This window comes from Oncorhynchus mykiss, chromosome 11 (assembly GCF_057628025.1).
Source record: "Oncorhynchus mykiss isolate SJ-2025 chromosome 11, ASM5762802v1, whole genome shotgun sequence".
NCBI lineage: Eukaryota > Metazoa > Chordata > Actinopteri > Salmoniformes > Salmonidae > Oncorhynchus > Oncorhynchus mykiss.
This window is the reverse complement of record NC_143032.1, coordinates 10,225,839-10,370,017: the sequence shown is the minus strand read 5'-3', so window position 1 is coordinate 10,370,017 and position 144,179 is coordinate 10,225,839.

The following is a 144,179-nucleotide window of genomic DNA, read 5'->3' as shown; positions in this document are numbered from 1 at the left end:
GACAGTTGGTGCGTACATCTGAAATAGTCAGTAGTTGGTGAGTACATCTGAAATAGTCAGTAGTTGGTGAGTACGTCTGAAATAGTCAGTAGTTGGTGAGTACATCTGAAATAGTCAGTAGTTGGTGAGTACATCTGAAATAGTCAGTAGTTGGTGAGTACATCTGAAATAGTCAGTAGTTGGTGAGTACATCTGAAATAGTCAGTAGTTGGTGAGTACGTCTGAAATAGTTAGTAGTTGGTGAGTACGTCTGAAATAGTCAGTAGTTGGTGAGTAAATCTGAAATAGTCAGTAGTTGGTGAGTACGTCTGAAATAGTTAGTAGTTGGTGAGTACGTCTGAAATAGTCAGTAGTTGGTGAGTAAATCTGAAATAGTCAGTAGTTGGTGAGTACGTCTGAAATAGTCAGTAGTTGGTGCGTACATCTGAAATAGTCAGTAGTTGGTGAGTACATCTGAAATAGTCAGTAGTTGGTGAGTACATCTGAAATAGTTAGTAGTTGGTGAGTACATCTGAAATAGTCAGTAGTTGGTGAGTACATCTGAAATAGTCAGTAGTTGGTGAGTAAATCTGAAATAGTCAGTAGTTGGTGAGTACATCTGAAATAGTCAGTAGTTGGTGAGTACATCTGAAATAGTCAGTAGTTGGTGAGTACATCTGAAATAGTCAGTAGTTGGTGAGTACATCTGAAATAGTCAGTAGTTGGTGAGTAAATCTGAAATAGTCAGTAGTTGGTGAGTACATCTGAAATAGTCAGTAGTTGGTGAGTACGTCTGAAATAGTTAGTAGTTGGTGAGTACGTCTGAAATAGTCAGTAGTTGGTGAGTACATCTGAAATAGTCAGTAGTTGGTGAGTACATCTGAAATAGTCAGTAGTTGGTGAGTACATCTGAAATAGTCAGTAGTTGGTGCGTACATCTGAAATAGCCAGTAGTCAGAAAAAGAGAAGGTCTGTATCTTTTTTTTCAGTATTTTTTTTTTTGACCAATCAGATCAGGGCCTTGTTTCCCTGTTGCAATGAAACTTAACCACTGAGATGATTCTACCAGATGCATCGTTATTTATGAGCAAAGTTTTTTTTTAAACAACTGCCGAACAAACACGTAGAGAGAACATTCGCTAAGTGCTTCGTTAGACCATGTGTTGATACATACAGTACCAGTCAAAACACCTACTCCTTCAATGTTTTTTTCTTTATTTTTACTATTTTCTACATTGTAGAATAATAGTGAAGACATGAAAACTATGAAATAACACATATTGAAACGTTTAGTAACCAATAAAGTGTCAAACAAATCAAAACATATTTTAGATTTTAGATTCTTAAAAGTAGCCACACTTTGCCTTGATGACAGCTTGGCATTCTCGCAATCAGCTTCATGAGGAAGCCACCTGGAATGCTATTCCAACAGTCTTGAAGGAGTTCCCACATATGCTGAGAACTTGGTGGCTGCTTTTCCTTCACTCTGCGGTCCAACTCATCACAGACCATCTCAATTGGGATGAGGTCGGGTGATTGTGGAGGCCAGGTCATCTGATGCAGCACTCCATCACTCTCCTTCTTGATCAAATAGCCCTTACACAGCCTGGAGGTGTGTTGGATCATTGTCCTGTACAAAAATCGCTGCAGAATGCTGTGGTAACAATGCTGGTTAAGTGTGCTTTGAATTCTAAATAAATCACAGACATTCTTATGAGCAAAGCACCCCCACACCATCACACCTCCTCCTTCATGCTTCACGGTGGGAACCACACATGCAGAGATCATCCGTTCATCTACTCTGCGTCTCACAAAGACACGGCGGTTGGAACCAAAAATCTCAAATTTGGAGTCATCAGAGCAAAGGATAGATTTCCACAGGTCTAATGTCCATTGCTCATGTTTCCTGGACCAAGCAAGTCTCTTCTTATTATTAGTGTCCTTTAGTAGTGGTTTCTTTGCAGAAATTCGACCATGAAGGCCTGATTCACACAGTCTCCTCTCAACATTTTATATTGATATGTGTCTGTTACTTGTTACTTGAACTCTGTGAAGCATTTATTTGGGCAGCAATTTCTGAGGCTGGTAACTCAAATGAACTTATCCTCTGCAAATCAAATCAAATCACATTTTATAAGTCACATGTGCCGGATACAACAGGTGTAGACTTTATAGTGAAATGCTTACTTACGAGCCCCTAACCAACAATGAAGTTTAAAAAAATACAGATAAGAATAAGAGATAAAAGTAACAAGTAATTTAAGAGCAGCAGTGAAATAACAATAGCGGGACTATATACAGGGGGGTACTGATACAGAGTCAATTTAAGTGACTATGCATAGATGACAACAGAGATTAGCAGTGGGGTAAATAGGGGGAGGGTGGCTGGAGTCTTTGACAAAGTTTAGGGCCTTCCTCTCACACCGCCTAGTATAGAGGTCCTGGATGACAGGAAGCTTGGCCCCAGTGATGTACTGGGCCGTTCGCACTACCCTCTGTAGTGCATTGCGGTCGGAGGCCGAGTAGTTGCCATACCAGGCAGTGATGCAACCAGTCAGGATGCTCTCGATGGTGCAGCTGTAGAACCTTTTGAGGATCTGAGGACCCATTCCAAATCATTTCAGTCTCCTGAGGGGTAATATGTCCTTCCCTGTGGCGGTCCTCAAGACAGCCAGTTTCATCATAGCAATTGATGGTTTTTGCGACTGCACTTGAAGAAACGTTCAAAGTTCTTGAAATGTTCTGCATTGACTGACCTTCATGTCTTTAAGTAATGATGGACTGTCATTTCCCTTTGCTTATTTGAGCTGTTCTTGCCATAATATGAACTTGATCTTTTACCAAATAGTGCTATCTTCTATTTACCACCCCTACCTTGTCACAACACATCTGATTGGCTCAAACGCATTAAGAAGGTAAGAAATTCCACAAATTAATTTTTAACAATGCATTCCATGTGACTACCTCATGAAGCTGGTTGAGAGAATGCCAAGTGTGTGCAGGGCTGTCATCAAGGCAAAGGGGGCTACTTTGAAGAATCTCAAATATAAAATATATTTGGATTTGCTTAAAACTTTTTTGGTTACGACGTGATTCCATATGTGTTATTTCATAGTTTAGATTTTTCACTATTATTGTGTAGAAAATAGTAAAAGTAAAGAAAAACCCTTGAATAAGTAGGTGTGTCTAAACCTTTGACTGGTAGGATCAAAAGAAAAGCAGTGCTGCTCTCTGATCACATTTCTCTATTCACGTTTTACCTTAAAGTACTGGTTCCATTTTGAATGATTAGCAGGACAGGAAAATTGTCATCTTCACACACTCATCAATATCACATCCCTGGTCATCCCTACTGTCTCTGATCTGGCAGACTCACTGAACACACATGCTTTGTTTGTAAATTATGTCTGAGTGTTGGAGTGTGCCCCTGGCTATCAGTAAATGATGTCTGAGTGTTGGAGTGTGCCCCTGGCTATCAGTAAATTATGTCTGAGTGTTGGAGTGTGCCCCTGGCTATCTGTAAATGATGTCTGAGTGTTGGAGTGTGCCCCTGGCTATCTGTAAATGATGTCTGAGTGTTGGAGTGTTCCCCTGGCTATCAGTAAATTATGTCTGAGTGTTGGAGTGTGCCCCTGGCTATCTGTAAATGATGTCTGAGTGTTGGAGTGTGCCCCTGGCTATCTGTAAATGATGTCTGAGTGTTGGAGTGTGCCCCTGGCTATCAGTAAATGATGTCTGAGTGTTGGAGTGTGCCCCTGGCTATCAGTAAATGATGTCTGAGTGTTGGAGTGTGCCCCTGGCTATCAGTAAATTATGTCTGAGTGTTGGAGTGTGCCCCTGGCTATCAGTAAATGATGTCTGAGTGTTGGAGTGTTCCCCTGGCTATCAGTAAATGATGTCTGAGTGTTGGAGTGTGCCCCTGGCTATCAGTAAATGATGTCTGAGTGTTGGAGTGTGCCCCTGGCTATCAGTAAATGATGTCTGAGTGTTGGAGTGTTCCCCTGGCTATCAGTAAATTATGTCTGAGTGTTGGAGTGTGCCCCTGGCTATCTGTAAATGATGTCTGAGTGTTGGAGTGTGCCCCTGGCTATCTGTAAATGATGTCTGAGTGTTGGAGTGTGCCCCTGGCTATCAGTAAATGATGTCTGAGTGTTGGAGTGTGCCCCTGGCTATCAGTAAATGATGTCTGAGTGTTGGAGTGTTCCCCTGGCTATCAGTAAATGATGTCTGAGTGTTGGAGTGTGCCCCTGGCTATCTGTAAATGATGTCTGAGTGTTGGAGTGTGCCCCTGGCTATCAGTAAATGATGTCTGAGTGTTGGAGTGTGCCCCTGGCTATCAGTAAATGATGTCTGAGTGTTGGAGTGTTCCCCTGGCTATCAGTAAATGATGTCTGAGTGTTGGAGTGTGCCCCTGGCTATCTGTAAATGATGTCTGAGTGTTGGAGTGTGCCCCTGGCTATCAGTAAATGATGTCTGAGTGTTGGAGTGTGCCCCTGGCTATCTGTAAATGATGTCTGAGTGTTGGAGTGTGCCCCTGGCTATCAGTAAATGATGTCTGAGTGTTGGAGTGTGCCCCTGGCTATCTGTAAATGATGTCTGAGTGTTGGAGTGTGCCCCTGGCTATCAGTAAATGATGTCTGAGTGTTGGAGTGTGCCCCTGGCTATCTGTAAATTATGTCTGAGTGTTGGAGTGTGCCCCTGGCTATCTGTAAATGATGTCTGAGTGTTGGAGTGTACCCCTGGCTATCTGTAAATGATGTCTGAGTGTTGGAGTGTTCCCCTGGCTATCTGTAAATGATGTCTGAGTGTTGGAGTGTACCCCTGGCTATCTGTAAATTATGTCTGAGTGTTGGAGTGTGCCCCTGGCTATCAGTAAATGATGTCTGAGTGTTGGAGTGTGCCCCTGGCTATCTGTAAATGATGTCTGAGTGTTGGAGTGTGCCCCTGGCTATCTGTAAATGATGTCTGAGTGTTGGAGTGTACCCCTGGTTATCTGTAAATGATGTCTGAGTGTTGGAGTGTACCCCTGGCTATCTGTAAATGATGTCTGAGTGTTGGAGTGTGCCCCTGGCTATCTGTAAATGATGTCTGAGTGTTGGAGTGTACCCCTGGCTATCTGTAAATGATGTCTGAGTATTGGAGTGTGCCCCTGGCTATCTGTAAATGATGTCTGAGTGTTGGAGTGTGCCCCTGGCTATCTGTAAATGATGTCTGAGTGTTGGAGTGTGCCCCTGGCTATCTGTAAATGATGTCTGAGTGTTGGAGTGTGCCCCTGGCTATCTGTAAATGATGTCTGAGTGTTGGAGTGTGCCCCTGGCTATCTGTAAATGATGTCTGAGTGTTGGAGTGTGCCCCTGGCTATCTGTAAATGATGTCTGAGTGTTGGAGTGTGCCCCTGGCTATCTGTAAATGATGTCTGAGTGTTGGAGTGAGCCCCTGGCTATCCGTTGCTTGAAAGGAATTTGAAATTATTTATACTTTTACTTTTGATACTTAAGTTCATATAAGCAAATACATTTACTTTGATACTTAAGTATATTTAAAATCAAATACTTTTGACTTTTACTCAAGTAGTATTTTACTGGGTGACTTTCACTTTAACTTGGGCCATTTTCTATTCAGGTATTTTTACTTTTACTCAAGTATGACAATTGAGTACATTTCCCACCACTGCTAATTACAACCAGAGCCACAGACCTCAGGAACAGACGCCAGACTTGCATCAATAAATGCTTATACAGTAAGTCTCTTATTTAGGAACTACCTGACTGAGCTGCCTTATTTAGGGGTGGCCTGACTGGGCTACCTTATTTAGGGGTGGCCTGACTGAGCAGCCTTATTTAGGGGTGGCCTGACTGAGCTGCCTTATTTAGGGGTGGCCTGACTGAGCTGCCTTATTTAGGGGTGGCCTGACTGAGCAGCCTTATTTAGGGGTGGCCTGACTGAGCTGCCTTATTTAGGGGTGGCCTGACTGAGCTGCCTTATTTAGGGGTGGCTAGCTGCTGTGAAGGGAATGACATGACTGGCAGCACTGGCGCCCGGGGCCCTTTCTCTTTCTCTCTCGCCATTCTCTTGCCCAAACTCTTTGTCTTGTCATTCTACATATCTCTCTCTGTGTGTGTGTGTGTGTGTGTGTGTGTTACATCTATTCACTGCTTCAAAACGGGCATGCAGACACAGCAGGGCCTGATAAAAGAAAACAATATTGTATATTACAATAATACTACAATAATACAATACTACAATTTTACAATAATGCAATGCAACAATATTACACTACTGCTATACAACAATATTACATTAATACACTAATACAATATTACACTACTGCAATATTACGCTATTACACTACTAAAGTATTACAATACTGCACTAATACAATATTACACTACTACAATATTACACTACTGCTATAACACAACATTACACCACTACAATATTACAATACTATACAAATACAATATTACAATACAACAATACAACACTACCACAATACTACAATGTTACTACTACAATATCATAATATGACAATACTACAATACTACAATATTACAATAATACAATGTTACAATACTGCCCTACTGCAATATTACAATACTACAATGTTGCACTACTACAATATCATACTATGACAATACTACAATACTACAATATTACAATAATACAATATTACAATACTGCCCTACTGCAACATTACAATACTACAATGTTACACTATTACAATAATACACTACTACACTGCTACAGTACTGGAGTACTGCAATACAATTCTACAATTCTACAATTCTACAATTACTACAATATTACAATACCAGAATCTTACAATACTAAACTATTACAATATTACATATTGCTACATTATTACAATAATAAGACAGTACTATACCACAATAATACTATAATACAATGTAATACTACAATAGTACACTTCTAAAATATTACACTACTACAATATAAAAATATTACACTACTACTACACTACAATATAACAAGATTACACTACTACTACACAACAATATTACAATACTACACTAAAACAAATTACAATACTACAATATTACTATACTACAATATTACAATATTACACTACTACAACATTACACAACTACAGTATTACAATACTACACTACTACAATACTACAATATTACAATGTCACTATAATAAAATACCTCAATATTACATACTACATCATTTAAAAATCAACATTAAAATACTACACTACCTCAGTATAGTAAACGGACTATACCACAATACTACAATATTACAACACTACATTTTACACCACTACAATATTAAAATACTACACTAATACAATATTACACTACTACAATACAACAATGATTCAATATTAAAATACTACGTTACTACAATATGACAATGCTACTGTACTACACAACTACAATATTACAATACTACACTACTAAAATATGACCCTACCACAATACAACAATGTTACCCTACTACAATACCCCATTACTGCAATACTAGACTACCACACCATTACACAATATACAATACACTATTACAATATACCAACATTACTACAATACTACTGTATAACAATACTACAATATTATAATACCACACTAAAATATTACAAATCTACACTACTACAATAGTGCGCTACTACAATAGTGCAATACTACACTACTACAGCATGCCCCTACTGAATTCTACAATACTACAATATAACCATACTACAATACTACAGTACTACTATACTACACTACTACACTATTATAATACTACAATGCTACACTACTAGACTATTATAATATTACAATGCTACACTACTACACTATTGTAATATTGCTATACTACACTACTACACTGTTATATTACTATACTACACTACTACACTATTATAATTTTACTATACTACACTACTACACTGTTATATTACTATACTACACTACTACACTATTATAATATTACAATGCTACACTACTACACTATTATAATATTACTATACTACACTACTACACTATTATAATATTACTATACTACACTACTACACTATTATAATATTACTATACTACACTACTACACTATTATAATATTACTATACTACACTACTACACTATTATATTATGTGCCACGTGTGTAAGTTTTACAGTTTCTCTCAATGTCAAATTGGTTGTTGTCTCCTCTGGCTTGATAATTGCTAAAGCGGTAGTCTTTTAGAGGGGAGTTTTTGTTTTTAGCGGCAGGATCAGTTTTTAAATGTGTTCAGACGACCATGTGTTGACTTGAGCTATTGGTACTTCATTCTTGACAGAAAAGACTGGGAAATATCATATCCGTTTAAGCTGCTGTCTTGAAGTAGCGGAGGCATCAACGTGTTATTGAAGTATACAGAGATGTGCATAATGTTCCTGTAGTATTTGGAGAAGTTCACAGACGACACATGGGATTCTCTGTACCGTCCATTGTTGGCGACCATTTATAGTGTCGTTCTAATGATGTTGATTGACTGACTGTCTGACTGGCCTGACAACAGCCCACTACTGTTCTCTGCCTATCTCTAAGCATGTACGTGCCATTCCAGAGGTACTGTAGATCAATACACCAAAACACCTCTATTACACCATGCCCGTGCCGGTCATCCATATGTATGTATGTACATGTATGTATTCTTATTCCTCCCTTTACATTTGTCTGTATCAGGTTGTTGTTGGGGAATTGTTAGATTACTTGTTAGACCATACTGCACTGTCAGAAATAGAAGCACAAGCATTTCGCTACACTCGCATTAACATGTGCTAACCATGTGTATGTGACCAATAAAATGTGATTTGATTTGAGATTTGGTGATCCTGCTAATCAGATTTTGATCATTACAGAAGACATTTAATATATAATGAATTACTATATCACGTTCAGTAGACGGTTTTATCCAAAGCAACTCATGTGTGTATGCATGTAACGTACGGGCGGAAGCCACTATCCTGGCACTGCAAGCGCTGTGGACTTCTAACTGAGCTACAGAGGACCACATTTAATATGCAGGGCTCGTTTTATATGAACAGCTACTGAAGTAACTAAACTAAGCATACAATCTCACTTATCTCAATTACATGTCACAATGTTTTAAAAAAAACTGCATAAATAAATAAATCCATACAGTGCCTGGCAAAGTTATTCACACCCCTTGGATTTTGTTGTGGGATAAAAATGTATTTATTTGACTTTTTTTTAAAATCAACAATCTACACAAAATGCTCCAATGGCAAAGTAGAAGAACAATTACAAACCAAAAAATGAAGATTGATAAAAATAGTATAACTCAAACATAGTCATTGCATAAGTATTCATCTCCCTGAGTCAACGCATATTAGAAACACCATTGGCAGTGATTACAGCTGTGACTATTCTTGGTAAGTCTATAAGAGTTTTGCCCACCTGGATTGTGCAATATTTGCCCATTATTCTTTTCAAAATTCTTCAAGCTCTGTCAATATGTTGGGGGTCATGGCTAGACAGCAATTTTGCTACACTCGCATTAACATCTGCTAACCATGTGTATGTGACCAATAAAATGTGATTTGATTTAATTTTCAAGTCTTGCCATAGATTTTCAAGAAGATTTAAGTCAAAACTGTAACTTGGCCACTCAAGGAACATTCACTATTTTGTTGGTATGCAACTCCAGTGTAGAATTGGCCTTGTGTTATTGTCCTGCTAAAAGTTGAATTCCTCTCCAAGTCTCTGGTGTAACGCGGACTGAAGTAGGTTTGCCTGTGTTTAGCTCCATTATGTTTTTTTTCATCCTGAAAAACTCCAGTATTTGCCGATGTCAGGAATTCCAATACCATGATGCAGCCACCACCATGCTTGTGAATAAGGAGGCAGTTATTCAGTGGTGTTGTAACGGATTTGCCCCAAAGAAAAGGCTTTAGGTCAAAAACTGTATTCCTTTGCTGTTGTTTTGCAGTATTATTTTAGTGCCTTGTTGCATACAAGATGTATGTTTTGGAATATTCTCTATATTTATATTGTTCTTTTCACTCTGTCATTTAGGTTAGTATTGTGGAGTCACTACAATGTCGTTGATCCACCCTCAGTTTTCTCCTATCACAGCCATTGAACTTTGTAGCTTTAAAATCACCAATGGCCTCATGGTAACATCCCTGAGAAGTTTCATTCCTGTCCTGCAGCTCAGTTCAGAAGGACGACTGTGTCTGATTTGTCTGGGTTGTTTAATACATCATCCACAGCATAATTATTTACTTGACCATGCTTAAAGTGATATTCAATGTCTGATTTGTTATTGTTACCCATCTACCAATCACCACCCTTCTTTTTGAGGTACTGAAAAAGCTCCCTGGTCGTGGTAGTTGAATATGTGCTTGAAATTCAATACTTGACTCAAGGACCTTACATATGTTGTATGTATGGGAACAGAGGAGGAGTTAGTCATTCAAAGATAATGTCAACCCCTACTACCCTTACTATGTCCATGTAAATGATTATGTGATTTGTTGAGCTGTATTGTAACACAATAAAATGTGAAGAAATCCAGGAAGTAAGTTCACTGTAAGTCAGCCATCTTTCGTGTCGTTATGTTACCTGCTCTTATCATGCTCTAGATCTGCCCTGGTTGTCTAGTCTCACATGCTCCCATGCCTCATTCCACGCCTGGATGCAAATGTGTGTGTGTGCGTGCGCGCGCGCGTGTGTGTGTGTGTGTACATGTGTGTATGCCTGTGCACCCCCCCCCCCCCCCCCCCCATCACTGGTCCTCTCTCTCAGAGCTACCTGCAGTTGAACATCTTGGTAAATCAACTGTCTTTGGTAGTAGGCCTCAACATTCCACAGATTTGCGTATAGAGAGAGAGGTCTCATTATCGCCTCGGTAACATGATGAAAGAGGACGAAAGTCACAGGAAATTCTGGTTGGTTGAGATGCATAGCCGACAACAGCTTAAAACACTGCACACTGCAGCCTCCCAACCGAGTTTATGCTAACACAGAACGCTAATTTCACAGCTATATTTTGACTGCGAGAAGATGTTTTGCAATTGATTATTTTCCAGAATAATTAGCGAGCAGTATGTTTTTTTCATGAGTTCTTAAAGCACAGATTTCTAATATCCATTTTGTAACTTCATATTGCATGTATTCCATGGCCTATTAACATATTTTAAATATGTATGATCTTTAAGGAATGTGCCAGATGTGTTTTGACCAAACACTGCTCCCCGAGTTCATTCATGTGGATTAGAATAAATTACCTAGTTGGTGCTATGATTTAATAGTTTATGCGTCAAAAATATGTTTGAAAATTAGAATTTTCCACATGTACTTGTCTGGTCCTATTGGATAAAATGTAGCGTGCACTCTGAAGTATTCATAACCATCCGTGGTGCCCATGTAGGCACTCCAAAAATTGCACAAACACACACACACACACGTTCACATGCACACACACACTTATGCACACTCACACTCACAAACACATATGCACACACACACACACTCACACACACAAACACATATGCACACACACACACACACACACACACACACACACACACAGGCGCTCACATGCACACACACACACATACACATACACACGCAAGCACGCACACACACACGCGCATACACACACACACACACACACACACACACACACACACACACACACACACACACACACACACACACACACACACACACACACACACACACACACACACACACACACACACACACACACACACACACACACACACACACACACAGAGTTAGGCTCAAAGTGCTGTGTTAAGAGTACTGTTAGACTACTCTCTAAAATGTGAGCCTGATTAACTTATATCAGGAGTGAAACACATGGAAATTCTTAGAGTGGTGGAAAGGAAGGGGGGGGGTGGCGTATGTGTGTGTAGTCAGTGGAAACGGAAGATGTGGGAACGGCCATCCATCGCCCCCCACGTGGCCCAACGAGGTGGAAGAGAGGGGCGGATGTCGGTGAGCGGCAACTTTTCCATGACATCACTCGTCAGGCATTAACCCCATTAACATGTCTGTTCTCTCTCTCTCTCCTCTTCCTCTTTCCTCTCTCCACATCCTCTCTCTCCTCTTCCTATTTCCTCTCTCCTCTCTCTCTCTCTCCTCTCCCTCTTTCCCTCTTCTCTCCTCATCTTCTCTCTCCTCTTCCTCTTTCCCTCTTCTCTCCTCTCTCTCTCCTCTCCCTCTTCTCTCCTCTCCCTCTCTCCTCTCTCCACATCCTCTCTCTCCTCTTCCTATTTCCTCTCTCTCTCTCTCTCTCTCTCTCTCTCTCCTCTCCCTCTTTCCCTCTTCTCTCCTCATCTTCTCTCCCCTCTTCCTCTTTCCCTCTTCTCTCCTCTCCCTATTTCCCTCTTCTCTCCTCATCTTCTCTCCCCTCTTCCTCTTTCCCTCTTCTCTCCACTCTCTCTCCTCTCCCTCTTCTCTCCTCATCCGCTCTCTCCTCTCCAACTTTCCCTCTCTCTCTCTCTCTCTCTCTCTCTCTCTCTCTCTCTCTCTCTTCTCTACTCATCCTCTCTCCTCTCCCTCTCTCCCTCTTCTCTCCTCATCCTCCCTCTCCTCTCCCTCTCTCCTCTCCCTCTGGCCTCTCCATCTCTCCTCTTCCTCTTTCCCTTCTCTCTCCTCTCCTTCTCTCCTCTCCATCTCTCCTCTCCCTCTTTCCCTCTTCTCTCCTCATCCTCTCTCCTCCCCCTCTTTCCCTCTCCTCTCCTCATCCCCTCTCTCTTCTCCCTCTTTCCCTCCTCTATCCTCTCCTTCTCTCCTCTCCATCTCTCCTCTTACTCTCTCCTCTCCCTCTCTCCATCTCCCTCTCTCCTCTCCCTTTTCCCTCTCCCTCTCCCTCTCATCTCAGTCTGTCCTCACCCTCTCTCCTGTGCCAAGGTGATGTGGGAGAGAGAGAACGAGTTGCAGATTTTATTGGGGTTTAATGTGGCGTCATGCCAGAGACTCAGCGTCAGACTAATGTATTACTTCATTGTTTACTCATTTGCCTATCCTCTTATTCTCCAGGGTGTGGAGCATTGGCCTCTGTGATAGTTTTCAGAGGAGTGTGCTAGTGTGGTAGTGTAGTAATGTGGTAGTGTGGTAGTGTAGTGGTGTTGTAGTGTGGTAGGGTTGTAGTGTGGTAGTGTAGTGTGGTAGTGTGTTAGTGGTAGTGTGACAGTGTAGTAGTATAGTAGTGCGGTAGTGTGATAGTGTAGTGGTGTAGTAGTGTGGTAGTGTAGTGTGATAGTGTAGTATTGTGGTAGAGTAGTAGTGTAGTAGTGTAGTAGTGTGGTAGTGTAGTAGTGTAGTAGTGTGGTAGTATAGTAGTGTAGTAGTGTAGTAGTGTAGTAGTGTGGTAGTGTAGTAGTGTAGTAGTGTGGTAGTGTAGTAGTGTAGTAGTGTAGTAGTGTGGTAGTGTAGTATTGTGGTAGTGTAGTAGTGTAGTAGTGTGGTAGTGTAGTAGTGTGGTAGTGTAGTAGTGTGGTAGTGTAGTGTAGTACTGTGGTAGTGTAGTAGTGTATTAGTGTGGTAGTGTAGTAGTGTGGTAGTGTAGTAGTGTGGTAGTGTAGTAGTGTAGTAGTGTAGTAGTGTGGTAGTGTAGTAGTGTGGTAGTGTAGTAGTGTGGTAGTGTAGTGTAGTACTGTGGTAGTGTAGTAGTGTATTAGTGTGGTAGTGTAGTAGTGTGGTAGTGTAGCAGTGTGATAGTGTAGCAGTGTGGTAGTGTAGTGGTGTAGTAGTGTGGTAGTGTAGTAGTGTGGTAGTGTAGTGTAGTACTGTGGTAGTGTAGTAGTGTGGTAGTGTAGTAGTGTATTAGTGTGGTAGTGTAGTAGTGTAGTGGTGTAGTAGTGTGGTAGTGTAGTGTGGTAGTGTGGTAGTGTAGTAGTGTAGTAGTGTGGTAGGGTTGTAGTGTGGTAGTGTAGTAGTGTGGTAGTGTAGTAGTGTAGTAGTGTGGTAGTGTAGTGTGGTAGTGTAGTAGTGTAGTGGTGTAGTAGTGTGGTAGTGTAGTGTGGTAGTGTGGTAGTGTAGTAGTGTGGTAGTGTGGTAGTGTAGTAGTGTGGTAGTGTAGTGGTGTTGTATTGTGGTAGTGGTAGTGTGATAGTGTAGTAATGTAGTAGTGTGGTAGTGTAGTAGTGTGGTAGTGTAGTAGTGTAGTAGAGTGGTAGTGTGATAGTGTAGTAGTGTAGTAGTGTAGTGTAGTAGTGTGGTAGTGTGATAGTGTGATAGCGTAGTAGTGTAGTAGTGTAGTGTAGTAGTGTGGTAGTGTGATAGCGTAGTAGTGTAGTAGTGTAGTGTAGTAGTGTGGTAGTGTGATAGTGTGGTAGAGTGGTAGTGTAGTAGTGTAGTGTAGTAGTGTGGTAGTGTGATAGTGTGGTAGAGTGGTAGTGTGATAGCGTAGTAGTGTAGTAGTGTGATAGTGTAGTAGTGTAGTAGTGTAGTGTAGTAGTGTGGTAGTGTGATAGCGTAGTAGTGTAGTAGTGTAGTGTAGTAGTGTGGTAGTGTGATAGTGTGGTAGAGTGGTAGTGTAGTAGTGTAGTGTAGTAGTGTGGTAGTATGATAGTGTGGTAGAGTGGTAGTGTGATAGCGTAGTAGTGTAGTAGTGTGGTAGTGTAGTAGTGTGGTCATGTGATAGTGTAGTATTGTGGTAGTGGTAGTGTAGTAGTGTAGTAGTGTAGTAGTGTAGTAGTGTGGTAGTGTTGTAGTGTAGTAGTGTCGTCGTTTGATAGTGTAGTATTGTGGTAGAGTTGTAGTGTGATAGTTTAGTAGTGTAGTAGTGTGGTAGTGGGGTAGTGTAGTAGTGTGATCTTGTGATAGTGTAGTATTGTGGTAGTGGTAGTGTGTTAGTGTGATAGTGTGATAGTGTAGTAGTGTGGTAGTGGTAGTGTGTTAGTGTGATTGTGTGATAGTGTGGTAGTGTAGTAGTGTGGTTGTGTGCTTGATTACCCCTTAAAGTCTGTTGACATCATAGCACACTGACTAAGTTACATTACTGTACATCACTGCCTAGTACCTTGGCTATTAGGACAGAGTCACAGAAAAAACACACTACACAGTGAAGGCTTCTTCAGGCCATAAGGGTTTGCTTCAGTTGCAGGTTCATGCTGTCTAGTCCAATTCCATTGGTCTATATGAAATATCACTCATTCAGCTGGGACTAGCTGGTGGGAGTTAATGCAAGCAAACAACCCATATCAATGTAGAGTTTTAGTAATATAACCTAAACAAGGGCCCATTCAAGACTACGACAGTAGACCAGTAGATTTCAGTTGCACTCAATCGATGCATTGGTTTTCAAACCTTGAAAACCCTTGCCTGTCAGAGAAGTGGATAGAGGGCAGCGGGCTGTGTTATACTTTCAGAGCTGCTCCTGCACACTTTCTCACGGTGAGGACTGAGTGGAAAAACAACGTGCGCTCCACAATGAATAATATTGTCTTACCACTCAACAACTACTTCAAGGTGTCTGCTTTCACCTCACAGGCTTGAAAAAAAGTTATCTCCGGGGCCTCCATATTTTAACGTCTGGAAAAATTTGTCGACTTCTTGGGGCGTCACCCAGACTCACAGTGGCGCATATAGAGTTTCTCCCAACCACCACCATACCATATATTTTTTTATCTAATTTTCTTTACTCTTTTTTTCTTCCCCCTTTCATTTCCTCCTGAAATTGATTTCTTCTTGTTTGGTTCGGCAGTAATAAGAACAGAAGGATTACATTTCAGTGGCTTACTACCGTCAAGCCAGAGCAAATAATTTGTCCAAACTTAATCATAGAATACTTAGGCTGTATTGTCAGATGTAAACAGTTGTCGAAATAAAACAGAACCCCAGGTAAAATACATATTTAAGTTGTAAAGCCCCTGTACTTCCTTGTGTTGGGGTATACAACACCCTGGCTGAGGTCTCTCCCCAACCATTATGATCAAACCAATTTAACCTGATGAAAAGGTCATTATTAAAGCCTTGTGCTAGGTTAGGATCGGCTAGGCTAGGTTAGGAGTGGGTAGACTAACAGAGGCTAGGAGTGGGTAGGTTAGGAGAGGCTAGCGGTGACTAGACTAGCAGAAGCTAGGAGAGGCTAGCGGTGACTAGACTAGCAGAGGCTAGGAGTGGGTAGGCTAGGAGAGGCTAGTGGTGACTAGACTAGCAGAGGCTAGGAGAGGCTAGCGGTGACTAGACTAACAGAGGCTAGGAGTGGGTAGGCTAGGAGAGGCTAGCGGTGACTAGACTAGCAGAGGCTAGGACAGGCTAGCGGTGACTAGACTAGCAGAGGCTAGGAGAGGCTAGCGGTGACTAGACTAGCAGAGGCTAGGAGAGGCTAGCGGTGACTAGACTAGCAGAGGCTAGGAGAGGCTAGCGGTGACTAGACTAGCAGAGGCTAGGAGAGGCTAAGCCAAAGAGTGAAGACGTGTTCATCTTCCCAAGAAACAAGTTAGACAAGCAGAGATTGTGGGTCCTGAGTGACACAAAAACAGGATAATTCAATGTCCTACGTTAGCTCTAGCACTGATGCTCAGTTCAATCTGTCGTTGCCTTGACAAACAGGGGTGGCATTGGAACAGTGCATCTTGCCAGTATGTTACCTAGATGCTGTGTTGGACCTGGAAGAACTATTCTGGAGGATGCCTGTGTTTTACTGACTTATAAAATCCAAAACAAATTGCCGGGTCATCCTCGGCCTCTCGTCAGTAACTGTTTTGTATTTTTTGAGTCAGTACTTGGAGCTAACAAATATGACTGTAACATGCTATATTACAGATATATTCATGATTCATTATCATTCATCTGTGTTGTTGTCTAAGTTTCTGTAGGCAGCACATGAGTCCTTGTGACTAGGCCTTCTGAAGATATCAAGATAACAGCTTTCCCAGTCTGCAGCTTTTGGTACATAGCCTACTCTGCAAAGTACTCAAAACATCCTGGGACAGTAACGGTTCCTCTGACCCTGTTCCGCCAATATAAAAAAAGGCAGTTCATGAACACAGCTGCCAGTTTACAAAGACCTCATTGACCTGCAGGGTGTGAATCACTCCGTCTATAATCTCCAAACAAATCGAATTTGTTATCATGCCGCTTTTTTCCCACATTCATCAAGATCGGGACGGTGATAGGTTGGATGTTAGTAAACCTGGAGTCTGGACACAAGGTGGTCTTTGATGGTATGCGACTTGAGATTGACCCTAAATGTGAAATGAAGTGTCGGTTTCTCCTCAATAAGAAAGGGAAAGAAATGGGGCATGCAGGCCGATGTTGTACTAACTTGACCTTAAGTCCAAGGCTGAGCAATTCTGGGCTTCGTTTCCTAGAGCTTTCAAAGCGTTAACATCCTCATTAAAATGTACCTTTAGTATCCAAGCTGTGTTACGGTGCGTGAATGAGGACCCAAAAGCGAATTAACTTAGACAGAGCTTCTTTAATTACCAAACATAGGTAGGCTCAGACGGACCGGCAGATTCCGACAGGACAAGACAAGGTTACAGCAAACATGACGACAGTCTGGTTCAGGCATGAAACACAACAAACAAGAATCCGACAAGGACAGGAACAAAAACAGAGAGAGATATAGGGACCTAATCAGAGGGAAAAAGGGAACAGGTGGGAAACGGGGTGAATGGGTAGTTAGGAGGAGACAAGGCACAGCTGGGGGAAAGAGGAGGAGAAAAGGTAACCTAACAACGACCAGCAGAGGGAGACAGGGTGAAGGGAAAGGACAGAGACAAGACACAACATGACAGTACATGACAGTACCCCCCCACTCACCGAGCGCCTCCTGGCGCACTCGAGGAGGAAACCTGGCGGCAACGGAGGAAATCCTCGATCAGCGCACGGTCCAGCACGTCCCGAGAGGGAACCCAACTCCTCTCCTCAGGACCGTACCCCTCCCAATCTACGAGGTACTGGTGACCACGGCCCCGAGGACGCATGTCCAAAATTCTACGGACCCTGTAGATGGGTGCGCCCTCGACAAGGATGGGGGGGGGGGGGGGAAGACGAGCGGGGGCGCGAAGGACGGGCTTGATGCAGGAGACATGGAAGACCGGGTGGACGCGACGAAGGTATCGCGGAAGAAGAAGTCGAACTGCGACAGGATTGATGATCTGGGAAATACGGAACGGACCAATGAACCGCGGGGTCAACTTGCGAGAAGCGGTCTTAAGGGGAAGGTTCTGAGTGGAGAGCCAAACTCTCTGACCGCGACAATATCTAGGACTCTTAGTTCTACGCTTATTAGCAGCCCTCACAGTCTGCGCCCTATAACGGCAAAGTGCAGACCTGACCCTCTTCCAGGTGCGCTCGCAACGTTGGACAAAAGCCTGAGCGGAGGGGACGCTGGACTCGGCGAACTGAGATGAGAACAGCGGAGGCTGGTACCCGAGGCTACTCTGAAAAGGAGATAGCCCGGTCGCAGACGAAGGAAGCGAGTTGTGGGCGTATTCTGCCCAGGGGAGCTGTTCTGACCAAGACGCAGGGTTACGAAAAGAAAGACTGCGTAAGATGCGACCAATAGTCTGATTGGCCCGTTCTGCTTGACCGTTAGACTGGGGGTGAAAGCCGGAAGAGAGACTGACGGAAGCCCCAATCAAACGGCAAAACTCCCTCCAAAATTGAGACGTGAATTGCGGACCTCTGTCCGAAACGACGTCTGACGGAAGGCCATGAATTCTGAAAACATTCTCGATGATGATTTGTGCCGTCTCTTTAGCAGAAGGAAGCTTAGCAAGGGGAATGAAATGAGCCGCCTTAGAGAACCTATCGACAACCGTAAGAATAACAGTCTTCCCCGCTGACGAAGGCAGTCCGGTGACAAAATCTAAGGCGATGTGAGACCACGGTCGAGAGGGAATAGGAAGCGGCCTGAGACGGCCGGCAGGAGGAGAGTTACCGGACTTAGTCTGCGCGCAGACCGAACAAGCAGCCACGAAACGACGCGTGTCATGCTCCCGGGTGGGCCACCAAAAACGCTGGCGAATGGAAGCAAGCGTACCCCGAACGCCAGGGTGGCCGGCTAACTTGGCAGAGTGAGCCCACTGAAGAACGGCCAGACGAGTAGGAACGGGAACGAAAAGAAGGTTCCTAGGACAAGCGCGCGGCGACCGAGTGTGAGTGAGCGCTTGTTTTACCTGCCTCTCAATTCCCCAGACAGTCAACCCGACAACACGCCCCTCAGGGAGAATCCCCTCGGGGTCAGTGGAGGCTACTGAAGAACTGAAGAGACGAGACAAAGCATCAGGCTTGGTGTTCTTAGAGCCCGGACGATAAGAAATCACGAACTCGAAACGAGCGAAAAACAGCGCCCAACGCGCCTGACGCGCATTAAGTCGTTTGGCAGAACGGATGTACTCAAGGTTCCTATGGTCAGTCCAAACGACAAAAGGAACGGTCGCCCCCTCCAACCACTGTCGCCATTCGCCTAGGGCTAACCGGATGGCGAGCAGTTCGCGGTTACCCACATCATAGTTACGTTCCGACGGCGACAGGCGATGAGAAAAATACGCGCATGGGTGGACCTTGTCGTCAGAGAGGGAGCGCTGAGAAAGAATGGCTCCCACGCCCACCTCTGACGCGTCAACCTCGACAACGAACTGTCTAGAGACGTCAGGTGTAACAAGGATAGGAGCGGATGTAAAACGATTCTTGAGGAGATCAAAAGCTCCCTGGGCGGAAACGGACCACTTAAAGCACGTCTTGACAGAAGTAAGGGCTGTGAGAGGAGCTGCCACCTGACCGAAATTACGGATGAAACGACGATAGAAGTTCGCGAAGCCGAGAAAGCGCTGCAGCTCGACGCGTGACTTAGGGACGGGCCAATCAATGACAGCTTGGACCTTAGCGGGATCCATCTTAATGCCTTCAGCGGAAATAACAGAACCGAGAAATGTGACGGAGGAGGCATGAAAAGTGCACTTCTCAGCCTTCACAAAAAGACAATTCTCTAAAAGGCGCTGGAGGACACGTCGAACGTGCTGAACATGAATCTGGAGTGACGGTGAAAAAATCAGGATATCGTCAAGGTAAACGAAAACAAAGATGTTCAGCATGTCTCTCAGGACATCATTGACTAATGCCTGAAAGACAGCTGGAGCGTTAGCGAGGCCGAAAGGAAGAACCCGGTATTCAAAGTGCCCTAACGGAGTGTTAAACGCCGTCTTCCACTCGTCCCCCTCCCTGATGCGCACGAGATGGTAAGCGTTACGAAGGTCCAACTTAGTGAAAAACCTGGCTCCCTGCAGGATCTCGAAGGCTGAAGACATAAGAGGAAGCGGATAACGATTCTTCACTGTTATGTCATTCAGCCCTCGATAATCTATGCAGGGGCGCAGAGACCCGTCCTTCTTCTTGACAAAAAAAAACCCCGCTCCGGCGGGAGAGGAGGAGGGGACTATGGTACCGGCGTCAAGAGCTACAGACAAATAATCCTCGAGAGCCTTACGTTCGGGAGCCGACAGAGAGTATAGTCTACCCCGGGGGGGAGTGGTTCCCGGAAGGAGATCAATACTACAATCATACGACCGGTGTGGAGGAAGAGAGGTGGCCCTGGACCGACTGAACACCGTGCGCAGATCGTGATATTCCTCCGGCACCCCTGTCAAATCACCAGGCTCCTCCTGTGAAGAAGAGACAGAGGAAACAGGAGGGATAGCAGACATTAAACATTTCACATGACAAGAGACGTTCCAGGAGAGGATAGAATTACTAGACCAATTAATGGAAGGATTATGACAAACTAGCCAGGGATGGCCCAAAACAACAGGTGTAAAAGGTGAACGAAAAATTAAAAAAGAAATGGTTTCACTATGATTACCAGAAACAGTGAGGGTTAAAGGTAGCGTCTCACGCTGAATCCTGGGGAGAGGACTACCATCCAGGGCGAACAAGGCCGTGGGCTCCTTTAACTGTCTGAGAGGAATGTCATGTTCCCGAGCCCAGGTCTCGTCCATAAAACAGCCCTCCGCCCCAGAGTCTATTAAGGCACTGCAGGAAGCTGACGAACCGGTCCAGCGTAGATGGACCGACAAGGTAGTGCAGGATCTTGAAGGAGAGACAGGAGTAGTAGCGCTCACCAGTAGCCCTCCGCTTACTGACGAGCTCTGGCCTTTTACTGGACATGAAGTGACAAAATGACCAGCGGAACCGCAATAGAGACAGAGGCGGTTGGTGATTCTCCGTTCCCTCTCCTTAGTCGAGATGCGGATACCTCCCAGCTGCATGGGCTCAGCACCCGAGCCGGCAGAGGAAGATGGTAGTGATGCGGAGAGGGGGGCGACGGAGAGCGCGAGCTCCTTTCCACGAGCTCGGTGACGAAGATCAACCCGTCGCTCAATGCGAATAGCGAGTTCAATCAAGGAATCCACGCTGGAAGGAACCTCCCGGGAGAGAATCTCATCCTTTACCTCTGCGCGGAGACCCTCCAGAAGACGAGCGAGCAAGGCCGGCTCGTTCCAGCCACTGGAGACAGCAAGAGTGCGAAACTCAATAGAGTAGTCTGTTATGGATCGATTGCCTTGACATAGGGAAGACAGGGCCCTGGAAGCCTCCTCCCCAAAAACAGATCGATCAAAAACCCGTATCATCTCCTCCTTAAAGTCCTGATACTGGTTAGTACACTCAGCCCTTGCCTCCCAGATTGCCGTGCCCCACTCACGAGCCCGTCCAATAAGGAGAGATATGACGTAGGCGACACGAGCAGTGCTCCTGGAGTAAGTGTTGGGCTGGAGAGAAAACACAATATCACACTGGGTGAGGAACGAGCGGCATTCAGTGGGCTCCCCAGAGTAACACGGCGGGTTATTGATTCTGGGCTCCGGAGATTCGAAAGCCCTGGAAGTGGCCGGTGGATCGAGGCGGAGATGGTGAACCTGTTCTGTGAGGTTGGAGACTTGGGTGGCCAGGGTCTCAACGGCATGTCGAGCAGCAGACACTTCCTGCTCGTGTCTGCCTAGCATCGCTCCCTGGATCCCGACGGCTGAGTGGAGAGGATCCGAAGTCGCTGGGTCCATTCTTGGTCGGATTCTTCTGTTACGGTGCGTGAATGAGGACCCAAAAGCGAATTAACTTAGACAGAGCTTCTTTAATTACCAAACATAGGTAGGCTCAGACGGACCGGCAGATTCCGACAGGACAAGACAAGGTTACAGCAAACATGACGACAGTCTGGTTCAGGCATGAAACACAACAAACAAGAATCCGACAAGGACAGGAACAAAAACAGAGAGAGATATAGGGACCTAATCAGAGGGAAAAAGGGAACAGGTGGGAAACGGGGTGAATGGGTAGTTAGGAGGAGACAAGGCACAGCTGGGGGAAAGAGGAGGAGAAAAGGTAACCTAACAACGACCAGCAGAGGGAGACAGGGTGAAGGGAAAGGACAGAGACAAGACACAACATGACAGTACATGACAAGCTGTTTCCAAGAGCTTTCATAGCGTTAAAATCCTCATTAAAATGTACCTTTAGTATCCAAGCTGTTTCCTAGAGCTTTCATAGCGTTAACATCCTCATTAAAATGTACCTTTAGTATCCAAGCTGTTTCCTAGAGCTTTCATAGCATTAAAATCCTCATTAAAATGTACCTTTAGTATCCAAGCTGTTTCCTAGAGCTTTCATAGCGTTAAAATCCTCATTAAAATGTACCTTTAGTATCCAAGCTGTTTCCTAGAGCTTTCATAGCGTTAAAATCATCATTAAAATGTACCTTTGGTATCCAAGCTGTTTCCTAGAGCCTTCACTAGTAACGTGGCTCTTAAAAACTTTTGCACATCTACGAGTGATCCAGACCACTCGCTTTTTTTTTGCCCTTCCGCATCACTTTATTCACAGAAGATCTCCGCTAAACATAGAATCAAGATGTTTAGGCTACTTATCTGTCTGACTATGTGACCACTGATAACTTTAGAATGAAGTTGACTACAAATACAAAGTTGCCAAAGCTATTTGCAATTGTTAAAAAACAAATGAAGGATAAAATTATGCTTGAAATTAAAACCCAGATGACTGCATTCATAGATACACAGGCTACATGGGCCTATACAGACTATTTCAATAATTTTGAAATCAATTTCATGTTCAATTAATTGAGTTACATTTTTTTTACTGAGTAGGCTACTGTCAGTAACATTTTTGCCTCAGTGTGTTTCATGGTGTAACAACATGCGTTCAATGATGTGCCCAATCTGTGATTTAGTTCATTATTATTATTATATAAGCATAATAAGCCGTCTCAATAGCCTATTTGCAGACCTAGGTGGTAATATCTCTCTAGGAGATGATCCGCCATCAGTATAGTGGAATAATTTTAATGTTAAGGTGTGAGGGAAAATGTATGGAGGAAAAAGTTAATTATTTTCTTCGGGAATGAAGTGAAGTAAAAGTGAAAGTTGTCAAAAATAGTAAAATACAGATACACCAAAAAAACAACAACTTAAGTAGTACTTTAAAGTATGTTTGCTTAAGTACTTCACACCACTGATAATTAGCTCAGAAACATACACTTTAATCAGGCGACACACTTGAAGAGAAATACCCCTTTCCTTCCCCCCCTCTGTATCCGACTGTTTGTTCCAAATCCACACAATATGACTCTTCAACAATCGGTAATTAATAATTATTCAGTCATTACCTTCATCATCATCATCGTTATCCCCACCACATTCCGCATAACGTCGGCGCCAATGGTTAACAGTAAAAGGCAAACCCTGCACAAGCAGTGGCACTGATATCAACAAACAAACAAGCAAACAAGTTATCCAACAGTTGATTGTTGTCTGCTTCACGGACTAGCTTAAAATGCTATAGTGTGTTTGTTTGTTTGTTGTGCATGTGTATGTATCTGAAAATTGTTTGTGTATGCACGTTCGTGAGTGTGCACGTGCGCATGTGCAAAATTACATTTGATTAATTTCTGCCGAATTTGAAAATATAAAGTATTATTTTTGTTTGGGGAGAACCAAAGACGAGGTTTAAACCTAGCCCAGGGGTAGGAGGCTATGTTTAGCCACTTCTTTGATATTACGGAGGGCTTTTTTTAGTGAGTGCTTGACATGATAGATGAACCATACAGTGGATTGAATAGCCTCCTCTTGCAGCACACAGTAAATGCCATTTGCCATTAACAATGCTGCAGTGAGGTACATAAACCCTTAATACACCCCTTTACGACCGCACGGCCTAACTGAGCATGTCTCCCATGCAACCTTCAATCTGATGGACGTGCTAGCCACGGCCTTGCTGCAATACCACCACAATAGCATTTAATTGCCACCAAGCAGATGAGATGACAGACATTAGCTTTTTAAGGCCCGCTGTAAAAAGGAAGACGGAATGAAACACACAAGGCTGAGAACACCTTTCCTGAGTGAAGTTGCCACCCAATAAAAATACACATTGTGAATATTGAGAGGTGTAGTGTCTGCATGCTCGGACAATCACAGGAAGCTATCCAACAACAAGAGCATGGATGGACTCATGGAGGGAGAAAATTGGGGGACAGACGAGTGCCTCTTTTAGGACACCGCGATCAGAAGAAGGGGCAAGGGGTTGGGGAGGCGGTGACAGGCTATCAGTCAAAAATTAGTGGTTCACACACGGAGCCCTGTGGTGTCCCCCCATAGAAACTGGTCCAGCTCAACAGGCCATAGATCATCACTAGTGGCCCATTGGGGTCCGGGATGAGACTAAAACGAGGCATGCGTGGAAACAATGGCCCATAGTCTGGAGAACGAGCTTAAGCAGCTGGGCGTCACTGGCCTTAATGGGGGGGGGGGGGCAGACTCCCCACTCCTCTCCAGACAACCCACAATGCATTGTCTGTTCCCCCAGCACAGAAAAGGTGGTTTCTCCAGGGCCCCGCTACTGTCATGTGGTGGCTTTTCTCTGTGTGAGCCGCCGCTGTCAGCTGAATTGGGGCTAATGGCCCTATATATACAATATATATATATATATATATATATATATATATATATATATATATATATATATATATATATATATATATGTGAGTGTGTGTGTGTGTGTGTGTTTGTGTGGAGCGAGAGGGGAGGCTTTGAAAGAAAGCGTCCCATTGAGGGCCATTGTGAGGAGGGGAACACATGCCGCATCACAAGGGAGCATCTGGGCCCAGTGGAATGTGTTCATGATGTCACATGATGTCCTAAAGATAGGCTCAATAAAACAACTATGAGAGGGTGATAGGACCACCCCCCCCCCCCATCCCACCCAGCTCCACCATTTGCCATATAAGTGGAGTTGTTGAGAGAGTGCTTGTATTGCCTGGCTAAAGTTTTGCTAATGGGACTCATTGGCGATGTGTTGCTAGATTGGGTGGTCTGTTGGCGTCGTCCCGTGACACAAAAGTAGGAATGTTTCCACACGGCCCCAGCTAACTGTGTGACTCAAATCCTGCTATGGCTGTGTGGCTTCCTCCTTCAATCTCCCTCTAGTGTGTATTTCTGGAGATAAACGTTGAGAGCAAACACACATCCTTTCAGAGCCGTTTCATAGAACGCAGTGTGCCCAGACACCTGCATGTCACTACAGTCCTGCAAACACCTGCTAGTTTGGGGGGAGGTGTGCTTTGAAATGGGTCGGTGCAATTTGAGTTAATCCAACACTCATCTGATTGACCTAAATTATTTTCCTAGGATTCCATTTTGTGAGATGTATCAGTGATAAATACCTTGTGTTCTTGTCAGATTGGCCTCCTCACAAGTGTCTCCACACAAAAATCACTTCTGACTGGGGTCAAAGTAGGACAAGAGTCAGCAACCACAGCCACCCACGCTGCTACACGCACGCACACACACACACACACACACACACACACACACACACACACACACACACACACACACACACACACACACACACACACACACACACACACACACACACACACACACACACACACACACACACACACACACACACACACACACACACACACACTCAAATGGATGCATGTAAGTACTCTCTCTCACACACACACAAATTCAGCTCCAGCTTGTCCCTTTCCTCCTCTCCAGCTCTGTCAGTGGGGATAGCACTTGGGGAACAGGGGACAGGACCTGGGTGGTGGATGGGGAGAGTGTGTGGTGGGGGGTTAAAGCCAGGGGGGGGGGCAGGCTTTCAAAACTCCTTCACTACTGGGCCCCCTGGCTGACTGACCCTCTCTCTTCTCTCTCTTTATCTCCTCCCCTGGGGGGACAGGTAGGGGGAGGGGGGGTGGACTGCTCTGGTCCTCGGGGGGCCCTTACCATGGCAGCCTGGGTATTACCTATGGAGAGAGCTGTCACACTCTGCTACCTGTACAGGGGAGATACAGCCAGGCCAGGACACCCTGGGGGGGATGACTGTCAAGGGACTGGTGGTATGAGAGGAGAGCACACAATCACTCAGGACCATGGCACCGGCTATGGCTACCTCTCTGGAATCCAGACCTGGAAGGAGGGTGGAGGTCACCAAATGGGCCTGAGAGACTCTTCGTTTAGAGAGAGGGGGACCTTGGGAAGGATCTGTGAGGAGGAAGTGGGGGGAGGAAGAGATTAACTGCTAGTGGTCAACATGGTCTACTTACCTCCTGCTGTGGCAATTTTTTTCTTCTCTCTCTCTCTCTCTCTCTCTCTCTCTCTCTCTCTCTCTCTCTCTCTCTAGCATATCTCCTGTGAGCCTCCCTCCCTCCCTCCCTCCCTCCAGGGCCCCTTGCCACACATGCAATGTGTTAACCTGCCACCACAGGCCTCCTTCCCTCCTACATTAACACCTAACCGTTACAGCCTGGTCCCCCTGTCCCCTCCACGGTCGCGCTGCATTGAGGGGGACAATGAGGAAGTTGAGGAAGCCGCCGGGCGGCTAATTCAATGAGATGAGTCCTGTCGGTGATCTGGGGATCAGTGATCAGTGACAGACCCAGTGTTCTATTGGGCTCCTCTACCTCCTCCAGTTAGCTAACCGTTAGCTAGCTAGGCTAGAACTACCCAGGGGACCACAGCTACTGTTGCTGTAATTTCATTAAACACAATACAAACTCTGTGCTATCAGGGCCCAAGGCAGACAGGGCCGAGGTGAGGCACAAAGCTAGCCATTGTGGCTCAGGACGGGGACAAGGAAGTGGGAAGGCGCCGACACATTCTCTTTTCCCATACCTCTCAATGAAACTGTGGTTTGAAAATGTAGGTTCGGGGGCTAGAAAGAGAAGTGACAAGTTGACAGGGATGACAACGGGAGTGAGGGAGCATCGTTTGATCTGGAAGAGAATAGTGTGCTCAATATACTGTACTTCCTGCTGTACGTCCTGCTGTACTTCCTGCTGTACTTCCTGCTTCCATGTGTGTCTATTGTGACTTATACACGATGGATAGCAGTTAATTTTGACAACTCTGGTTAATAATGTTCGAAGTTGTCCCATATGTCCGCAGAGACGTCATGCCAGTCAAATCTTCAGGCTGCTGGGTTGCATTCAAAGCAGAGGGAGCAGAAATATTAAGTACGAGCACAAACGAACAAAGGCAAAACCCAATGCTGTTTAGAGTACAAATGAACAGAGGCAAAAACCCAACACTGTTTAGAGTACAAATATACAGAGGCAAAACCCAATGCTGTTTAGAGTACAAATGAACAGAGGCAAAAACCCAACGCTGTTTAGAGTACAAATGAACAGAGGCAAAAACCCAACACTGTTTAGAGTACAAATATACAGAGGCAAAAACCCAACGCTGTTTAGAGTACAAATGAACAGAGGCAAAAACCCAACACTGTTTAGAGTACAAATATACAGAGGCAAAAACCCAACGCTGTTTAGAGTACAAATGAACAGAGGCAAAAACCCAACGCTGTTTAGAGTACAAATATACAGAGGCAAAAACCCAACACTGTTTAGAGGACAAATATACAGAGGCAAAAACCCAACACTGTTTAGAGGACAAATATACAGAGGCAAAAACCCAACACTGTTTAGAGGACAAATATACAGAGGCAAAACCCAACGCTGTTTAGTGTACAAATATACAGAGGCAAAAACCCAACACTGTTTAGTGTACAAATATACAGAGGCAAAAACCCAACACTGTTTAGAGGACAAATATACAGAGGTAAAAACCCAACACTGTTTAGTGTACAAATATACAGAGGCAAAACCCAACGCTGTTTAGTGTACAAATATACAGAGGCAAAACCCAACGCTGTTTAGTGTACAAATATACAGAGGCAAAAACCCAACACTGTTTAGAGGACAAATATACAGAGGCAAAAACCCAACACTGTTTAGAGCACAAATGAACAGAGGCAAAAACCCAACACTGTTTAGAGGACAAATATACAGAGGCAAAAACCCAACACTGTTTAGAAGACAAATATACAGAGGCAAAAACCCAACACTGTTTAGAGTACAAATGAACAGAGGCAAAAACCCAACACTGTTTAGAGTACAAATGAACAGAGGCAAAAACCCAACTCTGTTTAGAGTACAAATATACAGAGGCAAAAACCCAACACTGTTTAGAGGACAAATATACAGAGGCAAAAACCCAACACTGTTTAGAGTACAAATGAACAGAGGCAAAACTCAACGCTGTTTAGAGTACAAATATACAGAGGCAAAAACCCAACACTGTTTAGAGCACAAATGAACAGAGGCAAAACCCAACGCTGTTTAGAGTACAAATGAACAGAGGCAAAACCCTGTTTAGAGTACAATTGAACAGAGGCAAAACCCAATGCTCCTTTGAATAATGCTGCCACATGTGTAGTCATTGGGCTCCCTGGTAGGCACCCTGGTAGGCACCCTGCTGTAGCAGAAGGCAGACGTTTTACGTGATCCCAACCGATTGTGTTTTTTGTTTGTTTATCTGCGTTGTTTGTAACTTATATTTTCACAAATGTTGTACATAATGTTGCCGCTATTGTCTCTTGTGACCGAAAATAACTTCTAGACATCAGTACTGCGATTACTCACCACGGACTAGAAGAATCCTTTTTCCTCTTTCACGACTGATGAGCCCAAGGCGGAGGATATACGGCTCCCTCGGGAACAGGCACCGAGCCCCGTGATCTGCGTGAAGAGGAGGCGGAGAAAGAGAGGCCGGAGAGCGGACTGCCTGCTGAGAAGTCAAAGGCGATCGAAAAATAAACCCCCACTTCCCTCAATTCTGCTAGCAAATGTGCAATCTTCGGACAATAAAATTGATGAGTTACAGTGTCGTGATTAGACTACCAACGGGACATTAAAAACTGAAACATCATATGCTTGACGGAGTTGTGACTGAATGACGACAACATCAACATACAGCTGTCTGGTTATACGATGTACCGGCAGGATAGAACAGCGGCGTCTGGTAAGACAAGGGGTGGAAAATCTATGTATTTTTGTAAACAACAGCTGGTGCACGATATCTATTGAAGTCTTGAGCTATTGCTCGCCTGAGGTAGTCTTTCTCATGATAAGCTGTAGACCACACTACCTACTGAGAGAGTTTTCATATGTATTCTTTGTAGCTGTTTACACACCACCACAGTCAGAGGCTGGCACTAAGATAGCATAGAATGAGCTGTATTCCGCTATAAGCAAACAAGACAACTCTCACCCAGAGGTGGCGCTCCTGGTAGCTGGGGACTTTAATGCAGGGAAACTGAACTCAGTTTTACCAAAATTCTATCAGCATGTTAAATGTGCAACCAGAGGGAAAAGAACTTTGGATCACCTACACTCCACACACAGAGACACATACAAAGCTCTCTCCACCCTCCAATTAGCAAATCTGAGCATAATTATATCCTCCTGATTCCTGTCCACAAGCAAAAATTAAAGCAGGAATCAGATGCTGAGCTACAGGACTGTTTTGCAGCACAGACTGGAATATGTTTCGGGATTCCTCCGATGGCATTGAGATGTACACCACATCTGTCATTGACTTCATCAACAAGTGCATCGATGTTGTCGTCCCCACAGTGACCGTAGGTACATACCCCAACCAGAAGCCATGGATTACAGGCAGCATCTGCACTGAGCTAAAGTCTAGAGCTGCCGCTTTCAAGGAGCAGGATTCTATCCCAGAAGCTTATAAGAAATCAAACAGGCAAGCGCCAATACAGGACTAAGATCGAGTCGTCCTACACCGGTTCTGACACTCATCGTATGTGGCAGGGCCTGCAAACCATTACAGACTACAAAGGGAAGCACAGCCGAGAGCTACCCAGTGACACGAGCCTACCAGATGAGCTAAACTCCTTTTATGCTGTCTTCGAGGCAAATAACACTGAAACATGCATGAGAGCACCAGCTGTACCGGAAGACTGTGTGATCATGCTCTCCTCAGCCGATGTGAGTAAGACTTTAAGGCAGGTCAACATTCCCAAGGCCACAGGGCCAGACGGATTACCAGGATGTGTACTGCGAGCATGCGCTGACCAACAAGCACATGTCTTCACTGACATTTTCAACATCTTGCTGTCCAAGTCTGTAATACCAACATGTTTTAAGCAAACAACCATAGTGCCTGTGCCCAAGAACACTAAGGTAACCTGCCTAAATGACTACCGACCCGTAGCACTCACGTCTGTAGCCATCAAGTGCTTTGAAAGGCTGGTCATGGCTCACATCAACACCATCATCCCAGAAACCCTAGACCCACTCCAATTTGCATACCACCCCAAAAGATCCACAGATGATGTAATCTCTATTGCACTCCACACTGCCCTTTCCCACCTGGACAAAATTAACATCTATGTGAGAATGCTATTCATTGACTACAGCTCAGTGTTCAACACCATAGTGTCCTCAATGCTCATCAAAAAGCTAAGGACCCTGGGACTAAACACCTCCCTCTGCAACTGGATCCTGGACTTCCTGACGGGCCGCCCCCAGGTGGTAAGGGTAGGTAACAACACATCCGCCACGCTGATCCTCAACACAGGAGCCCCTCAGGGGTGCGTGCTCAGCCCGCTCCTGTACTCCCTGTTCACTCATGACTGCATCATTGAATTTGCCGATGACACAACAGTGGTAGGCCATATCACCGACAACAACGAGACATTCTATAGGGAGGAGGTCAGAGACCTGGCCATGTGTTGCCAGGACAACAACCTCTCCCTCAAAGTGATCAAGACAAAGGAGATGATTGTGGACTACAGGAAAAAGAGGACCGAGCATGCCCCTATTCTCATCGATGAGGCTGCAGTGGAGCAGGTTGAGAGCTTCAACGTCCTTGGTGTCCACATCACCAACAAACTAACATGGTTCAAGCACACTATGACAGTCGTGAAGCGGGCACGACAAAACATATTGCTCCTTAGGAGACTGAAAAGTTTTGGCATGGGTCCTCAGAACCTCAAAAGGTTCTACAGCTGCACCATCGAGAGCATCACTGCCTGGTATGGCAACTGATTGGCCTTCGACTGCAAGGTACTTTAGAGGGTTGTGCGTACGGCCCAGTACATCACGGGGGCCAAGCTTCCTGCCATCCAGGACCTTTATACCAGGCGGTGTCAGAGGAAGGCCCTAAAAATGGTCAAAGACTCCAGCCACCCTAGTAATAGACTGTTCTCTCTGCTGCCGCACGGCAAGCGGTACCAGAGCACCAAGTCTAGTTCCAAGAGGCTTCTAAACAGCTTCTACCCCCAAGCACTAAGACTCCTGAACATCTACCCGGAATATTTGCATTGTCCTCCCTCCACCCTGCCCTCTCAACACCACTGCCACTCTCTGTTGTCATCTATGCATAGTCACTATATTTAACTCTACCACCTCAACTAACCGGTGCCCCCGCACGTTGACTCTGTACCGGCATCCCCCTGTATATATTGTTATTTTTTTTACTGCTGCTCTTTAATTACTTGTGACTTTTATCTCTTATTCTTATCTGCATTTCACACGGCGCATGTGACTACAACTACAACTACAATTGTATTTTATTTTATTTGGTAGGCACCCTGGTAGGCACCCTGGTAGAGTGGATTGACCACTACCCCTCCAGTGGATGTGGAAAACAATCTTCTGCTTGTTTCTGCTTTACCTCCCCTGACACAGGATGACCTACCCATCTATCTTTGCTCTGCAAAATAGGTTTCCTCCTCAGGAAGAATAGACTGTGTGTGTGCTTCTACACCTGCATTGCTTGCTGTTTGGGGTTTTAGGCTGGGTTTCTGTACAGCACTTTGAGATATCAGCTGATGTACGAAGGGCTATATAAATACATTTGATTTGATTTGATTTGTGTGTGTGTGTGTTCTCGTTTTCTAGCAGACAACAGGCCCACAAAGACTCTCCAAGGTCTCCTCCAGACCTTGAATGCTAATAAAAATCTGGTTAATTTGCTGATTAATCTCTGTGTTATTTTATAATCACGTGTTAGGTTATGCGTTACATCATGTATCCATCTATATGATTATGCAAGTCATTTTTTTGGGGGGGGGGTATCTGTACTGTACTTTACTATTTATATTTTTGACAACTTTTACTTTTACTTCAATACATTCCAAAAGAAAATAATGTAATTTTTACTCCATAAATTTTCCCCGACAACCAAAAGAACTCTTAATTTTTGAATGCTTAGCAGGACAGGAAAATGTTCCAATATATGCATTTATCAAGAAAACATCCCTGGTCATCTCTGCTGTCTCTGATCTGGCAGACTCACTAAACACACATGCTTCATTTGTAGATTATGTCTGAGTGCTGGAGATAGCCCCTGGCTATCGGTAATTTAAAAAACAAGAATATAGTGCCGTCTGGTTTGCTTAATATAAGGAATTTGAAATTGTTTATGTATTTATTTTTGATTCTTAAGTTTATTTAAAACCAAATACTTGTTTACTTTTACTCAAGTACTGTTTTACTGGGTGACTTTTTCTATTAAGGTATCTTTACTTTTACTCAAGTACGACAATATGGTACTTATTTCCACCCCTGGCCAAAATATACTACTTATTCACTCTATTTGAAATCAAATAATTTGAGCAAACTAAACGACTACCTTGAATAATTTCAGAGAATATGGTTAGGTCCTTGCTTGCTGTATTTGTTTATCAATGACAAAACTGCAAGCAACCTGAATCATTAGGACTAAGAACACACATGCACACGCCTGCATCACTCGACTGCTTGTAAAGGTAAATACAACATGCACATGTGTGAGCTGTGAGTAGAACCGGAACCTTGCACTCCCAAAAAATAGAGAACAGAAACACAAATAGGAAGGGAAGGAAAAAATTCAAGCAGCTCCAGGAGCTGGTCTGGGCCTGGAAAGTGGCTTCAGATAAAAAAAAATACGAAGTCACACGACAGAGGACAAATCTGGGCTCTTCTCCTCTGCCCCCAGGCCTAGGCCTGCACAGCCGCCACTGAGGCGAGAGAGAAAGGAGAAGGAGGGGAGGAAGGAGAAGAGAGATAGAGGAAAGGGGAGGAGGAGTAGGGGAGAGGGGCAAGGGGATGTTTCCTAGCAGAGGATAGAGAGGGGTAGGGATGGAGGGGGAGGGAGGAAGAGAGAGTGAGATAGAGAGAGAGGCCTTGTGTTTGATGTATGAGCTCTGGCTCGTCTGTGAGTCACCACTCCCTCAAATCAGCTGCAGGCAAAACAAACAGATTTTGTGATTAATTAGAAAAAACTGGACAGTTATAAATTGTCTGCACAAAGCAGTCAATTTAAATAGTAATATAAATAGTAATATAAATAGTAAATTAATCCCACCAAAATGCCAGGCAAATAGCCTGCAAGTGTGTGAAATTACAAGGAGAGAGGCTCTCTAAGACTCATCTGGTGTTGTTTTGATTAGCCTAGCATCAAATGTTCTGTTTCACACTCTTTGTTTCCTACCATATTGATCCTAGTTCAGCTCCAGGTTTGCTACGACTCCTCTATTTTATTTGAGAAACAATCTATGACCAGACGTGGTTCATAAGGAGAGCCCTGTCTGTCAACTCACTATATCTATATCTAAAAGCACATTTTAATACATCTACTGAGCATCACTGAGCTGTTTTGATCTGATTTAGCAGTTGAGCAGGAACAACTCCGCAACCTTGTCAAATCAAATCAAATTGTACTTGTCACATGCGCCGGATACTTACAGTGAAATGCTTACTTACGAGCCCCTAACCAACAAACATTGCAAATAGTCTGGGTAGCCATTTGACTAGATGTTCAGGAGTCTTAGTGCTTGGGGGTAGAAGCTGTTTAGAATCCTCTTGGACCTAGACTTGGTGCTCCGGTACCGCTTGCCATGTGGTAGCAGAGAGAACAGTCTATGACTAAAGTGGCTGGAGTCTTTGACAATTTTTAGCCTTCCTCTGACACCGCCTGGTATAGAGGTCCTGGATGGCAGGAAGCTTGGCCCCAGTGATGTACTGGGCCATTCGCACTACCCTCTGTCGTGCCTTGCGGTCGGAGGCCGAGCAGTTGCCATACCAGGCAGTGATGCATCCAGTCAGGATGCTCTCGATGGTACAGAACCTTTTGAAGATCTGAGGACCCATAACAGTGGGGACAAAGTCATCTATGCACATATTGATGAAGCTAGTGACTGGTGTGGCGTACTCCTCAATGCCATCAAAGGTATCCCGGAACATTTTCCATTCTGTGCTAGCAAAACAGTCCTGTAGCTTAGCATCTGCTTCATCTGACCACTTTTTTATTGATCTAGTCACTGGTGCTTCCTACTTTAATTTTTGCTTGTGAACAGGAATCAGGAGGATAGAATAATGGTTAGATTTGCCAAATACAGGGCGAGGGATAGCTTTGTACGTGTCTCTGCGTGTGGAGTAAAGGTGGTCTAGAGTTATTTTCCCTCTGGTTCCACATTTAACATGCTGATAGAAATTTGGTAAAATGGATTTAAGTTTCCCTGCATTAAAGTCCCTGTCTACTAGGAGCGCAGGCTCTGCGTGAGTGTTTTCTTAGTTGCTTATTGCGGAATACAGTTTTTTCGTGTTCAGCTCATGTTAGGTCATGCTCCTGGCCCTAACTATAAGTGCACTCAGTGTGAGAGCCAGCCAGACATTTGTAACGCCAACCTATCTATTGTCATGTCAATTTGCAAGAGGTGTGTTCAGGACCATTCCAGTGAAGCGACCTGATGGGGGGAACCTATTCAGCCACTACATTTTTAGAGTCCACTTTTAACAAGCAGCTGGAGCTCAACGCAACATCTTCTTCCCCTTGACATAAAACTTCTCTTCACTGTCAGACTAGGCGACAGTGTGGTTTCCAGCCTGCCGCCATATGGCCCCATACGGTTGGGGTCCTGATTAACAACCTACCCAGATTTCACATTTGGTTCCTTGGAAGTTGTGGGAAACGTATTTTTTTGGTTTCTTGTTGGTTCTGGGAACAAAGCCATGTGTTTCCTGATCAGTAAAACGTAATGTTTTTAAACTTTCTGAGAATCTAAAGGAAAACTTCACCTGTTCTGGGAACATACATTTTTGGAATGCAAGGAGGTTCTTAGAACCTTTTACTATGGTTCCCTGAAAGTTTTCCTATGAGTTTTATTAAACTTTTCTGAGAATGGAAATGATTGGTTATTTGAATGTAATTATAATGTTCTAAGAACATTTTTCAATAAGACTTTTAATAACAATGCTAGCTTAGTTTGGGTTAACTGTTTTGAACTCCAAGCACAGAGACACAGAGACATTCACATTTATTTGATTCAATTTTTATTGTGGCACGGTGTCAGTGAGATTCAAACCTATGATCTTCTGTTCTCTATCCATGGAATTAGTCCACTGCGCCAACAGAATGGAGCTAACATGCAATGTTTTTTTAAAACTCTGCCAACACACCTCAGCACACCTAACAAGATTGAGGATAGAGAGAGTTTTGTTGACGCTGAGAACGGAATGTATACCAACGTTCTTTGAATGTTACTAATGTTCTCTTGTGGATTTAATTGAAACTTTCCTTAATGTTCTGAGAACATTACTTTAAATAGAATCACGAGAAAGCCTGAAAAAAATGTTATCCTGAAGTACTGAAATTCCCACAGAAGAACCTTGATTCTTAACGTTCTTGGAACAATTTGAGAACATGACGTTAAATAGAACCATAAGGAAACCTGTAGAAAATGTTATGCTGAAGTCCTGAAATTCCCAAAGAAGAACATTGTTTCTTAACGTTCTCTGAACGTTCTGAGAACATGACTTAAATAGAACTATGAGGAAACAAGTAGAAAACCTAAGACACATATGGTTCTCAGAACATTGTGTGCTAGCTGGGTATCCTGCACAATTCCCAGAACATTGTGGGAAGGTTGGATGCAAAATAACCATAGGACAACCACTCTCTCACCAAGTTCTATGTAACATATGGTTCTCAGAACATTGTGTGCTAGCTGGGTAGTCTTTGCAAGAAAGGGTCCATAAAAAACCCCAGGATAAAAGGCATCCATGTCTAACGCCTGATGGCCATTTCTCCAGGAGGGATGCCTGCTTGCTTGGCATGGCATCTCCTTCTCCCCTGGAAGGGTAATTAACTTAACTTGTTATCTAATGATACCCCATATCCTTGTTTTAGGCCCTCTTGGACCGGGCCCCCCTTCAAGTTGCCATGCAACGCTCGCATTGTTTTCTATTATTATTGAGCAGTGATGCTTCGGTAGTGAAGCCATTGACCATTCAGTCAATCGGAGTAGTGGCTGGATAATTAAAAGTTCCCAACCCTTGGCCCTCAGGGGGTTGGAGGACCACAGCAGCCAGTCACACAGGAGCTGCGACCACCACAGCACTATGGCCAATCGATCAGCTGATTAACCCTCATTACTGATTGGTCCAAGCTGATTGCACCTCAACCCACCGTCGAGAAATCACCTTTGTCCCCCAGGGGAGAGCTGCTGTGCTGCTGCAGCATACTCCATTATGGAGGGAGGGCTGGGGGGGATGCGGGATGAGAGAAGAGACATGACTGAGGGAGGGCTGGGGGGATGGGGGATGAGTGAAGAGACATGACTGAGGGAGGGCTGGGGGATGAGAGAAGAGACATGACTGAGGGAGGGCTGGGGGGATGGGGGATGAGAGAAGAGACATGACTGAGGGAGGGCTGGGGGGGATGAGAGAAGAGACATGACTGAGGGGGGGGGCTGGGTGGATGGGGGATGAGAGAAGAGACATGACTGAGGGAGGGCTGGGGGGGATGGGGGATGAGGGAAGAGACAAGACTGAGGGAGGGCTGGCGGGATGGGGAATGAGAGAAGAGACATGACTGAGGGAGGGCTGGGGGGGTGGGGGATGAGAGAAGAGACATGACTGAGGGAGGGCTGGGGGGGATGGGGGATGAGAGAAGAGACATGACTGAGGGAGGGCTGGGGGGGATGAGAGAAGAGACATGACTGAGGGGGGGCCTGGGTGGATGGGGGATGAGAGAAGAGACATGACTGATGGAGGGCTGGGGGGATGGGGGATGAGAGAAGAGACAAGACTGAGGGAGGGCTGGCGGGATGGGGAATGAGAGAAGAGACATGACTGAGGGAGGGCTGGGGGGATGGGGGATGAGAGAAGAGACATGACTGAGGGAGGGCTGGGGGGGATGGGGGATGAGAGAAGAGACATGACTGAGGGAGGGCTGGGGGGATGGGGGATGAGAGAAGAGACATGACTGCGGGAGGGCTGGGGGGATGGGGGATGAGAGAAGAGACATGACTGAGGGAGGGCTGGGGGGGATGGGGGATGAGAGAAGAGACATTTCTGAGGGATGGAGGGGGGAGGATGGGGAAGATGGGGAGAGAGAAGAGACATTTCTGAGGGATGGAGGGGGGAGGATGGGGGAGAGAGAAGAGACATTTCTGAGGGATGATGGGGGATGATGGGGGAAGATGGGGAGAGAGAAGAGACATTACTGAGGGAGGGCTGGGGGAAGGGGAAGATAGAAGAGATATGACTGAGGGAGGGCTGGGGGGATGGGGAAAGAGAGAAGAGACATTTCTGAGAAATGGAGGGGGGAGGATGGGGAGAGAGAAAATACACTTCTGAGGGATAATGGTGGAGGATGGGGGAAGATGGGGAGGAAGGGGGAGGATGGGGAGGAACAGGGAGGAAGGGGTAGGATGGGGAAGATGGGGAGGAAGGGGAAGATGGGGAGGATGGGGGAAGATGGGGGTGATGGGGGAGGATGGGGAAGATGGGGAGGAAGGGGAAGATGGGGAGGATGGGGGAAGATGGGGGAAGATGGGGGGATGGGGGAGGATGGGGAGGAAGGGGTAGGATGGGGAAGATGGGGAGGAAGGGGAAGATGGGGAGGATGGGGGAAGATGGGGGGATGGGGAAGAAGATGGGAGGATGCGGAGAGAGAACAAAACACAGAGGTTGAAATCAACGAGATAAAGAAAAAAGAGGAGAGAATTCATATTTGGGAGATTTTTGCCGGTGTTAATCTTTATTAACCTCCCTCCTTCCTTCCCTCTCTCTCTCCCTCCCTCCTTTTTTTTGGTGGTGGCAGTTTTAAGCTGGGTCAAGCAGAAATGCTAGCCCAGTTTCCGCTGCAATGCCAGATAAGGCATTGTACCTTGGCTCAGTAAACAATAGACTGCCATCTGTCCATTAGGAAGCACACTATGAGTAAATGGAGGGAAAAGAGAGAAGCAGAAAAGGAGAAGAGTATTCTCTGTGTGCTAGGGTTCAAACTGGCCTGCTTGTCTCTGCTGCTCTCTACCTGTTTCTCTTTAGTGTTCAAACTGGCCTGCTTGTCTCTGCTGCTCTCTACCCGTTTCTCTTTAGGGTTCAAACTGGCCTGCTTGTCTCTGCTGCTCTCTACCCGTTTCTCTTTAGGGTTCAAACTGGCCTGCTTGTCTCTGCTGCTCACTACCCGTTTCTCTTTAGGGTTCAAACTGGCCTGCTTGTCTCTGCTGCTCTCTACCCGTTTCTCTTTAGGGTTCAAACTGGCCTGCTTGTCTCTGCTGCTCTCTACCCGTTTCTCTTTAGGGTTCAAACTGGCCTGCTTGTCTCTGCTGCTCTCTACCCATTTCTCTTTAGGGTTCAAACTGGCCTGCTTGTCTCTGCTGCTCTCTACCCGTTTCTCTTTAGGGTTCAAACTGGCCTGCTTGTCTCTGCTGCTCACTACCCGTTTCTCTTTAGGGTTCAAACTGGCCTGCTTGTCTCTGCTGCTCTCTACCCGTTTCTCTTTAGTGTTCAAACTGGCCTGCTTGTCTCTGCTGCTCTCTACCCGTTTCTCTTTAGGGTTCAAACTGGCCTGCTTGTCTCTGCTGCTCACTACCCGTTTCTCTTTAGGGTTCAAACTGGCCTGCTTGTCTCTGCTGCTCTCTACCCGTTTCTCTTTAGGGTTCAAACTGGCCTGCTTGTCTCTGCTGCTCTCTACCCGTTTCTCTTTAGGGTTCAAACTGGCCTGCTTGTCTCTGCTGCTCTCTACCCGTTTCTCTTTAGGGTTCAAACTGGCCTGCTTGTCTCTGCTGCTCTCTACCCGTTTCTCTTTAGGGTTCAAACTGGCCTGCTTGTCTCTGCTGCTCTCTACCCGTTTCTCTTTAGGGTTCAAACTGGCCTGCTTGTCTCTGCTGCTCTCTACCCGTTTCTCTTTAGGGTTCAAACTGGCCTGCTTGGCTCTGCTGCTCTCTACCCATTTCTCTAGGGTTCAAACTGGCCTGCTTGTCTCTGCTGCTCTCTACCCGTTTCTCTTTAGGGTTCAAACTGGCCTGCTTGTCTCTGCTGCTCACTACCCGTTTCTCTTTAGGGTTCAAACTGGCCTGCTTGTCTCTGCTGCTCACTACCCGTTTCTCTCTTTCTTCCTATTTTTCTCTCTCCATCGCTCCTTTTACTCTGCAGAGCCACTCGTGTGTTTATGTCTCGCTGGTAAAGAATGCACAGGTGAATGCTGGATGCGTGTTGGAGGAATTACGAATCTGGAGCAAGATGTGTCGCGCACTGATTCTCTGAGAGAAACATACTGTATTCCAGAGGGAGCAAGTCTAAGGAGATCCAGCCATTTCCCTCTCTCTCTCTTTCCCAACCCCTCTCTCCCGCTACCGTTCTCCCGTTCTCCCGTTCTCCCGTTCTCTCCCTCTGTCTCTCTCTCACTCCCCCTCCCTCCCTCTCTCCCTCTGTCTCTCTCTCTCTATCCCTCTATCCCTCCCTCTCTCCCTCTCTCTATTCCTCTATCCATCTGAACAGACACTCTAGGGACACTTTAAAAAGATTGCACCGTTTGGAACAGAATACTGAATTACAAACGTTTGCGGTCTAAAAGCAAGCTTGTTGTGATTCCATACTTTGTGTATGTGTGTGTCTGTGTGCGTGTGTGTGTGGTGTGTGTGCGTGTGCGGTGTGTGGTGTGTGTGTGGTGTTTGTGTGGTGTGTGGTGTGTGTGCGTGTACGGTGTACGGTGTGTGGTGTGTGTGGTGTGTGTGTGCGGTGTGTGGTGTGTGTGGTGTGGTGTGTGTGCCATGTATGTTGTGTGTGTGGTGTGTGTGGTGTGTGTGTGTGTGTGTGTGGTGTGTGTGTGTGTGTGGTGTGTGTGTGTGTGGTGAGTGTGCGTGTGCGGTGTGTGTGTGGTGTGTGTGTTGTGTGTGTGTGTGGTGTGTGTGCGTGTGCGGTGTGTGTGTGGTGTGTGTGTGGCGTGTGTGTGTGTGTGTGTGTGTGTGTGGTGTGTGTGATGTATGTGTGTGGTGTGTGTGGTGTGTGTGTGTGTGTGTACGGTTTGTGTGGTGTGTGTGTGTGTGTACGGTGTGTGTGTGTGGTGTGTGTACGGTGTGTGTGTGTGTGGTGTGTGTGGTGTGTGTGTGGTGTGTGTGGTGTGTGTGTGGTGTGTGTGTACGGTGTGTGTGTACGGTGTGTGTGGTGTGTGTGGTGTGTGTGGTGTGTGTGAGCATAGGGGGCCTTGCACACGTCTCACTTCCATCCCCGAGGCGAGAAGTTCTCTTCAATCAGTGTTTTCTGAAAACAGGCCTTGTCTCAGTCAAGTTGCAAATCTCATCCAAAAACCGCCAGGCTTCTCTCCCCAAATGTGACAGATCATATGGACTTGCTCTTGGAATGATCAGGAGGTTGTTCTCTCAGCATAGATAGAAAGGACTTGATTGAACAAAAGCCTAACTTGCCAAATCCCAAAATAAACTCAACACTCACAGAAGGCTTAGCCACATGGTTCAAAAGAGCAACATTAGACTAAAATATGGTTTCTACATGTACCTTCTATTAAGTCTATATCTATGATCCAGATCAACTGTATACATTATGGGCTTATCGAAATAGCTAAAGCAGCAATATGTCACTTTTTGGGAGACCTGACCAAATTCACATAGAAATGTGTGTTATAGAGCTGTCATTCTCAAAGAAAACAAAGTCTAAGAAGCGGTAGATCTATTCTACGTGCGCTATTTCTTAGGTTTCATTTTGCGTCTTTAACTTTCAGTTTTGTACACCAGCTTCAAACATGCTGAAAATACTATATTTTTGGTTATGGACAATATATTTCACAACGGTTTAGATGATACAATGATTCTCTACACTATACTTATTTATTTTGTCATATAACCTAAAATTAGGCAAATTATTAGAATTTTAGCAAACAGGAAATAGAGGAGCGAATTCTGCATAGTACATTTTTAAGAAAATGCAGTTTATGCCAGTCACTCATACAGGACGAGCAGAAAGAGAAAGAGAGGAGAAAAAAAAGAGAGCCTGAGGGTGCCAGCTACCCCGGGGAGGGAGAGACTTCAAAGCGCCAGGCTGTCACCTCTAACGCTTGACCTTTGACCTTTAACAATCAGCCAATCAGCCGCTGTGACCAGACATCATATTACCCAATCTCTGCATCCCCCAAAAATGTTACTTCTGCACTAATCTCTTTTTTTTCTCTCTCCATTCAAATGTGCATTAAGCAGACTGTAGTCTCTCGGTATTCAAAGATCACATGAACAAAAAAATAAAAAGGGTGCTTCTTTGGACCCAAAAATGAAAAAGAAGAAGAAGGGGACAGAAGACAGGAAGTGTGGGGCCAAGAATGTGGTTGTTTGAGGATGCGATAGGTCCCCTCCCGAGATCTGCATCATAATTATTATTATTTTTTAAATCCTGCAGTAATAAAAAAGAAACCTTAAAAGGATTATAGTTAAATAAACAGGGCCGGGCCTGGGGCCAAGACGCGCCAGGCTGATGAAATCAGATGCTATCTGCCAGGTAAGACAGGTCCACACGACAACAAGAAGAATCATCTCTGGGCTCTGCTCAATTATTAGGGATTTACATACATTTATCTCCCCAGGATGCTCGCTCCCCGAAAAGTGGCACGAAGTTCAATTCTCTCGGCAGCAGCTGATAAGACTTTAGAGAAAACAAACCTGAAACTGCCTGAATGTCATCGCCGGGATCTAACCTCCCTCTACTATCAGTCTGATGGGATCTAATCTCGTTGGGGCTTATCATCACAAACAATATGGCTGTGGATTATCATAATTGAAAACGATACATTTTTTGGTAAGGGAGCACTATTTTCCTCACGCTCGGTGGCTAAAGAGATATGCAGAGATATTTGGAGATTAACGATACAGGCGACAAAAGGGGATAGGCTTGTCGTGTGGCACTAGGCTGTTTAAGGCCACATTAGGATACACACACACACCCACGCACGCGCGCGCACACACATGATATGTGAGAGCTGGTGCTGGCTGGTGTTCAGGTCTGCGTTTAAGTGGGTGTGGGGTAGGTGATCTCTGTGAGGTCATGACTCCCCGGGGTCCAGACTGAAATCTGATGAGCCAGGTAGAGCATAAACACCTGGTTTCATTAGCATAATTCAAGACGCTCCTTGGGAGGGGGGCTGGATTGGAACCTGTAACCACGCCGGCTCCTCTTTTGTTCCTGTGATACACATCAGTCAACAAGATTCTCTGTACTTTGGCTAAGGTTGCAAAGGACACCTGCCACCAACAATGCCTCTGTCCCATGATATCAGCTCCCTGTCCCTTGGAGACTGGGCCGCCCATTCTGCTGCCGTCATTGTGCTGTCACAAGTCAACTGACATTCACATATGCATTCTCATTCAACCTCCTCTCATTGTCCCTGCGGTGACATGTCTAAATCCTAATATGTGTTAGACACGGTGAGAGAGAGAGGGACAGAGAGAGAGAGAGACAGAGAGAGAGAGGGACAGAGAGAGAGAGAGTGACAGAGAGAGAGAGAGGGACAGAGAGAGAGGGACAGAGAGAGAGAGAGGGACAGAGAGAGAGGGGGACAGAGAGAGAGAGAGGGACAGAGAGAGAGAGGGACACAGAGAGAGAGAGAGGGACAGAGAGAGAGAGGGACAGGGAGAGAGAGAGACAGAGAGAGAGAGGGACAGAGAGAGAGAGAGGGACAGAGAGAGAGGGGGACAGAGAGAGAGAGAGGGACAGAGAGAGAGAGGGACACAGAGAGAGAGAGAGAGAACAAGAGAGAGAGAGAGAAATAGAGAGAGAGAGAGAGAGAGCGAGAGAGAGAGAGAGAGAGAGAAATAGAGAGCGCAAAGGGAGAGAACAGCCCACTTGGCACCGACGTCAGTTCAACGTCGAGTTTTGATTTACATTTGGTTGAGTTGTCAACTAATGTGAATTCAACGTGAAACCGACCCAAAATGTCACCCTGATTTAGGAGAAAATTTGGGTGACAAAATTACGAAATTCCCTTATTGTTGATTTTTTGCAAATCCAATCAGTTTTCCACATTAATTCAATGTCATCGCATTGCATTTTTTTGGGTTGAAACAATGTTGATTCAACCAGGTTTTGTCCAGTGGGAGAGGTCCTTAGTGAACTGGGTAAAATGTGGAATAGTTTAGAAGACAATGGTAAGATTATAATTAATAGAACAGGCGTGGAACCTCTAACCCTCGGAATTTGACTTGTAAACTCAGTGGTACACCTGCAATGGCTGCCTGGTATTGTGATGGAAAAATGTCCACGGTAATGTGGAATGTTCATTCAAATGATGCTAACTGATGTGGCTCATGCAATGGAATTTATTTTTTTGTAATGTCAGTTAAGTTGATTCAACAAATCACAGCACAGATTGATGGGTACACTTCCTGCTTTTAGTTACTGCTTTTCATGTTTATGGGTTACACTCGCAACGGCCGCCACTCCACCTATTATGACATCACTGACTTGAAAGGGGTCGACCTTTCTATTCATTCCATTTCCATGGCTAAGACAATAATAGGCTGCACAGTGGCAGAGTAACTCAGTCTTTACTACCCTGTTGCACTCTACGTAGCACACGGGCTGAGTTTCACTCTACCTCAAGGCCTTATGTGCAGTGTGTACTTTCATATTCTTTAACATGACTAATACGTGGTCATCCCTATGAGGGACAGTCAGCAGCTGAGAAGCTGATATGAATTTTAGGGCTTGTGTGTGTGTGTGTGTGTGTGTGTATGTGTATGTGTGTGTGTGTGTGAGAGTGTGTGTGTGAGAGTGTGTGTGTAAAGGTAAAGCCAGTGCACTTATCTCCCCCAGTCTTAATGCTGAGTGGCTCAAGCCAGCGGGGCACTCTAGGGCAGGCTCTTTGAGGAGCCCTTCTCATTCAAACAACATTGAGGCGCTTTGAAGTTGACCCCCATCCATGTGCCGGGGACAATTTTAAGGGTCAAATGAGGCAAAGAGTCCGTCCGTGCCAGCTCCTCCCAACACGCACACACACACACACACACACACACACACACACACACACACACACACACACACACACACACACACACACACACACACAAATCCATGACTTAACAGGAGTCAAACACGAGCCATCTAAGGATATCATCCACTGTCGATACGTTAACATTTCCATTCTTCCTCTGGACAAACATTTTCTTGAACATGTGAGGGTTTGGAAACATGAAAGAAATGTTAAAGGGAAGCTTTAGGGAACGTTGAGCCTTACCTGAGAGAACTAGATCAGATTCAGGTCTGATAGTCTAAAAGAGTGTGAGATGATACTGATCCATATAAGAATGCAAGCCAATGACCTTTGGATGCCCCCTCACACCCACTGAAGCACCTGGGAAACCAGTCCCACTAAGTGTACTATAATCTACTTGGCGCTGTCTTAGACAATGGTGGATGATGTTATGGGTGTGCCAAAACAAGACGTCCTGGCTCCTGACTTTCAACACTGCAGTGGCAAGCTGGATCTTAGCTGTATGAGGAAGTCTAAGTCTTAACATGCAAGTGGTGATATGCCCCAATACGCTCCGTTCTGTGTCTGGGTCCCTCAAAAGCGAAGCAAAATAGCATGTCATAACACATATCGATAGCATGTCATAACACATATCGATAGCATGTCACAACACATATCGATAACATGTTATAACACATATCGATAGCATGTCACAACACATATCGATAACATGTTATAACACATATTGATAACATGTCATAACACATATCGATAACATGTTATAACACATATCGATAGCATGTCACAACACATATCGATAGCATGTCATAACACACATCGATAGCATGTCATAACACATGTCGATAGCATGTTATAACACATATCGATAGCATGTCACAACACATATCTGTTGTGTCTGTGTCCAAAAGTGTAGTGAGATTCATACTTTAAAGTATGTGGATAGTGGTTGTTGCAGTCAAACATGGTTGGCTGTAGTTGCCATAACAATAGTTGCCGGGCAGAACCCGTGCATACAGATATATTCAAACATTTGTAGTGAATTTGGGGATATTTTCAATGCTCACCACTGTTTGTCCTCCATAGTTTAAATGCGTGTCTTGTTTGCGCACATAAAGCCATGGAACGACTGTACTGTTGAACATGTAAAGTGGATGGGACTATTTAAAGGGCATTTAGTGGTTAGGGACAACCGACTCCAAATTGCAAAACATTTACACGGCAATGCACCTCGCTCTCTAGAAACCTGTCCCCAGATAGGGTTTTATAGTGTTTGTTGACGAGCGCCATCTTTTATTTGAGTTGCTCCATTGCTTCATTCCGCTTGTTAATTTTCTGACATCATCATCATCATCATCATCATCATCATCATCACTCGTGATCAATATGGTGTTGTTTCTCTTTCTGCAACCAAGTGGATCGAACGGTCGCAAAAAAAAAGAGTCCTGTGCAGTAAGAAGAAGTCGAGTTTAATCTGAATACTGATGAGCTTTGAAGACCATAATTATCACAACCACAGGAGGCTGGTGGTAGGAGCTATGGGAGGGACAGGCTCATTGTAATGGCTGGAATGGAATAAAGGGAACTGAGTGAAACATGGTTTCACATGTTTGATATTGCTTCATTAATTAGATTCTAGACATTACAATGAGCCCATCCTCCTATAGCTCCTACCACCAGCCGGATGGATTCTGTATTCTCTCTCTCTCTCTCTCTCTCTCTCTCTCTCTCTCTCTCTCTCTCTCTCTCTCTCTCTCTCTCTCTCTCTCTCTCTCTCTCTCTCTCTCTCTCTCTCTCTCTCTCTCTCTCTCTCTCTCTCGCTCTCTCGCTCTCTCTCTCGCTCTCTCTCTCAGGAGGGACAGAGGAGCAGAGACACCCCAGCGGGTTGATGCTGTGTTAATGTGTGGATGTAAGGAGAATGGGGAGGTGTGGTTGAGATGAGACTGAGGACAGACAGCTGTCAGTAAGAGTGAAGCTCGTGGAGATTATACTGCCTTTCAATTGGCTAAACAGGGCTGAGCCACACCGGACACACAAAATCTATGTAACCCTACTCAGTCAACATCTGCCTTAGACTAAATGATAAAAGCTACCTCAGCTACCAGGAGTTCTGACCTTTAAAGACGTATTTATCTAATTCATTGCTAATAGCTTCCCACTACCAATGATGGGTAGCTCCGGTATCAGTCAGCCTTGAGTCTAGGCAGAGCCTCCGGGAGCAGCTGCAGAGCTATAGCTATATCTCCTGCACCAGGAGGCCCATCTCCTGCACCAGGAGGCCTATCCCCTTCACCAGGAGGCCCATCTCTGAGATAGACTACTGTAGCTGACTTTAGAGGCCCTGGTGGATACATTAAGGATTATTTGCATGGTGATAACACAGACAGGAGCTGCAAGGGGAGCGCTAAGCCCAGCCTCAAGTGAGCTCGCAGTTTAAATAGGTAGAGGCAGCTAGTGGTAAATACCGGAGCTACGACCATATGGGACGCATTGTTTTCACAGCAGTTAGCCTGGTGGGTTGTGCTACACGTCACAGTGGGCGTAGATTTCTGCACACGTACAGGTACACACAATGTCGAGAACGAGCTTCATGTCCGGATCGTGTAATTTATTCAACACTCTGCGTTCTGCCATATGTGGCATATATTAGCCCAGTGTTTCACCCAAAAGGATCAGACTTCTCTGTTTCCATTTACGCGCGCCGGGACCAGTGTCTCACTGGGTCATGGCTCTGGCAGACCGGCTCTAACTTGGGGCCATGGCAATGCCGTTGGGGCTTTTCGGGCCACGTTTACATAACAATGGCTAACTGTGACCATTGGTTAACACCTTTTGATGGTTAACGCCTTCTCACAATTTTTATTTAACATTTTTTATTGAACGTTTATTTATAACTAGGCAAGACAGGTAAGAACAAATTCTCATTTACAATGACGGCCTACCCCGTCCCTTCTCACAAAGCAACTGTTTTGATTATGTGGATGTTATTGATTCATTCTGCTCTTCAAAGGTCCTCACTGTCAGCCCTAGCTTTGGAAACAGTTTCCCTAGTAGAACATTAGGGTCTATAGACTAGTGGTGTAACGTCGCCCCCCCCCCCCCCCCCCCCCGGCGCTTGAGGGCGCCTGGCTGCCCTGCATCACGCACTCCTATCATCCATTAGGCACACCTGCCTTCCCTCGTCACGCACATCAGTGATATTGGACTCACCTGGATTCACTCATCACCTGTTATCACCTCCCCTATATGTGTCACTTCTCCAGCTCTGTTCCCCCCTTTCTGCATTGATTGTTTTTTTTATTTTTGTTTTCTTGTATGCTGACGCTGTTCCTGTCTCGTTCCATGTCCGTTCCTTATTAAATGTTTGACTCCCCGTACTTGCTTCTTCTCTCCAGCGTCAACTCATGTGACAAGTGGAACACTGGTGTCACGTGGAAAAGTAGTAATAGACATTGCAGGTTTGCTAATCCTAACTACAGTAATGGAAGTTACTGTTTCATCAGGGAGCCACAAAGAAGTTAAAAAAATGCATGATATGCTTTCTATTTCATGCAGCCACAGAATAGAAAGAAGCCAAACAAATGATTTTATACTAGACTTTCACATTGTTTAAAGTTAATACATCTCATTAGTGCAAAGTAATGATACTGAGTGAGTAAGTATGACTCCAGCACAGTATGGTAGTTGGCCTTGTGTATAGTAATGATACTGAGTAAGTAAGTATGACTCCAGCACAGTATGGTAGTTGGCCTTGTGTATAGTAATGATACTGAGTAAGTAAGTATCACTCCAGCACAGTATGGTAGTTGGCCTTGTGTATAGTAATGATACTGAGTAAGTATCACTCCAGCACAGTATGGTGGTTGGCCTTGTGTATAGTAATGATACTGAGTAAGTAAGTATGACTCCAGCACAGTATGGTGGTTGGCCTTGTGTATAGTAATGATACTGAGTAAGTAAGTATGACTCCAGCACAGTATGGTAGTTGGCCTTGTGTATAGTAATGATACTGAGTAAGTAAGTATGACTCCAGCACAGTATGGTAGTTGGCCTTGTGTATAGTAATGATACTGAGTAAGTAAGTATCACTCCAGCACAGTATGGTAGTTGGCCTTGTGTATAGTAATGATACTGAGTAAGTATCACTCCAGCACAGTATGGTAGTTGGCCTTGTGTATAGTAATGATACTGAGTAAGTATGACTCCAGCACAGTATGGTAGTTGGTCTTGTGTATAGTAATGATACTGAGTAAGTATATGACTCCAGCACAGTATGGTAGTTGGCCTTGTGTATAGTAATGATACTGAGTAAGTATGACTCCAGCACAGTATGGTAGTTGGCCTTGTGTATAGTAATGATACTGAGTAAGTAAGTATCACTCCAGCACAGTATGGTAGTTGGCCTTGTGTATAGTAATGATACTGAGTAAGTAAGTATCACTCCAGCACAGTATGGTAGTTGGCCTTGTGTATAGTAATAATACTGAGTAAGTAAGTATGACTCCAGCACAGTATGGTAGTTGGCCTTGTGTATAGTAATGATACTGAGTAAGTAAGTATCACTCCAGCACAGTATGGTAGTTGGCCTTGTGTATAGTAATGATACTGAGTAAGTAAGTTTCATTCCAGCACAGTATGGTAGTTGGCCTTGTGTATAGTAATGATACTGAGTAAGTATGACTCCAGCACAGTATGGTAGTTGGCCTTGTGTATAGTAATGATACTGAGTAAGTATGACTCCAGCACAGTATGGTAGTTGGCCTTGTGTATAGGCACTGCAACAAATATATAAGACCAAGGACATTCAAAAATCCATCAGAGTAAATGTTTTTAATGAAGCCAGCAATGCAAATAATTAATCTCAGTGATTGACATTATATAGGTATTATTGCATGTTGACTAACCAGTCACACTAAAATGAAATCTAGTCATGATCAGTGTCATATATTTCATTCGGGTTGTTGGTTAGCATGCAAATCTTGACTTTACACATCGTTCACTTTTTGGAAAAATGGTCCAGCCTTGGTAGAGTAGCTAGCTGTTGTTAGTTTTAATAAAGCTAAATGATGTACTACTATAGCTTTATTTAGGAATGAGATCCCAGGCGGAGTAGCTATTTCATTCCACACCTTGTACTCCGTGTCATTTGCCAAAGACTCTGGGAAATGACCAGGAGTGACTTTGGCAAACGACAGGAGCGGCAAGGAGTAGATTGTTAGCGAAACAACTGGTACCCAGAAAACAGGCGGATGGTTCTCGGGTGAATGTGGACGTGCATCGGATAGCCCTTACACTTTGAAACCCACGCCCACCGTGAGGTATAGCACCGCCCACCATGAGGTATAGCACCGCCCACCGTGAGGTATAGCACCGCCCACCGTGAGGTATAGCACCGCCCACCGTGAGGTATAGCACCGCCCACCTTGAGGTATAGCACCGCCCACCGTGAGGTATAGCACCGCCCACCGTGAGGTATAGCACCGCCCACCTGGAAAAGAGTGTGTCCCTTAAAGATAAATACTTATTAAGTAGCGGACCTTAGAAGTAGAAGTAGGCCTAAAGAACACTGATGATTAACCTGGGTTGTCAGTGATTTATCAGGTTGGAATATCTGATTTGAATCTGGTAGTTATTTGTGTATGACCCCTGCCAGAGTCACTTTTTAAATGTTAAATGTTCCCTCTGTTTTACACCCACACACACACACACACACACACACACACACACACATAGACACATGTACACATACACACACTGACACACACACACACACACTCTCCCTCTGAGCCGTGGACCACAATTAAGGGCCGTGTCTCTGAATAACAAAAAAAGGCCCTTCCAACTCAGGTTTGCCCCAGGTGTTGTTTAGGCTTGGGGACATCAAAGGACATTTTTTTTTTACCTTTCAGAGGCCCTCTCTGCTTAGGTAGTAATCCCAAACCATAATCTCTTTAAAACTGTAAAACACATTAGACTGACACCCTAAATCCACAAAGAAAAAGAGGGAGGTGGGAGGTGGGAGAGAGAGAGGGAGGGAGAGAGTGGGAGATAGAGGGAGGTGAGAGAGAGAAAGGGAGGGAGAGAGTGGGAGATAGAGGGAGGTGAGAGAGAGAGAGAGGGAGAGAGTGGGAGATAGAGGGAGGTGAGAGAGAGAGAGAGAGAGAGAGAGAGAGGGAGGGAGAGAGTGGGAGATAGAGGGAGGTGAGAGAGAGAGAGAGAGAGAGAGGGAGGGAGAGAGTGGGAGATAGAGGGAGGTGAGAGAGAGAGTGGGAAATAGAGGGAGGTGAGAGAGAGAGGGAGAAGGAGGGAGGGAAACAGGGAGGGGAGAGAAAGTGGAGTTTTCATGACCTCTTCAGAGATAAGGCATTTGACCTACCAAAGAGCTGTGTGTTTAGCAGAAAATGGATAATATGTAGATAATGTGTTTCGAAGGAAGGGGAAAATGTGTAGATAATGTGTTTGCATTTCACATTTTTGGGGGATGTCTTCTGCAAGGGGCACAGTGGTTGATTCCAAAAGGAAATGTTATATAAACCAATGTTTTAAAAGAAGAGTAAATTGTGTTAACTGGGGGCTAGTTCTTCCAAGATGGTGCAGCAGTAAGACGTGTGTGTTATTGCCCCTACATGTACAGTTGAAGTCGGAAGTTTACATACACCTTAGCCAAATACATTTAAACTCGTTTTTTCCCCACAATTCCTGATATTTAATCCTAGTAAAAATTCCCTGTCTTAGGTCAGTTAGGATCACCACTAAATTTTAAGAATGTGAAATGTCAGAATAATAGTAGAGCGAATGATTTATTTCAGCTTTTATTTCTTTCATCACATTCCCAGTGGGTCAGAAAATGACATACACTCAATTAGTATTTGGTGGCATTGCCTTTAAATTGTTTAACTTGGGTCAAACGTTCTGGGTAGCCTTCCAAAAGCTTCCCACAATACCTTGGGTGAATTTTGACCCATTCCTCCTGACAGAGCTGGTGTAACTGAGTCAGGTTTGTAGGCCTCCTTGCTCGCACACTCTTTTTCAGTTCTGCCCACATATTTTCTATAGGATTGAGGTCAGGGCTTTGTGATGGTCACTCCAATACCTTGACTTTTTAATCCATTTTGCCACAACTTTGGAAGTATGCTTGGAGTCATTGTCCATTTGGAAGACCCATTTGAAACCAAGCTTTAACTTCCTGACTGATGTCTTGAGATTTTGCTTCAATATCTCCACATAATTTTCCTACCTCATGATGCCATCTATTTTGTGAAGTGCACCAGTCCCTCCTGCAGCAAATCATTCCCACAACATGATGCTGCCACCCCCGTGCTTCACGGTTGGGATGGTGTTCTTCGGCTTGCAAGCCTCCCCCTTTTTCACCCATGCATAATGATGGTCATTATGGCCAAACAGTTCTATTTTTGTTTCATCAGACCAGAGGACATTTCTCCAAAAAGTACGATCTTTGTCCCCATGTGCAGTTGCAAACCGTAATCTGTCTTTTTTATGACAGTTTTGGAGCAGTGTCTTCTTCCTTGCTGAGCGGCCTTTCAGGTTGTGTCGATATAAGACTTGTTTTACTGTGGATATAGATAATTTTGTACCTGTTTCCCACAGCATCTTCACAAGGTCCTTTGCTGTTGTTCTGGGAATGATTTGCACTCTTTGCACCAAAGTACGTTAATCTCTAGGAGACAAAACGTGTCTCCTTCCTGAGCGGTATGACGGCTGCGTGGTCCCATGGTGTTTATACTTGCGTACTATTGTTTGTACAGATGAAAGTGCTTCCTTCAGGCATTTCGAAATTGCTCCCAAGGATGAACCCGACTTGTGGAGGTCTACATTTTTTTTTTCTGAGGTCTTGGGGGATTTCTTTTGATTTTCCCATGATGTCAAGCAAAGAGGCACTGAGTTTGAAGGTAAGCCTTGAAATACATCCACAGGTACATCTCCAATTGACTCAAATGATGTCAATTAGCCTATCAGAAGTTTCTAATGCCATTACATTATTTTATTGAATTTTCCAAGCTGTTTAAAGGCACAGTCAACTTAGTGTATGTAAACTTCTGGCCCACTGGAATTGTGATACAGTGAATTGTATGTGAGATAATCTGTCTGTAAACAATTGTTGGAAAAATGTATTGTGTAATGCACAAAGTAGATATCCTAACCGACTTGCCAAAACTGTAGTTTCTTAACAAGACATTTGTGGAGTGGCTGAAAAATTAGTTTTAATGACTCCAACCCAAGTGAATGTAAACTTCCGATGTAAATATTCAGTCCTTTTCCTTTTTTTGTTGTTGTATACATTTCATTATATTTCAATCTCTTTTTCCATTATCAAATTAAATATATCTTCCTGCATCCCGCCTCACCCTACTAGCTATTTAGTCATTGTTAGCCACTGCTAGCGGTGTTTACCTTTAACTCGGACACCTGCAGCTTTAGCCCGGATAGCCCGGAAAATACCTGTCAATCTGCACAGCGCAATATCAGCCCTGAGCATGTCGGACTGCTTTTTACCCCACTACATCACTGGATTCCTGCCTGAATGCTCTGGACCATTACACCGGACCTTCACAGTTAGCTAGCTGCTACCGAGTGGCTAACGCCCTTGTCCAGAAGCATGCACCAGTTAGTCTCGAGCTAGCCTTGAGCTAGGCCCATTTCCCGGCTAGCAATTGAAGTACACCAACTATGATACCTCTCTTGCCAGTTGGCCTGGACCCTTTGTCGTCAAGGAGCCCCGTCCATCCATCACGACTGATCTGCTGACGTAACTTGACTGATGTGCTCTCAACCAGTGTTACGGCCGTTGTTGGTGGAAGAAGGTGAGGACCAAAGTGCAGCGTGGTATGTGTCCATATTTATTAAAATGAACACGGAAATAACTAAAATACCAAAGAGAAACAAACAAAAACAGTTCTGGCTGGTGCAGACACACAACAGAAAACAATCACCCACGAAACACAATAGAAAACAGGCTAACTAAATATGGTTCTCAATCAGGGACAACGATTGACAGCTGCCTCTGATTGAGAACCATACCAGGCCAAACACAGAAATAGCAAATCATAGAAAAACTAACATAGACAACCCACCCAATTCACACCCTGACCATACTAAAACAAAGACATAACAAAAGAACTAAGGTCAGAACGTAACAAAAGAACTAAGGTCAGAACGTGACAACCAGCCTCTGCGTCGTGGATGTTGGTGATGATCCATCTGCGTTGTTGTTGTCCTAGCTGTTTAACCATTGTTGTCTCACCCGTTGTTGTCTTAGCTCTCCCTATAAACACCTGTGATTGCTTTATGCCTTTCTCTAATGTCAATATGCCTTGTATACTGTTGTTAAGGGCAGCTCTCATTGTTTTATTTTACTCCGGAGCCCCTACTTCTGCTCAACATGCCTCAGATAGCCCCCTTGTCCCACACCCCACACATGCGGAGACCACACTTAGCTTAACTGTCGCCTCCAGAAATGCAACCTCTCTCATCGTCACTCAATGCCTAGGTTTACCCACACTATACTCGCACCCTACCATACACTTGTCTGTACACTTTTCCCTGAATCGATCCTACCACGCCCAGAAATCTGCTCCTTTTATTCTCTGTTCCCAAAGCACTTGACGACCAGTTCATATAGCCTTTAGCCGTACCCTCATCCTACTCTTCCTCTGTTCGTCTGGTGATGTAGAGGTTAACCCAGGCCCTGTGTGTCCCCAGGTGCTCTCATTTGTTGACTTCTGCAACCGTAAAAGCCTTGGGTTCATGCATGTCAACATCAGAAGGCTCCTCCCTGAATTTGCTTTATCCACTGCTTTATCACACTCCGCCAACCCTGATGTCCTAGCAGTGTCTGAATCCTGGCTTAGGAAGGCCACAAAAAATTCTGAACTGTCCATCCCCAATTACGACATTTTCAGTCAAGACAGAACTGCTAAAGGGGGAGGCATTGCAACCTACTGTGGAGATACTGTCGTACTATTCAGGTCTACGCCGTAACAGTTTGCGCTTCTACTTTTAAAGATCCATCTCTCCAGAAATAAGTCCCTCACTGTTGCAGCTTGTTATAGACCCCACTCAGCTCTCAGCTGTGCCCTGGACACCATATGTGAATTGATTGCACCCCATCTATTGTCAGAGTTCGTACTGCTACGTGACCTAAACTGGGATATGCTTAACACCCCGGCCGTCCTGCAATCTAAGCTAGATGCCCTCAATCTCACACAAATGATCAAGGAACCTACCAGGTACAACCCCAGATCCGTAACATGGGCACCCTCTTAGATATCATCCTGGACTACTTGCCTTCTAAATACACCTCTGCTGTTTTCAACCAGGATCTCAGCGACCACTGCCTCATTGCCTGCGTCCATTATGGGTCCGCGGTCAAACGACCACTCCTCATCACTGTCAAAGACACCCTAAAACACTTTTGCGAGCAAGCCTATCTAATCAACCTTGCCCGGGTATCCCGTCAGTAGAGGGTGCCTGGTTGTTCTTTAAAAGTGCTTTCCTCACCATCTTAAATAAGCATTCCCCTTTCAAAAAATGTAGAACTAAGAACAGATATAGCCCTTGTTTCACTCCAGACATGACTGCCCTTGACCAGCACAAAAACACCCTGTGTCGTACTGCACTAGCTTCGAATAGTCCCTGTGATATGCAACTTTTCAGGGAAGTCAGGAACCAATACACACAGTCAGTTAGGAAAGCAAAGGCTAGCTTTTTCAAACAGAAATTTGCATCCTGCAGAACTAATTCCAAAAAGTTTTGAAACACTGAAAAGTCCATGGAGAATATGAGTACCGCCTCCCAGCTGCCTACTGCACAGAGACTAGGAAACACTGTCATCACTGACAGTGGGGGCGGCAGGGTAGCCTAGTGGTTAGAGCGTTGTAACCGGAAGGTTGCAAGTTCAAACCCCTGAGCTGACAAGGTACAAATCTGTCGTTCTGTTAACCCACTGTCCCTAGGCCATCATTGAAAATAAGAATTTGTTCTTAACTGACTTGCCTAGTTAAATAAAGGTAAAATAAAAACTGATAAAGCCACGATAATAGAGAATTTCAATAAGCATTTTTCTACGGCTGGCCATGCTTTCCACCTGGCTACCCCAACCCCGGACAACTATAAATACCTAGGTATCTGGTTAGATTGTGAACTCTCCTTCCAGACTCATATTAAGCATCTCCAATCTAAAGTTAAACATAGAATCGGCTTCCTTTTTTGCAACAAAGCCTCCTTCACTCATGCTGTCTAACATACCCTCGTAAAACTGACTATCCTACTGATCCTTGACATCTGTTCAACAATCTATTCATTGTAATAGTGAAGTTGTAAACTTGGCAGTAGAAAACGTAAACAGTATATTTGACCTCTCAGCTTCCCTATCAAATCTAAAAATTTCAAGCAGACAAAAATATCAAGCCGACAAATGAACAACAATGAGAAATGGTTAGATGAAGAATGCAAAAACCTAAGAAAGAAATTGAGAAACCTATACAACCAAAAACTTAGAGACCCAGAAAACCTGAGCCTACACCTTCACTATGGTGAATGGATAAATGTATGGATAAACCACTTCTCCAATCGTTTTGGCTCTATGACAAAGAACAGCAGAAACATATATAAACAACGTAATAATCAAATGTCAAATTTTTACTAAATTACCGTACGACAGACCACGTACTTACCCTGCACACCCTAATTGACAAACAAACAAACCAAAACAAAGACAAAGTCTTCTTGTGCTTTGTTGATTCAAAAAAAGCTTGAGACTTGGCATGAAGGTCTGCTATACAAATTGATGGAAAGTGGTGTTGGAGGAAAAACAAACGACATCATGAAATCCATGTAAACAAACAACAAGTGTGCGGTTAAAATTGGTAAAAATCACACACATTTCTTTTCACAGGGCTGCAGGGTGAGACAGGGATGCAGTTTAAGCCCCACCCTCTTCAACATATATATCAATGATTTGGCAAGGGCACAAGAACAGTCTGCAGCACCTGGCCTCACCCTAATACAATCTGAAGTCAAATGTCTACTGTTTGCTGATGATCTGGTGCTTCTGTCCCCAACCAAGGAGCACCTAGATCTTCTGCACAGATTCTGACAGACCTGGGCCCTGACAGTAAATCTCAGTAAGACAAAAATAATGGTGTTTAAAAAAAATGTCCAGTTGCCAGGACCACGAATACAAATTCCATCTAGACAGTGTTGCCCTAGAGCACACAACAAACGATACATACCTTGGCCTAAACATCCTCGCCACAGGTAACTTCCACAAAGCTGTGAATGATCTGAGAGACAAGGCAAGAATGGGCTTCTACGCCATCAAAAGGAAAATAAAATTTGACATACCAATTAGGATCTGGATAAAATCGCTTGAATCAGTGATAGTACCCATTGCTCTTAATGGTTGTGAGGTCTGTGGTCCCCTCACCAACCAAGAATTCAAAAAATGGGACAAACACCAAATTGAGACTCTGCATGCAGAATTCTGCAAAAAATATCCTCCGATTTTTACAAATCTGACACAGCGGTTGCATTAAGAACAAGTTTATCTTTAATTCTATGTAAAACGTGCATCTTTCATCAAAGTTTATGACGAGTATTTATGTTATTTGATGCAATTTCTCTGGATGTTTTGGAGGCATTTCTGAACATGGCTTCCAATGTAAACTGAGGTTTTTGCATATAAATATGAACTTGATCGAACAAAACATACATGTATTGTGTAACACTGAGTCCTGGGAGTGTCATCTGATGAAGATCGTCAAAGGTTAGTGATTCATTTTATCTATATTTCTGCTTTTTGTGACACCTCTCTTTGTTTGGAAAATGGCTGAATGATTTCTGTGACTAGTTGCTGAACTAACATAATGATATGTTCTGCTTTCGCCGAAAAGCCATTTTGAAATCGGACACTATGGTTGGATTAATGAGAAGTGTATCTTTAAAATGGTGTAAAATACTTGTATGGCTGAGGAATTTTAATTATGAGATTTCTGTTGTTTTGAATTTGGCGACCTGCAATTTCACTGGCTGTTGGCGAGGTGGGACGCTAGCGTCCCGAACGATCCCAGAGAGGTTTTAAGGATGGAGACTTTGTACATGTCGTGTATCAAGTTACAGTTATAACACTTTTAATGACATCACAAAATAACAACCCATATGACATTATTATTCTTTAGCTCTTTTATGACCATTCCCCACATTCTCTGTTAGGAATATTTTTCCAGTATTATCTTTAGAATGTGTTAGAGTTTCAGCGGGAAAAAGTCTCTGGAGACAAAAGTACATTCCTGTGTTCATTTGGAGAGGGACTTTTCTGGATCTCTTAAATTGAAATTGAATTGAATTGAGTGAAAAAGTGAGAGAGAGTGAGAGTGCGAGAGAAACAGAGTAAAAGAGAGATGGAAAGACACCCTCTTTCTCTTTTCTTCCCTTCCCTTCCTCTTCTCCCATATGTCATTAGAGGACTGACTCTTGTTTCTCAGTGACCCTCTTTAGTTTGGCCTGCTGACCCCTGCTGACCCCTGGCAAGCCGTGGTGAGAGGTGTCTGTCAATGTCTGAGAGTGGAGTGATGTTGGTGACGTTTCTGTGCAACAGACCAGAGCAATGACTATGTGTGGACAACATGCTGACCTGTCCTCTGTCCTCCCTAATGACTATGGATTACTTGTCCTCTGTCCTCCCTAATGACTATGTGTGGACAACATGCTGACCTGTCCTCTGTCCTCCCTAATGACTATGGGTTACTTGTCCTCTGTCCTCCCTAATGACTATGTGTGGACAATATGCTGATCCGTCCTCTGTCCTCCCTAATGACTATGGGTTACTTGTCCTCTGTCCTCCCTAATGACTATGGGTTACTTGTCCTCTGTCCTCCCTAATGACTATGGGTTACTTGCCCTTTGTCCTCCCTAATGACTATGGGTTACTTGTCCTCTGTCCTCCCTAATGACTATGGGTTACTTGTCCTCTGTCCTCCCTAATGACTATGGGTGAACAACATACTGACCTGTCCTCTGTCTTCTGTCTTCTGTCCTCCCTATTGACATTTAAGCGTTTTGACCCTTGCAAGGCTGCCGGCCCAGACGGCATCGCTAGTCGTGTCCTCAGTGCATGTGCAGACCGGCTGGCTGGAGTGTTTACGGACATATTCAATCTCTCCCTATCCCAGTCTGCTGTCCCCACTTACTTCACGATGTCCACCATTGTTCCTGTACCCATAAAAAGGTAACTGAATTAAATTACTATCGTCCGTAGCACTCACTTCTGTCATCATGATGTCCTTTGAGAGGTTAAGGATAATTTCACCTCTATCTCACCTGTCACCCTAGACCCACTTCAATTTGCTTACCGCCCCAATAGATCCACAGACGATGCAATCACCATCGCACTGCACACTGCCCTATCCCATCTGGACAATAGGAGTACCTTTGTAGGAACTCTCTTCCTTGACTATAGCTCAGCATTCAACACCATGGTACCCTCCAAGCTCATCATTAAGCTCGGGGTCCAACTGGGTCCTGGACTTCCTGGCGGGCCACCCCTAGGTGGTGGGTCACCCCACTTCGCTGATCTTCATCACAGGGGCCCCACAAGGGTGTGTGATCAGCCCCCTCCTGTACTCCCTGTACACCCATGACTGCGTAGCCATCAACTACCCGAGCCACGGCCTGATCACCCGCTATCATCCAGAAGACGAAATCAGTACAGGTGCATCAACCTGGGACCCAGAGACTGAAAAACAGCTTCTATCTCAAGGCCATCAGAGTGTTAAATAGCCATCACTAGCTCAGCTTCCCCCCGGTTACGGAACCCTGCACATTAGAGGCTGCTGCCCTATATACATAGACTTGGAATCACTGGCCACTTTAATAGTGAAACACTAGTCACTTTAATAATGTTTAAATACTGCTTTACTCATCTTTTATGTATACACTGTATTATATTCTACTGTATTTTAGTCAATGCCACTCCGACATCATTCAATCTAACATTTATATATTTCCTAATTCCATTATTTTACTTTTAGATTTGTGTGTATTGTTGTGAATTGTTAGATACTAGTGCAGTGTTGGAGCTAGGAACACAAGTGTTTCGCTACACCTGCAATAACATCTGCTAAATAAACAAAAAAGAAACGTCCCTTTTTCAGGACCCTGTCTTTCAAAGATAATTAGTTAAAGTCCAAATAACTTCACAGATCTTCATTGTATAGGGTTTAAACACTGTTTTGCATGCTTTTTAAATGAACAATAAACAATTAATGAACATGCACCTGTGGAACGGTCGTTAAGACACTAACAGCTTACAGACGGTAGGCAATTAAGGTCACAGTTATGAAAATGTATGACACTAAAGAGGTCTTTCTACTGACTCTGAAATACACCAAAAGAAATATGCCCAGGGTCCCTGCTCATCTGGGTGAATGTGTCTAAGGCATGTTGCAAGGAGGCATGAGGACTGCAGATGTGGCCAGGGCAATAAATTGCAATGTCCGTACTCTGAGGCGCCTAAGACAGCGCTACAGAGAGACAGGATGGACAGCCGATCGTCCTCGCAGTGGCAGATCACGTGTAACAACACCTGCACAGGATCAGTACATCTGAACATCACACCTGTAGGACAGGTACAGGATGGCAACATCAACTGCCCGAGTTACACCAGGAACGCACAATCCCTCCATCAGTGCTCAGACTGTCCGCAATAGGCTGAGAGAGGCTGGACTTAGGACTTGTTGGCCTGTTGTAAGGCAGGTCCTCACCAGACATCACCGACAACGTCACCTATGGGCACAAACCCACCGCCGCTGGACGAAGCAAGACTGGCAGAAAGTGCTCTTCACTGGTGAGTTAAGTTTTTGTCTCACCAGGGGTGATGGTCGGATTTGCATTTATCGTCGAAGGAATGAGCGTTACACCAAGGCATGTACTCTGGAGCGGGATCGATTTCGATGTGGAAGGTCCGTTATGGTCTGGGGCAGTGTGTCAGAGAATCATCGGACTGAGCTTGTTGTCATTGCAGGCAATCTCAACGCTGTGCGTTACAGGGAAGACATCCTCCTCCCTCATGTGGTACTCTTCCTGTAGGCTCATCCTGACATGACCCTCCGGCATGACAATGCCACCAGCCATACTGCTTGTTTTGTGCATGATTTCCTGCAAGACAGGAATGTCAGTGTTCTGCCCGGATCTCAATCGAAGAGCCCGGATCTCAATCCCATTGAGCACGTCTGGGGCCTGTTGGATTGGAGGGTGAGGGCTGGGACCATTCCTCCCAGAAATGTCTGGGAACTTACAGGTGCCTTGGTGGAAGGGTGGGGTAACATCTCACAGCAAGAACTGGCAAATCTGGTGCAGTCCATGAGGAGGAGATGCACTGCAGTACATAATGCAGCTGGTGGCCACACCAGATACTGACTGTTACTTTGATTTTGACCCCCCCATTGTTCAGGGACACATTATTCAATTTCTGTTAGTCACATGGCTGTGGAATTTGTTCAGTTTATGTCTCAGTTGTTGAATCTTATGTTCATACAAATATTTACACATGTTAAGTTTGCTGAAAATAAATGCAGTTGACAGTGAGAGGATGTTTATTTTTTTCCTGAGTTCATGTGTGTGACCAATAAAATTTGATTTGATTTAATGACTATGTGGCAGTCCACCCATCCACGCAAAGTTTCAAATACTTTGTTTCTTTCACACACACACACACACACACACACACACACACACACACACACACACACACACACACACACACACACACACACACACACACACACACACACAAGCGGACGTGACTCAACACACGCAAACACACACTCTACCCCCGCGCCCTTCCCCACCACATCACACTACCCCCAGCCCTTCCCTTCCCCACCACACTACACTACCTACGCCCTTACCCACTACACTACCACCCTGCCCTTTTCCACCACACTACACTACCCCCCCGCCCTTCTATACACACACCAATCCCACACACAGTGTTCAACTTCCTCTAAGCCAACAAATTCTCTAGGTGTAGAAATTATTCAATTCCTCCAGCTCCCTGCTTCTACCCAGCATGACCAGCCAAGAAGCCAAGGCATATTACAATCAATTCCAATAGCTAAATTGGGCCGTAAAGTGGCGTGTTGAAGGTCAGGGCAGCGGTGCTTTGACTTCCATCTGAGCATGAAGCACTTACCCTCTGCCCATCTGGAAGCAGCTAGCGACAGGCAGACCAAAAGACCAACAGACAGACAGACAGACCAACATACAGGCAGGCAGATAGGCAGGCAAACAGGCAGACAGGCAGACCAAAAGACCAACAGACAGACAGACAGACAGACAGGCCGACAGACAGGCAAACAGACCAACATACAGGCAGGCAGACAGGCAGGCAAACAGGCAGACAGACAGGTCTAGCTCTCTGTGCTGTCACCTCACACAATAACTCTCCCCAGCGAAAGAGAGAGAGAAGGAGTAAGACAGATAGAGAGAGAGAAGGGGAGAGAGACAGAGAGAGCGAGAGAAGGAGTAAGACAGATAGAGAGCGAGAAGGGGAGAGAGACAGAGAGAGCGAAAGTGAGAGAGAAGGAGTAAGACAGGTAGAGAGAGAAGGGGAGCGAGACAGAGAGAGCGAGAGAGAGAGAGAGAGAGAGAGAGAGAGAGACAGAGAGAGCAAGAGAGAGACAGAAGGAGAAAATAAATAATAAAGAAGACAGTCCTGTTTACCTCAGAGTTTTATTTAATGAGCATGATGCACGCAAGGTGTTCTCGTAAATCACCACATGGTTTACAAACTCTATAAGTAAGGGCTTCCTGTTAAAACCAGGCAACGCAGACCTAAATTATTAACGAAGCTTGGGGCCCCCAGAGGCACAACTTTGATGATGTTATAAACAGGGGAGAGGACAAGGTGCTCCCTCAGCAAAAGATTATGGACCCCTAATTATCCAGCCTCCAAGAGAGAGAGAGAAAACGAGTGATGTGCATCTAAGCCTGACCCATTCTTACTCGCCTCCATTTTTTTCTCACACTGAACAGAGATGATTTAGAGGGGAGGAGCTAAAGGAGCCATTTAAACCAATCACTGGAGGGTAATAGATTGTGAACTACACTGTAGGTTATATTCACTGAGTGTACAAACATTAGGAACACCTGCTCTTTCCATGACATAGACTGACCAGGTAAATCCAGGTGAAAGCTATGATCCCTTATGATCACTTGTTAAATCCACTTCAATCAGTGTAGATGAAGGGGGAGGAGACATGGTTAAAGAAGGATTTTTAAGCCTTGAGACAACTGAGACATGGATTGGGTATGTGTGCCATTCAGAGGGTGAATGGGAAAGACAAAATATTTAAGTGCCTTGGAATGGGGTATGGTAGTAGATGACTGGTGCACCGGTTTGAGTGTGTCAAGAACTGCAATGCTGCATGGTTTTTCTCACTCAACAGTTTATTGTGCGTATCAAGAATGGAAAGGCTGGTGAACACGGGCCAGCATCCCTGTGGAACGTTTGACACCTTGTAGAGTCCATGACCAGACAAATTGAGGATGTTCTGAGGGCAAAATAGGGTGCAACTCAATTTTAGGAAGGTCTTCATGATGTTTTATTCTCCCAGTGTAAGTTTTGCATTGACATAAAGAGAAGTGATTGATAACTTAGTTTTCTGATAGACAAATATGTCAAGGGAGGACTTGTGGATATCGGTGTGTGTGTGTGTGTATGTGTCAATTTTGAACATTTTTAATGAGGTGTGTGTGCATACAAAGTTCCTCCTCTGACAGTGTTTCTATCCCCTCACAGGATAAATTTGTCTCTGGGCAAAATCTATAAAAAAAAAAAAAATCTAAATTCATGAAGCTTTGATTATCGCTGATGCAGCATTAGTTGCCTGGAAAATGGTAGGAAAAGTAAAAAGTAAAGGAAAACTGTGATTTGACTTTATTAACTAATAATAATATGACACCTAAGAGACCGTGCATCAGAAATAGAGGGGAAGTTACAAGTGGAAGTGCATGAGGAACATATACATCTATTAGATTCAATTTATTTAGTTGAAGTCAGAAGTTTATATAGGTTGGAGTGTTTACTTAGGTTGGAGTCATTAAAACTATTTTTTCATCCACTCCACAAATTTCTTGTTAACAAACTATAGTTTTGGCAAGTCGGTTAGGACATCTACTTTGTGCATGACACAAGTAATTTTTCCAACAATTGTTTACAGACAGATTATTTCATTTATAATTCACTGTATCACAATTCCAGTGGGTCAGAAGTTTACATACACTAAGTTGACTGTGATACAAACAGCTTGGAAAATTCCAGAAGATGATGTCATGGCTTTAGAAGCTTCTGATAGGCTAATTCACCTAATTTCAGTCAATTGGAGGTGTACCTGTGGATGTATTTCAAGGCCTACCTTCAAACTCAGCGCCTCTTTGCTTGACATCATGGGAAAATCAAAAGAAATCAGCCAAGATCTCAGAAACAAAATTGTAGACCTCCACAAGTTTGGTTCATCCTTGGGAGCAATTTCCAAACGCCTGAAGGTATCACTTTCATCTGTACAAACAATAGTACGCAAGTATAAACACCATAGGAACACGCAGCCATCATAGCGCTCAGGGAGGAGACGCGTTCTCTCTCCTGGAGATGAACATACTTTGGTGCGAAAAGTGCAAATCAATCCCAGAACAACAGCAAAGGACCTTGTGAAGATGCTGTAGGAAACAGGTACAAAAGTATCTATATCCACAGTAAAACAAGTCCTATATCGACACAACCTGAAAGGCCGCTCAGCAAGGAAGAAACCACTGCTTCAAAACCGCCATACAATAGCCAGACTATGGTTTGCATTTTCACATTGGGACAAAGATCTTACTTTTTGGAGAAATGTAATCTGGTCTGATGAAACAAAATTAGAACTTTTTGGCCATAATGACGATCGTTATGCTTGGAGAAATAAGGGGAGGCTTGCAAGCCGAAGAACACCATCCCAACCGTGAGGCACGGGGGTGGCAGCGTCATGTTGTGTGGGTGCTTTGTTGCAGGAGGAACTGGGGTACTTCACAAAATAGATGGCATCATGAGAAGGAATATTATGTGGAAATATTGAAGCAGCATCTCAAGACATCAGTCAGGAAGTTAAAGCTTTGTCGCAAATGGGTCTTCCAAATGGACAATGACCCCAAGCATACTTCCAAAGTTGTGGCAAAATGGCTTAAGGACAACAAAGTCAAGGTATTGGAGTGGCCATCACAAAGCCCTGACCTCAATCCTACAGAAAATGTGTGGGCAGAACTGAAAAAGTGTGTGCCAGGAAGCGTGTGCGAGGAAGGAGGCCGACAAACCTGACTCAGTTACACCAGCTCTGTCAGGAGGAATGGGCCAAAATTCACCCAACTTATTGTAAGAAGCTTGTGGAAGGCTACCCAAAACATTTGACCCAAGTTAAACAATTTAAAGGCAATGCAACCAAACTTCTGACCCACTGGGAATGTGATGAAATAAATAAAAGCTGAAATAAATCATTCTCTCTACTATTATTCTGACATTTCCCTTTCTTAAAATAAAGTGGTGATCCTAACTGACCTAAGACGGGGAATATTTTACTAGGATTAAATGTCAGGAATTGTGAAAACTGAGTTTAAATGTAGTTGGCTAAGGCTATGTAAACTTCCGACTTCAACAGTATCATTAAAATGCTAATCTAAAGAGACTATAATACACTTTTGTCTAGGGATACAGTACCTTCACAAAGTATTTCTACCACTTGACTGGATTAAAAAAAATGGATTAAATAGATATTTTTCTCAACCACCTACACAAAACACTGAAGTGAAAACATGTTTTAAGAAATGTTTTGCAAATTTATTTAAAAAAAGGATATACAGAAATATCTAATTTATAATACATGTTAGAGTCAATACGTGTTAGAATCACCTTTGGCAGTGATTACAGCTGTGAGTCTTTCTGAGTATGTTTCTAAGAGCTTTGCACACATGGAATGTAATATATTTGCACATTGACAGCCACTTTCAAGCAGATTTAAGTCAAAACTGTAGCTCAGCCGCTCAGGAACAATCACCGTCTTCTTGGTAAGCAAATCCAGAGTAGATTTAGCCTTGACTTTTAGGTTATTGTCCTGCTGAAAGTTGAAGTAATCTCCCAGTGTCTGGTGGAAAGCAGATTGAACCACGTTTTCCACTAGGGTTTTGCCTGTGATTACCAAGCCTTTTCTTTTTTCAACCCTGTAAAACTCCCCAGTCCATGACAATTGCAAGCGTACCCATAACAAAAAGTGAATTGATTTGACATATTTTTTGCAGTATTACATTAGTGCCTTGTTTGCTAATCGGAGGCATGTTTGGAAAAATGTTACCCTGTACAGGATTCCTTCTTTGACTGTCAATTAGGTTAGTATTCTGCAGAAACTACAATATTGTTGCTCCACCCTCAGTTTTCTCCTATCACAGCCATTAAACTCTATAACTGTTTTAAAGTCACCTCTGGCCTCATGGTGAAATCCCTGATCGGTTTCCTTCCTCTCTGGCAACTGAGTTAGGAAGGACACCTGTATCTTTGTAGTGACTGGGTGCATTGATACACCATCCAAAGCCTAATTAATAACTTCACCATGCTCAAAGGGATATTCAGTGTCTGCTTTTTAAAAATTTGAACTCATCAACCAGTATGTGCCCTTCTTTGTATGTCATCGGAAAATCTCCCTAGTGTTTGTGGCTGAATCTGTGTTTGAAATGCATTGCTTGACTGAGGGACCTTTCAGATAAAGGTATTCATGGGGTACAGAGATTAGGTAGTCATTCAAAAATCATGTTAAACACTATTATGGCACACAGACTGAGTCCCTGCCACTTATGTATTTGGGCTTGCCATAACAAAGGGGTTGAATACTTATTGACTCAAGACATTCAGCTTTTCATTTGTAATTAATTTGTTTAAAAAAAAATCTAAAAACCCAATTTCACTTTGACATTATAGCGTATTGTGTATAGGCCAGTGACCAACACATTTAAATTTAATCCATTTTAAATTTAGGCTGTAACACAACAACATGTGGAAAAAGGTGTGAATACTTTCTGAAGGCATTGTACGTATCCTTAACGCCCAAACCCAGGCTTTGAGTTAGAGTACCTGTAGATGGTAAATGTCTATCTATTAGCTACACATTGCATACACACAACAATGTATTCAGAAATTGAACATTTATGATGTGAATCCATTCCTTTTTAAGCGTTGAAGCATCTGTATTTGAACAGACATGAGTTCCTAAGGACGTGTTAGTCTGGTGATGTTAGTACACACAGAACGTAGTAAACTCAGTAATGGACAGCCGTGTCTCTTGTGAGAATGAGATAAAGAAGAAGAAGAATTTCTAGTTCAAATTTGCTCCAAATCAAAATACAAAACGAGTCCCTGGTGAAATCATGACCAGCTGGGGGGATTCAATAATGATGTATAAAAACACAGACATGTAAAAAACACAATGTAAAAAACACAGATGTAAAAAACACAGACATGTAAAAAACACAATGTAAAAAACACAGATGTAAAAAACACAGACATGTTACAAACACAATGTCAAAAACACAATGTAAAAAAACACAATGTGAAAAACACAGACATGTAAAAAACACAATGTAAAAAACACAGATGTAAAAAACACAGACATGTTACAAACACAATGTCAAAAACACAATGTAAAAAAACACAATGTGAAAAACACAGACATGTAAAAAACACAATGTAAAAAAACACAATGTGAAAAACACAGACATGTAAAAAACAATGTAAAAAACACGATGTGAAAAACACAGACATTTAAAAACACAATGTAAAAAAACACAATGTAAAAAACACAGACATGTAAAAAAACACAATGTAAAAAACACAGTGTAAAAAACACAATGTAAAAAACACAATGTCAAAAACACAGACATGTAAAATACACAATGTCAAAAACACAGACATGTTACAAACACAGACATGTTACAAACACAGACATGTTACAAACACAGACATGTAAAAAACACAATGTATAAAACACAATGTGAAAAACACAGACATGTTACAAACACAATGTAAAAAACACGATGTGAAAAACACAGACATGTAAAAACACAATGTAAAAAACACAGATGTAAAAAACACAGACATGTTACAAGCACAATGTCAAAAACACAATGTCAAAAACACAATGTGAAAAACACAGACATGTAAAAAACACAGACATGTAAAAAACACAGACATGTAAAAAACACAGACATGTAAAAAACACAGACATGTAAAAAACACAGACATGTAAAAAACACAGACATGTAAAAAAACACAGACATGTAAAAACATAGATGTAAAAAAACACAAATGTAAAAAACACAGACATGTAAAAAACACAGACATGTAAAAAACACAATGTGAAAAACACAGACATGTAGAAAACACAATGTGAAAAACACAGACATGTAAAAAACACAATGTGAAAAACACAGACATGTAAAAAACACAATGTAAAAACCACGGACATGTAAATAACACAGATGTAAAAAACACAATGTAAAAAACACAATGTGAAAAACACAGACATGTAAAAAACACAATGTGAAAAACACAGACATTTAAAAAACACAATGTAAAAAACACAGACATGTAAAAAACACAGACATGTAAAAAACACAGACATGTAAAAAAACACAGACATGTAAAAACATAGATGTAAAAAAACACAAATGTAAAAAACACAGACATGTAAAAAACACAGACATGTAAAAAACACAGACATGTAAAAAACACAGACATGTAAAAAACATAGATGTAAAAAAACACAGACATGTAAAAAACACAATGTGAAAAACACAGACATGTAGAAAACACAATGTGAAAAACACAGACATGTAAAAAACACAATGTGAAAAACACAGACATGTAAAAAACACAATGTAAAAACCACGGACATGTAAATAACACAGATGTAAAAAACACAATGTAAAAAACACAATGTGAAAAACAGACATGTAAAAAACACAATGTGAAAAACACAGACATTTAAAAAACACAATGTGAAAAACACAGACATGTAAAAAACACAATGTAAAAAACACAGACATGTAAAAATTACAATGTGAAAAACACAATGTGAAAAACACAATGTGAAAAACACAGACATTTAAAAAACACAATGTGAAAAACACAGACATTTAAAAAACACAATGTAAAAAACACAGACATGTAAAAATTACAATGTGAAAAACACAGATATGTAAATAACACAGATGTGAGAAAAACACAGACATGTAAAAACACAATGTAAAAAACACAGATGTAAAAAACACAGACATGTTACAAGCACAATGTCAAAAACACAATGTCAAAAACACAATGTAAAAAACACAGACATGTAAAAAACACAGACATGTAAAAAACACAGACATGTAAAAAACACAGACATGTAAAAAAACACAGACATGTAAAAACATAGATGTAAAAAAACACAAATGTAAAAAACACAGACATGTAAAAAACACAGACATGTAAAAAACACAGACATGTAAAAAACACAGACATGTAAAAAACATAGATGTAAAAAAACACAGACATGTAAAAAACACAATGTGAAAAACACAGACATGTAAAAAACACAATGTGAAAAACACAGACATGTAAAAAACACAATGTGAAAAACACAGACATGTAAAAAACACAATGTAAAAACCACGGACATGTAAATAACACAGATGTAAAAAACACAATGTAAAAAACACAATGTGAAAAACACAGACATGTAAAAAACACAATGTAAAAAACACAATGTGAAAAACAGACATGTAAAAAACACAATGTGAAAAACACAGACATTTAAAAAACACAATGTGAAAAACACAGACATGTAAAAAACACAATGTAAAAAACACAGACATGTAAAAATTACAATGTGAAAAACACAATGTGAAAAACACAATGTGAAAAACACAGACATTTAAAAAACACAATGTGAAAAACACAGACATTTAAAAAACACAATGTAAAAAACACAGACATGTAAAAATTACAATGTGAAAAACACAGATATGTAAATAACACAGATGTGAGAAAAACACAGACATGTAAAAAACTCAGAGATGTGATTTCATTCCTCTCTCATCACAGCCAAGCATTTATTCTAATCAAAGAGGATGCTTCCCCCCTGTCTTGAGAATGGGCTCCAGGAGACACGTTCACACGGTTTCCTACTGTGTCTGGAAACGCTTCACCCCAAAAAGATGGTACTCCCTCAGGGGGCTTCGTGCCACAGACTGGTTCTTGCATATTGGAATCAGATCCAATGACTGTCGCCCTCATGTAGTAAACATTCAAGTGCGCTTGGCTTGCAGGCCATCTCGCTCTCTCTCTCTCTCTCTCTCTCTCTCTCTCTCTCTTTCTATCGCTGCCAGTTATGAAACTGCGTAACTCCATCTCCCTCTTTGGTTATGTATTGGAGGTCTAATGGACTGAGGTTACATAGATGTGTTTGTTTCTTGTAACCCGAGTCGGGAAGCTCCATTCCTAGTTCGTAGAGGAAGCTTTAAGCGCAACACATATTCATCCTTTTAGGTAATGATGACAAATTAGAGGCACTGAAGGACCATTCAAAAGAATCATGTTTCAAAGCAAACCAGGAGTCTCTTGACAGCTAACACTCAATACAATCTCTCCGAGTACGTTATCCCAAACTCCTCATTGACCCACTCACTGTATATCTCCTCTCTCCATTCACAACCATTCTCCATCCACAATAAGTCATCTGTTTTGGAGGCTGAAATGTGACGATGACACAGGGGCCCAAGTATGTGTTTTGGAAAGGAAGTGGTGTCATCGCTCTGTTTAAAACTGTATCAGACCAAATCAAATTATATCCCAGGCGCCCTGGCACATTAAATTATCCCAAAATCCCCTCGAATACCACCAAAGACGTGGTCGCTAGTCGCTATTGACTGAAGAGTGGCCAACTGTAAATATAAAGGGTGAGCTGACAAGGCTTGCTAACAGAGAAAGTCATGAGAGAGTTATGGGGTCTGGATGAATGCAGCGTGGCGTAGTGATGTTGTAGGCCTCCGTAACTTCTTGTGACTATCTAAGCTGTCACCATGTGTCTCTGTATTGAAGTATGCACGCCCGGAAGCTTAGGATGCTGCTTTGGTAAGTCCCGTGTGGCTCAGTTGGTGGAGCGTGGCACGTGCAACGCCAGCGTTGTGGGTTTGATTCCCACGGGGGACCAGTATGAAAAAAAAAACAATAATTACAAAAATGTAAGAACGGAATAAAAACAATGCTTTGCACCAGTTTGAGAGACTGGACTCTATATATGCTATCTGATCGAACAAGTAAAATGATCCAATAGAGAGACTAAAGCAGGCTACCTTTGAGTTAGCATAACTTCTTATCAAGTACAACACAAAACAAAATACCCGTCACATACATTTGTCCAAACCCAGCCGAGGTAAATATCAAATATCACCTTCTGATAGATGAAGATGGAGTATTGATTAAGGGTTCACCGCGCCGTTCACTTGACACGTTCAAATCCAACTTTTATATCTTTAACAGAGAGGGAAAACTCAGACACCGGCTATAATTAGCTGTCCAAAAGGAACGTTCATATTTCTCAGTCTGAGGTTCCTTATCGGTTTCCTGGACAGGTTGTAATGAACAACCCCGTGAGGGGTACAGCCTATGCCCCCCTACCCATCCCAGGAGGCTGTACAGCAGTGAGACAGACAGTGACACACAAATCTATCCCCTTCCACTGAGTGACAAACCGATCTGCCAGGCTGGCTGGCCGCCCAGCCTCATTGATCGATAGTCATCAGTGACCTCTTCCACTTGCCCATCACTTTAACCAAAGCTGTGGTGCACCCTCCCCTCCCTGTGTGTGTGTGCTAGAGAGAGAGAAAAAGTGTGTATGGATGTGTGTGTGTGTGTGTGTGTGTGTGTGTGTGTGTGTGTGTGTGTGTGTGTGTGTGTGTGTGTGTGTGTGTGTGTGTGTGTGTGTGTGTGTCTGCTAAGCATGCATTTTTATGACAAAGCCACCAGGGTGTTAAAATACTAGAATCAATTGTTTTCCTGGGTCATTGATCAATTGTCACATATGCCAGTCAAAACAGAATTATTCAAAATCCCCAGTTATTGTATGCATACAGTGTACAGTAACAAATGTTCTTATTTCCGCAAGTGATGTTATTTTTAGAAGGGTACAGAGGGGTTGGAAATGATTTGTTGTGGACACATTACCTACAACACGGTAGACTTGATTCAGATCTGGTACAGTAGTGTATTGTAATGTCTAAAAGTAATACATCTCTGGCACCTTTATTAAAGACTCCACAGTAATACATGTTTTGTGATGTGTTGAATGACAGTCATCGCTGTCAGGAAAACGGTTTCCTTCTGATAAATACAGTTTGACCAGAAAAGCCCTCAAAAAAAAAAACCCTGTTCACAAACAAACTAGAGACACATTATTCAATCAAAGGCTAAATGCTAATGAGACGTGAACGCGGCAAACACACTGTGAATCTGTTAGCTCCAGAAAAGGACAAGGTGTTAATTAGCACAGTAATTACAGTATGATTGCGTTGCTTTTTTTTGCAGTTGCAGGTCATAAAAATTTCAACGGGAGCACATTACATTACATTACTTTACTTTACATTACATTACATTACTTTACATTACATTACTTTACATTACATTACATTACTTCACATTACATTACTTTACATTACATTACTTTACTTTACATTACATTACATTACTTTACATTACATTACTTTACATTACATTACATTACTTTACATTACATTCCATTCCTTTACATTACTTTACATTACATTACTTTACATTACATTCCATTCCATTACTTTACATTACATTACATTACATTACATTACTTTACATTACATTACTTTACATTACATTACTTTACATTTCATTCCATTCCATTCCATTACTTTACATTACATTACATTACATTACATTCCTTTACATTACTTTACATTACATTACTTTACATTACATTACATTACTTTACATGACATTACTTTACATTACATTACTTTACTTTACATTCCATTACATTACTTTACATTCCATTCCAATCCATTACATTACTTTACATTACATTACTTTACATTACATTACTTTACATTACATTACTTTACTTTACATTCCATTCCATTACTTTACATTCCATTCCAATCCATTACATTACTTTACATTACATTACATTACTTTACTTTACATTACAGTACATTACATTACATTACATTACTTTACATAACATTACTTTACATTACTTTACTTTACATTACATTGCATTCCATTGCATGACTTTACATTACATTCCATTGCATTACTTTACATTACATAACATGACTTTACATTACATTACATTACATTACTTTACGTTACATTACTTGGCAGCGTTAACAGGTGCCAGCCGGCCCCTGAACACTCACATAATCACACTCAGGCAAGCACACCCTTTTAGTTAGCCAATCCAGTCTCCTTATTCCCCATCTAGCCGTCCTCTAGCAGAGAAAGAGCAGCCTGCAACCCATTTTAAATTCTCCTAGCATAAGTGTGCCTCGTCCAGATTCTTACAGCAGGAACCCACCAAGGCTTTGGTTCAAAATTAGATGGCCGCCCTGAACAGCCTGATCTACTCTAACCATTTCCTGAACAACCTGCTCTGCTCTAACCATTTCTCAGCTGAAGCAGCCTTTCTGTTCCCCCTCATTTTAAAATAAGGGCATCAAGTCGATCAGGCGCCGGCGAGCCACCGTTGGGACGGCGGTGAAATGACAAGCAAGTTTCTCCGTGATTTATTCCGTTCCGGCGCAGTTGAGCGGCTGTCCCCGTTGACGAATGCGGGAGTGCTGCGCCTGCCTGGGAAAATCTGCATCTGTTACATGAGCTGTGCTTCTACAAAATGACACGTTGTCAGAGTGGCAGGCTTGTCTCCCTGCTCTCTGCATGGTAGCTGCACTGCTACTACTGCTCAGGTCTACTGGGACCAGGCACTGATACAAAGTTTCCAACATGCGGACGGACTTCATGCATATGGGCTGTGATTGATACCGTGGATACATTTGAACCATAATAAATGACAGTGTTGTAGCCCATTATAAATGCACAGCACTCATATATTCAGATCTGACAACATAAGGTAGAGCCTAACCACACCCTCTATATACTGAACAACAACGAGACAGAGACACAGAGAGACAGACTGAAGGGCAGATGGGAAGACAGACAGACAGACATGATTTTAATAATGACATTTGTTTTTATGAATTACACAGCCCTGTAGGTCCAACCTTGATGATCAGTGCTTCCACAGTTAGTCATTGACGTGTGTGCTAATCCCCTATACCAGGAGGCAAACCCCCTCCGTCAGGGAGATGTTTATGTTCAGCAACGAAGCGTGTCAAACATCCCGTTCATAATCATATCTACTAATTCTAAGAAATGAAGATAGTTCAAATGGTGACCTTAAACCAGTTTGATTCAAACAAAAGCCCAACTTAAGCTCAGTTTAATCAGGATTTAGTTTGACTGTTCCTGATAGTAACCAACATGATCAAGTTTACCATGGTGAAATACTGAGATTTCAATAATTAGCTGAGAGCAGCAGCCTACAGACATGTGAGCAGGAGGGAGGCTGTATCAACATCAGCCTGACTGTCACTGCCCAGACCAACTGTGCCTGTCAACCCTTAGCTCCAGACCAACCCTCCCTGTCAACACTCAGCTCCAGACCAACTGTCCCTGTCAACCCTCAGCTCCAGACCAACTGTCCCTGTCACACTCAGATCCAGACAACTGTCCCTGTCAACCCTCAGCTCCAGACCAACTGTCCCTGTCACACTCAGATCCAGACAACTATCCCTGTCAACCCTCAGCTCCAGACCAACTGTCCCTGTCACACTCAGATCCAGACAACTATCCCTGTCAACCCTCAGCTCCAGACCAACTGTCCCTGTCACACTCAGATCCAGACAACTGTCCCTGTCAACCCTCAGCTCCAGACCAACTGTCCCTGTCACACTCAGATCCAGACAACTGTCCCTGTCAACCCTCAGCTCCAGACCAACTGTCCCTGTCACACTCAGATCCAGACAACTATCCCTGTCAACCCTCAGCTCCAGACCAACTGTCCCTGTCACACTCAGCTCCAGACCACTGTCCCTGTCAACCCTCAGCTCCAGACAACTGTCCCTGTCCCTCTGATAGCCCTTAGCCTCCACATATAATCTCTCTCTCTCTCCTCCTTCCATCAGCCCTCCTTTCTTCACTATCGCCATCTCTCTCGTCCCCCCCCCCTCTCTCGTCCCCCCCCCCCCCCCTTCTCTCCCCCTCTCTCCCTCTCCCTTAGTTGGCTGGTCTTGTCTGGCTGCAGCTGAGCATGGGGGACCCGGGGTGGGGTGCCTGACCAGCTGCCTGCAGTTCTGTGTTACGCCTGGAGAGGCCATGGAGCAGGACACCTGTCCATCTCCCACGACCCCTATTGTGTGTGTGCAGACAGGACACTGAGGAAGAGAGGAGGGCACCGGCGCTGGTTTCAGCCAGGCGGCCATGGTTGACCCGGATAGAGACAGTGGGCAGACCCTGATAGGGGGAGGGGATGGGAGGTTGAGAGGGCTGAGGGGAGGGGGAGTGATGCTCACCTGGGCTGCTCACCTGGGCTGCTTATGTACAGTACCAATCATGGAGACCACTGATGCTAATGCTAACGTTGCTAGTAAGTAATGCCACTACTAATCCAACTGGAATAACAAGTAATATACATGCAACTAGTCGTTATCAGTCATTATTATTCACACTAAACTAGTTTGAAAACAGCTATATCCAACCTCTAATGCTTTTGGCTTCAGGATGGCATCATGAGGCAAACTAGCAAAATACTGATGTAAAAAAGATTGATACCGTACCGCCCTAGCTAGCCAGCTGTAAAACATTCTGTGGTTTCACTTGCAGCTAGTGCCAGCTTGATTCCTTGGGAAAAAATCACAGCAATAAAGTATTTTCGTTGCTCTCTTGTTATATGCAAATATCAGCAAGTTGTCCTTCATATTTCATGTCATAACTTTACTCCGAAGTTGTCAAAGTCATAGAACAGCGTCTGACGTTGTTATTAACATTTAAACCACAGATCAGATCTCATCTCCAAGTGTCAAGCAGAGTCACCTCGAACAGTTATAACATATTTATGGCTTTTAGGATCAAGCATCCATGCCTCCACAGAACGCATGCATCTCTCCCCTCTCCCCTCCCTCCTCTCCCCTACCTCATCTCCCCTCTCCCCTCCCTCCTCTCCCCTACCTCCTCTCCCCTCTCCCCTGCCTGTTTCAAGTAGCACATAGAAAGAGCCACCCTCGTGTCGCATCACTTTTAACCCTTACACTGAACTGGGACCTGTGGTGGGAATATGGAGTGAAACGTTAAGTTGTGACTCCTTTGTCAACTCCTTTATGAGGCAGGCCAATGTTGGGGTCTTCAACTGCAACTTACCAGTTAACTGGTTATCCCCATTTACTGACAATACAGTCAAAGAGGAAACTATAGGGGGGACACCAGGAGGATCTCAACACACACACACAGACACACACACACACACAGACACACAGACACACAGACACACACACACACACACACACACACACACACACACACACACACACACACACACACACACACACACACACACACACACACACAGCTGACAGCCAGCCCACCCTCCCCCCAGTCCCCCTCCCCCACACACACGCACACACACACACACACACACACACACTCCACATGTACGCCAACACAGCTCCTCCACCCTTAACTCCACTCAACCCAGAGAAAGTTCATTTAGAAACACTGGATTCGCATTAGTTCAAGTTTCCTGTCTAATTGGAGTTTCCCATAATGCCCGGGTGATTCACAACCCTTTCCCTGCACCATGCTTCTGGTTTGACCTGCAGTGACGAGGATATCATTTCTCTTCACTGTAAAAACCCAGAATGCAGCTTGTCAGTCCCATTCCTTAACACGCTACGTTTCAGGGCCTGCTGACACATTCATAAATATGACACCGTGATTTGTCCTCTTAGCGCCTTTTGGTTGAGAATGGCAGGTAAGCTAATAGTCTCTCTCTGATACAACCTAGGGTTTGGAGCTCCACGGGGGCCCTGGGCCACACATGACAAGCAGATAATGACTCTATACCTGTCAAGTCAGAGATATCTGTCTAGCAGTAAATACAGATTTGCCTTTTTGAAGAAAAAAAATGTCACACTTGGAAGATCAACAAAATGCAGCCAGCCTCTCTCGCTCTCCCTTTCACACACACGCAAAGCACGTACACACAGAGGAACAAAGGCCTCCTAAATGCATGCATTTATAATTGTGATTTTCTGCTCTGTCCGGTGGTCCCACGTAATCTGTGTATGGGGATGCATGGACGGAGCTAATATGATTCCATTGTAGTTAGAAACAGGTAGAGAGAGAAAGTCTCTCTCGCTGGCTGGGGCCTGTGTGTTCTGTGACGCCTCGGGAGCTGCAGGTGAAAGCAATCTTTGCCGTGAAACCTGACGAGGTGCGCCTTTCTGCACCCAGAGTGCTGTCGGAGATGATTTATTTTTGATAGGATAAAGCCACTGACACTCGGTCCCTCCATCACGCCAGGGCACGGCGCCGTTTTTTTTTTTATCGCCAACCACTTCTATTCATTTGCAAACATGGCCGGGCCACCATAATACCAACACAGGGGAGCAGGGGCAGTGTATACGGATCTAGGCGGGAATAGAATACAGTATGGTGGCGGACAGAGAACGTGATACTGGTATCAATATATTTCTTAATGTTAAGAGATCCATTACAGATAGGCTACAAGGTCATTCTGATGTTGTCAGATGAGTCCTGGGGTATTTTCAGAGGGTGTGTTTGTCAATTAATGAATGATTATTTTTTTGTTGAAGTTCAACATGTTGCACAGTCATGCTTTGAATGCGTATTACATCCATTAATAGATTGTCCATATACAGTTGAAATCTACGAAGCTTCAGCCGTGCATTGACCAACATAGAGCGAAGTAATGCCCCCCCCTATGACAGGCATGATAATCCAAATGCTTCGTGCATGGTTGAGATGTATGAACAACATATTCAATTGTGGCCCTGTACTTACTATCATTAGAAACAAATCATATTTTTATTTTCATGACGAGGTATTTGGTATTTGTAGGCACGGAAACACAGCAATGCATTAAAGCGTAATCTCATAATTGGCCAATTGAAATATTTCTGCCCATGTCGACCATACAGTAAACCTAAACAAAGCAATGCGTTGGGCAGCTCTCCACGAAAAATGTGAATGCCAGTATTTATGGCTGTGAGATTATTTCCAATCCACTAGGTACTTAGTGAAGAATACTGAGGAAGGTCCCTGGTAAACGTATGCCCATTACCATAATCAGATTGTGTTTTTTCCAACCATGTGTGGTCTGAAAGTCCAGGTCCAGTCCTCACCCATCACCATATCCCCTTCTCTCGGGAATCAGCTACCTGCCTGTTGCCCAGTCACCCAGCATTGTGCCTGTCTGAAAGAACATTACGCTCCTATTGACAAATCCCACAATGCCTTTCCCAGTGCTGCTCTCCCAGTGCTGCTTTCCCAGTGCTGCTTTCCCAGTGCTGCTTTCCCAGTGCTGCTCTCCCAGTGCTGCTCTCCCAGTGCTGCTTTCCCAGTGCTGCTTTCCCAGTGCTGCTCTCCCAGTGCTGCTCTCCCAGTGCTGCTCTCCCAGTGCTGCTTTCCCAGTGCTGCTTTCCCAGTGCTGCTCTCCCAGTGCTGCTCTCCCAGTGCTGCTTTCCCAGTGCTGCTTTCCCAGTGCTGCTTTCCCAGTGCTGCTCTCCCAGTGCTGCTTTCCCAGTGCTGCTTTCCCAGTGCTGCTCTCCCAGTGCTGCTTTCCCAGTGCTGCTTTCCCAGTGCTGCTCTCCCAGTGCTGCTTTCCCAGTGCTGCTTTCCCAGCGCTGCCTCCAATGTAGCACTGAACACCCCCCCAACATTTATGACAGTTTATTATACAGAACATGGATCCCAGATAAACAGATTGGAATCTCTCTGCTCAGCTTGACAAAGGGAGGCATTCATGCTATCTGAAGCTGAAGAGCTTTTCTCCTGGCCAGCTAGCCAGCCAGTCATCCAGCCAGTCAGTCAGCCCGTCAGCCAGTCAGTCAGCCAGTCAGCCAGCCAGTCAGCTAGTCAGCCAGTCAGCCAGCCAGCCAGTCAGGCAGCTAGCCAGTCAGCCAGCTAGTCACCCAGTCAGCCAGCCAGCCAGTCAGGCAGCTAGCCAGTCAGCCAGCTAGTCAGCCAGTCAGCCAGCCAGTCAGTCAGTCAGTGGGTCAGTCAGCCTGTCAGTCAGTCAGTAAACCAGTCAGCCAGCCGGCCAGTCAGCCAGCTAGTCAGTCAGTCAGACAGCCAGTCCATTTACGATGGAAATGTGTAAATGGGGTAGGTTAGGCTGGCTGAAGGGGATTTAAGGTTCAGTACGGTCAAGATAAAGTAAAACCTTGCTAGGCAAAATGACCCACTTTGCCCCTGTTCACTGGCCATAATAACGTGTTCCTATGCCGGGCCTGTAACCTTTCATTAGATTAGAAGTAGCAGCCATGAGGTCCTTTTCTAAACTGCAGGCAGCCAGAGAGCTACTTACTACTCTGTCCCTCCGAGGAACAGATTGAGCTCTCAGGCGTGCGAACACAAAAAGATTTCTCCCCTTTACAGAATTGCAGCGTTGGGTCCTTGGTATAGATCTGTCAATCATAAACTAACTGCCATTCTTCAGGTAAAATCCATAATATCACAAATCAAAGCAGTAGCGCAAAAATGTAATTCTATATAGTGTTTCGTACATTTGAACTAGTGGAAGAAGTGTGAGTGACGTGACAATCTGACAGAAAAACATCCAATCTCATTGAAATGACGAGAATTGGAAATGCTCAAAGACATGAGCGACTTCACATTGAGTGAGCTAGCAGTCTTAGCCATCTATGTCGTGTCTCAGTCATAAACCAGGGGTTTCTCAGTCAGCATGACGTGTCGATGTGAGATCTTTATGATCGCCAGCCTTGCTCATATTCCTAACCGGGAGGGGGGGGGGGGGGGGGGGGGGGAAGACAGTATGTACAACACAGAGCACCGTACACTATCTTGGTGAGCATTTTGAGAAGGTTTGGAGAGAGAATGCCAGTGAAATACAAGACTGTGACAGGAGGTGAAACCAGAACTATTGGCTTTCCATCTTCCATTAATCACCTGTTATTAGCAGTATGGCTCATCGTAATACACATGTAATAACACATGTGAACATGTGAACATGCGAACATGTGAACAATGAACATGTATTCTTGTTTTAGCCCTAATTGTGGAAGATGGGAGAGGATTATTCATTGTGGTAATGGTGGGCAATGGCAGCAACAAACCTAGCTGAGTTTAAGACAATTGTTGTGAAAGCAAAGCTCTATACAATTCTTTCCTTGTGACAACAACATAAGAATCTGTCGTTCATTTCAACTCTCTGTTTGTTGCAATAAACCAACCAGATCACTTTCATCATCCTCTAATCAATTCAACACTGAGATGCAGTTGGAAGCCAATGTTGACCATTTCATCTCGTCTGTTTCTCAAAGAAGCTCTGAGGCAACGCTTCTCTTCTCCTGATCCCTTTATAAACACCTCACCACCGATTCTTCTCCACTTCGGGGTACTTCTGTCCCATTATTCACAGTCACAGGATTAGAACATTAGACAACACAGCTCATGTCACGTGCACGGGCACCGCAGCCAATGGCGTGCGAGCACCAGGCGAGCGGGAGGCGCAACAGGCGCCCTGTTTGGCCACCCACACATCCAGGAGAGGGAGTGGGGAGCGGTATCAAACGGGGAACATCTGTGGCCACTGGGCCGTGCAGGACCCGGGAACAATGGTGGCCCCCGAGGGCAAGACAGGCACACAGAGCTCTGCCCTGCTCCTCGCTGCAAAGGCACAGGCACACAGGGCCATGGAGCCAGACACATCCAGAGAAAGACACACACACACACAAACACACACACACACGCACACACGCACACACACGCACGCACACACACGCGCGCGCGCTCACACACACACACACACACGCACGCGCACACACACGCACACACACACACACACACACACACACACATACACACACACACACACACACACACACACACACACACAAGCGCGCACACACACACACACACACACACACACAAGCGCGCACACACACACACACACACACACACACACACACACACACACACACACACACACACACACATACACACACACACACACACACACACACACACACACACAAGCGCGCACACACACACACACACACACACACACACACACACACACACACACACACACACACACACACACACACACACACACACACACACACACACACACACACACACACACACACACACACACACACACACACACGGCCCAGTGTGGCAGCAGAACCACAGCAGAGTGACAGCCAGAACTAAAGCTGCACGGCCACTGAGGAGGAGGAGGAGGAGGAGGAGGGGGAGGGGGGAGGAGGGGGAGGAGGAGGAGGGGGAGGGGGAGGAGGAGGAGGGGGAGGAGGGGGAGGGGGAGGAGGAGGAGGAGGAGGAGGAGGAGGAGGGAGAGGAGGGGGAGGAGGAGGGGGAGGAGGGGGATCTTTCATAGCAGACAAGCAGGCAGGAGACACTGCGGCCCCAACCAGCCTGGACCTATGGCTGGGTCTGAGTAGAAAGTAGCCCCCCAAGGTCCAACATGTAGTTTATAGACACACAGAGCAGAGCTACTGGAGAAAGTAACAAAACAACACAAGGCCGAGACTAATGAAGGGAGTTGTGAGCAGCACTCCACCGCCTGCCTCTTTGTTATGGGAGGGATGTTGTGTTTACTCCAATGGTGTTCGAACCAGAGAAAACAAATCGTTGTGCTTCTGCCCAGGAAGGATATTTGTACGGTTTAGTGCACACGTCCATATTAGGAGTCACCCGCTGGGTTTCTTGGTTTTCCAGTTCATTGAATCAAAAGGTACCTATGTTAGTGAAAAAATAAAAAATAAATGGTCCACCCCCCTCCGACCGTTATAATACGTCAAGGAGCTCAGGGTTCATCCGGCAACTGGGCTATATTGCTATACTATAGGACTGATTAAAGCAGCATGTGGCTAGAGAGACAGAGCAGAACACATGCGGAGGTAACTGTACCTCCACATCATCATCCACCCACAGAGGCACATCATCACTATGTCCTCACTGTTTACTTCTACAGGCAGAGCAAATCCCATCACCGCTCTCTCCGTTGGCTCCGCAAAACAATTTCAATAAAATATTCCACAGCTGTCGTGGCTCTCAATGGCCTCCCAAGTGGCTTTTGTTGTGTTGACACGTGTGAAACTGTGCAGGAGCACGGAAGCAGGGGAACAGACACTAACTCGACCCGCTAACCGCCACACACACACACACACACACACGTGTCCCAAGTCCCTCTGATCCGCTCTGTGCTGTAATATCACCTGACTGAGACGGGCCTCCCCAGGTCGCACGGTACACCGCCTTGTCATGTTGTGGTTACTTTAAGCGCTGTACCAGCACGCCCACGTGTCACCTGTAAGAGGAGTCTTTGATGTGAAATGCTTCTATGTGAGGAGGGAATGTGGAAGACATTTTGTGCGTATGTAATAGCAGGGACGTTGAAGAGCATAGAGGGGGAAGGCCACAAAATGTTGCACAAAAAAATACAAATATGTTTGTAATGTTTAATTGTGTGTCGTTTTGTGTTTGTGTGTGTGTGGTTGTCGGGTTTGTGTGTGTGTGTGTTTGTGTGTGTGTATTTGTGTGTGTGTGTGGTTGTGGGTTTGTGTATGTGTGGTTGTGTGTTTGTGTGTTCGTGTGTCGTTTTGTGTTTGTGTGGTTGTGTGTTTGTGTGTGCGCGGTTGTGTGTTTGTGTTTGTGTGTGTGTTTGTGTGTGTGTTTGTGTGTGTGTGTGGTTGTGTTTGTGATTGTGTGTTTGTGATTGTGTGCTTGTGTGGTGGGTGTGTGTTTCTGTGTGTGTGTGGTTGTGTGTTTGTGTGTGTGTACGGGGGTGATGAGTGCACACTTAGAAAAAAAGGGGCTATCTACATTATCTGTCTGGTAGTGCAGACCCCAGTCCTAGAACCCTGTCTGGTAGTACAGACCCCAGTCCTAGAACCCTGTCTAGTAGTACAGATTCCAGTCCTAGAACCCTGTCTGGTAGTACAGACTCCAGTCCTAGAACCCTGTCTGGTAGTACAGACTCCAGTCCTAGAACCCTGTCTGGTAGTACAGACTCCAATCCTAGAACCCTGTCTGGTAGTACAGACTCCAGTCCTAGAACCCTGTCTGGTAGTACAGACTCCAGTCCTAGAACCCTGTCTGGTAGTACAGACCCCAGTCCTAGAACCCTGTCTGGTAGTGCAGACTCCAGTCCTAGAACCCTGTCTGGTAGTGCAGACTCCAGTCCTAGAACCCTGTCTGGTAGTACAGACACCAGTCCTAGAACCCTGTCTAGTAGTACAGACTCCAGTCCTAGAACCCTGAGTGGTAGTGCAGACTCCAGTCCTAGAACCCTGTTTTGTATAGCTGCGGGTGGGCTCAAGTGGACAGGTCCTCCCAGCAGGGAGCTGGGGGCTGTTGTCCTGGACTCACTAACACAGAACTGTCTGCCTGGGCTGGGGGATCCACCAGGACTCTACTGCGACTACCACTACACACGAGGCCAGCACTGGAGACCAAGGCTCACAAACATTGGCTATGGTGGCTTGTATCTTGAATTCAGTCAAATATGAATTAATAGCCAAAACACCAAGGCACTCGTTTATATGTCCATGTTGTGTTGAGTGGCACCATCAGACAGAGTGGAATATCAGGCAGGTACAGTAATGCATTACAGAAACAACACGTTTTAAATGAGTGATCTTGATCTTTCAACTGTACTGTGCTTTCTGAATAGCAGTTTCCTTCACAAGATTGATATACTAACCATTTCGTTTGCCAAGAGCACTTACAGGACTTGTTTAATTGCTTTCCCAGGTAAGTAAGTACACCGAGAGAGCTACATTTTTTAGATAACTTTTCATTGAGCGGAATTCTTTACCATACTGTACCATGCCTGACACGCAGTGACACCTTAATCCATCAACCATTCGTATGAGTTGCTTTTCAGTTTGACTGTGTTTGACCAGATTTATTACACACCCATCTTCTCAAAGACAGACAAATGAAGCTAAAGTAGTCATCACTAAACTGTACCTGTTACACTAAGATTGATAGTGTGTTTCGTAACCCGTTACATTCGGACTTGCACACGGGTTGAAAATGTTATATCTGGTAACTGATAAGCGCCTAAATCGGATCGCAATAACATGCTATACATGACTTCAGAGCTCAAGGTTTTCAGCTTCACAGCTCTGTAGGGCTTTTGACTGACAGCCGTTCTTAATTTGAGCACTGCGCGTGACATGAAGTTGCCCCAATCCCTCACGTTAATTGGCCAACTTTTGCAACAACAAAGAATTGTCCGAGTGAGGGGAAATTCTGTAAATTACGAGGACTCTATGTACTTTGAAAGATGAGATGTTGAGGATTATAATAAATACCGTTTTGATGTCATACTAGCAAACAAAACCCATGAATCCAAATACGCACTTCACATTTCCACGTAGTAAAACAGGTCATATACGGTGTCAACGTTTATGATCGTTATGTTTAACGTACAGTTACAAAATGACACGGTGTCATAGCCTGGGTTGTCCTGAGCACAATGAGCCTATGTTTGTTGTGTTGTGAAGGATCCCGCAGGTGAAAAGGCGGATGTGGAGGTCCTGGGCTGGCGTGGTTGCACGTGGTCTGCGGTTTTGAGGCCTGTTGCACATACTGCCAAATTCTCTAAAAGGACGTTGGACACAGCTTATGGTAGAGAAATTAACATTAAATTCTCTGGCAACAGCTCTGGTGGACATTCCTGCAGTTAGCATGGCAATCGCACGCTCACTCAAGACTTGTTTTGTGTGACACAGCTACACATTTTAGAGCGCCTTTTTATTGTCCCCAGCACAAGGAACACCTGTGTAATGACCATGCTGTTTAATCAGCTTCTCGATATGCCACACCTGTCAGGTGGATGGATTATCTTGGCAAAGGAGAAATTCTCACTAACAGGGATGTAAAAAAAAATGTGCACACACAATTTGAGCATCTGGAAAATGGCTGGGATTTTTTAATTCAGCTCAGTGTAGATTCTGATTAGTCTAATATCCAAGTATTTATAGCTTGTAGTTGGTGACCTACCACCTAAAGTTGGATAACTCTAGACAAATTATTTTGTCAGTTGGATTGTTTTGTACCACCCTCGGTTTTTTACCTTGCCATAGGAACCTTGAAATCATATTTTTCATAAACTCCGGTTTATCTTCATTATTTGCATATGCATTAAACAGTGACACATTCACCCCTGCAATGAACGTGTTCACTAATAAAGCAGGTATCTCCCTTCCTGATATTTTACTTCATAATGCAGAACAAACAGGATAGATCTGTGTCTTAGAACAGCAACTCCCACGTCTCCTCTCAGAACCATGTGATGTCATTGTTTCCTTCCAACAGTTTTGTTCCGCATTATTGTCTCCCTTTAAACCCAACAGCCATCGCTAATATAATCATTGACTGTTGGGGAAAGGTGGGTCAGGTGTAGCCAAGACATCCTAAGAGTCTGGGCCTGGAACTGTGTAAAGTGTCTTGCAACTCAACATATCTGGACTATTGTACAGGCCTTTCTCCCTTGTCAGGCAGTGTGAGCAGTAGTGCCACTACATAATAATATCTTAAATACAACTCATTGCAGTAAACTTCATTTCAATTCAATTTAATGACATAAAGTGGGGGTTGAGAGGAGAAAAATAAATAAGAAATGTATTGTTCGAATTTATAAAGCTTTTAATTTTCATGTCACCTGTGTGGGTTTGTTTTATGCAACACAGAGAGGCTTGGCGAGAAGACTATTATTCTATATTGCCCATTGTCTTAATACAATATGAATAGGTTTGGTTAAAATTAACAGAACAGAATTCAGACGTTATATATTAAGAAACATAAATATTTGCGATTTATAATGGACCGTTTTTTGGCTTGCGTAAACAACAATAGTAATTGTGCAAAGGCGGCGATGCAGGGCTGTGGTCCAAACAAAACAATAACAAGTCTGCTTGCTCTAGTTACTCAATGGCACATAAAAAAATTAACTTATAGTTGAAGACTTGAGTCATAAAAGTGCATTGAAATGACATAGGAACAGTGCACACTTTAGGGAAGTGTGTAGCACGTGGAAACACCAGTTAGTCCTCTCACTCAAATCCATGTATTTTTGGTTTGTTTTATGTTGTTTTACCTACCCCAAATGTTCCATAAATATTATTTTCATGTTACTCAATATATCCAGAATATATTTCAGATTTCGTTAATCAACAAATGATGTGAAAAATTCAGTAAAAGTAAAATGCACATCAGTATTAACCGTGTGGTGTTTAGATTCAGTCCTGTGTCAGGTGAACTGTTGTGTCCTCACCTTTATTTAGTCTAAATAATTTCCTCAATCTCCAAACGGTTCCCTTTTAATTGCTAGCCACAGTTATGCATGTGCTTTTAGGAGTAGGGATTGTTCTGACCAATCCCTACTCACTTGAAACACAGTTTCTTACTTTAATTTCCATAGTTTTTACACCGGAATGTGATTATACAAAATAATACAACATTTCAAGTCAAATCAAATCAAATCAAATTTTATTTGTCACATACACATGGTTAGCAGATGTTAATGCGAGTGTAGCGAAATGCTTGTGCTTCTAGTTCCGACAATGCAGTAATAACAAGTAATCTAACTAACAATTCCAAAACTACTGTCTTGTACACAGTGTGAGGGGATAAAGAATATGTACAGAAGGATATATGAATGAGTCATGGTACAGAGCAGCATAGGCAAGATACAGTAGATGGTATCGAGTACAGTATGTACAAATGAGATGAGTATGTAAACAAAGTGGCATAGTTAAAGTGGCTAGTGATCAACATGCAAAATCTGTCTTTTGAAAATGTAATGTAATTTATTTATTTGTTTAAATGTATGTGTTTTGTCTCAGATCATTCATTGTCCAAGGCCTGTTTTCCCTAAAGCCTCTGAACGCTATGTTCATCATTAGAACCTCTGTAGGTGCATCGTTAAATCTCCGAGCTGTTTCCCAAAACCATCCTTACTAAAGCTGCAGCTGAAAACACTCATTGACCGACTGCCTCAGACCACTCGTAGAACAGCTAACTGGGTCGTTAGATGCTTTTTTTTTTACCCTTCCGCATCACTTTATACACAAAAGATCTCTGCTAAACATAGAATCAAGAAGTTTATCTCTCTCTGTGACCTCAGATCATTTCGGGAACAAAGTTGACTACAATGCCAATGTCTTTGCAATTGTTCTAAACAAGCAATTGCTCTAAACAAGGGTGAAAAGATGCTTAGAAAGAAAGCCCAGATGACTGCATTAAAATATACTTTTAGTAGGCTACATAGGCCTTTATATTTCAATCAGGTTAAAATACATTTCATGTTAAATCAATTGAAAACTGTTTTGCTAATTATAGGCTGCTGTCTGTAATTATAGGCTACTGTCTGTAATTGTAGGCTGCTGTCTGTAATTGTAGGCTGCTGTCTGTAATTGTAGGCTGCTGTCTGTAATTGTAGGCTACTGTCTGTAATTATAGGCTGCTGTCTGTAATTATAGGCTACTGTCTGTAATTGTAGGCTACTGTCTGTAATTATAGGCTGCTGTCTGTAATTGTAGGCTGCTGTCTGTAATTATAGGCTGCTGTCTGTAATTATAGGCTGCTGTCTGTAATTATAGGCTACTGTCTGTAATTGTAGGCTACTGTCTGTAATTGTAGGCTACTGTCTGTAATTATAGGCTGCTGTCTGTAATTATAGGCTACTGTCTGTAATTGTAGGCTACTGTCTGTAATTATAGGCTGCTGTCTGTAATTGTAGGCTGCTGTCTGTAATTATAGGCTGCTGTCTGTAATTGTAGGCTACTGTCTGTAATTGTAGGCTGCTGTCTGTAATTATAGGCTGCTGTCTGTAATTGTAGGCTGCTGTCTGTAATTGTAGGCTGCTGTCTGTAATTGTAGGCTGCTGTCTGTAATTGTAGGCTGCTGTCTGTAATTATAGGCTGCTGTCTGTAATTATAGGCTGCTGTCTGTAATTATAGGCTGCTGTCTGTAATTGTAGGCTACTGTCTGTAATTGTAGGCTGCTGTCTGTAATTATAGGCTGCTGTCTGTAATTGTAGGCTACTGTCTGTAATTGTAGGCTGCTGTCTGTAATTGTAGGCTGCTGTCTGTAATTGTAGGCTACTGTCTGTAATTATAGGCTGCTGTCTGTAATTATAGGCTGCTGTCTGTAATTGTAGGCTACTGTCTGTAATTGTAGGCTACTGTCTGTAATTGTAGGCTACTGTCTGTAATTATAGGCTGCTGTCTGTAATTATAGGCTACTGTCTGTAATTATAGGCTACTGTCTGTAATTGTAGGCTACTGTCTGTAATTGTAGGCTACTGTCTGTAATTGTAGGCTACTGTCTGTAATTGTAGGCTACTGTCTGTAATTATAGGCTGCTGTCTGTAATTATAGGCTACTGTCTGTAATTGTAGGCTACTGTCTGTAATTGTAGGCTGCTGTCTGTAATTGTAGGCTACTGTCTGTAATTATAGGCTACTGTCTGTAATTGTAGGCTACTGTCTGTAATTGTAGGCTGCTGTCTGTAATTGTAGGCTGCTGTCTGTAATTGTAGGCTACTGTCTGTAATTGTAGGCTGCTGTCTGTAATTGTAGGCTACTGTCTGTAATTGTAGGCTACTGTCTGTAATTATAGGCTGCTGTCTGTAATTGTAGGCTGCTGTCTGTAATTATAGGCTGCTGTCTGTAATTATAGGCTGCTGTCTGTAATTGTAGGCTGCTGTCTGTAATTGTAGGCTGCTGTCTGTAATTATAGGCTGCTGTCTGTAATTGTAGGCTGCTGTCTGTAATTGTAGGCTACTGTCTGTAATTATAGGCTGCTGTCTGTAATTATAGGCTGCTGTCTGTAATTGTAGGCTACTGCTCTGTAATTGTAGGCTGCTGTCTGTAATTGTAGGCTGCTGTCTGTAATTATAGGCTGCTGTCTGTAATTGTAGGCTGCTGTCTGTAATTGTAGGCTACTGTCTGTAATTATAGGCTGCTGTCTGTAATTATAGGCTGCTGTCTGTAATTATAGGCTACTGTCTGTAATTGTAGGCTGCTGTCTGTAATTGTAGGCTGCTGTCTGTAATTGTAGGCTGCTGTCTGTAATTGTAGGCTACTGTCTGTAATTGTAGGCTGCTGTCTGTAATTGTAGGCTGCTGTCTGTAATTATAGGCTGCTGTCTGTAATTGTAGGCTACTGTCTGTAATTATAGGCTGCTGTCTGTAATTATAGGCTGCTGTCTGTAATTATAGGCTACTGTCTGTAATTGTAGGCTACTGTCTGTAATTGTAGGCTACTGTCTGTAATTGTAGGCTACTGTCTGTAATTGTAGGCTACTGTCTGTAATTGTAGGCTACTGTCTGTAATTATAGGCTACTGTCTGTAATTGTAGGCTACTGTCTGTAATTGTAGGCTACTGTCTGTAATTGTAGGCTACTGTCTGTAATTGTAGGCTGCTGTCTGTAATTGTAGGCTACTGTCTGTAATTGTAGGCTACTGTCTGTAATTGTAGGCTACTGTCTGTAATTGTAGGCTACAGTTCTGTAATTATAGGCTACTGCTCTGTAATTGTAGGCTACTGTCTGTAATTGTAGGCTACTGTCTGTAATTGTAGGCTGCTGTCTGTAATTGTAGGCTGCTGTCTGTAATTGTAGGCTGCTGTCTGTAATTGTAGGCTGCTGTCTGTAATTGTAGGCTACTGTCTGTAATTGTAGGCTGCTGTCTGTAATTGTAGGCTACTGTCTGTAATTATAGGCTGCTGTCTGTAATTGTAGGCTACTGTCTGTAATTGTAGGCTGCTGTCTGTAATTGTAGGCTACTGTCTGTAATTATAGGCTGCTGTCTGTAATTGTAGGCTGCTGTCTGTAATTGTAGGCTGCTGTCTGTAATTGTAGGCTACTGTCTGTAATTATAGGCTGCTGTCTGTAATTGTAGGCTACTGTCTGTAATTGTAGGCTGCTGTCTGTAATTGTAGGCTGCTGTCTGTAATTGTAGGCTACTGTCTGTAATTATAGGCTACTGTCTGTAATTGTAGGCTACTGTCTGTAATTGTAGGCTACTGTCTGTAATTATAGGCTGCTGTCTGTAATTATAGGCTACTGTCTGTAATTGTAGGCTACTGTCTGTAATTATAGGCTGCTGTCTGTAATTGTAGGCTGCTGTCTGTAATTATAGGCTGCTGTCTGTAATTGTAGGCTACTGTCTGTAATTGTAGGCTGCTGTCTGTAATTATAGGCTGCTGTCTGTAATTGTAGGCTGCTGTCTGTAATTGTAGGCTGCTGTCTGTAATTGTAGGCTGCTGTCTGTAATTGTAGGCTGCTGTCTGTAATTATAGGCTGCTGTCTGTAATTATAGGCTGCTGTCTGTAATTATAGGCTGCTGTCTGTAATTGTAGGCTACTGTCTGTAATTGTAGGCTGCTGTCTGTAATTATAGGCTGCTGTCTGTAATTGTAGGCTACTGTCTGTAATTGTAGGCTGCTGTCTGTAATTGTAGGCTGCTGTCTGTAATTGTAGGCTACTGTCTGTAATTATAGGCTGCTGTCTGTAATTATAGGCTGCTGTCTGTAATTGTAGGCTACTGTCTGTAATTGTAGGCTACTGTCTGTAATTGTAGGCTACTGTCTGTAATTATAGGCTGCTGTCTGTAATTATAGGCTACTGTCTGTAATTATAGGCTACTGTCTGTAATTGTAGGCTACTGTCTGTAATTGTAGGCTACTGTCTGTAATTGTAGGCTACTGTCTGTAATTGTAGGCTACTGTCTGTAATTATAGGCTGCTGTCTGTAATTATAGGCTACTGTCTGTAATTGTAGGCTACTGTCTGTAATTGTAGGCTGCTGTCTGTAATTGTAGGCTACTGTCTGTAATTATAGGCTACTGTCTGTAATTGTAGGCTACTGTCTGTAATTGTAGGCTGCTGTCTGTAATTGTAGGCTGCTGTCTGTAATTGTAGGCTGCTGTCTGTAATTGTAGGCTACTGTCTGTAATTGTAGGCTGCTGTCTGTAATTGTAGGCTACTGTCTGTAATTGTAGGCTACTGTCTGTAATTATAGGCTGCTGTCTGTAATTGTAGGCTGCTGTCTGTAATTATAGGCTGCTGTCTGTAATTGTAGGCTACTGTCTGTAATTGTAGGCTGCTGTCTGTAATTATAGGCTGCTGTCTGTAATTGTAGGCTGCTGTCTGTAATTGTAGGCTGCTGTCTGTAATTGTAGGCTGCTGTCTGTAATTGTAGGCTGCTGTCTGTAATTATAGGCTGCTGTCTGTAATTATAGGCTGCTGTCTGTAATTATAGGCTGCTGTCTGTAATTGTAGGCTACTGTCTGTAATTGTAGGCTGCTGTCTGTAATTATAGGCTGCTGTCTGTAATTGTAGGCTACTGTCTGTAATTGTAGGCTGCTGTCTGTAATTGTAGGCTGCTGTCTGTAATTGTAGGCTACTGTCTGTAATTATAGGCTGCTGTCTGTAATTATAGGCTGCTGTCTGTAATTGTAGGCTACTGTCTGTAATTGTAGGCTACTGTCTGTAATTGTAGGCTACTGTCTGTAATTATAGGCTGCTGTCTGTAATTATAGGCTACTGTCTGTAATTATAGGCTACTGTCTGTAATTGTAGGCTACTGTCTGTAATTGTAGGCTACTGTCTGTAATTGTAGGCTACTGTCTGTAATTGTAGGCTACTGTCTGTAATTATAGGCTGCTGTCTGTAATTATAGGCTACTGTCTGTAATTGTAGGCTACTGTCTGTAATTGTAGGCTGCTGTCTGTAATTGTAGGCTACTGTCTGTAATTATAGGCTACTGTCTGTAATTGTAGGCTACTGTCTGTAATTGTAGGCTGCTGTCTGTAATTGTAGGCTGCTGTCTGTAATTGTAGGCTGCTGTCTGTAATTGTAGGCTACTGTCTGTAATTGTAGGCTGCTGTCTGTAATTGTAGGCTACTGTCTGTAATTGTAGGCTACTGTCTGTAATTATAGGCTGCTGTCTGTAATTGTAGGCTGCTGTCTGTAATTATAGGCTGCTGTCTGTAATTATAGGCTGCTGTCTGTAATTGTAGGCTGCTGTCTGTAATTGTAGGCTGCTGTCTGTAATTATAGGCTGCTGTCTGTAATTGTAGGCTGCTGTCTGTAATTGTAGGCTACTGTCTGTAATTATAGGCTGCTGTCTGTAATTATAGGCTGCTGTCTGTAATTGTAGGCTACTGCTCTGTAATTGTAGGCTGCTGTCTGTAATTGTAGGCTGCTGTCTGTAATTATAGGCTGCTGTCTGTAATTGTAGGCTGCTGTCTGTAATTGTAGGCTACTGTCTGTAATTATAGGCTGCTGTCTGTAATTATAGGCTGCTGTCTGTAATTATAGGCTACTGTCTGTAATTGTAGGCTGCTGTCTGTAATTGTAGACTGCTGTCTGTAATTGTAGGCTGCTGTCTGTAATTGTAGGCTACTGTCTGTAATTGTAGGCTGCTGTCTGTAATTGTAGGCTGCTGTCTGTAATTATAGGCTGCTGTCTGTAATTGTAGGCTACTGTCTGTAATTATAGGCTGCTGTCTGTAATTATAGGCTGCTGTCTGTAATTATAGGCTACTGTCTGTAATTGTAGGCTACTGTCTGTAATTGTAGGCTACTGTCTGTAATTGTAGGCTACTGTCTGTAATTGTAGGCTACTGTCTGTAATTGTAGGCTACTGTCTGTAATTATAGGCTACTGTCTGTAATTGTAGGCTACTGTCTGTAATTGTAGGCTACTGTCTGTAATTGTAGGCTACTGTCTGTAATTGTAGGCTGCTGTCTGTAATTGTAGGCTACTGTCTGTAATTGTAGGCTACTGTCTGTAATTGTAGGCTACTGTCTGTAATTGTAGGCTACAGTTCTGTAATTATAGGCTACTGCTCTGTAATTGTAGGCTACTGTCTGTAATTGTAGACTACTGTCTGTAATTGTAGGCTGCTGTCTGTAATTGTAGGCTGCTGTCTGTAATTGTAGGCTGCTGTCTGTAATTGTAGGCTGCTGTCTGTAATTGTAGGCTACTGTCTGTAATTGTAGGCTGCTGTCTGTAATTGTAGGCTACTGTCTGTAATTATAGGCTGCTGTCTGTAATTGTAGGCTACTGTCTGTAATTGTAGGCTGCTGTCTGTAATTGTAGGCTACTGTCTGTAATTATAGGCTGCTGTCTGTAATTGTAGGCTGCTGTCTGTAATTGTAGGCTGCTGTCTGTAATTGTAGGCTACTGTCTGTAATTATAGGCTGCTGTCTGTAATTGTAGGCTACTGTCTGTAATTGTAGGCTGCTGTCTGTAATTGTAGGCTGCTGTCTGTAATTGTAGGCTACTGTCTGTAATTGTAGGCTGCTGTCTGTAATTGTAGGCTACTGTCTGTAATTGTAGGCTGCTGTCTGTAATTGTAGGCTGCTGTCTGTAATTGTAGGCTACTGTCTGTAATTGTAGGCTACTGTCTGTAATTATAGGCTACTGTCTGTAATTGTAGGCTGCTGTCTGTAATTGTAGGCTACTGTCTGTAATTGTAGGCTACTGTCTGTAATTGTAGGCTGCTGTCTGTAATTGTAGGCTACTGTCTGTAATTGTAGGCTACTGTCTGTAATTGTAGGCTGCTGTCTGTAATTGTAGGCTACTGTCTGTAATTGTAGGCTGCTGTCTGTAATTGTAGGCTGCTGTCTGTAATTGTAGGCTGCTGTCTGTAATTGTAGGCTACTGTCTGTAATTGTAGGCTGCTGTCTGTAATTATAGGCTGCTGTCTGTAATTATAGGCTGCTGTCTGTAATTGTAGGCTACTGTCTGTAATTGTAGGCTGCTGTCTGTAATTGTAGGCTACTGTCTGTAATTGTAGGCTACTGTCTGTAATTGTAGGCTACAGTTCTGTAATTATAGGCTACTGCTCTGTAATTGTAGGCTACTGTCTGTAATTGTAGGCTACTGTCTGTAATTGTAGGCTACTGTCTGTAATTGTAGGCTACTGTCTGTAATTGTAGGCTACTGTCTGTAATTGTAGGCTACTGTCTGTAATTGTAGGCTACAGTTCTGTAATTATAGGCTACTGCTCTGTAATTGTAGGCTACTGTCTGTAATTGTAGGCTACTGTCTGTAATTGTAGGCTGCTGTCTGTAATTGTAGGCTACAGTTCTGTAATTATAGGCTACTGCTCTGTAATTGTAGGCTACTGTCTGTAATTGTAGGCTGCTGTCTGTAATTGTAGGCTACAGTTCTGTAATTATAGGCTACTGCTCTGTAATTGTAGGCTACTGTCTGTAATTGTAGGCTACTGTCTGTAATTGTAGGCTGCTGTCTGTAATTGTAGGCTACTGTCTGTAATTGTAGGCTACTGTTCTGTAATTTTAGGCTACTGTTCTGTAATTGTAGGCTACTGTCTGTAATTGTAGGCAGCTGTCTGTAATTGTAGGCTACTGTCTGTAATTGTAGGCTAAAATGTCATGATGTGTAGGTCTAACATGTGCGCAATGATGGGCCAAATATTTTATTTAATGCATAGCCTAACCACTAGAATAAGCCGCCTCAATATCTGAAACCATAGGTGATAATTTCTCTGAAAGGAGCTGATCTGTCACCTGTATCTAATGTTAAGCGCTGCCTTTCTTTCAATCCTTTCCGTATCGACAATCTCCCTACGTGCTGTTTTGGTCCCGGTTTTAAAACTCAGATTCTGCTGAAAAGATGTTAGCATTGTCCGAAATGATTAAAAAATTAGCACATCATTGGTTAATGGACAGAAATGAGCACGTGAGAGCGATAGATTCTAAATGTATTAAAAACTGTTGTAAATCTGACATTTTAAGTCTAATGGTCACTTTATGGACGCTAGTGTCTCGTTCTAATCCAACTTCTAAAACTTGAGCTAGGCAGGCGACAAAAACACGCTGAAAATTCAATGGCTAAAAAAAACGTTTAAAAATCCGGTATGTGGTTCTCGGGAAACGTCCTGACAGCTCATGATGTGTTGTGTACGTACCTCCAATCGAGTTTATTCACACATTTTCATCGATATTGGTATCACATTGGCTTAGATATGATGGTAGAGAGATTTTAATCTAACATTGAGCTTCAACCAATGCATACTATAGTCGCTCCGAATGGCAGTTTTTGATCATTTGGCAGTGTCAAATTATTTTCAGTGGGGGAGAAATTAAAAAACTGTAGGTACATTCTATCTACAATTACTGTCCACTTAGAGGGGGGAGAGATATATATTGAGGGAGGGTGGAGAAAGATATATATAGAGAGAGAGGGGATGGAGAGATAGAGAGAGAAAGGGGGGAGAAAAATATATTTATAGAGAGAGGGGGGATGGAGAGATAGAGAGAGAAAGGGGGGAGAAAGATATATATAGAGAGAGGGGGGATGGAGAGAGGAAAGAAAATGATAGAGAGAGAGAGAGAGAGAGAGAGAGAGAGAGAGAGAGAGAGAAAGGGATAGAGAGAGAGGGGGAGAGAGAGAGGGGGAGAGAGAGAGAGAGAGAGAGAGGAAATAAAAGGATAGATAGAGAGAGAGAGAGAGAGAGAGAGAGAGAGAGAGAGGGGGAGAAAAGGAGAGAGAGAGAGAGAGAGAGAGGGGGAGAAAAGGAGAGAGAGAGAGAGAGAGAGAGAGAGAGGGGGAGAAAAGAAAAAGGAAAGAAAATGATAAAAGGATAGAGAGAGAGAGAGAGAGAGAGAGAGAGAGGGGGAGAAAAGAAAAAGGAAAGAGAATGATAAAAGGATAGAGAGAGAGATATAGAGAAGGGGAAGAGATAGATATAGAGAGGGGGGAGAGAGAGATATAGAGAGGGGGAAGAGAGAGATAGAGAGGGGGAAGAGAGAGATAGAGAGGGGGGAAGAGAGAGATAGAGAGGGGGGAGAGAGAGAGACATAGAGGGAGACGGGGAGGGGGAGAGAGAAATCTACAGAGAAGGGGGGAAATATATATCTAGATAAGGGGGAGAGAGAGATATAGATGGAGAGTGGGAGAAAGAGATAGAGAGAGAGGGGGAGAGAGAGAGGGAGATGGGGGACAGAGATAAAGAGGAGGAGAGAGATAGAGAGAGATAGAGAGAGGGGAAGAGAGAAATATATATAGAGAAAGCAGTAGATGGTGAAAGAAAGAGAATGAAAGCTAAATACATAGAAAGCCACCATTCAGATGGCTGCCTGAAACACAGATTAGTCAGTGTTCCACACAGGAAGAACTACTACAGTACCGTAATCAGATATGAGGCTGCTGTGCATTACTAATGGCACCCGGTGGTGGAATGGTGTTTTACTTATTCAGGACTGTGCGCTTACTTTACCTCATACCTCTCAAGAGTATTATTAGGCACAGGATTCACACGTGTGTGGCAAGAGACTGAGATGTGCTAATAGGGGTCTTTTGCTAATGACTGCTCCCCCCTCGTTCAGTCCACCTACCATCTTTACCGGTGAAAGACAAGTCCAGTGTTGAGTTTATGGTGGTCGGGCCCGGCCCATTCCTGGTCCTGATCTACCTTCATTACGATGGATATAGATTGTCGTTCAAAGCGTCTTACAGCAGAGTCAAGGCCTAAAAATCAGCTGGTCTGTTCTTGTTTAAACTTAGAGGGGTATAACTCATGCCATCAGATTGGTCGTATATGTCAGGATTTCTTGACGAGTCTCCCCCCTCTTCCCCTCTATCTCCCCGCCCTCCTCTCAACTGCTCTTCCAAAGAACACAGAGGAAGTAGAACTTGAGAGCTCCACACCTGCCTTCCCCAAGGCGATGCCGTTTGGGATAATATCTGTGGGGCAGATAGAGAGCCGACTCTCTTTGCTTTGCCTGTGACAACATGGAAAGGTGGCAGGTCTTTCAGTGTTGGATAGAGGTGGATGATCTTCGCTGTCCAACTATGAGGCATCTGTCAAAAATCTAAGAAAAATGGCCGATTGAAGCTGTAGCATGACTCGGTAACGGCCGTTGACAGAATCTGATAAAAAAAATAAGAAAGAATTGAAGTTACAGAAACTCTTGTCTTCCAAGTGTTAATTTCTCTTAATGCTCTGGTGTAAATGTAGTCTGGGTTTATAGATGTAGGTCAGTATTTCAGATTAAAAGACATTCTGATGTTTATTTCTTAAAAAGATTTATCCCAGATACAGACATTCCCTAACCATCGCTTCTTAGATGATAATTCCTTGTTTCCTCGAAGTTGAGATGTTTTTTAAGAATGCCTTGAGAGGCTTTACCTCTCTCGACTTAATCTCTCCGAGACTATAGAGACAAGAGAAGAATGATAAATAAAATTATTATCCAGACTTACACTAAACCTGTCTGGTCATGTCACTCCAGGACTGGGATCTAGCAACCCGGTGACAAACAAATACAGGCGTTACATGGGATTATCAAAGAGACCGTGATAGACAATGGCCTTCGTCGATACAGTGGGACACAGATGCGCGTTAACAACAGTAATGGCAGACATGTGTGTTGTGCAGATAGAAACGGGTACGCTAATTAGCTCAGTAAGAACATGGCGAAGCTTGCCATTGTCTAGGCGTCCGGAACGCCTGTACTGCAAACTCACTTGTGGATTTGGATGCCCCAGACTGAGATGACGTGACTGGCTATTGTTCGGCTAAATGCTATTAACTTCTAAGCTGAGTGACACATAAAAGTGAAGCTGATGTAAATTACAATTCCTCCTCATAATCCAATTGCTGATGGGAAACATTACAGCGGTCTCTTCACAGATTACCGGGTAGAGGTTTTACACTGTTCATGAAATAGGGAAGAAAAGATTTCTGTTTTATCCACCCATTCCCTTCTTCGTGTTATTATTTTTGTCCTCCTTTCATTGATCCCTCAGCGGTATTCTGAACCTGCCAATGATGCATGCCTGGAGGCTCTCCACCAAATCCATTATCAGGTACAACAACAACCTCCACAACGTTTTTCCTCACACTGAGTTCGGGAGGTGGGTGCTCGCCTGCACCTTTGAAGAAGATTATAAGCAAACCAGGGAGTCAAACGGGCGAACAATGAAATAAACTTCTAGTTGCCATTGTGTGTCAGAGATACCACAGTGACTGCTACAGTAAACTGCTTGCTCCTGTCTCCTGAGATGACAAACAATGGACTTAATCAGAGATGAACACAGGACAACAATACACTCGGATTCAGAGAGGTGCATTCTAAAATACATACTCAAGATCAAAATTTGTTGAAATATGTTTAGCTTCAAGAGAGGTAAAAAATCATGCTATCGAGAAACATAAGCTATTGGCGAATGCAACACAAGGCAAAGTTATGTTTAATAAACTGTATATTGTGATACTGAAGAAAATTGTGGAAATACAATATTTCTACACAGGTTAACAGAACGAATACCTGTGTTTTCCAATGGGTGTAAGGAGTGGATAGGAGTCTTGTTGACAGCTGAGTGTACCGGGAGTACTGCTGGTGTTCCCTGGGAAATCACACCACACCTCACTAATTAGCGCCTGCTTATTTTGTGTGATAGCACCGGGGCCCTCTAAGCGTGCTCAGTAAGAGACTGTGATTACCTGTGCTCCAGACACCCCCGTCAGCCCACTGACAGAAGCATGACAAAAACCGGATCTGTCATATCTAGCCGAGCGGCCTCCTGATGTTGCACCCAAAGTGACAGTTTGAATAAGTGTGGAGTCAGTCGGAGAGGGTGAGGTAGAGCTGGCTAATCCCCAGAAACATCTGTTTGTTCTCTCTGACTAAAATGGCAGATGCCCAGACTGACGGGCTGCATCCGCATGGGAAGAACCTTAATTCCGCTGGGCCGGCGTGCATGGCGTACACACACGCACGTGAGGTGTTGCCTGTTAGGACTGGCAGGCATTGGGCAGCTTGGGCTTCATAGTGACTCCACAGTCTGGCTGGCTCATTGCATTGGTCTCTCTGTTGGGCACATCCTCACCAGGGGTCAGCATGGCCTGGCCACATAGCTACCACAGTTACCACACTGCCCACTGTTGAATGCCAGCCTGAGCCACTGTGCAATGCAGCGTGACCCCCCCATCTACAGTGCCTTCAGAAAGTATTCATACCCCTTGATTTATTTCATAATGTCCCAAAATTAAAAAGTTACAAAAATGTAGCACATTTTTTGAAAATGAAATAGAGAAATATTTCATTTACGTCAGTATTCACACCGAGTCAATACATGTTAGCATCACCTTTGGCAGCTATTACAGCTTTAAGTCTTTCCACGTAAGTCTCTATGTTTTACTTTAGTGCCTTTTTGCAAAGAGGATGAATGTTTTCAAATATTTTTATTCTGTACAGGCTTACTTATTTTCACTCTGTAATTTAGGTTAGTATTGTGGAGTAACTACAATGTTGTTGATCCATCCTCAATTTTCTCCTATCACAACCATTAAACTCTGTAACTGTTTTAAAGTCACCATTGGCCTCATGGTGAAATCCCTGAGCGGTTTTCTTTCTCTCCGTTAACTAATTTAGGAAGAACGAATGTATCTTTGTAGTAACTGGGTGTATTGATACACCATCCAAAGTGTAATTAATAACTTCACCAAGCTCAAAAGGATATTCAATGTCCGATTTTTACATTTTTACCCATAGCTTTCACTTGGTTAGTCTCTGTCATTGAAAGAGTAGTTCCTAATGTTTTGTATACTCAGTGTAGATGGGATAGGGAGAGGTAGGAAGCGTTTCTAGGAACTGTTGGCTGACCTCTTGACACGATTGACCCTGAAATAGCCACCTGTGTGACCTGTGCATATTCCAACACCCCACCCACTCTGCCCTCTGCCCCACCTCACCTCACCCCACCTCACACCACCCCACCCCACCCCACCCCACATGGAAACAGAGTAGCCCTCAGGACGTTACCGTGTTTCAGCCTTTCCTACTTGGAGGGGCAGGTATGTTTTTGTTTGGGGGGAGTTTCGGGGACCTGTGGCTTAGCGACTGCAGTACAGCAGGGCTTTTCCTTTGAAACCTGAAGCCACCCATGGCAGCCTATGGCTTTCCACGGCCTGGGGGCGTAGGGTATGGGGGAGGTGGGGGTTGAGGGAACCGGTCGGGGTGAAACAGTGTGTTGTCTGTGTCATGACGTGACTCCTGTCGCCGTGCTGTAGCTGGCGCGGTGTCAACGACAGGGTGTGGGGTCGGGAGTGAATGATTGCACCTGTCAAACTGTGTCATGTACGACACCCAAGGCCTTTTCTAATGCTACTGTCTCAATGTCCTATTTTATTTACCCCTTATTTTACCAAGTTCAGTTGACTGAGAACAACTTCTCATTGACAGCAAAGACCTGGGGAATAGTTAGAGGGGAGAGGAGGAGGGGATGAATTAGCCAATTGGAAGCTGGGGATGATTAGGTGGCCATGATGGTATGAGGGCCAGATTAGAACCCTAGATAATTATACACTCCACAGTAAATGGGTTGTCAGCCTATTTACCCTCAGTAAATGGGTTGTCAGCCTATTTACCCACAGTAAATGGGTTGTCAGACTATTTACCCTCAGTAAATGGGTTGTCAGACTATTTACCCACAGTAAATGGGTTGTTAGTCTATTTACCCCCCAGTTATGCATATTTAACAGCAGAACGACAGGCGTTTTAGCAGCTGCCAAAACGTAAATGTTTTCTTCAGGTGATTTGAGTGTAGAAAAATATACTAAGAGTGTACAGTAGATCTTTAGAGATATTCAAATAATTGAACTTTGAATTTGATACATTTTTTACGTGGAGATGCTCATTATGTTTTGGTTGGAGAGAGAATCTACAAAGAGAACACAGAGCATTGTGTCAATTGACAGGCTAATTTGGTCGCGAGAGCCATCAAAAGCGGAGCACACAGCTCTAATCCGGCCTTAATAAGCAAACACAAAGAACTGCGAGAGGATGGGAGGACATTTGGGCGTTATGCAAAAAATAAAGATGAACCAAATAAAGATGATAAAGATGAACCAAATAAAGACGAACCAAATAAAGATGAACCAAATAAAGATGAACCAAATAAAGATGAACCAAATAAAGATGAACCAAATAAAGATGAACCAAATAAAGATGAACCAAATAAAGATGAACCAAATAAAGATGAACCAAATAAAGGTGAACCAAATAAAGATGAACCAAATAAAGATGAACCAAATAAAGATGAACCAAATAAAGATGAACCAAATAAAGATGAACCAAATAAAGATGATAAAGGTGAACCAAATAAAGGTGAACCAAATAAAGATGAACCAAATAAAGATGAACCAAATAAAGATGAACCAAATAAAGATGAACCAAATAAAGATGAACCAAATAAAGATGATAAAGGTGAACCAAATAAAGATGAACCAAATAAAGATGAACCAAATAAAGATGAACCAAATAAAGATGAACCAAATAAAGATGAACCAAATAAAGATGAACCAAATAAAGATGAACCAAATAAAAGGATTTCCTTTATTCGTTCACCTTTAATTGAAACTTGTTAATTGATGAGGTGTTGAACGATCAAAAGAAAACTCCTGGCACAGTTGTCCTTGGGACACACAGTGATTGAAGAAAGACACATTTTTTAAATTTGATTTATTTCACCTTTATTTTACCAGGTAGGCCAGTTGAGAACAAGTTCTCATTTACAACTGCGACCTGGCCAAGATAAAGCAGTTCGACACATACAACAACACAGAGTTACACATGGAATAAACAAACATACAGTCAATAATACAGTAGAAAAATAAGTCTATATACAATGTGAGCAAATGAGGTGAGATAAGGGAGGTAAAGGCAACAAAAAGGCCATGGTGGTGAGGTAAATACAATATAGCAGGTAAAACTGGAATAGTAGATTTGCAGTGGAAGAATGTGCAAAGTAGAAATAGAAATAATGGGGTGCAAAGGAGCAAAATAAATGAATAAATACAGTAGGGGAAGAGGTAGTTGTTAGAATATAGAATATGAACCTGTTAACATTAGGGGAAAGGGGAAAGGGGGATACCTACACGTCTTCAGTTGCACAAGTGAATGCCTTCAACTGAAATGTGACTTCCGCATTTAAACTAACCGCTCTTAATCAAATCCCTCTTTGTTCACTCCAGTTTGATGAAAAAATATCTACATTCATTCCGATTCATTATGCTGAGAACCTTGGGCACAAGTCATGTCTGCTAGATACAATACTGGTGTATTTAAAGGTTAATGGCCATGAGGGTTCCTGAGTGTCTGTCTGTCTGTCTGTCTGTCTGTGTGGGTGTCAGTCTGTCTGGGTGTCTGTCTGTCTGTCTGTCTGTCTGTCTGTCTGTCTGTCTGTCTGTCTGTCTGTCTGTCTGTCTGTCTGTGTGGGGGTCTGTCTGTCTGTGTGGAGGTCTGTCTGTCTGTCTGTCTGTCTGTCTGCCTATCTGTCTGTCTGTGTGGGTGTCTCTCTGTCTGTGTGGGGGTCTGTCTGTCTGTCTGTGTGTATATGTGTGCGTGTGTGTGTGTGTGTGTGGGGGGGGGGTCTCTCTCTCTGTCTGTCTGTCTGTGTGGGTGTCTGGGTGGGCGTCTGTGTGGGTTTCTGTCTGTCTGTCTGTCTGTCTGTCTGTCTGTCTGTCTGTCTGTCTGTCTGGGTGTGTGGGGGTCTGTCTGTCTGGGTGTCTGTCTGTGTCGGGGTCTGTCTGTCTGTCTGTCTGTCTGTGTGGGTGTCTGTCTGTGTGGAGGTCTGTCTGTCTGGGTGCCTGTCTGTCTGTCTGTCTGTCTGTCTGTCTGTGTGGGTGTCAGTCTGTCTGGGTGTCTGTCTGTCTGGGTGTCTGTCTGTGTAGGTGTCTATCTGGGTGTCTGTCTGTCTATCTGGGTGTCTGTCTGTCTGTCTGTCTGTCTGTCTGTCTGTCTGTGTGTCTGTGTGTCTGTCTGTCTGTCTGTCTGTGTGGGTGTCAGTCTGTCTGGGTGTCTGTCTGTCTGGGTGTCTGTGTGGGTGTCTGTCTGTCTGTCTGTCTGTGTGGGTGTCAGTCTGTCTGGGTGTCTGTCTGTCTGGGTGTCTGTCTGTGTAGGTGTCTGTCTGTCTGGGTGTCTGTCTGGGTGTCTGTCTGGGTGTCTGTCTGTCTGTCTGTCTGTGTGTCTGTGTGTCTGTGTGTCTGTGTGTCTGTCTGTCTGTCTGTCTGTCTGTCTGTCTGTTTGTCTGTGTGGGTGTCAGTCTGTCTGGGTGTCTGTCTGTCTGGGTGTCTGTGTGGGGGTCTGTCTGTCTGGGTGTCTGTCTGTGTCGGGGTCTGTCTGTCTGTCTGTCTGTCTGGGTGGGTGTCTATCTGTCTGTGTGGGGGTCTGTCTGTCTGGGTGCCTGTCTGTCTGGGTGGGTGTCTGTCTGTCTGTCTGTCTGTCTGTGTGGGTGTCAGTCTGTCTGGGTGTCTGTCTGTGTGGGGGTCTGTCTGTCTGTGTGGAGGTCTGTCTGTCTTTCTGCCTATCTGTCTGTCTGTGTGGGTGTCTCTCTGTCTGTGTGGGGGTCTGTCTCTCTGTGTGTATATGTGTGCGTGTGTGTGTGTGGGGGGGGGGGGTCTCTCTCTCTGTCTGTCTGTCTGTGTTGGTGTCTGTCTGTCTGTCTGTCTGTCTGTCTGTCTGTCTGTCTGTCTGTCTATCTGTCTGTGTGGGTGTATCACTGTCTGTGTGGGTGTCTCTCTGTCTGTGTGGTGGTCTGTGTGTGTGTGTACATCTGTCTGTCTGTGTGTTTGTGGCTGTGGGTCTCTGTCTTTGTTTGTGTTTGTCTGTCTGTCTGTGTGTATATGTGTGTGTTTGTCTGTCTGTGTGTATATGTGTGTGTGTGTGGGGGGGGGGGGTCTCTCTCTGTGTGTGTGTGTGTGTGTGTGTGTGTGTGTGTGTGTGTGTGTGTGTGTGTGTGTGTGTGCGCATGTGCTCACATCAGCCAGGGCAGATGAGGATGACAGATGTCTGTGAGTGAGCATGTGATGGAATGATGTTCAATCGACATCGGGGGGGGGGGGGGGGATTTAGTTCCATCCTCTCGTCCTTCCCTCCATCCCTCTGATACCTAAAGGCACAAACTCTGCGAGTTGTCACCTTGGAGTAGTCTGGAGGCCTGCTGAAGCACTCGACTCCTCAGGAAAGAGAATGTCAGCCCGAGCCCTGGGCAGTTTTGACAAACAGAGTATATATTGATACATGATAAAGTATGCTAGAAATCACCCCACTGCTAAAAGCTACTATAGTTTTAATATCATCATTTGAATTAACAAGCATTCTGTAGAGAAATAATGAGCTTTCATTATTCAGAACATCATCCTTACCCGGGGAGCTCAGAAGCTATTAACTCTTGAGAACTGAAAAGAAGATAAAGAAGGTTTGAGATAAAAGTTTGAATGGCCACACGGTAACCAGAGTTAAATTTTAATGCGGCCCAGTGGATGACGGATAGCCCGTTATCTCAGCCTCAGCCAGGAGGAGGACGGGGGGACAAGACAGGGCGAGCCGCCCCCCTGAAGGTGTGAGGCGACCTGGCAGAATTGAGAATGATGGGTGCCAGTCTCACCTCTTCAAGTTACCACAACATGGTTGGCAGAGTGTGCCAGTCAGGGTAGTGCTAGACTAATGCCAGCCTTCCCTTAGTGTGATCCTGCAGGCGAAGATAACCTGACAAAATTCACGGCGCAGACATCCTAACCTTACTGTCAACTGTGTTGTCTTTGTACGGTACTGGAAAATTGCCATGCCAATGGGAAAGCTAAAGTTCATTATACATTAGCTATGCACATGACTTCTACACAATGACCCAGCCCATGCACTGCGACATGTACCGGCCCATCAGTATTTTTTCAAACATGATTTCCTTCAGAGTAGAGTGACTGTAGATAATCACTATGCAATCACTGAACATTTACTCTTAAGGTCAAAGTGAAGTCAACACAGATCAATAAGGACACATTCATACAAATACAAATGATGACGGGTGGTTGGACTAATGCGAGTCTGATGTTATAGTCTACCGTTATATATGGAAAGTTCACCGTGAATCAACAGAAACACAGAGAGGAGAAGAACCACTGGAGAAGATGGGCAAGTCCCCTTCTCTGTGTGATGCTACTGCCTGTGTTTCTCCCAAAGGGTCCAGGGAAGTATGTTTGCTTGCTGAACCATTGTGATGTCTCCAACAGACACGTCTGCTGTGCTAGGGGATATCTTTGTGAATAGGGGATATCTTTGTGAATTGGGGATATCTTTGTGAATAGGGGATATCTTTGTGAATAGGGGATATCTTTGTCAATAGGGGTGTCTTTGTGAATAGGGGATATCTTTGTGAATAGGGGATATCTTTGTGAATAGTGGATATCTTTGTGAATAGGGGGTATCTTTGTGAATAGGGGGTATCTTTGTGAATAGGGGATATCTTTGTGAATAGGGGATATCTTTGTGAATAGGGGATATCTTTGTGAATAGGGGATATCTTTGTGAATGGGGGATATCTTTGTGAATAGGGGATATCTTTGTGAATAGGGGATATCTTTGTGAATAGGGGATATATTTGTGAATAGGGGATATCTTGGTGAATAGGGGATATCTTTGTGAATAGGGGATATCTTTGTGAATAGGGGATATCTTTGTGAATAGGGGATATCTTTGTGAATAGGGGATATCTTGGTGAATGGGAGAGGAATGCATTGATTTGATGAATGAGCGGATATTTGCAGACGTACTGGTGGCCAATGTGCAATCTGGTGAGAGGGAATTCCTTTTTTAGCTTTTGCGAGTTCTACTTAACAGCAGCTAAAGCCTGTATCTCTGAATACGGACTGCACAAGTCAATGAGAGGCCAGCGTGGAGGTTCTTCCTCTCTCTCTCCTGAGAGTAAAACTCTGGGAACGTGTTTGGTGTGACGCGTCTATCTTCGTTAGCTGACGATTGTGTTCATGCATGAAGAGCGATTTCAGAAACTTCCAATTTTGAATTCCAATACTTTGAATGGCAAGTTAATTCTGCTATTTCAGCTAGGCGACTACTTCCCTCTTAGTCTATAGAAATACATTTACCATCCAGGACATTCAGAAGTTACCCTTAAAAAGTTCAATTCAAAATCTAGAAACAATAAAATACTCTGTACATTTTATTTATTTAACTAGGCAAGTCAGTTAAGAACAAATTCTTATTTTCAATGACGGTCTAGTGGATTAACTGCCTTGTTCAGGGGCAGAACGACAGATTTTGTACCTTGTCAGCTCGGGGACTTGAACTTACAACCTTTCGGTTACTAGTCCAATGCTCTAACCAATAGGCTACCCAAGCCTACATCAACATGGTTGTTTGAAGCGCATACTACTTGTAATTTTTTACAGTAATGGTATAAGCAGTTTAACACGACAATTTACCACATCTCACCGCATTGCCTCAAATCACTCAAACCAAAACACCAGTGTCTGAACCCCCCAACTATAGCTAGGCATTTATGGCAACTTCCCCTTCAGCGCTACATTCAGTCTGGTTATCCTTCTGGAAATGCACACTGTCCCATTCACATACATATGCTGCCAATATGCATTTCACTACATAAAACTCTTATGTTGGACTATATAATCTTTGCTAAAATAACCAATTAATGCTTCTACTAGGACAATAAAGTTGGACATCAAACCCAGGTGCTTTATAGGAAAAAATGTAAATATAATTTTAATGCATTTAACTCCACAGCTTGTACCAAAGTATGTTTCACACTTCAAAGAAAGTGCTTAGTTTTAAAAAGTTCCTTATTCGTAATGGGGACTCTGTTTATGGTGGCCATATAACCGTAGTAAACACACCCATGTGTTGCTAGAAGCTCTTAAAAACGCAACCCCACAAAACAGAGGTGGGGGGAGAGAAAGGGCCAGCTTCTCTTCAAAAAGCAGTTTACCTTTGGATTCCACACATAAACAGCGTGCTTGGGCCTACCTTACAATGTTTTATATACTCCAGCTAATATCAATGTGATAGTGCAACGGTTCACTTTGATAAATCCAACATTTACTACATGTAATGGATATTCATCACTTCACTCAAAGTTTATACAGTCTTGTTGAAATCAATGTCCAAGTCGGAGTGTCTAGAATCTAACAAAAAACCTGATGCAAAGTAGTATCTGACATGGATTAAAGGTGACGTATAGGTAGCAGGAATTTCTACCCCCAAAAAATCTATTGGCAAATGTGGTAATCAAATGGAATTTATTGGGGATGCTATAATATAGAACGCCAGCTCTCCTGATTACTTCAACATCTTTAATTTGCATCACTTTGGTTGGGATTTATATTTGTAGCACTGCTGGGGCCTGGAATGGCTGAGGGGCGAAGCCCGGCAGGGAGTAGGAGAGTACCCCGGCAAGCCCTGTGTAAAAGCAAGCATTCACAAGCCCTGAGCAGACGGGCATCGTAAATGAACAGCCTATTAATCCTTTCAATACCCTGCCCAGCCAAGCACCTCTGTACTCATCCACTCTCACACTGAGATAATGTTATGAGCAACAGTGTACAAGGGAACAACTGGTTGGATAACACTAACGTTACCCACTGAAGAAAACAACTGCACTGTATTTCTATGAGGGAGAGCCCCCCCCCCCCCCCCCCCCCCCCCCCCCATACACCTGCAATAAGCTGGCATCTCATAGGGAATCTTCCTTAGAATTTCCATTGGAATCACAAACAGCTGTTGTTTAACTAGATCACATCAGTATCACATGGCTGCAGGCCTGAAAAATGTGTCCTCTGTCGCTTCCGGTTGAGCTAGATAGTAATTTTTTTAAGTTGATCTCTTTCCGGGACTTGAATGTTACCGCCGCCTCGTGAGACGGAGTATAAGCCTGAGAAGTGAAACCCGAGACGTCAGTTAAATACATCTCCTGACCTAACCCTTAAAGTGTATCTAAGCCCGCCGTCAAACCCCCAGGATAAAGAAGGGATCCCACTTTCTGTCTCTATCCTGCATGCCCTTGTCCAGGAAGTTTCAGCATTCCCATTCCAATGTCTGTCTCTATCCTGCATGCCCTTGTCCAGGAAGTTTCAGCATTCCCATTCCAGTGTATGTCTCTATCCTGCATGTCCTTGTCCAGGAAGTTTCAGCATTCCCATTCCAGTGTATGTCTCTATCCTGCATGCCCTTGTCCAGGAAGTTTCAGCATTCCCATTCCAGTGTATGTCTCTATCCTGCATGTCCTTGTCCAGGAAGTTTCAGCATTCCCATTCCAGTGTATGTCTCTATCCTGCATGTCCTTGTCCAGGAAGTTTCAGCATTCCCATTCCAGTGTTCCCAGGATCACACTCTCCTTCCATGTGTTGATGCTTAATTACAAACACATGGCATCATCTCTACACAACCAACAAAGGACAGACAGACGTGCCCCAGACTGCCGGCCCAACTCAGACAACCTGTAATACATTTTCAGGTAGTCCGTCCCTAAATGATTCTATTTGTATGTAATTACAATCAATCAGAAATTCTCATTGTCTGGCAGCTGTACAATGGGGGTTCCTCAGGCATCTGCCTTAGGGCCTAATAAAGAGATTCATTAGTATGGTAACTTCTTAGCTGTTTATCTAAAATTAACTCACAAGAACATTCAGTGTTTGAGGCTCGTGCGAAAATCAAACCAACCAACGGAATCAGAAACCTGTGAAATATTTGGGATTTCAGCTGAACAGACATGACCAGAGCTCAACTCATTTTCTATTAGTCTCTGATAACTCTGCAATGACTTCATGCCAGAGTGCTTTCACCAATCAGCAGCCAGCTGTGAAATTGGCCTTGGGAGTTGTCATTGGAAATCCCCCCGGCCGAACCCTTCCCTAACCCAGACAATTGTGCGTCGCCCTAGTCATGGCCGGCTGTGACACAGCCTCAGACCACTGCACCACTCGGGAGGACAACTATACTTGTTTTGTTTTTTTAATTTAAAGAGTGGATCAGCTTAATATTGCGGGAAGAGTTTTGCTTCCATCAATGTAATTGTCTGCATCATTTCCAATCCCCGATTTAAAAAATGGTAAACACATGTGTCATATACATACACATATATACCTACACATATGCATACATGAACACATATATACATACACATATGCATACATTAACACATATATACATACACATATACATACATGAACACATATATACATACACATATATACATACACATATGCACACATGAACACATATATACATACACATATATACATACACATATGCACACATTAACACATATATACATATACCTATATAGATATACATACTTTTTTTTAGAATATACCTATATTATTTATTCCCTGCAAACCCTACCACCCTTCCCCCAATTGGAGTAAACTAATAAACAATAACACTTAGGCTTCTACCTTCAGTTTATACATACTGTACACATTTTACAGACACAGTCTATTTAACCATAGTTATATTTTGTTTGTTTTTAGTCCTTCCTCTATTTCTGATGTGCACCCTCTATTTGTAACTGTGCTATTTCACAACATTTCTGAACCTGTAGACATTTTACAGACCCCATATGATTTACATGGGTTATCTTGTTATTAGTCCCACCCTTCAGCTCCACTCAACCCCTCCCATCTGTCTCTCAACATCATCCAGTCCCACCCTTCAGCTCCACTCAACCCCTCCCATCTGTCTCTCAACATCATCCAGTCCCACCCTTCAGCTCCACTCAACCCCTCCCATCTGTCTCTCAACATCATCCAGTCCCACCCTTCAGCTCCACTCAACCCCTCCCATCTGTCTCTCAACATCATCCATTTTGGATTTCTATTTGCCATATATGTTTCAACTGTGCTGTGATGCTTCACAAAATAATTGAACCTTCCTATTCGCATAGCTTCTACAGATAAACATTTTTGCTAAAATAATTATTATATTATTGATTGATTGACTATGGCTTTTCAAATCACCCAGTATTGCTATCTGCAGCATTAGTTCTAGGCAAATGAAACAAGCTACATATGGACAATACCAAAATAAATGATCTAATGACTCTGCCTCCTCACAGCAGAATCTGCAGAGCTGGGCATATGTTTTTTTGTTCCTTAAATGAAATTGGTTTATGTTTTTATTTATCACACTTTTCTTTAACCATTTATGGTCTTTAATACAGGGCCGACATACAAGTTCCTTACTTGTTTCCCCTTCTACTTGCATCTTCCATTTTTTGTGGCAATGCTGCAATTAGTTGGTTGTAATTTTGGGTAGAGCTGACATTTCCATATGTCTGTGTTAGCTGCATGTGTGACATACAGTGCCTTGCGAAAGTATTCGGCCCCCTTGAACTTTGCGACCTTTTGCCACATTTCAGGCTTCAAACATAAAGATATAAAACTGTATTTTTTTGTGAAGAATCAACAACAAGTGGGACACAATCATGAAGTGGAACGACATTTATTGGATATTTAAAACTTTTTTAACAAATCAAAAACTGAAAAATTGGGAGTGCAAAATTATTCAGGCCCTTTACTTTCAGTGCAGCAAACTCTCTCCAGAAGTTCAGTGAGGATCTCTGAATGATCCAATGTTGACCTAAATGACTAATGATGATAAATACAATCCACCTGTGTGTAATCAAGTCTCCGTATAAATGCACCTGCACTGTGATAGTCTCAGAGGTCCGTTAAAAGCGCAGAGAGCATCACGAAGAACAAGGAACACACCAGGCAGGTCCGAGATACTGTTGTGAAGAAGTTTAAAGCCGGATTTGGATACAAAAAGATTTCCCAAGCTTTAAACATCCCAAGGAGCACTGTGCAAGCGATAATATTGAAATGGAAGGAGTATCAGACCACTGCAAATCTACCAAGACCTGGCCGTCCCTCTAAACTTTCAGCTCATACAAGGAGAAGACTGATCAGAGATGCAGCCAAGAGGCCCATGATCACTCTGGATGAACTGCAGAGATCTACAGCTGAGGTGGGAGACTCTGTCCATAGGACAACAATCAGTCGTATATTGCACAAATCTGGCCTTTATGGAAGAGTGGCAAGAAGAAAGGCATTTCTTAAAGATATCCATAAAAAGTGTTGTTAAAGTTTGCCACAAGCCACCTGGGAGACACACCAGACATGTGGAAGAAGGTGCTCTGGTCAGATGAAACCAAAATTGAACTTTTTGGCAACAATGCAAAACGTTATGTTTGGCGTAAAAGCAACACAGCTGAACACACCATCCCCACTGTCAAACATGGTGGTGGCAGCATCATGGTTTGGGCCTGCTTTTCTTCAGCAGGGACAGGGAAGATGGTTAAAATTGATGGGAAGATGGATGGAGCAAAATACAGGACCATTCTGGAAGAAAACCTGATGGAGTCTGCAAAAGACCTAAGACTGGGATGGAGATTTTTCTTCCAACAAGACAATGATCCAAAACATAAAGCAAAATCTACAATGGAATGGTTCAAAAATAAACATATCCAGGTGTTAGACTGGCCAAGTCAAAGTCCAGACCTGAATCCAATCGAGAATCTGTGGAAAGAACTAAAAACTGCTGTTCACAAATGCTCTCCATCCAACCTCACTGAGCTCGAGCTGTTTTGCAAGGAGGAATGGGAAAAAATGTCAGTCTCTCGATGTGCAAAACTGATAGAGACATACCCCAAGCGACTTACAGCTGTAATCGCAGCAAAAGGTGGCGCTACAAAGTATTAACTTAAGGGGGCTGAATAATTTTGCACGCCCAATTTTTCAGTTTTTGATTTGTTAAAAAAGTTTGAAATATCCAATAAATGTCGTTCCACTTCATGATTGTGTCCCACTTGTTGTTGATTCTTCACTTAAAAATACAGTTTTATATCTTTATGTTTGAAGCCTGAAATGTGGCAAAAGGTTGCAAAGTTCAAGGGGGCCGAACACTTTCGCAAGGCACTGTAACTCCACCAGTCCTATTTATGATATCATTCGCTAAAATTATATTGTGTTTTTAAAAATTTCTTCAAAAAAATCACATTTTTGTATCAATTAGCATATTTGAATATAACCACAATATTTGTTGTAATATTTGTTTTGTCTTTTCAGGTGGATTAAACTGAAATTGCAACCAACTTTCTTTAAAAAATTATTATATTTTGGAGATGATTTCCTTTTCAAACAACCGAAAGTGAGCCGGTGTGATCTGAATAAAGGGAAAAGGCCCTTCTTGAACATAGATCAGACATTCCTACCAATTTACTAGAGAACCAGTTTGGATTTAAGTATACATTTTGTATGACTGATGCCATTAGTGAGTGGTCTAATGTTTTAATATTGAATCATTTCTGCCCTCCGAATTCATATTCGTTATATAAATAGGCCCTTTTTATTTTGTCTGGCTTGCCATTCCAAATAAAATGGAATATTTTTTTTCATATAATTTAAAAAGCAGGTCACTAGGTGTAGGCAAAACCATAAGCAAATAGATAAACTGTGATATGACTAAAGAGTTAATCAGGGTGATTTTTCTACAAAGAGACAGGTATTTTCCCTTCCATGGTAGCAAGATTGTCACGTTCTGACCATAGTTCTTGTGTGTTTCCTTTGTTTTAGTGTTGGTCAGGATGTGAGCTGAGTGGGCATTCTATGTTGTGTGTCTAGTTTTCCCGTTTCTATGTTTGGCCTGCTATGGTTCTCAATCAGAGGCAGGTGTTAGTCATTGTCTCTGATTGGGAACCATATTTAGGTAGCCTGTTTTGTGTTGGGTTTTGTGTGTGGTTGTCTTCTGTCTTTGTGTGTCTGCACCAGACAGAACTGTTTCGGTTTTTTCACATTTGTTGTTTTGTATTTTGTAGTGTTCACGTTTATCGTCTTTATTAAACATGATGAACACTAACCACGCTGCGCTTTGGTCCTCTCCTTCGTCCACAGAAGAAAGCCTTTACAAAGATATTATCTATTTTTGTTAACTTTCTATAAAAATGTATTGGAGTGAGATCATTTTTTTTTCTTTTGGGATTTGTATACCGAGTATGTCCACATCTCCGTCAGACCATTTAATTGGTAAACTACACTGTAGTGTAAAATTAGCATTTTTTTGTGATCCAATACGTAATATCTTATCATCACTTATCATCATTGGCTTTAATCCAGAGAGGATAGCAAAATTATCTAGATCCTCTGAGGCCATGGAGAGACTCTAATTGTGGTTTTAAAAGAAAACATGAATCATCAGTGTACAATGACACCTTCGTTTTTAAGCCACGTATTTATAATCCCTTCATATTATTGTTTCATCTAATTTTAACAGCTAACATTCCAATGGCTATAATAAATAGATATGCTGATAGTGGACAACCTTGTTTTACTCCTAGATAGTTTTAAACTTTCTGAGATGTAGCCATTATTTACTATTTTACACCTAGGGTTACTATACATAACTTTAAACCATTTTATAAGAGATTCCCCAAAGTGAAATATTCCAGGCATTTATATATAAACTCCAGTTGTACTTTATCAAAAGCCTTTTCAAAATCAGCTATGAAAATCAGGCCTGGTGTTCTCGATATTTCATAGTATTCTATTGTGTCCAGTACTTGTCTTATATCTCCAATGTATCGTCTATGTAAAAAACCTGTCTGATTAGGATGAATAATATCTGACAATACTTTTTAAAATCTATGCGCCAAACATTTTTCTAGGATTTTTGCATCACAACACTGAAGTGTAAGATGTCTCCAATTTTTTAAATAGACTGGATCTTTATACCACTTGGGTCCTGTTTCAGTAATAATATCAGACCTTCTTGTTGCGTGTCTGATAATCGACCATTTATATAGGAGTGGTTAAAACATGCTAATAATTGTCTTCTGAGTAAATCAAAAAAGGTTTTGCCTACTTCCACCGGTATGCCATCCAGCCCTGGAGTTTTCCCTGCCTTAAAGGCTTTAATTGCATCAAGAAGTTCCTCCTTGACCTTCACATGAGTCTTTCTGTGCAGATATTAATTTTACATTATTATTATTATTAAAAAATCCATATAATTAGTTCCAGTTAGTGAAGATGGAGGAGACTGAAACGAAAACATATTCTTAAAATACTGTACTTCCTCTTTCAGAATATCATTAGGTGAATAATGTGTGACTCCATCATTTGTAACAAGTTTCAATACATTTTTTTTGGTAGCATTTCTATATTAAAGGTTGAAAAGAATTTGGTGCATTTTCCCCCATATTCCATCCAGTTCACTTTATTTTTATAATATATTACACTGGATCTTTCTTGAATAAGTTCCTCCATTTCGTTTTCTTTTACCTCTAACTTATCCTGTGCCTCTATGGGCCACCTATACTTGTACATTTGTAGGCCATGTGTTGCACCAGAATCACATGTTCTCTCTCTGCTTTATCATGGTTTGAACGATGTTAGCAATTCCAGTCCATATACAGTACCAGCAAAATGTTTTGACACACCTACTCATTCAAAGGTTTTTCTTTATTTTTTACAATGTTCTGCATTGTAGAATTATCAGGAAAGACATCAAAACAATGAAATAACACATATGGAATCATTTAACCTCAGCAAAAAAAGTAATGTCCCTGTTTCAGGACCCTGTCTTTCAAAGATAATTCGTAAAAATCCAAATAACTTCACAGATCTTCATTGTAAAGGGTTTAAACACTGTTTCCCATGCTTGTTCAATGAATCATAAACAATTAATGAATATGCACCCGTGAAGCGGTCGTTAAGACACTAACAGCTTACAGACAGTAGACAATTAAGGTCACAGTTATGAAAACTTAGGACACTAAAGAGACCTTTCTACTGACTCTGAAAAACACCAAAAGAGAGATGCCCAGGGTCCCTGCTCATCTGCGTGAACATGCCTTAGGCTTGCTGCAAGGAGGCATGAGGACTGCAGATGTGGCCAGGGCAAAAAAATTGTCCATACTGTGAGACGACTAAGACAGTGCTACAGGGAGACAATGACGGACAGCTGATTGTCCTCGCAGTGGCAGATCAAGTGTAACAACACCTGCACAGGATCAGTACATCCGAACATCACACCTGCAGGACAGGTACAGGATGGCAACAACAACTGCCCGAGTTACACCAGGAACACAAAATCCCTCCATCAGTGCTCAGACTGTCCACAATAGGCTGAGAGAGGCTGAACTGAGGGCTTGTAGGCCTGTTGTAAGGCAGGTCCTCACCAGACATCACCGGCAACAACGTCGCCTATGGGCACAAACCCACTGTCGCTGGACCAGACAGGACTAGCAAAAAGTGCTCTTCACTAACGAGTCAAGATTTTTTTCTCACCAGGGTTGATGGTCGGATTCACGTTAATCGTCGAAGGAATGAGCGTTACACCGAGGCCTGTACTCTGGAGCGGGATCGATTTGGAGGTGGAGGGTGCGTCATGGTCTGGGGCGGTGTGTCACAGCATCATTGAACTGAGCTTGTTGTCATTGCAGCCAATTTCAACGCTGTGCGTTACAGGGAAGACATCCTCCTCCCTCGTGTGGTACCCTTCCTGCAGCTTCATCCTGACATGACCCTCCAGCATGACAATGCCACCAGCCATACTGCTCGTCATGTGCGTGATTTCCTGCAAGACAGGAAGTCAGTGTTCTGCCATGACCAGCGAAGAGCCAGGATCTCAATCCCATTGAGCATGTCTGGGACCTGTTGGATCGGAGGGTCAGGGCTAGGGCCATTCAACCCCAGAAATGTCTGAGAACTTGCAGGTGCCTTGGTGTAAGAGTGGGGTAACATCTCACAGCAAGAACTGGCAAATCTGGTGCAGTCCATGAGGAGGAGATGCACTGCAGTACTTAATGCAGCTGGTGGCCACACAATATACTGACTGTTACTTTTGATTATGACCCCAACTTTGTTTAGGGAAAAATTATTCAATTTCTGTTAGTCACATGTCTGTGGAACTTGTTCAGTTTATGTCTCAGTTGTTGAATCTTGTTATGTTCATACATATATTTACACATGTTAAGTTTTCTGAAAATAAATGCGGTTGACAGTGAGAGGACGTTTCTTTTTTTACTGAGTTTAGTAACCAAAAAATTGTTAAACAAATCAAAATACATTTTATATTTAATATTTTTCAAAGTAGCCACCCTTTGCCTTGATGACAGATTTTCACACCCTTGGCATTCTCTCAACCAGCTTCATGAGCTGGTTGTTCTCACATGGGATGCTTTCCAATAGTCTTGAAGGAATTCCCCCATATGCAGACCACCTTTTGGCTGCTTTACCTTCACTTTGCGGTCCAACATCCCAAACCACCTAAATTAGGTTGAGGTCAGGTGATTGTGGAGGCCAGGTCATCTGATGCAGCACTCCATCATTCTCCTTCTTGGTCAAGTAGCCCTTACACAGCCTGGAGGTGTGTTTTGGGTCATTTTCCTGTTGAAAAACAAATGATAGTCCCACTAAGCGCAAACCAGATGGGATGGCTATCGCTGCAGAATGCTGTGGTAGCCATTCTGGTTGTGTGCCTTGAATTCTAAATAAATGACCAACTGTATCAACAGCAAGGTCCCCCCACACCATCACACCTTCTCCTCCATGCTTCACGGTAGGAACCACACATGCGAAGATCATCCATTCACCTACTATTTGTCTCACAAATACATGGTGGTTGGAACCAGACATCTCAAGTTTGTACTCATCAGACCAAAGGACATATCTCCACAGGTCTAATGTTCATTGCTAGTGTTTCTTGGCCAAAGCAAGTCTCTTCTTGTTATTGGTGTCCTTTAGTAGTGGTTTCTTTGCAGCAATTCGACCATGAAGGCATGATTCACACAGTCTCCTTTGAACAGTTGATGTTGAGATGTGTCTGTTTATCATGTTTGAAGGTAAGACCCAGGTGCAGACAGTATTAAAGTTACAAAAGTTTATCGAACATGGGAAGGCAAAGGTACAGGACGACAGCCAGGCTTAGGGTCAGGTCAGGCAGAAGTCGGTAATCCAGAGTAGTGGGGCAAAGTTACAGGACAGCAGGCGGGATCAAGGTCAGGGCATGCAGAATGGACAAAACTGGGAAAACTAGAGAACTGGAATGTAAACAAGACAGGAGAAAGGGGAAAACCCCTGGTAGGTTTGAGGAACAAAATTAACTGGCAACAGACAAACAGAGAACACAGGTATAAATACACAGGGGATAATGGGGAAGATGGGCGACCAATGGAGGAGGGTGGAGACAATCACAAAGACAGGTGGAAACAGATCAGGGCTTGACACTTTTACTGGAACTCAGTGAAGCATTCTGCAATCTGAGGTTCAGTTAATTGCTGAGGCTGGTAACGCTAACAAACTTATCCTCTGCAGCAGGATAAGTTACCCCACCTTGTCTCAACACAGCTGATTGGGTCAAATGCATTGAGAAGGAAAGAAACTCTACAATTTAACTTTTGACAAGGCACACCTGTTAGTTGAAATGGATTACAGGTGACTACCTCGTGAGTCTGGTTGAGAGAATGCAAAGAGTGAGCAAAGCTGTCAAAAGCAAAGGGTGGCTACTTTGAATAATCTCAAATAGAAAATATATTTTGAACACTTTTTTTGCTTACTACACTACTACTACTATATGTCTTATTTCATAGTTTTGATGTCTTTAATATTATTCTACAATGTAGAAAATAATACAAACAAAGAAAAACCCTTGAATGAGTAGGTGTGTCCAAACTGGTACAGTATAATATAAAACACTACAGTAATACAGTTCACACTCAAAAAGATTAGCCTACTGTAGCTACTTTAATTTATTTACCCAAGAGAGCATTTAGCAAGCTACCACCATGGGATTTTCTGTTTTTCTGTCGTGATTAATCTGCAGTAGTTCATATCATATATGTATTGGTCTTTTTTGGGCTCAAAAAATGTATTTAATGTGTGGCTCATCAGGCTCAGGTAGCATCAGGTTTGAATTTTAGATCAAAGCTCTAATCAAATCCAGACATAGGCTTACTTATAATGCTTTATAATGCTTTTGAATGACACTTCCAGTTTTGGCGGGAAATACCAGATTACCAGGGAGAAAAATGATTTATTCTCGGGAAATACCTGGAAAATATTCAACCTTTGTTCCAGACTTGATGCCAAGCAGTCATAGCAAGTGGTGATGCAAACAGTCAAGATGCTCTCGATGCTGCAGCTGTAGAACGTTTTGAGGATCTGAGAACCAATGACAAATCTTTTCAGTCTCCTGAGGAGGAAGAGGCATTGTCATGTCATCTTCGCGACTGTGTTGGTGTGTTTGCTTGGCCCTCTGTTTCCTGTAGTCCACGATCAGCTCCTTTGTCTTGCTGACGTTGAGGGACAGGTTATTGTCTTGACACCACACTGCCAGGTCTCTGACCTCCTTCCTATAGGCTGTCTCATCGTTGTTGGTAATCAGGCCTACCACCGTCGTGTCTTCAGCAAACTTAATGATGGTGTTGGATTTGTGCACGGTCACTCAGTCGTGGTTGAACGGGGAGTACAGGAGGGGACTAAGTACACACCCCTGAGGGGCCCCTATGTTGAGAGTCAGCATGGTGGATGTGTTGTTGCCTACCCTCACCACCTGGGAGCAGCCCATCAGGAAATCCAGGATCCAGTTGTAGAGGGAGGTGTTCAAGCCCAGGGTCCTTAGTGCTTAGCTTGGAAGGCACTATGGTGTTGAACACTGAGCTGTTGTCAATGAACAGCATTCTCACATACTGTAGGTATTCTTCTTATCTAGGTGGATGAGGGAAGTGGTGTGGTGTGGTGTGATGTGGTGTGGTGTGTGTGTGTGTGTGTGTGTGTGTGTGTGTGTGTGTGTGTGTGTGTGTGTGTGTGTGTGTGTGTGTAAAGAGCAGACAGTCAGAGTGCATTGCTCTGGGGGCGTAGCTCAGGGGGTCTGGCTTTCGAGTACAGCGCAGCGGCCTTGTCATATTCATGTTGAATTACCAGATAATACACTGCTTCCATCCAACTTCCCTCAGCCTCCTGGGACTTGCCTGATTGCATCAGGCATGCAGGGTGCTTTTCTGGAATAGACAACCATACAGTAGGAGCTCTGACCTTCACCATCTGACCTTGACCACAATGATATGGAGAATAAATGAGACCCCAAGAGAAAATATCATACAATATAATAAATGTCACATTATATTGTCTTAATTAGACGTCTGTCTGTTCTAATGTAATATGTTATATTATATGAATGGTACTTTATGTGTTACATTGTAATAAACTCAGCAAAAAAGAAACGTCCTCTCCCTGTCAACTACGTTTGTTTTTAGCAAACTTAACATGTGCAAATATTTGTATGAACTTAACAAGATTCAACAACTGAGATATGAACTGAACAAGTTCCACAGACATAACAGAAATGGAATACTGTGTCCCTGAACAAAGGGGGAGGGGGGGGGGGTCAATATCAAAATTAACAGTCAGTTTGAGATCCGGGCTCTTTGTTGGCCATGGCAGAACACTGACATTCCTGTCTTGCAGGAAATCACACACAGAATGAGCAGTAGGGCTGGTGGCATTGTCATGCTGGAGGGTAATGTCAGGATGAGCCTGCAAGAAGGGTAGCACATGCGGGAGGAGGATGTCTTCCCTGTAACGCACAGCATTGTGATTGCCTGCAATGACAACAAGCTCAGTCCAATGACACTGTGACGCACCGCCCTAGACCATGACGCACCCTCCACCTCCAAATCGATCACACTCCAGAGTACAGGTCTCGGTGTAACGCTCATTCCTTCAACGATAAACATGAATTCGACCATCAACCCTGGTGAGACAAAACCTTGACTCGTCAGTGAAGAGCCCTTTTTACCAGTCCTGTCTGGTCCAGCGACGGTGGGTTTGTGCCCATAGGCGACGTTGTTGCCGGTGATGTCTGGTGAGGACCTGCCTTACAACAGGCCTACAAGCCCTCAGTTCAGCCTCTCTCAGCCTATTGCGGACAGTCTGAGCACTGATGGAGGAATTGTGCGTTCCTGGTGTAACTCAGGCAGTTGTTGTTGCCATCCTGTACCTGTCCCGCAGGTGAGATGTTCGGATGTGCTGATCTTGTGCAGGTGTTATACCACGTGGTCTGCCACAGCGAGGACGATCAGATCTCCGTCCTGTCTCCTAGTAGCGCTGTCTTAGGCGTCTCACAGTTTATTGCAATTTATTGCCCTGGCCACATCTGCAGTCCTCATGCCTTCTTGCAGCAAGCCTAAAGCACATTCACGCAGATGAGCAGGGACCCTGGGCATCTTTCTTCAGAGTCAGTAGAAAGGCCTCTTTAGTGTCCTAAGTTTTCATAACTGTGACCTTAATTGCCTACTGTCAATAAGCTGTTAGTGTCTTAACAACCTTTCCACAGGTGCATGTTCATTAATTGTTTTTGGTTAATTGAAAAAGCATGAGAATCATTGTTTAAACTCTTTACAATGAAGATCTAGATCTAGATTTTGACAAATTATCTTTCAAAGACAAGGTCCTGAAAAAGGGAAGAAAAAAACAATTCTGAGTTTATGTTCCATTATATAAAATGTAATATTGTATGATATTGTTAGGTATACTATATCAATTAAGTAATATTAATTATTCCAGATTCACATTTATGCAATAAAAACGTAGTATTACACTGTTTCTTATACAATGTGTGTGTTGTTGATGCTAGATGTGTGTGTTTGTGTTAGCGTTGTGGTCCAGCGAAACAAAATGGGGAACTAGTTAGTTAGTTACCTCGTTTCTTTGATGACTCACTGAAAGCCATAATGGGAGTCATTTGGTGTCACATTCCACAGCCAGCGCTTCCTGTGTGAGCTCTGTCTTATGACATGCGTCCACTCCAGGTGAGTCGTAAATTAAATTAAGCTAAACACAAGGGACAAACACTCATACGTAAACTACAAACTCACAGAGATGCAAAGACACATACACACGCACACAGACACACACGCACACACACACACACACACACACACACACACACACACACACACACACACACACACACACACACACACACACACACACACACACACACACACACACACACACACTCACACCATGTCACTCAACCCAACCCAGCCCGCACACTAAAATGAGAGAGTGTTAATGTTATTTTATTAGTAGCATAGGATCCCAGGGATAATGTTCGCAGCAGTTTGCAGCTCCACTGTGAATATGTTACAGCAGAAGACCAGCGGAGAGATTGATGGTTGATGTGACTGCCAGTCTCCCATTGATGACAGCACTTATACACAGTACATACATGGTGTATTACTCAAAGGACCGGGGTGACAAAAGTGGCTCAGAAAGCCCGATTTTCATTCCAGAGTGCTGGGTCAAACTTGACAGTCTGGTTTTTCACCAGTGACAAGCGGGACCAAAAGGTCAGAGACTTCAAAGGCGAGCCCGGCAGCGACGTCAACACAGCGCTCAGCCCTGACTGCCAGCCTACTTCAGGGGGGATTTGCGTGGGGTTATGAGAACTCCTCGAAAAACAGACGTCAATAGGTTGTGTGGCTGTGAAGGCAATCAGCTCCTATGGTTTCAATGCACTTGTCCAGTTATGGACTAACAGACTGACATATAGACAGACTGACAGACAGACAGGCTGACAGAATGACACACAGGCTACACACACAGACACGCACCAATCTAACTTGCCAAAGTCATTCAACTCCCCTCTAAATATGTTTTCTTTAAGAGGACTTTGGGAAAATAAATGAGGAAATCTGACAAGCAAATACTGTACATGCTCATGCATAAATATGAATCAAACTTTCAGAAAGGAATCGAAAGAGAGAGAAACAGCTCTATCTTGTGAGCAGGGGACATTTCTGTCCTTATCAAAGCAGAGCAGGGCAAGATTAAAGAGTCAAAATCCCCCGTGTCCTATCATACTCTCCCCCTCTTTCTCCCTGTAGCAGTGGGTGCTGGGTGCCAGGCTCTCTTCCTCCATCTCGCCATCCATCCCTTCTTCCCTGGAGGAGAGAGTATTAATAATTCCAGCCAGGGGGACCAGCGTCCTGTGCCATGTTTGCTATTATTTATTTTGTCACAGCACAATAATCAATCTAGAGCACGGCCTGTGATGCTATCAATAACCGGCGTCCGTCTGTTTGTCCATCCATTTTGTCCCGGTCTCTAAAAGTACGATGTTGCCACTTCTACGTACATTCTGTTTACATGTTCTGTTTATTGATTGTTGAGTCGAGATGTTTGTTTAGAGACTTGATGACATCGCTTCCTGCTGCAGTACAGATTAGGGGAGATTTTAAATTGGACAAAAGACTGTCCTCTCCTTGACTCCTCTGTCTACCTTTCAATGGTGACCCGGAAACCACTAAGTGGTCGAGGAGAGTGTGAATTGTTATTTATATTTTAAATTATATTTTGTTTTTTTAAATATATTTTTGTTATTTTCTTTTCTTATTTTTATATATATATATATATATTTTTTTCTCATGAAGATGGCGCGTTGTTCGTAACTTGTTTTGTACATAATGTTGCTGCTACCGTAACTTATGACTGAAAAGAGCTTCTGGACATCAGAACTGTGATTACTCACCTCAGATTAGACAAAGAGTTTTTCTTCAATGAGTCGGACGGGAGTTATATACTACAAGGCCCAGATCCCCATCATTTGCTGGAGAAGGAAACTGAGATTCCGCGGAAAAAGATCACGGTGCATTGTGTGGATCAGGCGACGAGTGACTAATTTGCCTTCGCCTTCCGTCCTGCTAGCTAATGTTCAATTGCTAGAAAATAAACGGGACGAACTGAAAGCACGTATATCCTACCAACGGGATATTAAAAACTGTAATATCTTATGTTTCACTGAGTTGTGACTGAAAGACGACATTAAGAACATTCAGCTGGCGGGTTATACACTCTATCGGCAGGATAGAACAGCAGCCTCAGATAAGACACGGGACGGGGGCCTATGCATATATGCAAACAACAACTGGTGCACGATATCTAAGGAAGTCTTGAGGTTTCACCTGAGGTGGAGTGTATCATGATAAGCTATAGACCACAGTATCTACCTAGAGAGTTTTTATCTGTATTTTTTGGAGCTGTCTACATACCACCACAGACTGATGCTGGCACTGACACCGCACTCAGCTGTATACCATCATAAGCAAACGGGAAAATGCTCATCCGAAGGCGGCACTCCAAGTGGGCAGGGCCTTTAATTATTTTTAAATTTTTGCAAAAAATGACATACTTAAATCTAATTGCCTGTAGCTCAGGACCTGAAGCAAGGATTTGCATCGTCGTACCATTTGAATGGAAACACTTTGAAGTTTTTGGAAGTGTGAAATTAATGTAAGAGAATATAAAACATTAGATCTGGTAAGAAACGTGTTTTTAGATTTTTTTTTAAACCATCGTCTTTGAAATGCAAGTTAAAGGCCATAATAATTTATTCTAGCCCAGGCACAATTTAGACTTTGGCCACTAGATGGCAGCATTGTGTATGCAAAGTTTTAGACCGATCAAATGAACTATTGCATATCTATTCAAAATGTTGTATCAAGACTGTCCAAATGTGCCTAATTGGTTCATTCATACATTTTCAAGTTCATAATTGTGCACTCTCCTCAAACAATAGCATGGTTTTCTTTCACTGTAATAGCTACTGTAAATTGGACAGTGCAGTTAGATTAACAATAATTAAAGCTTTCTGCCCATATCAGATATGTCTACGTCCTGGGAAATGTTCTTGTTACTTACAACGTCATGCTAATCACATTAGCGGACATTAGCTCAACCGTCCCAAGAGTGGGACACTAATCTGTAGAGATCCTTAACATGTTATTAATTAATACAGGGAAACTTAAATCAGTTTTACCTAATTTCTATCAGCATGTTAAATGTGCAACCAGAGGGAAAAAAATTCTAGACCACCTTTACTCGGCAGGTAGCCTAGTTGTTAGAGAGTTGGGCCAGTAACCGAAAGGTTGCTGGATTGAATCCCTGAGCTGACAAGGTAAAAATGTGTTGCTCTGCACCTGAACAAGGCAGTTAACCCACTGTTCCCCGGTAGACTGTCATTGTAAATAACAATTTGTTCTTCACTGACTTGCCTAGTTAAATACAGGTTAAATAAAATAATTAAATGCTCCACAAACAAAGAGGCATACAAAGCTCTCCCTCCCCCTCCATTTGGCAAATCTGACCATAATTCTATCCTCCTGATTCCTGCTTACAAGCAAAAATGAAAGCAGGAATCACCAGTGACTCCGTCTATAAGAAAGTGGTCAGATGAAACAGATGCTAAACTACAGGACTGTTTTGCTATCACAGACTGGAATATGTTCCCGGGATTCTTCCCATAGCACTGAGGAATACACAACATGAGTCACTTGTTTTATCAATAAGTGCATTGAGGATGTATTCCCCACCGTGACTGTACGTACATACCCCAACCAGAAGCCATGGATTGCTGGCAACATTCGCACTGAGCTAAAGGGTAGAGCTTGGACTCTAACCCAGAAGCTTATAAGAAATCCCACTAAGCCCTCTTGACGAAACACCAAAAAGGTAAAGTGTCAATACAGGACTAAGATCGAATCGTAATACACCGGCTCTGACGCTCGTCGCACGAAGCAGGGCTTGCAAATCATTACAGACTACAAAGGGAAGCACAGCTGAGAGCTTCCCAGTGACACAAGCCTTCCAGGCAAGCTAAATAACGTCTTTGATTTCTTCGAGGCAAGTAGCACTGAAACATGCATGAGAGCATCAGCTGTTCCAGACAACTGTGTGATCACATTCTCCACAGCCAATGTGAGTAAGACCTTTAAACAGGTCAACATTCACAAGGCCGCAGCGCCAGACGGATTACCAGGACGGATACTCCGAGCATGCACTGACCAACTGGCAAGTGTCTTCACTGACATTTTAAACTCTCCCTGTCTGAGTCTGTAATACCAACATGTTTCAAGCAGACCACCATAGTCCCTGTGCCCAAGAACACTAAGGTAACCTACCTAAATGACCACCGACCCATAGCACTCGTAGCCATGAAATGCTTTGAAATGCTTGTCAAGGCTCTCATCAACACCATTATCCAAGAAAACCTAGACCCACTCCAATTTGCACACCGCACCAACAGATCCACAGATGATGCAATCTCTATTGCACTCCACACTGCCCTTTCACACCTGGACAAAAGGAACACCTATGTGAGAATGCTATTCATTGACTAAAGCTCAGCGTTCAACACCATAGTGCCCTCAAAGCTCATCACTAAGCTAAGGTCTCTGGGACTAAACACCTCCCTCTGCAACTGGATCTTGGACTTTCTGACGGGCCTCCCCAGATGGTGAGGGTAGGCAAAAACACATCCCACAAGTCGAGAAGAGGGCACTACAACACGTTCCCCATCAGGAGTCTGAAAAGATTTGGCATGGGTCCTCAGATCCTCAAAAGGTTTACAGCTGCACCATCGAGAGCATCCTGACGGGTTGCATCACTGCCTGGTATGGCAACTGTAGAGGGTAGTGCGTACGGCCCAGTACATCACAGGGGCCAAGCTTCCTGACATCCAGGACCTCTATACCAGGTGGTGTCAGAGGAAAGCCCTAAAAATTGTCAAAGACTTTAGTCACCCTAGTCATAGACTGTTCTCTCTTCTACCGCACGGCAAGCGATACCGGAGCGCCAAATCTAGGTCTAAGAGGCTTCTAAACAGCTTCTACCGCTAAGCCATAAGACTCCTGAACAGCTAATCAAATGGCTACCCAGACTATTTGCATTGCCCCCCCCCCAACCCCTTCTACACTGCTGCTACTCTCTGTTGTTATCTATGCATAGTCACTTTAATAACTCTACCACATGTATATATTACCTCAATTACCTATGTACCGGTACCTCCTATATATAGCCCCACTATAGTTATTTACGGCTGTTCTTCAATTATTTGTTATTCTTATCTCTTACTTTTCTTAAAACTACATTGTTGGTTAAGGGCTTGTAAGTTAGCATTTCACTGTACTCCTGTTGTATTCGGCGCATAACATTTGATTTGATTTGGTGGAGGATAGTGTGAATTCATTAGTGTGCTCTTCTCTTTCTTTACCTACCTCAAAAGATAAGAGTATCCTCCTGGAGGATAGTGAGGAAGTGTTTTAAAAACCGCACGCCCCTTTGAATCAGCTGTATTTGTCTCTGAGGAGAAGAGCCAAGCCCCCTTTGAATCAGCTGTTTTTGTCTCTGAGGAGAAGAGCCAAGCCCCCTTTGAATCAGCTGTTTTTGTCTCTGAGGAGAAGAGCCAAGCCCCCTTTGAATCAGCTGTTTTTGTCTCTGAGGAGAAGAGCCAAACCCCCTTTGAATCAGCTGTTTTTGTCTCTGAGGAGAAGAGCCAAACCCCCTTTGAATCAGCTGTTTTTGTCTCTGAGGAGAAGAGCCAAACCCCCTTTGAATCAGCTGTTTTTGTCTCTGAGGAGAAGAGCCAAACCCCCTTTGAATCAGCTGTTTTTGTCTCTGAGGAGAAGAGCCAAACCCCCTTTGAATCAGCTGTTTTTGTCTCTGAGGAGAAGAGCATGCACACATTTAAAAACCATTCGGTATTTATCCTTCATCTAGAAAATGTATTGTACAACTCGTTACATTTGTTTTTATCACTTTACACATATATTTTGGGAGTCCTCCTTTGTAAATGTAATTTGTGTGATGACACGTGAGCGTAGAATGAGTCTTCATTTACAGTTCAGTCATTTAGCTCTTACCCAGAAGTGAGTACATACATTTTCATGCTGGTCCCTCGTGGGAATCAAACTCACAACCCTGGCGTTGCGAGCATCATGCTCTACCAACTGAGCCAAATGGGACTCTCATATCATATAACCACATTTGCTATTATTGAAGCCAATGAGTTCAGAGGGCCCTTACATGGACTGATGCTGGGTTCAGACTTCAGCCTTCATGTCGTACCTCTCTGCCTCCGCCTGTTGTGTCCTTTGTGCCAGGGCCGGAGAGCAGTGTGGACATCCCTGGCTTTGGCTGGCGTATTCTTGGCTGCCAAACAGTGGGAAGTAGAGCCTGCGAAAGTTTGGGCCTCAGGACGTTCTGTCACCATGCCAACGCCTGAAGTGTGTCTGGGAGATAACAGGCCCACGTGCACTGGTACACCCTACATACGGATCGAGAGAGGCCTGGAGGAGGGGAGGAGGGATAGAGAGAACAGAGATATTGAATGGGGAAGAAGAGAGGCGTGGTGAGAGAGGGAAAGAGAGAGAGAGAGATGTTCACTAGAGACATTGAAAGAGAGATAGAGAGCAACCTTAAAACAGCCTGGGTAGAATCAGAGATGTAATGTTCATTTCTCCTGAGAGGGATTTCAAGGTTGCCGTCTACCAGCATCTTGACTGACTGTAACTTCCTGGTATACAGGGCCAATTATTTAGACGTGATGTGACTGCTACTTCCTGGTATACAGGATATTATATTGACATGATTTGACTGTAACGTCCTGGTATACAGGACATTATATTGACATGATTTGACTGCTACTTCCTGGTATACAGGATATTATATTGACATGATTTGACTGTAACGTCCTGGTATACAGGACATTATATTGACATGATTTGACTGCTACTTCCTGGTATACAGGACATTATATTGACATGATTTGACTGCTACTTCCTGGTATACAGGACATTATGTAGGCATGATGTGAGGATGACTTATTCTGCTATTGATGTCAAGGCTGTGCTGCATCATGCTGCTACCAATTCACATAGAATATGCTAATGTCAACAACATTCTGAGCGCAGACACACACAGCACATTACACACAACACACACACACACACACACACACACACACACACACACACACACACACACACACACACACACACACACACACACACACACACACACACACACACACACACACACACACACACACAGAGGGCCACATGATACACAGAGAGAATTGGAGATGCATCTTCAGTCAGGTTGCCCACTCCCTCTCTCTACCCCCCCACTCCTTCCCCCTCTCACTCTCTCCGTCTCTGTGGTGTCTCATTGGAAATGTAGAATGGAGGAGCTCGGGGCCATGTGTGGAGGCTTGGCCAATTATAGGGATTTTCATCAGTGCTGGAGCTGCTCGTTGCTGCAGGCGGAGAACAGACAAACCAGCCACGGGTCCCTGGGTCAACACTGTACTCTCACATCTCAACACAATGAGACATACCTGGGAGATGCAGGAGATTCGCATAGTAGATAGACGGAGAACTGCAGCACCGACTTTACAACATATCGTAAAAATGTGTACCATGGTACTGCATACAGATTATTGAATGGCCTGGTTTATGCAGCAGCCACATTTCTACCACCGTTGAATGCTACTTGTTATCTGTAACACTAGTTTAATGTCTATAACGCTGACGGTGACACTGTAGGCTTTTTACTGTTGATGACAATTATTGAGAACAACAGTATGTACAGTGTCTTAAGGAAGTATTCACACCCCTTCATTTTTTCTACATTTTGTTGTGTCACAGCCTGAATGGAAAATTCATTACGTTGAGATTTTATGTCACTGGCCTACACACAATACCACATAAAGTGGAATTATGTTTCTAGAAATTTTAACAAAATAATATAAAAGGAAAAGCTGAAATGTCTTGAGTCAGTAAGTATTCAACCCCTTTGTTGTGTCAAGCCTAATGTTCAGGAGTAAAAAATGTCCTTAACAAGTCACATAATAATTTGCATGGACTCAGTCTGTGTGCAAAAATAGCGTTTAACATGATTTTGACTACCTCATCTCTGTACCCCACACAGTCGAGCTGTGAATTTCAAACACAGATTCAACCACAAAGACCAAGAGCATTTCCAACACCTTGCAAAGAAGGGCACCTATTGGTAGATGGGTAAACATTTTAAAAAGCAGACATTGAATATGGTGAAGTTATTACTTACACTTTGGATGGTGTGTCAATACACCCAGTCGCTACAAAGATGGAGAGGAAGGAATTTCAAGGGATTTCAATATGAGGCCAATGGTGATTTAAAAAAAGTTACAGAGTTTAATGGCTGTAATTGGAGAAAACTTAGGATAGATCAACAACATTGTAGTTACTCCACAATACTAACCTAAATGACAGAGTGAAAAGAAGAAATCTTATGCAGAATTGTTTGCCTGTTTGCAATAAGGCACTAAAGTAAAACTGCTAAAAATGTGGCAAAGAAATTAACTTTATGTCCTGAAAACAAAGCAGTACATGTTTGGGGTAAATCCAACACACATCACATCACCTCACTGAGTACTGCACCACTCTCCATATTTTCAAGCATGTGGTTGCTGCATCACGTTATGTGTTTGCTTGTCATTGGCAAGGATTACGAAGTTTTGTCTTTTAAGATAAAAAGAAACGGAATAGAGCTAAGCACAGGCAAAATCCTAGAGGGAAACCTGGTTCAGTGTGCTTTCCAACAGACACTGGGAGACAAATTCACCTTTCATCAATAACCAAAACACAAGGCCAAATATACACTGGAGTTGCTTAGCAAGATGACATTGAATGTTCCTGAGTAGCCTAGTTATTAAAAAAAAAACTTAATACAGCTTGAAAATCTATGACAATACTTGAAAAATGGCAGACTAGCAATGATCATTTCAGAATGTTTAAAAGAATAATGTGGCAATTATTGCACAATCCATGTGTGGAAAGCTCTTACACTGAACCCAAGGAGGCTGCGCCATTGTGCACCATGTATTTTGTCCCCCCACACCCAACGCGATCACCACTTGCAGCATAAAATATCAAAAAAACTCTGAACCAATTATATTAATTTGGGGACAGGTCAAAAAGCATTAAACATTTATGGCAATTTAGCTAGGTATCGTGTACTTGCTAGCTAATATTTCATATTTAGCTAGCTGCTGTTGCTAGCTAATTTGTCCTGGGATATAAAAACTGAGTTGTTATTTTACCTGAAATGCACAAGGTCCTCTACTCCGCCAATTAATCCAGACATAAAACAGTCAACCAAATCGTTTCTAGTCAACTCTCCTTCTTTCCAGGCCTTTTCTTCTATAGACTTTATATTGTGATTTGCAACTTTCATAAATTAGGTGCATTACCGCCACTGAACTCGTTTGGCTTTGAGTCACCCACGTGGCACCTGCTTCTATAAACCAATGAGGAGATGGGAGAGGCAGGACTTGCAGTGCGATCTGCGTCACATATAGAGCTAACTTCTATTTTAGCGCCTGGCAATGCAGACGCTTGTTGGCGCGCGTGGGCATTGTGGGTGCAATAGTTGAAGAATATAGATTTCAAAATTTATTTTGCAACGCTTGCGCACACAACGCGAGCGTGGTAGTCAGCCTGTTAGTGTCTTACCCAGAAAGACTCACAGCTGTAATCTCTGCCAAAAGTGCTTCTGCAAATTATTAACTCAGGGATGTGAATACTTATGTAGATTATATATTTAATGTGTTTCATTTTCAATACATTGCAAAAATGTGTAAAAACATATTTTTACTTTGTAATTATGTGGTATTGTGTGTAGATGGGTGAGAGAAAAAATTACATAATCCATTTTGATTTCAGGCTGTAGCACACCTACATGTGGAATAAGTCAAGGAGTATGAATACTTTCTGAAGGCACTGTAAATAAATAACAACATGTAATCTAGTAAGAAGAGGGTTTATTGCTGTCCATACGCTATGGAAAAACTCCCTTAACCTCTCTGGGATGGTTCGGAACTCTAGCGTCCTACCTCGCAAACAGCCAGTGAAATTGCAGGGCGCCAAATTCAAAACAACAGAATTCTCATAATTAAAATTCCTCAACCATACAAGTATTTTACACGATTTTAAAGATACACTTCTCGTTAATCCAACCACAGTGTTCGATTTCAAAGAGGCTTTTCGAAGAAAGCAGAACATATGTTAGGTTAGCAACTAGTCACAGAAATCGTTCAGCCATTTTCCAGCCAAAGAGAGGTGTCACAAAAAGCAGAAATATAGATAAAATGAATCACTAACCTTTGACAATCTTTATCAGATGACTCTCCCACGACTCAATGTTACACAATACATGTATGTTTTGTTCGATCAAGTTCATATTTATATCCAAAAACCTCAGTTTAAATTGGCGCCATGTTCAGAAATGCCTCCAAAACATCCGGAGAAATTGCAGAGGGCCACATCAAATAACAGAAATACTAATCATAAACTTTGATGAAAGATACATGTTTTACATAGAATTAAAGATAAACTTGTTCTTAATGCAACCGCTGTGTCAAATTTCAAAAAAGCTTTACGGCAAAAGCACAATATTCAATAATCTGAGAACAGCCTTCAGCCACAAAAGCAAGCCATACAGTTACCCGCCAAGAGTCAACAAAAGTCATAAATAGCATTATAAATCTTCGCTTACCTTTACTGATCTTTGTCGGAATGCACTCCCAGGACTCCCACTTCCACAAGAAATGTTCGCTTTGTTTGATTCTGTCCATATTTATGTCCAAATACCTCTGTTTGGTTTGCGCGTTCAGTTCACTAGTCCAAAGGCACAATGCGCGATTGCAAAATCCAGAGGAAAAGTCAATGAGTTCCATTACAGTTTGTAGAAACATGTCAAACGATGTTTACAGTCAATCCTTAGGGTCTTTTTAGATGGTATTTTTATAATAAATCTTCAATAATAACAATAGCGTATTCATTACAGAGGAAAAATAAGGAACCGCGCGCGTGACCGCGCAGTAAGCAACTGATTGGCCTCAGCCTTGTCCACTTGTTGAAACAGCTCTTATTCGACACCCTTCCACAATAGAAGCCTCAAACAACTTTCTAAAGAGTGTTGACATCTGCTGGAAGCCTTGGGAAGTACAATCTGGCCCCATAGACACAGCATATTGGACAGGCAATCACTTAAATGAAACTACAAACCTCAGATTTCCCACTTCCTGGTTGGATTTGTCTCAGGTTTTCGCCTGCCATATGAGTTCTGTCATACTCACAGACATCACTAAAACGTGGAACTAAATGACCATGTCACCCACAGCCAGCCTCGTGTCAGGCTGATAACCCACTGAACTGGCTGCAGCTTACTAAAGGTTACAGACCCCATGCAAGGTCTAAGACAACGATTTACTCGTATATGATTAGTAGCTTGCGGGAAATCCTGCAGCAAAACTGGATTAAGCAATATTCTTAAGTAGCAGGAATCAAAGCATGGTGAATGTTTGCCGAATGCACGCTCTATGTTTTGGCTCGGGGATGAAACGTTTGGCCTGGTTTGTGAACTACAACAGAGTGTGTTAGAACACTGCTCCGCGTGACACTACAAAACTCCATATGCAAAACGGTTGCAAATAGAGAGACTTGGGAAAGGCACCAAACTTGTGACCCATTCTGCGGTGTTGCTGTGGCGCTGGTCTGAAAGTGGATTGTGCTGGTGCAGTGGATTAGCAGGGCACAGTGGGCAGGGTGTGTGTGTGTTTGTGTTACCGCTGGAGGCTAGAGTGTGGCAGAGGGGGAGATTCGCACCTCAATGCAAGCCGACTGAGAACCCGCTAACCGCCTGCATTTACAACTTAGCCCCGTCACAAGTAAACAAATGTCTCTTTCTTTTCTTTTTTTAACGGAAAGTACAGAAGCACTGCTGGGGAAATCACAATGCTGGAGAACAAACACTGTTGGGAAATGATGCTTGTCATCCAAGTCCATGGTACGATCGGACGGGACTAACCTGGTGTGTCAAAATGGAGAGCGCAATCACACGATTTCTCTTAACGCTCATGGAGAAGGTGGGTGTTGAAAAGGCTAATACACATTCATGGGTCTATTTAAAGAGAGACAATCGGATATTAAACCAGATTTATTTCCCAGAATGCAAAGGGACGAGAGAGAGAAAGACCGACAGACACAGAATGAGAGAAAGACAGAGAGAGAGAAAGAGAGAGTGAGATAGAGAGAGAGCTCTAAATCTGTGTCAAAAAAGACATTAGGCTTGGGCGAGATGTTCATTTAGTGAACCAGGAGTGAAAGCAGGTATGTTGGCCCATTAATTAAAATAATCACATTATATGTGTTAGAATAATTCATTAACTCAGATTTAGTTAAGGCTTCATTTATTGTCGGTGTTGGTCAGGCGAATAGAGAATGACAGAAAAAAATTATACAAGGAGGCTATTAAACGAGAGCGGCTGAATTTGTGTTTAGGGGGTCCATAGGGGGGACATTCCAACTTTTTAAGAGATATATAATTTCATGAAAGACCAAAGGGAGGCAGGGGTGTTGGAAAAAAATACAAAACACAGTGGGGAGAAAAAAATCAAGTTGCCTTACTATTTTTAACTGACCCATAAATCTGTTTTTAAATTCCCTTCCGTTTACAATACCCTGGTGAAGGTTTCCTTCTTTCGCACAGTGCTGTTAAGTACCACAATCCATGCATAGCGCTACATTTATCCTAACAATGTAATTGGTCCAGCTCCCTGGGCTAGTGGCTCAGTTACTGGCCCTCCCCCAGGCCCAGAGTGAAGAGAAATCCCAACCCTCCGCGGGACTCAAACATGGAAAAAGGAAAACTACGACTAGGCTAACGTCAACTACACGCCTGCTAACAACTCCACTGGAGGGGTGTGGGGGGGTTTGGAGGGGATGTTCTGCCTAGTCGCACCATGGGCAACAGATGAAAAGAAAGGCCGCCCCTGCTCTAACACACACACACACACACACACACACACACACACACACACACACACACACACACACACACACACACGCATGCACACACATACAACTCGAGCACGCCACAAGGCGTGGCGCAATTATGAGGAGGACAAAAGCTTCACAGACAGAAGGGCTCCCTGTTTCACCTGCAGCTAAATATCTAAAGCAAAGGGGAGGTGGGCAGGGGAGAGGGGGGGGGGGGGGGGCGCATAATTTAGCACTTGACTAATTTGGAGAGTTCCAGCTGGTTTGAGCCAGAGGGCCTGAGGAGCAGGGAAGTCTGAAGCACCTTACTGCTAGACCCCCCCAACGCCCACATACACACGTCTACCACCATACTCCCCCTGACTAAAATCCACACCACCCTCCATATACCCCAACCCTCCCATACTCCCCTGACTAAGACCCACACCACCCTCAATATACCCCAAACCCCCCCCCCCCACCTGACCAAAATCAACACCACCCTCCATTTACCCCATTGTTTTTAATGTAGTATCACTATCAGGGTGGATCAATACAGGACTATCAAGTGGAGGTTTTTACATTGACATTCAGCAAGAGAGTGAGTAATAGTTTGAGGTCTGCCATGAAGGTGCTGGTTGATACACATTTTAGCTCACATACGTCAACGTGTCAATAAAGTTACAAATCCAGACTAGACCGAGACAGTTATGTATGTCAATAAAGTTACCAACTGGGAGAATTCCAGACCAGAGCCCGAAAGTCCGAATGATCTCCTGCTGTTGAAAAGGCCTTTGTGGACCTGATGCATCGGTTCACAACAGCACCCATCCTCATCCATCCAGACCCCTCGCGTCAACTTGTGGTGGAAGTGGATGCTTTGGATGTTGGCGTGGGGGCCATCCTGTCCCAGCGATCTGCCCAGGACCAGAAGCTTCATCCCTGTGCCTTCCTGTCCCATCGTCCTAATCCTGCTGATAGGAACTACAATGTTGGCAATCGAGAACTCTTGGTGGTGAAGATGGTGTTGGAGGAGTGGAGGCACTGGCTGGAAGGAGCAGATCAGCCATTCCTGGTCTGGACCGACCATAAATATCTGGAATATCTATGTACAGCCAAGCACCTCAACTCCAACCGGTTGTTTGTCCCTGAACCAGTCTGGTCCCGGGTCCTGGAATGGGCTCATTCCTCCAGACTGACCTGTCATCCAGGGTCCCGTCGTACACTAACCTTCGTTCGACAACGTTTTTGGTGGCCCACAATGGTCCCTGACATCTCTGCCTTCGTTGCCGCATGCACTGTGTGTGCTCAGAACAAGACTCCCCAGCAAGCTCCTTCTGGCCTCCTTCAGCCACTACCGGTCCCTCATCGTCCCTGGTCTCATATCCCTGGACTTTGTCACTGGGCTCCCTCTGTCGAATGGCAACACTGTCATTCTGACGGTTGTTGATCGGTTCTCCAAGGCCGCCCATTTCATCCCTCTCCCCAAACTACCTTCTGCCAAGGAAACGGCCCAGCTTCTGGTGCAGCATGTGTTCCGAATCCATGGACTCCCGGTTGACATGGTCTCCGATCTGGGTCCTCAGTTCTCGTCGCAGTTCTGGAAGGCATTCTGCACACTTATTGGGTCATCGTCCAGCCTGTCATCCGGATTCCATCCCCAGCAAGCTAACCAAGACCTGGAGACCACCCTGAGATGTCTGGTCTCAAGCAATCCCACTACCTGGAGCCGACAACTAATATGGGTGGAGTATGCCCGGAACACCCTTCCCTGTTTGGCCACGGGACTCTCCATTTGAGTGCTCTCTGGGGTATCAATCTCCACTATTCCTGGAACAAGAGCAAGAGGTCAGCGAACCCTCGGCCCAGATGTTTGTCCGCCGCTGTCAACGTACCTGAAGAAGAGCTCGGGCGGCACTTCTCAAGACCAACTCCAGGTATCGTCGACTAGCGGACCGTTGCTGGACCTCAGCTCCCCGCTACCGCATCGGGCAGAGGATATGGCTTTCCACTCGGGCCCTACCGCTTCGGGTAAACTGTCTCCTCGCTTTATTGGTCCTTTACCCATCTCTAGAATCCTTAGTTCCACTGCTGTCTGTCTTGTTAGTCAAGTCAACCAGCGTGTTATTTCCCGTACACCTTTTTCTAGTCTCTTTTCTAGTCCTCCCGGTTCTGACCCCTGCCTTACTCTGGACTACTATCCCGCATGCCTGATCATCCTGCCTGCCCTGACCTTGATTCTGCATGCCCTTCGGTACCTATTGGACTCTGATCTGGTTTTGACATTTTGCCTGTCCACGACTACTCTTTCGCCTACTCCTTTTGGATTAATACAGAGTGTAAGACTCCAACCATCTGCCTCCTGTGTCTCTGCATATGGATCTCGCCTTGTGCCGTGATACAAAGACTAACTGTCAAATGGTCTATTAAGACTATTTCCCAATAAGTCTACGAAGCGTTTATCCCAAGGTCTGATGACAAAAAGGAAGCGTTTTGTAACCGCTAGTCTAATTTATGGGTTGGTTTTTGAGCATCTATGGATGTAAAAACATGAGACTGTCAATATAAAGTGTTATGCGGGATACTGAATGGGAACATCAGGCCCATTTACATGTAAAGTGAAGGTAACCAATGAAGCCAGTTACAATAACAAATACCAATGTATTGGGGCCTTTTAACCATTGAGGTTTCGGGCAGGTTTCCAATCTTCAAACTAGTTGGTTAACCTCAGTACTTTCATGGTTACCTAGGGTGTTTTGAGTTAGTAGTGTTTTCATATCCACTGCTACCACACTGCAACATTGGCTAATTCAAAACATATGGTCATTTTTACTAGATTTAAGTCCAGATGAGATTTGTGCTCGGTTAGCAGTTGAAGTCACAGGCCTGCCTGTGAGCGCGCGCGCACACACACACACACACACACACACACACACACACACAATAGTCGCCAAAGCTGGGGTGTGGTGGTGGTTACTAAATAACTGACACCTGAGCAGACCAAGCTGCAAAGCCAAGAAGTCTGTCACTGTAGTTCAATGTGCCCTTGATTTACATATGAACCTTTGGCTGTGCCCCCACTGGCACTGTGACAACACATTTAAATGCAATCTCTCCCTCCCTCTCTCACACACACAAAATACACTCAGACCCCCCCCCCCCCCCCCCCCCCCCGCCACACACACACCCTCACACACACGCACACTCTCACTAAGTAGCAGTAGCTCCCGCACACAGCGGGAGGGCCCAGCGTTGGGTTCCCCCGCATCGCTGTGTTTAATTTGCTCTGCTTCTCCATTAACCACACGCATAACACTCAGCACCCCAAAAAGATCTGAGGAGTGACTTGGTAAGACCACGGCCCCATGACTGTTGTTCAATCATCACACAGCCTTCTGCTGCCAGGGCAGCAGCCAGACGTGCTAGCTGTCAGCGACTACAACACTAATAAATAAGAGCGGCCAGGCCAGGGTCTGAGGAGGACAGGGGCCGACACACACAGTTCCATGTGGATAGTGTTTCCAATAGTTGTATTCACTAATATTAACATAGCCTTCTAATTGTGTGCGTACCTGTACTATTAATTGTGAAATGTATTCATTATTTGTATTGTTTTGTATTGCTAGGTATTATTGGCGCACTGTTGGAGCTAGAAATACAAGCTCCTCACTGCACACACTTTAACATCTGCTAATCTGTGTATGCTACTGGTAAACTTTGATTTCAATATGACCTAAACGAACACACACACACACACACACACACACAAACACACACACACACACACACACACACACACACACACACACACACACACACACACACACACACACACACACACACACACGCACACATTCTTACACACACATGTATGCTGCACACACAGTAGATGTAACATTCACTTCAAAATAATCGCTCACATTCAAAAAGGTATAACACACACACAGTCAGTCAGAAGCTCACACTAAAACACCTACAGTGCAGGTTTATCTCCAACCACCCCATCTACCACTCACATGTAACCTACATGTGTAAACTACACAGAGAGCCGCAGAGAACAAGGGCCAAATTGGATTTCCAATAATGCTTGTGTGAAGAAAGACTGTATTTTTCCCCACCACAGTTAGTGCTGATTAAATAAAACCTTTCCCAAGTTTCAATAAACATACTATAACAATTGCATTGCCTTGACAAAGATTTAGGGACTAGCGTGATGGGATTTGATTACTTTGGAACATTGAGCTTTTTAAATGCTACTGTTGCTTCTTTAAGTTGAATGTACAGCTACACTTGAAGAAGTCTAAAGACTTAGTCTGCTATTCAACACGTGGTTCAAATAACTTTTTTTTGACTACCACCTTTAGTGCACTACCTTTAGTGCACTACCTTTAGGGCACTGCCTTTAGGGCAAAATATTTGGGGCACTACCTTTAGGGCACTACATTTAGTGCACTACCTTTAGTGCACTACCTTTAGGGCACTACCTTTAGTGCACTACCTTTAGTGCACTACTTTTAGGGCAATACTTTTAGTGCACTACTTTTAGTGCACTACCTTTAGTGCACTACCTTTAGGGCACTACCTTTAGTGCACTACCTTTAGTGCACTACCTTTAGGGCACTACTTTTAGGGCACTACCTTTAGTGCACTACCTTTAGGGCACTACATTTAGTGCACTACCTTTAGGGCACTACATTTAGGGCACTACCTTTAGGGCACTACATTTAGTGCACTACCTTTAGTGCACTATATAGGGAATAGGGTACCCTTTCAGACAGACTAAGAGTACAATAGGCTAGTAATCACAGGTAGAGGGTAATGACAGTCTTTAGGTATATGCATACTGTCTGCCTGAAGAGTCCAGCAGTATGACCCAACAGGATTACTAATACAATCCGAGTCTACTATTCCTCTATATGGGCTGACACACAGGTGTGTGGGAGAGACAGAACAGGGGGAGAGTCAAGGAGCGTGTGTGTGTGTGTGTGTGTGTGTGTGTGTGTGTGTGTGTGTGTGTGTGTGTGTGTGTGTGTGTGTGTGTGTGTGTGTGTGGGGGGAGAGATGGGGGGGCGGGGGATGTCGGGGTGTGGGAGTCGAGGAGTGTGTGAGAAAGAGAGAGAGAGAGAGAGAGAGAGATGGAGAGACAGATTCACCTTGGTGTGCGGTGCAGTGTGGGAAGATTCCTCGGTTGCCCGGTTTGATTAAGTGATCTGTCGGCCTGCTCATTGATTTACCTCTCCCAGGATGAGAAGCAGAGACAGGTATGAGGCAGACTTACCTCCAGATTGTTCGTGGCAGGTGGTGACAAGCTGAAAAATGTCTTCCACGCCTTTTTTTTTCTTACCGGGTGAATTTTTGGCGCAACACATGAGATTGAATATCGGTTGGGAGCAACAGATATCCTGAGTGATCGTCAGCTACACTGGGATCTGTTTTCAACTCTCTGTGTTCCACACGCCACTCAACTCACACTGTAACAGACCACATCGCATCATCACAGAGAGGCAGGGATCAGATCCTGTTGAGGTGTGTGTCTGTCTGGCTGTCTGTCTGTGTGAGTCTGTGTGTGTCTGTGTGTGTCTGTCTGAGTTGATCTGTATGAGTACTTAAGTGTACTGTCCTGTGTCAGTGATGGATGCCCCTGAATGAAACAGGCCTGAAAGTGTTTTCCTGTTTGGAGGCACATCTTTTCTGACAGTGGCTTCCCCCCTCACCTTGAGTCATACAGCAGTGCAACTGCCAGACCAGTGGCACCACTTCCTGTTGAGCATAAACAAATCGTTGGCCGCATGGGTGTAATGTTATTGATATTTGTCATAATTTCCAGATGGAAATCAAGCTATTTTTTATTTTTTACGTCAAACAGTTTTGTTATTTTTCAGTCTTCTGTGATGTATATAATTGCAAGTCTTAATCAAATCTACTGTGTGAGTTGTGAGATGTCTACTTTTGTTTCATTGATATTAGATTTGTTTAAGACTAGCAAGAAACACTCTGTGTTCCCCTGATTTACACCACTTCAGTAAAATATTACAAAGAAGTGTCCCTCATAACATAGGTAACTTGAACCAATTCAACGAATACAGGTATGGAACCTGAACAATGTATACCACTATATTGAAGACCTTGAACACACACACAAACGCTGGCAGCCCCACTGCATCACGCTGGCACCCCCACTCCATCACGCTGGCACCCCCTACTCCATCACACCGCGCAGATCAAACCTTCCTTCACATCTTTAAACATTCAATCACTGCCTTTAGCCTGACCACAGACATACAGATAGACAGACAGGTAGAGTCCTCATCTATAAATGTCAGGTTCTTCTTTCTTCAATCACTAACCTGGGATAGCAGACATTACACCTAGAGTTGAAGTCAGAAGTTTACATTCACCTTAGCCAAATACATTGAAACTCAGATTTTCACAATTCCTGACATTTAATCCCAGTAAAAATTCCCTGTTTTAGGTCAGTTAGGATCAGCACTTTATTTTAAGAATGTGAAATGTCAGAATAATATCAGAGAGAATGATTTATTTCAGCTTTTATTTCTTTCATCACATTCCCAGTGGGTCAGAAGGTTACATACTATCAATTAGTATTTGGTAGCATTGCCTTTAAATTGTTTAACTTGGGTCAAACGTTTTGGGTAGCCTTCCACAAGCTTCCCACAATAAGTTAGGTGAATTTTGGCCCATTCCTCCCGAGAGAGCTGGTGTAACTGAATCAGGTTTGTAGGCCTCCTTGCTCACACACGCTTTTTCAGTTCTGCCCACAAACTTTCTATAGGATTGAGGTCAGGTCTTTGTGATGGCCACTCCAATAACTTCCCTTTGTTGTCCTTAAGTCATTTTGCCACAACTTTGGAAGTATGCTTGGGGTCATGGTCCATTTGGAAGATCCATTTGCGAACATGCTTTAACTTCCTGACTGATGTCTTGAGCTGTTGCTTCAATATATCCACATAATTTTCCTTCCTCGTGAAGGCATCTATTTTTTTTAAGTGCAACAGGCCCTCCTGCAGCAAAGCACACCCACAACAACATGATGCTGCCACCCCCGTGCTTCACGGTTGGGATGGTGTTCTTCGGCTTGCAAGCCTCCCCCTTTTTTTCCAAACATAAGGATGGCCATTATGGCCAAACAGCTCTATTTTTGTTTCACCATACCAGAGGACATTTCTCCAGAAAGTACGATCTTTGTCCCCATGTGCAGTTGCAAACCGTAGTCTGGCTTTTTATATGGCGGTTTTGGAGCAGTGGTTTCTTCCTTGCTGAGCGGCCTTTCAGCTAATATCGATATAAGACTCGTTTTACTGTGGATATAGATAATTTTGTATCTGTTTCCGCCAGCATCTTCACAAGGTATTTGCTGTTCTGGGATTGAGTTGTACTTTTCGCACCAAAGTATGTTAATCTCTAGGAGACAGAATGCGTCTCCTTCCTGAGCGGTATGATGGCTGTGTGGTCCCATAGTGTTTATACTTGCATACTATTGTTTGTACAGATGAATGTGGTACCTTCAGGCATTTGGAAATTGCTCCCAAGGATGAACCAGACTTGTGGAGGTCTACAATTTTTTTTCTGAGGTCTTGGCTGATTTCTTTTGATTTTCCCATTATGTCAAGCAAAGAGGCACTACGTTTGAAAGTAGGCCTTGAAATACATCCACAGGTATGCCTCCAATTGAGTCAAATTATGTCAATTAGCCTATCAGAAGCTTCTAAAGTCATGACATCTTTTTCTGAAATTTTCCAAGCTGTTTAAAGGCACAGTCAACTTAGTGTATGTACACTTCTGACCCACTGGAATTGTGATACAGTTAATTATAAGTGAAATAATCTGTCTGTAAACAATTTTTGTAAAAATTACTTGTGTCATGCACAAAGTAGATGTCCTAAACGACTCACCAAAACTATAGTTTGCTAACAAGAAATTTGTGGAGTGGTTGAAAAACGAGTTTTAATGACTCCAACCTAAGTGTATGTAAACTTCCTACTTCAACTGTATTTCAATCACTATCTCTCTGCATGTCTCTTGCAACAGACATCCAAAGACATTCCCAGAACTGCAGTCACACCTCAACAATGAGAGATGGCACAGAAAGACATAACAAAATAAACTATAATATTCAAAGTATTCTTCATAAACATGTTTCTGACTATGTTTGAGGTGTAGGGCCCTGTTCAATAGGTCACATTACAGTAACTCTCACTTCTTGCCTGCACTAGGAGACTAACCAACACCTAGCCCCAAATATCAAGTCCCCATTAGCCCCATGCGCTAGGAGACTAACCAACACCTAGCCCTAGATATCAAGTCCTCGGTGGTCCCATGCGATAGGAGACTAACCAACACCTAGCCCCAAATATCAAGTCCCCAGTGGCCCCATGCACTAGGAGACTAACCAACACCTAGTCCCACATATCAAGTCCCCATTGGCCCAATGCACGAGGAGACTAACCAACACCTAGCCCCAAATATCAAGTCCCCAGTGGCCCCATGCACTAGGAGACTAACCAACACATAGCCCCAAATATCAAGTCCCCAGTGGCCCCATGCGCTAGGAGACAAACCAACACCTAGCCCCAAATATGAAGTCCCCAGTGGCCCCATGCGCTAGGAGACTAACCAACACCTAGCCCCAAATATCAAGTCCTCGGTGGGTCCATGCACTAGGAGACTAACCAAAAACTAGCCCCAAATATCAAGTCCCCAGTGGCCCCATGCGCTAGGAGACTAACCAACACCTAGCCCCAAATATCAAGTCCCCAATGGCCCCATGCGCTAGGAGACTAACCAACACCTAGCCCCAAATATCAAGTCCCCAGTGGCCCCATGCACTAGGAGACTAACCAACACCTAGTCCCACATATCAAGTCCCCATTGGCCCCATGCGCTAGGAGACTAACAAACACCTAGCCCAAAATATCAAGTCCCCATTAGCCCCATGCACTAGGAGACTAACCAACACCTAGCCCCAAATATCAAGTCCCCAGTGGCCCCATGCACTAGGAGACTAACCAACACATAGCCCCAAATATCAAGTCCCCATTAGCCCCATGCGCTAGGAGACTAACCAACACCTAGCCCCAGATATCAAGTCCTCGGTGGTCCCATGCGATAGGAGACTAACCAACACCTAGCCCCAAATATCAAGTCCCCAGTGGCCCCATGCACTAGGAGACTAACCAACACCTAGTCCCACATATCAAGTCCCCATTGGCCCAATGCACTAGGAGACTAACCAACACCTAGCCCCAAATATCAAGTCCCCATTAGCCCCATGCGTTAGGAGACTAACCAACACCTAGCCCCAAATATCAAGTCCCCTTTGGCCCCTGCACTAGGAGACTAACCAACACCTAGCCCCAAATATCAAGTCCCCATTAGCCCCATACACTAGGAGACTAACCAACACCTAGCCCCACATATCAAGTCCCCAGTGGCCCACTGCGCTAGGAGACTAACCAACACCTAGCCCCAAATATCAAGTCCCGAGTGGCCCCATGCGCTAGGAGACTAACCAACACCTAGCCCCAAATATCAAGTCCTCGGTGGTCCCATGCGATAGGAGACTAACCAACACCTAGCCCCAAATATCAAGTCCTCGGTGGTCCCATGCACTAGGAGACTAACCAACACCTAGTCCCACATATCAAGTCCCCATTGGCCCAATGCACTAGGAGACTAACCAACACCTAGCCCCAAATATCAAGTCCCCATTAGCCCCATGCGCTAGGAGACTAACCAACACCTAGCCCTAGATATCAAGTCCTCGGTGGTCCCATGCGATAGGAGACTAACCAACACCTAGCCCCAAATATCAAGTCCCCAGTGGCCCCATGCACTAGGAGACTAACCAACACCTAGTCCCACATATCAAGTCCCCATTGGCCCAATGCACGAGGAGACTAACCAACACCTAGCCCCAAATATCAAGTCCCCAGTGGCCCCATGCACTAGGAGACTAACCAACACCTAGCCCCAAATATGAAGTCCCCAGTGGCCCCATGCACTAGGAGACTAACCAAAAACTAGCCCCAAATATCAAGTCCCCAGTGGCCCCATGCGCTAGGAGACTAACCAACACCTAGCCCCAAATATCAAGTCCCCAATGGCCCCATGCGCTAGGAGACTAACCAACACCTAGCCCCAAATATCAAGTCCCCAGTGGCCCCATGCACTAGGAGACTAACCAACACCTAGTCCCACATATCAAGTCCCCATTGGCCCCATGCGCTAGGAGACTAACAAACACCTAGCCCAAAATATCAAGTCCCCATTAGCCCCATGCACTAGGAGACTAACCAACACCTAGCCCCAAATATCAAGTCCCCAGTGGCCCCATGCACTAGGAGACTAACCAACACATAGCCCCAAATATCAAGTCCCCATTAGCCCCATGCGCTAGGAGACTAACCAACACCTAGCCCCAGATATCAAGTCCTCGGTGGTCCCATGCGATAGGAGACTAACCAACACCTAGCCCCAAATATCAAGTCCCCAGTGGCCCCATGCACTAGGAGACTAACCAACACCTAGTCCCACATATCAAGTCCCCATTGGCCCAATGCACTAGGAGACTAACCAACACCTAGCCCCAAATATCAAGTCCCCATTAGCCCCATGCGTTAGGAGACTAACCAACACCTAGCCCCAAATATCAAGTCCCCTT